Source organism: Rhinopithecus roxellana, chromosome 17 (assembly GCF_007565055.1).
Source record: "Rhinopithecus roxellana isolate Shanxi Qingling chromosome 17, ASM756505v1, whole genome shotgun sequence".
Lineage (NCBI taxonomy): Eukaryota > Metazoa > Chordata > Mammalia > Primates > Cercopithecidae > Rhinopithecus > Rhinopithecus roxellana.
Window position 1 is genome coordinate 100,361,014 of NC_044565.1, and position 144,179 is coordinate 100,505,192.

Below are 144,179 nucleotides of genomic sequence, written 5' to 3' on the forward strand. Positions count from 1 at the left end.
ATAAATATTAAGTTTCAATCATGTGAAAAAAATGGACAAAATGTATCTTGCTGGATGGACAAGGCATATTAAAACTGCAGGTCAGTGGTTGAATTTAAAACAGTTGCATTGTCTTAGATTTAATTATACTTAATATGTCATTAACCTATCTATTCATAAAATTATTATTTATAACATTTATTGGACTAATTCTGTCAACAAAGTTCCAGGAAATGAACAATTGTGATAGTGATAGGTTAATTGCTAAAGTTGTGTTTACTGGTTGATTCTGAACACAAAGGAATTCACTGCTGTTGCTTTTTTGTTAGATGTAAGAAATTGCCCACTGAGAGAACTTTTTCTTGTTTCTAAATTTAACCATTTACGTTTCAAATTTTTCTTTCCCTCTTTGAGGTGAACCCAGGGCAGCAAGCAACAGTGTGATCTTCTACTCACCAAGTCCAGAAGTAAGACCAGGGCAGTCCTGTCAAGGCTGCCCAACACCTGCCATCTCCATATGGTTCACCCCACTGCTGAATTTCCCACATGGCTGGACCAGAGACATATATGGGCACTTTGGTTTGGACAAACCACACACCAAAGCAAGTGCATACTGACATACATTGAATTCGAGCACGTTTTGAATGTTGTCTAACACCATGAAATACTGTTCTTCCAGGGAGGTCAAGGAAATGGCTGTAGCAAATGCAAGGCAAGGGCTTCTCATTGTCCTCCTTAAAACAGGAGGCGTTGATGACTCCCCAGCAACAAGACATTGTCAACAAGGGATTATTTCCTCTGTGATATCCTAGCACTGCACCATAGAGGTTAACTTCTGAAGCAGAATAAGAGGAAGTAGTAGCTTTATCAATCAAGTGGTGTGGGTGTGAAGACAGGGCAACATTGGGCAGAAAACTATTAAACTGGGCTTCCACTTCGTTTCAGTGTAAAAATACGTGTAACATTCTGGACATTTTCATCATTTTCTCTAGCCGCACCCTATCTCCTTAACCCAAATACACTGAATCCAGAAAGACAATAACAGAGATTTCCTTTGTATATGAAAATTCTCTTTACTCATTTGTTCTTCCCCATAAGCTAATTATCATTGTTTAATTTATTTCAGACCAGGGACTGGTTTTTCCTGACTATTCTGTATACCATTTTAATCAGCAGAATGTAACTAACAAGCTTAAAGAGCCACTCAATACTGAATCAGCAGCTCATACCATATGCTGTGGGTAAAAACATACTTCCCAAAAAAGCTAAATGCAGAAAGACCAAGGATAGAAGATGTATTTAATACTCAAGAAGTCTAACAGGATGTGGAATATTGAGATTTTAAGGGGGAAAAGTTATTCTTTAAATACATCTACCCTAGTCACCGGGCTAGCTTAGTCAATAGAGTATGAGACAAGACTTAAATATATCTACCCTAAAACATCTTTCTTATACCAGTTTTGCTACAACTTTTAACTCCAAAACAGTATTTTAAGGAAAAAAAAATCAAACTACAAAAACAACTTCATCTTAGCTTCTTAGTGCTAATTTTTTTAAAGATGCAAAAAATCATGTATTTTCTCAGAAACATGGTTATGTGGTCAACAGATTTCTTAACAGTAGAGTTCTAAATTTTGGGTAATATTTATATATTCAGCTTTATTCTGGTATTACCCAAATTCATGTCTGAAAGAATGTTTGGAAAGAAAAACCAAACCACATTATAAATTTAAATTTTAAGAAAAAAACCTTTGACAGGTCAGAAATTAGTTTATATTCTGCTTTACATACACCATTCTAAAAGGAAGGAAACGCTAATTGAAGGCCTGGTTTTACATTAGCATATTCATGTAATAAGCACAGATTAAGTTTTAAACTTCTTAAGCAGATCTATTATGTATTTTCTCATTTTCGAAAACATCTTAGAACACCGTCTGTTTTAGAGAAATGAAAGCAGCCTGATAGACTACATGTTTTCTTGGAATCAAGTCTCCCCCAATTTCTTGTAGCCCTAACAACTAAAACTATGAGCTGATTTCCATGTTAAACATGCTTCTGTGCGGCAATCTAAAAACATTCTTTCACAACTAACCACGGGATGAAATATTTCATTGGAATTTAAAATTTGCTTTTTGAATTTTATGAAAGCTTTTCATGTATAAGTGATTAGAACGATTTGTAAGCCAATAAATATTTCCACATTTAAAATCTTCCTCTGTAAGTTTGCCTTTTTCCTAAGCTTTTGGTAGCCAGAAAAGAAAAACTGATATAACCCACTCTAAATTAACAACAATGAGGAAAAATAACTTGGTAAACTGAGTATGTGAAAGGACTCATTGGCCATACATTTGTTCTCATACCAAATTTTAACTGAATTAAAAGAAAAAATTGCAGTTAACTATAAAGCAAGCACCTGCAAAACCACTACTCAGGTTAAACACCAGAACTGTGGCCCTCCAGAAGCCCTAAAGTGCCCCCACCCCATCAGCACCCCATTTCCCTAAAGACAATCACTCTCCTGATTGACACAATCACTTTTTCTTTATAGTTGCCATCCCAAAGACTGCATCCCTAAACAATACCACCTACTCTTAAATTTCACATGAGAAAAAACTATCATTTTTGTATCACTTCTTTTACTAAACATTTTAAGATTCAATCTATGTTATTTTGTGTAGCTGTAGTTCATTTTCACTGCTGAGTTGTTTCCATTGTAGGGGTATTAGGAACATTCCCTGTATACATCTCGCAGCACAATGGGCAAAAGCATCTCTAGAGTATGCAGCCAAGAGCAGAATTGCTGGGTCGCAAGCATCTTTTCAATTTCACCAGATAATCTGAACACCCCTAGCAGTGTTATTCCACATCCTCACCAACAGCTGGAACTGCCACACTTGAAATGCTTGTCACTATGGTGGTGGGAGGTGTGGAGGTTGGAGGTGGCCTGGCATGGTTTTCATTTTCATTTTTCTGACTGGTGATTAAAGGCCTTTTCATGTTTATGGACCACTTAGATTTCCTCCTGGGTGAAGTGTCTGAATTTTTTAAAATAGCTTTATTAAAATATAATTCCTACACAATTCATCCGTTTAATGTGTACAATTCAACGGTTTTTAGTATATTCACAGACATGTATAAACATCACCAATTTTAGAACTTCCATCTCACAAAGAAACACTGTATCCTTTAGCTTTCACCCCACCTACCCCCTATTCCCTGGCACCAACCCTGAACAACTGCTACTTTGTCTCTACTGCTGTCTCTATTCTGAACTTTCACATGAATGAAATCATATGTGTAGACTCTTGTAACCAGCTTCTTTCATTTAGCACAAGGTTTTCAAGGTTTATCTAAGCTGTACCATGTAGCAGTACTTCATTCCTTTAATGACTCGATAATATACTTCTGCATTTTGTTTATGCATTCATCTGCTGATGGACATTCGGGTTGTTTCCACCTTTTGGCTATTATGAATAATCCTGCTATAAACATTTGTGTACAAGTTTTGTGGGGACATATGTTTTGATTCCACTTGGATATACGTTGGAGTGGAATTGTCTGAGGAACTGCCAGACTGTTTTCCAAAGCAGCTGCACCATTTTACATTCCCACCAACAGTGCATGAGAGTTTCAATTTCTCCACTTCCTTGCCAGTACTTACCATCTGACTTTTTGATTTTAACTATCGTAATCAGTGTGAAGTTGTAGCTCATTGTGGTTTCGACTTGCATTTCCCTGATCTGCATCTTTTCATGTGCTTACTGTCCATTTGCATATCTTCCTTGGAAAAATATTCAGATTCTTTTTGTTAATGAGATTCTTAAGTGACCCCTTTTTTTCATGTTTTTATAGGAGTTCTTTATTCCAGGTATTAAAAAAAAAGAAGAAAAGAAATGCAGTCTTGCTATATTGCCCAGGCTGGACTTGAACTGCTAGGCTCAAGTGATCCTTCTGCCTCAGTCTCCTGGGACTACAAGCATGGGACACCATGCCAAGCTCTTTGATATTTTATATGGTACCAGTATGTTCTTCCATTATGAATCATGTCTTTTCACTTGTGGTGCCTTTTTTTTTTTTTTTTTTTTTTTTGAGACGGAGTCTCGCTCTGTCACCCAGGCTGGAGTGCAGTGGCCGGATCTCAGCTCACTGCAAGCTCCGCCTCCCGGGTTCACGCCATTCTCCTGCCTCAGCCTCCCTAGTAGCTGGGATTACAGGCGCCCGCCAGGTCGCCCAGCTAGTTTTTTGTATTTTTAGTAGAGACGGGGTTTCACCATGTTAGCCAGGATGGTCTTGATCTCCTGACCTCGTGATCCGCCCGTCTCGGCCTCCCATAGTGCTGGGATTACAGGCTTGAGCCACCGCACCCGGCCTTTTAATAGAAGTATTAGCTAAATAAGTCAAACTTTATGGATGGTGTTTTTCTGTGACTTAAATTCTTCCCAAAGTCAAGGACATAAAAATATTTTCCTATGTTATCTTCTGAAGAACTATAAAACACTAAAACCTTGATACTGTTACCTTGTACATTTGGTCTAAAAATCACTGAAGGTGATTTTTTTTGGTTTTGTTTTGTTTGAGACACAGTATCACTGTATTGCCCAGGATGGTGTGCAGTGGAATGATCACAGGTCATTGCAACCTCAACCTCTCCCAGCTCAGGTGATCCTCCCACCACAGCTTTCTGAGTGGCTGGGACTACAGGCACGCACCACTATGCCTGGCTAATTTTTGCATTTTCTTGTAGAGATGGGGTTTCATCATGTTGTCCAGGATGGTCTTGATCTCCTAAGCTCAAGTGATTGCCTGCCTTGGCCTTCCAAAGTGGAGGTGATTTTTATATATAACATGAACTATGGGTCCAATTTCATTTCTTCCTATATGGATACACCACCAGTCCACTGCATTTATTAAAAGAACTGTCCTTTTTCCCTCACATTGCGTAGGATTAGCTGCTAATTCTTAACCCCTTCATCTCTTCATTGTAAAACAGAAGAAGTAGACTAAATCAGGGTTCTCAACCTGAAAGGTTTTGTTAAAATGCAGATTTCTAAGTCTTATTATAGACCAGGGATGTGAGAATGGCAGACGGGATGGAGGCTCACCATAGGACTCTGGATGTATAAGCTCCTTAGCTAATGCATATGCAGCCAACCTGGCTCCTGCCAACAGATGGACACTCTAGGGGAGTCACTGGCAAAGATCTCCATGGAGTCCTCCAGTTTAAGATCTTTTACAAGGTCTCTGGACTATTTGTTTCTTACAACATATTTGGGAACAAATGTGTATAGAAGTCACACTGCAAAGAACTACAATGCATCTCAAATTCCACAAACTACATGATTTTATTTATAAAATTCAGCACATCACTTATTATTGCCTATGTCAATTGCAAACAGTCCTCAGTTACAGCTCTCATTTTTCAAAATAAAGATCTTTGAAAATGTCCTCAGAGCCAAATATTACTAAATATCTTATTAAGTTGATAGCCCATGGGCATTGACAGTTAACACTATGGAAAAAGAATTAATATAAAACAATATAAAAGTATTAGAGACAATTAGCTTATCAATATTACCTTCATTCCATTACTGGGATTTTTCACGTAGTAACTTTTATTCGTGAAATGATTTCATTTACAAAGCTATTATTCTTTGCTATTACTTCAGCTTTTAGCTGTTTTAACTTTATTGTGATGTTTTCTTCTGACATTTCAGTAAAGGGCATTTGTTTCACCTTGGACAGGAACTCCTGAATAATTTTTTCACCTTGCTGAAAAACATGTGAATGTCCCATTAGTAATTAAAATGTCTTTTCTAAAAGTCTTGTTAGATCGTGACAAATTGTTTCATTTCCATATAAACACATCATCCATTTTTAGAAATTTTTTTTATTTTTCGTATTTTTAGAGACAAGGGTCTCACTATGTTGCCTAGGCTGGTCTCGAACTCCTCCCACATTAGCCCACCCAATATTTGAAGAACATATTTATTATTTATGTGTGCACTGTCTAGTTCCCAAATTCCTTCACCTTTATAATTGATAAACTTTAATCCTCTGTGAAAAAAATAATTCAAGGTTTACAAAGAATACTGGAAGGCAAAAACCGTCACTGAAAAGTTAACACATACAGAAGATGTTTCTTTTTTATTTTATTGCCAAGTTATTGCTGCTTCAGAGAGCATGAATATTACTTGCTATGTGACTCTTGGGCAAATTCCTTAACATACATTCCTCATTCACAAAATGGGAATAATGTTACCAACCTCACAGGGCTCAAAATACATTATAATTAATGTTATCAAAAGTACACAACGTCTATTTTAATTGGAAACAAGGGATTACATAAGAGTCTGCCTAATCCTGGATCACTGAAAGCTATGATTTCAACACATTAAAGTGCAAATACAAAGACCACTTCATATTTGGGATGGCAGCCTGCCATACCTAAAATTATTAACAAATTATATTTCTCCTGCTTGAATAGGTACAGCAGATAAAACTACACTTTTCAGGCTCAAAAACCATACACATCATTTATTATTATTGTAGCAACTATCTATCCTTCACATAAGAACAATAAGAAATTCACAGGTAAAAGCTAAAAACATGACAAGTAAAAAGTTGTCACAATGTATACTGCAGTAAATGTTTCCAGGACCAGGCAGTGAAATAAGATTCTTTTATTTCTATAATTGAAGAGAACTAGTAATCCTCTAATTAAAAAAAAAAAAGGGGGGGCCGGGCGTGGTGGCTCACACCTGTAATCCCAGCACTTTGGGAGGCTGAGGCAGGCGGATCACGAAGTCAGGAGATCGAGACCATCCTGGCTAACACAGTGAAACCTCGTCTCTACTAAAAAACACAAAATATTAGCCGGGCGTGGTGGTGGGCACCTGTAGTCCCAGCTACTCAGGAGGCTGAGGCAGGAGAATGGCGCGAACCCGGGAGGCAGAGCTTGCAGTGAGCCAAGATCACACCACTGCACTCCAGCCTGGGCAACACAGAGAGACTCCATCACAAAGAAAATAAACTAATTAATTTAAAAATTAGGCATATGTTTGAGTCTTTCTGTGTGAACACCCAAATATGACCCATACTCAAAGAAAAGCCACCATAAAATCCATTTCTCCCATGAGAACTGAAACATCCCATCCATAATGGCTTCTTTGAATAAGTATTTGTCATATGCCACTTTATTCTCTGTGTCACATTTGTTATTCTTATCTCCCCAACTAAATTCTAAACAAATAGAGGGCAGGAATTATGAATCATGCTTTCTTATTTGTCCTTTTCTTACCTAATACATAATTTAATAACTGAACTTGATATATTCGTTCATGAACAAATATGCACCTAGCTATAGTCCATAATAACTAATTTTAGTGAAATGACTAATTTTAAACCTATTCCTTTACTATATTCCTTTACTCCTACTTCGGTACTTGAAATCGAATCTTGATTATGCAGATGTATATACTGCAGAAATCAAAATGACACAGAGATGGATTCTTTGCCATCAAACAAATTGATTAAAAATTAAGCACTAGACGGAGGCTGAGGCAGGAGAATGGCGTAAACCCAGGAGGCGGAGCTTACAGTGAGCTGAGATCCGGTCACTGCACTCCAGCCCGGGCAACAGAGCAAGACTCTGTCTCAAAAAAAAAAAAATAAAAAAATAAAAATAAGCACTAGAAACACAGAGGGGAAAAAAAACACCAAAAAACCTTCATCTTAGTGTCCTGTTTATATAATAATACAGAAGCTAAGTTAAACTATGAAAACAAACTGACAAACCTCTCTTTCCAGATAGCACTTCTTTGCTGCTGGTTCCATGATATCATATCCTTGTGCTTCTCCAATATACTGAAACTCTTCGAGTTCCAGGGCTTTCTGTTTAGCACACTCTATTACATGCTTAGGGAAATTAGCAAGCTCTGCAACATGAATCCCAAAACTTTGATCACAGACACCTATAAGAAATTTGGGGAAGCGTGAGGAGACAGCATGAGAAGAGACAGCAATTTATGTAAATGGAATTTATCCTTCTCACCTTGTCATTAGAAAACTTAATTTTGGATTACTTCAAATACATTAGCCAAATGTATCAGAGTAACAGTTAAAGGAATTTTGATTAAGTCTCAAAAGAAAAGTGATTATGACTTGGCACACAGTGCTGTATTTTATCCTTGACAAACGTAGAAAAAATAAAAATAGGAGATGAAAAAGCTCAACAGATAAACCTTAAAGGCTTAGATAAATATCTTAATCTAAAGAAAAATTAATCAAGCCAATATCTCTGAGGCTTTCTCATTTCATGGGAAGGGAAAGGAGGGGAGGAGAGGAGAGGGGGAGGGGAAAGGGAGGGAGAAGGGAAGAGGGAAGGGAAGGGGAAGTGAAGAGGAAGGGAAAGGGAAGGGGCAAGAGAAGGGAAGGGAAGGGGAAAGGAAAGGGATGGGGGAAGGGAAGGGATGGGGCAAGGGAAGCGGGGAAGGGAAGAGGGAAGAGGGAAGGGAGAAAGGGAGAAGGGAGAAAAGGGGAAAGGGGGAAAGGGGGCAAGAGAGAAGGGGAGGGAGAAAGAAAGACATGTAAAAGTGTCACTAATTTGGAGTAGCATTTAATTAAAAATATTGATTTATTATTTGCAGGAAAGTTAAAACTGAGTCAAGACTTTTTAAGCATTTAATCAAATGATGCTTGCAAAGTTACTATAGAGCTGTTTTTGCCGCAATTATTTATCAACTGTAAAGAATTTTTTGGCTTTGTCATGTATCTCATGCATTCTAGAACTGGATACTTTGCACAACTAAAGGAAGCAAACAAAAATAAAGTAGAAGCAAATGTTTGTTAAACATCCACAGTGAAGGATGAAGTTTTTCTATCTTCACACTTCATCCGGCCTTTTAAAAAATATTCTGAACACATTTCCATTGCTTACAAAACACAAGCAATGATTTAAAAGCAAATTTCATGCTGTCAGATCTACTAAAAGTTCCCGAATTCTACAGCAATAATAATAATGACGCAAATACGTTAACTCAAAAGGATTCCCAATGAAGTATAAATAACAAAGGATAAAGAACCAAGATTATCTCACTCATCTCACTCATATGTAACCAACTGATGCAGAAAAATGTGTTCATGGAAAATCAGAGTGCCATCTGAAAAAGTTATTCTGGTGACTAATGAAATCAATCCTTATAGTATGATTTTTAAAACCTTTGAAAGCCTTCTCAAGCCTGTAATCCCAGCACTTTGGGAGGCCGAGATGGGCGGATCACAAGGTCAGGAGATCAAGACCATCCTGGCTAACATGGTGAAACCCCGTCTCTACTAAAAAATACAAAAAACTAGCCGGGCAAGGTGGCGAGCGCCTGTAGTCCCAGCTACTCGGGAGGCTGAGGCAGGAGAATGGTGTAAATCCGGGAGGCGGAGCTTGCAGTGAGCTGAGATCCGGCTACTGCACTCAGCCTGGGCAACAGAGCGAGACTCCATCTCAAAAAAAAAAAAAGAAAAAGAAAGCCTTATATTATGTTAATCTCATCAATACAGGGATCTGACTAAATCCCAAGCCCATGAATAACAAACTTTCCTGAAAGGATGAAATAACAATAGATAAGTCACTCTGCATGTGAAAATGACTATTTCAAGATTTCTGGAAACCCCAGTTTTAAATGAACCTGTTTTTATAACACACTCTTGAGCATAAAATAAGCTAATTATAATGAAGATTTTGTTAAACAATAACAGCTAGAACTTTGGAACTTGAAAGCATATTGGCCGGGCGCGGTGGCTCACGCCTGTAATCCCAGCACTTTGGGAGGCCGAGGAGGGTGGATCACGAGGTCAGGAGATCAAGACTATCCTGGCCAACATGGTGAAACCCCGTCTCTACTAAAAATAAAAAATTAGCAGCTGGGCATGGTGGCAGGCGCCTGTAGTCCCAGCTACTTGGGAGGCTGAGGCAGAGAATCACTTGAAACCCGGGAGGTGGAGGTTGCAGTGAGCCGAGATCACACCACTGCACTCCAGCCTGGGTGACAGAGCAAGACTCCGTCTCAAAAAAAAAAAAAAAAAAAAAAAAAAAAAAAAAAAAAAAAAAAAAAAAAGCATATTGTTTGTTATCCTAATTCAACAAGAAAACATACTGAAATGGGAGGTAGCAGAAAATCCTTTCATGGTGATGTTCAAGAGTACAGGTAATTCTGACCAGGCGCGGTGGCTTGCGCCTGTAATCCCAGCACTTTGGGAGGCCAAGATGGGCAGATAGCCTGATGTTGGGAGTTCGAGACCAGCCTGGCCAGCATGGTGAAACCCCATCTCTACTAAAAATACAAAAATTAGCCAGGCGTGGTGGCAGGCGCCTGTAATCCCAGCTACTCGGGAAGCTGAGGCAGGAGAATCACTTGAACCCGGGAGGCAGAGGTTGCAGTGAGCAGAGAATCATACTCCAGCCTGGGCAACAGACCTAGATTCTGTCTCAAAAAAAAAAAAAAAAAAAAAAAAAAAACAAAAACAGATAATTCTTTCTGTGAATGCTTTAGAATGAGTGGTCCTACTAGGAGATACAGAAATATGTACATGTTCCTGCCCCCAGACTGTGAATTAAGAGGTAAATGGGTTCTATAAAAACATCAACAATTTATACTAACTTAGAATAAGGCAATTACTGATGATTTCAAGGGTAGTAAGTTTCCCATTACCAAGTTCTGAATTTAGAGTACTCCAATAGTACGTACCTTTCTTCACCTGATAAAGCATAGTTAAGGTCTCTTCAGTGGTGAGTGCTGTGACATGTAGATTATTAACAGTTGGTATCTGATTGGCCAAGGCAGTAAGCTCATGAAAATGGGTTGCAAACATGCAAAAAGCACCAATCTTTGTTGCAATGTATTCTGATATAGCCCATGCTAACCCAAATCCATCGTAGGTAGAAGTTCCTCTTCCCAATTCATCTATGATTATTAATGAATCTTTGGTTGCCGACCTGAAGCACATAATTACATGAAATTTCCCATCACATAAAATGTGGTAACATACACATACAAAAACAAAATTAAGACAATACATTGGGAAGGATACGCCACAAACATAATAGATTAATTATCTTAATATATAAACAAAGTCAATAAAAAGCACTAAAACTTCAACAGAAAAATGGGCATGGGCCAGGCATGGTGGCTCACGTCTATAATCCCAGCACTTTGGAAGGCCAAGGTGGGAGGATCACTTGAGCCCAGACCAGCTTGAGCAACATAGTGAGACCTTGCCTCTAAAAAAAAAAAAAAAAATTAAAAACTAGTCAGGTATGGTAGCACACACCTGTGTGTGTGTAAGAGGGAGGGTGGGAGGGAGGCGAAGGCAGGAAGGCAAGAAGGCAGGAAGGAGAAAAGGAAAAAAAGGGCATGAACATGAATAAACAATGGATGAAAGGGAAAACAGATTTTGAATAAACATTGTTTTACATTATCAAGCACACTAGTAGTAATCAAAGGAATTCCAAGTAAGGCAGCTATCATTCATTTCATGCCAATCAAATCGGCAGAGATTAAAAAAATAAAAATAAAACTGAATGAAGATAAGATCAGGGTGTGGTGACATGGATACTTGCATACACTTTTGGTGGTTACGTAAATTGTGTGCCTGCCACAGTCCTACCAATACCAGCTATTACCATTCTTCTCTCATTTTTAACCAAATATATGTAAGGGGGTGAAACTTACACATATTTGCTAATTTTTCATGTGCTCGTGTGCTCACTGGCAATTTAATTCTTTTTCTGTGAGTTGCCAGCTAACATGTTTTGTTTATTTCTTTAATCTTTTAATTCATGAATATTAACCTGTTGCTTAATTACTACACAAACATTTGTATTGCTTTTATAATTCTTCACAAACAACAGAACCTCAAAGAAGTTAAATCAACACATAATTTACTAAGCACCTACTATATTCAATGTACTTTAGAAGATACTAAGAAACAAGGAGGATCACAGTGGTTCATGCCTGTAATCCCAGCACTTCGGGAAGCCAAGGCAGGAAGATCACCTGAGCACAGGAGTTCAAGACCAGCCTGGGCAACAGAGTAAGACTCTCTCTCTCTAAAAAACTTTTAAAAAAAGAAGGAAAAAGATACCAAGAAATAGAAGGTATAGTCCCTACCTTCAAGGAAGCTCCTGAAAAGCGAAATAAAGACAAAACATTTCAGTAATGTCTAAAACAAAAATGTGGTTTAAGTTACAGGCATCTCAAAGAGGAGTTCAGAGAAAAACACCCACCTTAGGGTCGTATGATGAGAAAAATCGCTACAGAAGTAGAATTTCCATCATCAGGGACTTAAAAATTAGAAAGAAGTTGGATAAAGGGCAAGAAGGACCATTCCAGGAAGTGTGAACAGGGCAAGCGAAAACATGGTAATGGAGATTTACAAGGTGAGCTAGTACCAGTAGCTTATAAATTGTCTACTTAAAGAGACAACTTTAAAAATCAAAGTTTTCCATAGCTATCATCAATCACTCTTTTAAGATAATACAAAGTATATAAAGTCCACAGGAAAACAACTATTAAACTAAGACAAACATTCTCAGATGTTTTTACATGAGAATCTGCAAATATACTTCTCCTTCTTACAGGACAGAGACATACATTTCTGTCTTCAAGGGACTAGGAGATGCACTTACCTGAGAATAGAAGCAGTTTCCAACATTTCAGCCATGAATGTGGAGACTCCTTTCAACTGACTGTCACCAGCCCCTACCCGGGCCAAGATACAGTCCACAATGGACACTTCTGCAGACTCACATGGCACAAAACACCCAATTTGGGCCATGAGTACTATCACCCCAGTTTGTCGAATATATGTAGATTTACCTCCCATATTGGGGCCTACAAAACAAATTATATCAGAAATCAAGATTTTAAATTTCTTTCTGCTACTAATAAAGGGACTGTTAGTCCTAAGCTGTACAATGATGACTAATCATGTAGGTTTACACTGACATGACATACAAAAGCAGAACCACAGGCTGACCAAAGATGTGGACAGAGTTACTGCCCATATTACCCCCAAAAGCAATGCTATTATTTCTTCAGACAAACTGATACTGGGCCTTTCATCAAGAGAAGCCATGAAAAATATACCTGTAATTTGACTCTGGCCTAGAAAGACCATATACACATTTCCCATGGCTCACAAGGCTGCCTGTGGGATAATTTATTAACTTCCAGAAAAGTAGTGCAGGCCTAACTGATTAACTCAAAACTGTTACTCATTAGTAAATGAGGTTACTAGTGAGTGTATCAGTATGGTCAAATCTTTCAAATCACTTAAACCCCACACAAAAACCTGAAGACAGGATCCTTCTTTTGAAAAACAGGCAATTTATTTGTTGGGGTTAGATTATACGAACAACTTGAAAATCCATTTGGGGAAAGAAAATACAATCAACCGTTTCCCAAATATATTTGCCCCAAAACTCCTACTTCCTTTTTTGTTTTCTAGAATCTAGTTAAGATCTCTCAAACATCTTAGCGGAGACATGATACATGAGTCTATATGCAAGGCTAGTTTTTTTGAGTTTCACATGAATATAGCGCCATGTTTTAAAATAATTCGTACCCTAACCTGAGGTCCTCCCATAGCCAATTCGGCCTGACCTTCAAAGACCTCAGTATTGGAGGACTGGCTAAAGGTAAGCTTTGAGTGTGAAGGGATGTTTGTTTCTAAATGTTCTGAACCCGTGGAACAAGTTTCAAGGAATACATTATTCTCTCATAAGCTTTTATCTCACCTTCTAAATCTTCCCTCTAATCCAAATGTGAATAGATTACTAACTGGTAAGAATATTATGTTCTCTTTCTAACGTTAAGAACTGTGAATTTTCTCCATCAATTTTAATATATTTCTATTCCAAGATAAAAAACAAACAAACAAACAAACAAAAAACATGTTACCCCCACAAAGGCCAAAAACCAGGTTTTTTTTACCAGTAATGATGTGGAACATCTGTTTATCTTTTTCAAAGTATATATCATTAGGAATAAAAGTGATTTCATCTTGAACTTCAACACAAGCATGCCTGGATGCTTTTAATATAATTCTTCCTTGTCCTTTCTCCAAAATGGCTGGTCGTACATATGGAACAGGTGCTCCATTTGACACATGAGCAAAGCTGACAACAGCATCTAGCTGAGCTAACACATCATTGAGTGTTTGCATTGGTTCTACATAGCCTGTATAAAAATAAAAACAGAAAATGTACACAGGAATACTGAATAATAAACAGATATAAGCTGTAAGAATACATTTAATCCCCCCATTTGGGAATTCAAAACCCATTTCCTAACTTACACTTTTTTTAAAAAAATTAACAAAATTAGCCTTAACAAAATTTGAAAGGAACCCACCTAAAACTCAACATAGGGTTAAAATGTGTTGCTACATCCTTCCCCATTGTGAATAGCTATCAAAAACAAAGTACTGGCTGGGTTGAGCGGCTCACACCTATCATCCCAGCACTTTGGAGGGCCGAGGCGGGCAGATCGCATGAGACTGGGGATCACATGAGGCCAGGAATTCAAGACCAGCCTGGCTAACATGGCAAAACTCCATCTCTACCAAAAATACAAAAATTAGCCAGGTATGGTAGTGCACATCTGTAATCCCAGATACTTGGGAGGCTGAGGCACCAGAATTGCATGAACCCAGGAGGTGGAAGCTGCAGTAAGCTGAGATTGTGCCACAGCACTCCAGCCTGGGCAACTCTGTCTCAAAAACAAACAAAAACACACAAAAAACAAAAGTAGAGTACCTTCCCTTATCATTAAAATATAAAACTATACAGCTGTATATAAAGAAATGTGGGCCGGGCGCGGTGGCTGAAGCCTGTAATCCAGCACTTTGGGAGGCCGAGACGGGCGGATCACGAGGTCAGGAGATCGAGACCGTCCTGGCTAACACGGTGAAACCCCGTCTCTACTAAAAATACAAAAACTAGCCGGGCGAGGTGGCGGGCGCCTGTAGTCCCAGCTACTAGGGAGGCTGAGGCAGGAGAATGGCGTAAACCCAGGAGGCGGAGCTTGCAGTGAGCTGAGATCCGGCCACTGCACTCCAGTCCGGGCGACAGAGCCAGACTCCGCCTCAAAAAAAAAAAAAGAAATGTGGTAGAGCTTTAAAAAAGAAAACTAACAGGGAGACATTTTGATAATATATTGATTAGGTTAAGAGAAACGGTGCAGTGATATCCAAGACATTCTCTCAATTTTAAGACACACCTTTTTCTATATTTTAAGTATCTGAGAAACCAGAATGACACCTCAAAATCACCATAAGACACATGTAAGCAAAAAGGTAGCATGCTGAAATGTGACCATCAAGGCCTGGTATATTGTACAAACTGACCGTAAGACAGTTAGTTTGGCTTTCTTTTTTTTTTTTTTTTTGAGACGGAGTCTCGCTCTGCCACCCAGGCTGGAGTGCTGTGGCCGGATCTCAGCTCACTGCAAGCTCCGCCTCCCGGGTTCACACCATTCTCCTGCCTCAGCCTCCGGAGTAGCTGGGACTACAGGCGCCCGCCACCTCGCCCGGCTAATTTTTTTGTATTTTTTAGTAGAGACGGGGTTTCACCGTGTTAGCCAGGAGGGTCTCCTGACCTCGTGATCCGCCCGTCTCGGCCTCCCAAAGTGCTGGGATTACAGGCTTGAGCCACCGCGCCCGGCCAGTTTGGCTTTCTTTAGTATCACATGCAGAGAATGTCAGCATAAATTTAAATCTCTAATTGTCACTTAAAACATTTCCAAGATTCTACTGTTCCAGAGTATTAAAACTAAACGCTATTAATAGGTACATTTAAAAAATCTCTGACACATGCTAGACAAAAAACATGAAGAAAATTAACAATGCTTTAATTTTTTTGAAAAGATTCTAAATGTTAACAGGTTGGAGGGGCTGGTACATGACCCACATGTCATTCAGACTATCATACAGCTATCAATCATGTTAAAAGCTTCACAGAACATTCAAGATAAAAGCGTTTAATTCTAGGAAAACCAAAAATTATTAGTTTAATCAAGGGGCTGGAAATTTAACTCATTTTTTATTCCCTTGTTCCCCGTAACAGCGATCAAATGTTTTGAAAATAAAAATCAGCTTAACAATGGGGCCAAGCAGACATAATTATCTTCCTCTGTTTCAGTATATCTTTTTTTTTGGAGACAGACTCTTGCTCTTGCTCTTGCTCTGTCGCCCAGGCTGGAGTGCAATGGTGTGATCTAGGCTTACTGCAACCTCCGCCTCCTGGGTTCAAACGATTCTCCTGCCTCAGCCTCCCAAGTAGTTGGGATTACAGGCACCTGCCGCCACACCCAGCTAATTTTTGTACTTTTATAGAGACAGGGTTTCACTATGTTGGTTAGGCCCGTCTTGAACTCCTGACCTCAGGTGATCCACCGGCCTCAGCCTCCCAAAGTGCTGGGATTATAGGTGTGAGCCACTGCACTTGGCCTCAGTACACTTTTAAAATTTATTACTTTTACCGAATACGTTTTTCTAAAAAAAAGAAAGGAAGAATTCACACTACCCTATTATACAGCAATATAAGCCTTTAAGAATTAAACATGAGTGAAGTACTTGCTATAACTACTTTAAAACTTGTAAAATTGCTAGCATACTGACAAGAATAAGTGTATAGTAAAAAAAGAAAACTAGGCTGGGCAGGGTGGCTCACGCCTGTAATCCCAATACTTTGGGAGGCCAAGACAGGAAGATTGCTTGAGTCTGGCTTCAGCAACATAGTGAGACCTCATCTCTACAAAAGATAATTTTTCAAAAATTAACCAGGTGTGGTGGCACATGCCTGTAGTCCCAAGCTACTTGGGAGGCTGAGTGGGGAGAATTGCTTGCACCTAGGAGGTTGAAGCTGCAGTGAATCATGATCACACCACTGCACTAAAGCCTGGGCAACATGATAAGACCCCATCAAATACATACATACATACGTACATACATACATATATACCAAAAGCAAACCAAAGCATCTTAATTAAGAGTCTATACTTGGCATGTCACATAACTGGCTCTTAACCTTTTGTGACTTAATTGTATGATAGAAAATTATAAAAGTGATCCATTACACTTTTTGAGATGGAGTCTTGCTCTGTTGCCCAGGCTGGAGTGCAGTGATGTGATCTCAGCTCACTGCAAACTCTGCTCTGTTGCCCAGGCTGAAGAACAGTAGCATAATTATGGCTCACCACAGCCTCGACCTCCTGGGTTCAAGTGATTCTCCTGCCTCAGCCTCCTGAGTAGCTGGGACTACAGGCATGCACCACCACACCTGGCTAATTTTGGGTGGAATTTTTGTAGAGTCAGGGTCCCCCTATGTTGACTAGGCTGGTCTCAAACTCCTGGGCTCAAGCAGTCCTCCTAGCTCAGCCTCCCAAAGTGTTGGGATTACAGGTGTGAACCACCATGTCCAGCCTCCATTATATTTTTAAATACAAGTATTTCGTAATATGTAATATCAGACCAAGAAGTTTCATTTAAATTCAGGTTGACTTCTAATATAAAATCTTCAATTTAAATGTTAAAATCTAAAAACTTTACCCTGCTAGGTGCTTAATAAATATTATTTTTTAAGGAAGATCCATAGTTCAAATAAATGGTATTTCCAGGGTTCTTTAAAATGCAATCTAGCCTAAGAAACATAATTCAGCTAGAAGATTATTATGTCACTGCTTTCTGATACAAACAAGCAAAAATGTAATCTTTACAAATCAATTCCTTGGCCGGGCGCGGTGGCTCAAGCCTGTAATCCCAGCACTTTGGGAGGCCGAGACGGGCGGATCACGAGGTCAGGAGATCGAGACCATCCTGGCTAACACGGTGAAACCCCGTCTCTACTAAAAACTACAAAAAACTAGCCGGGCGACGTGGCGGCGCCTGTAGTCCCAGCTACCCGGGAGGCTGAGACAGGAGAATGGCGTGAACCCGGGAGGCGGAGCTTGCAGTGAGCTGAGAGCCGGCCACAGCACTCCAGCCTGGGTGACAGAGCGAGACTCCGTCTCAAAAAAAAAAAAAAAAATCTCACACCAGTTAGAATGGCAATCATTAAGAAGTCAGGAAACAACAGGTGTTGGAGAGGAGGTGGAGAAATAGGAACACTTTTACACTGTTGGTGGGATTGTAAACTAGTTCAACCATTATGGAAAACAGTATGGCAATTCCTCAAGGATCTAGAACTAGATGTACCATATGACCCAGCCATCCCACTACTGGGTATATACCCAAAGGATTATAAATTAGTCTACTACAAAGACACATGCACACGTATGTTTATTGCGGCACTATTCACAATAGCAAAGACTTGGAATCAACCCAAATGTCCATCTGTGACAGACTGGATTAAGAAAATGTGGCACATATACACCATGGAATACTATGCAGCCATAAAAAAGGATGAGTTTGCGTCCTTTGTAGGGACATGGATGCAGCTGGAAACCATCATTCTTAGCAAACTATCACAAGAAGAGAAAACCAAACACCGCATGTTCTCACTCATAGGTGGGAACTGAACAATGAGATCACTTGGACTCGGGAAGGGGAACATCACACACTGGGGTCTATCATGGGGAGGGGGGAGGAGGGAGGGATTGCATTGGGGAGTTATACATGATATAAATGATGAATTGATGGGTGCTGACGAGTTGATGGGTGCAGCACACCAACATGGCATAAGTATACATATGTAACAAACCTGCACGTTATGCACATGTACCCTAGAACTTAAAGTATAATAAAAAAAAAAAAAAAAAGAGATGAAAAAAAAAAAAAAAAAAAAAAAAAAAACAAATCAATTCCATTCATTTCAACAATACATAAAGTGTATTAAAATAAAATCTTTTGAGTTTTATGTTTTCTTTTGATTTACTATGACAATTCATAATAGCAACACAATTTACAGAATTATTCATGCACATAACCTTTTAAAAAAATATTTACCCTTAAATAATTTAGCATGCATATCCTGAGAACAAGGACATTCATAACACTACCATTTCACACAAGAAATTTGACACTAACACCATATTGTCTCATATTAAACTTTCTCAATTCCCCCCAGTAGTGTCCTCTATAGCTACTCCCCAGCTCCAACCTCTAAATTGGGGTCTAATCAACAACTGTCTACTGCGTTTGGCTGCCCTGTCTCTTTAAGACCTTTTGATTTCTTTTTTGCTGCCATGACATGGACATTTATTAAAGTTCATGCCTTGAATGCACCACAATCTAAATTTCTTTGAATTTTTACTTGTTTAAAATCAGGTTAAATATTTTGGTCAAGGATACCATATAGGTGATACTGTGTCCTTCCTTCTATATTATACCAGGAAGTACACGTCATTTGTCCCATGACTGGTAATCTTAACTTTAATTACTTGGGTAAGGTAGTTCTTGAGTGTATTTTTTAAAGGCACAATAAAGGTTACAGTCAACATACACACCATGATCGGCAAAGCCTTCCACCTTAACACATCACCACCTACCTTGTGCTAAACATATATTCATTCCATTCTAAGGGCAATAACATTGTCAGGTTGCTGCGTTTCTTTAATTACATGAAAATGATCTCAAATGGTGCCACTAGAATGAACTCAAAATCTACAAAATGACACACAGAACTCAAAAAGGCTTGCCTCGTGTGTAATTAATATTTGCTTTTCAGTGTTATTTACTTCCATAACCTAGAGCCTCATGAGCCCACAGATGACCCAAGACATTAGTATGTTGTAGGCCCTAGTGTTTCCTTTCCTTATTACAACTATAGTAAGTTTTGTGCTTTTCTGTCATTTTTTGTTTCTATGTACAAGAGTAATTTCCAGTTATGTGTCCTACCGTAACACACCATGCCTTATTTTATATAGGAAACCTAACATATTAAATAGTCAAAATGTAATGGCTTTAGAAAATAACAAAACACACTTCAAATATCATGATTTTTTTTTCTATTACCAAAAGCCAGGCGACATTCAGAACATTACTATTTCTATTAAGTTTACCTGAGGAAATATTGACAATTTCTTTAACAATGGCATCCTGGGCTTCTTCATATTCTGTTTTATTTTTGGTATACTCTTCATTTAAAGAAGTCAATTTGCTGCAAATCAAGGTAATAGTTTTATTAAAATTATTAAAATGTGTACTAGAAGCAATGTGTACTACATGAAACATATCCAAAGTATCCTATGAAACATCAAAACAATAATTAAAATGGAAATACAAGTGGAAAACGGACAACTCCTTAGGGACAAATGTGGTTAGAATTCAATTTATTAACGTTCTTTTATGCTGTTTGGAATAGCGCAATGGCACAATTCCTGCTATAACTATATTCCCCTGAGTAAAAATGTGACCTGTGCCCTTATTACAAAATATTTAAATGGAATCCTTATTTAAGATTGAAGTCGGCCAAGCGTGGTGGCTCACACCTGTAATCCCAGCACTTTGGGAGGCTGAGGCAGGTGGATCACCCGAGGTCGGGAGTTCGAAACTAGCCTGACCAACATGGAGAAACCCCGTCTCTGCTAAAAATACAAAAATTAGCCAGGCATGGTAGTGCGTGCCTGTAATCCCAGCTACTCAGGAGGCTGAGGCAGGAGAATCGCTTGAACCCAGGAGACGGAAGTTACGGTGAACCAAGAACATGCCATTGCATTCCAGCCTGGGCCACAAGAGGGAAACTCCGTCTCAGAGAAAGAAAAAAAAAATTAAAGCCATTACCCCTTTTAAAACACAAACATAGGCAGGGTACCTGTAATCCCAGCACTTTGGGAGGCCAAGGTAGGTGGATCACCTGAGGTCGGGAGTTTGAGACCAGCCTGACCAACATGGAGAAAACCCATCTCTACTAAAAATACAAAATTAGTCAGGTGTGGTGGCGCATGCCTGTAATCCCAGCTACTTGGGAGGCTAAGGCAGGAGAATCACTTGAACCCAGGAGGTTGTGGTAAGCTGAAATAGTGCCATTGCATTACAGCCTGGGCAACAGGAGCAAAACTCTGTCTCAAAAAAAAAAAAAAAAAAAAAAAAAAAAAGAAAGCAAAGAAAAAACAAAAAAACCCACAAACAAACACACAAACAGTATTTCTCATTACTGTAGCATAAATATCTTTCAATACTAAAAGTTTTCAAAATAAGAAAAATGGGTTTTGTTTTGGTTTTTTGAGACGTAGTCTGACTCTGTTGCCCAGGCTGGAGTTCAGTGGTATGATTGACTCACTGCAACCTCTGCTTCCCGGGTTCAAGCGATTCTCATGCCTCGGACTCCAAAGTAGCTAAGATTACAAGCATGTGCCACCACATCCGACTAATTTTTATATTTTTTAGTAGAGATGGCGTTTCACCATGTTAGCCAGGCTGGTCTCAAACTCTTGACCTTAAGTGATCCACCCGCCTCGGTCTCCCAAAGTGTTGGAATTATAGGCGTAAGCCACCATACACAGCCAGGAAAATGTCTTGAAACTAAATCTTGTTGAGCAATTTGAAGAGAAAATTAAAATTAGAGGTTGAGCCGGGCACAACGTCTGTAATCCTGTAATCGCAGCACTTTCGGAGGCCAAGGCAGGTGGATTGCTTGAGCCCAGGAGTTCAAGACCAGTCTGAGCAACATGGGGAAATCCTGTCTCTATTAAAAATACAAAGTAGTGGGGCACACCTGTAGTCCCAGCTATTTGGGAGGCTGAGGTGGGAGGATGGCTTGAGCCCAGGAGGTGGAGGTTGCAGTGGGCCGAAATTGTGCCACTGCACTCCAGCCTGAGCGACAAAGCCAAACCCTTCACCAAAAAAAAAAAAAAAAAAAAAAGAAAGAAAAAGAAAAAAAGAAAACAAAAAATAGAGGTTGACATAAAAAATAAGGAAGATGAGAATACGAAAAAAATATTAATTGGAATCAAGAAGGGAATGAAACTAAGAACAAAAAGAGGTGATGTAAAGGAGAAAGAAAGGAGAGAAGTAATTATCAGCAATGGGAGAAAATCAGTTCATCAAGATGATAATTGTGGCCTTGATGGAATCACTCAATGGCACAGCAGACATGTATAGCTCAAGAACAGTACAGGGGCAAGTAGCAGCACAGACTACTATGAAACAGGCAAAAAAAAAAAAAAAAAGAATTAAAGAAATGCATGAGGGAAAGACATTATAAAAGTGAGACCACTGTGTAAAGGGACAAGTTGCAAAATATAAAAGCAGAGGCAGGCAGGGACCAGATTCTACAGGTCATAACCTAGTGAGTGACTTTTTCACTTTTGGCATCATGTGGCCATTCAGTCCAATCTTTTTTCATATGTTATAACTAACCCACAAAAAACTTGAAGATGATTAGAACACCCCAAAAGTTGTATCTTATACAAGCTAAAATATATACATTTCTTGAACCAGGAGGATTCTAGTGTGCTGGAAAAACAACACACCTAGATTTGGCAACAGAAGATCTAAGTTTAGGCACCCACCAGCACTAGCCGTCTAACTGAGGAAAAGCGAAGTCTTAGCTTCTTCATCTATAAAATGAGAAATATACATATCTGCTTTATTGAGAGTTACGAGGAACAAACTAATTACTAGGGTGTCTGAACACCTAGAATGTCTGCATATAATAGACACTCAAAGTACTTGTTAAATAAACAGATGACGGGGATCATATATATATAAGCTACCTGTAAAGTTCTGGGAAAATTCAGGAGGGGAAGGAGTAGTTTCCAGAACAGTACAAAAGGAGAAGGGCTTTAGCCTCCCCCTACCATAAGTCACGGAAGATTTTAAATATAATTTAAAATTTTTTAAATTAATTTAAAATAATTTTTTTTACTTAGCAATAATTTGCTTCACGGACTTCCTGAGATTAGTCAGAAAAATGGCAGGAAAAAACTGTTAAGATTTGTTTCAACATGAAACAAGATTAAAAAAAAAAAAGCTAGAATCTAGTGAATGGCCTCATATTTCCCTAAACTAATTTAAACACCCAACTGAAATACCAGAATAATTTTTTTAACTTGATAAATGATAGCAGTTTTCTTACAAAAAATAAACATGTGGGTCAGGCACATTGGCTCACACCTGTAATCTCAGCACTTCTGGAAGCTGAGGCAGGTGGATCACTCGAGGCCAGGAGTTCGAGACCAGCCTGTCCAACATGGTGAGAACCTATCGCTACCAAAAATAAAAAAAAGGAACCAGGTGTGGTGGTGCAGGCCTATAATCCCAGCTACTCAGGAAGCTGAAGCATGAGAATCGCTTGAATCCGGGAGGTGGAGGTTGCAGTGAGTCAAGACTGCATGCCACTGCACTCCAGCCTGGGCGACACAGCAAGACTCCGTCTCAGAGGAAAAAGAAAAAAAAAAAAAGATAAAAGAAACATGAAAATAAAGCTGAGATATAAGCGGGAACTAGCTCTAATAGATATGGTAACACAGAATAAGTGATAAAATATATTTTGCATAGACAAAAGAATGATGAGACAAGGTAAAAGTAGACTCTTTAAAACAGACCCAAAGTACCACTTCAGTCAGTGGGGAACAGATGGATTATTTAACAAATAGTATTGGGACAGCTGACTGCTATTTGGAAGAAAGCTTGACTCTTACCTGATGACTACATTAGTAAAACTTCCTTCCTATCATAGAACATTCACATCATGTTAGAGCATTCAGGGAATTAATAAAGGGTTAAAAATATAATAATGACTTGCAAACCTGTTGGTAAATTTAACACCGTTCTTCTGGATATCTACAGTACTAAAGTTTTTATTGTTACGAAGGACTTTTTCTTCCTTACAGGTTACACGAAAGTAATATCCAAACTGTGCACTGGAATCCAGTTTAATCTGTTTGCCAGGGTCCAAGCCTTGATAATCAAGAAGAAAAGAAAAGAAAAAGTATTCCATAAATACCTACAGCCATTTTTCAGTGTAACTCTAAAATTATTTAAATAGTGAAAAACATATTGTTATTATATGACAACACAATTATTATCTAACCAGAAAAGATTCAAATACTACTTACTTGAAAACTACATAAATTATGGATATCTACTTATAAAATTCTCAACTCCCTTATGAATGTTAGTTTCTGACTTGAAAGCTGCTTTCTGGGTAAACCTATCCAAGGCTGCAGAACACCAGCACTGGGCAACACATTTGCCCCAGTTATGAGCACATGAAGATGGATTAAGGTATAACCCCACCCTTGTGGAGTTATGCATGAGAATTATTTTCTTAACCAAAGTTATTTCTTTGGAACTAATATAGAGTATAATTAATGTGACCAAATACAATTTCCAAACAAAAACTTGAGACTCTGACAATGAAACTCTAGGAAAACTAGTGCACATATTTTCTGTTAAGCACAGGAAACTTCACAAACCAAATGATCTGATTGATATGTGAACGGAAAATAAATCTCGGAACCCCAAAAACATTAAGCCGAGGGAAAAGTCAAGCTGGGAACTATGTCAGACAAACCTGCCTCTCATCTTATTCCTAAATAAGACAGCAACAAAGATTAAAAAGCTACATACCTCCCTCACAGTTTGCCCACAAGGAAATTCCTTGTGAGCCTCCAGATGTTCACTCTCAAACAACTCTGTCGAATTTCACCCTAGCAATGTAAACTGAGAGCTTATCTTCACAGGTGAGGGACAGAAAGTCATCCCTCTGCTCACCTGACACAAATGCATTTCTGATTGCTTCCTCTGCCCTATTGTTTATGTAAAAATGCAGATTCACTGAGCCAGACTATTCAGTGAAAGTCAATCAAGGACTCAAAATAATGCAACCTTTTGTCTCTTATCTACTTATTACCTGAAAGCCCCTTGCTTCGAGTTGTCCTGCCTTTCCGGTTAGAACCAATGTACATCTTACACATGTTGACTGATGTCTCATGTCTCCCTAAAATGTATAAAAGCAAGCTGTACCCTAACCACCTTGCACACGTTGCACACGTGTCATCAGAAACTTGTGAGACTATATCATGGATGTGTTGTTAACCTTGGCAAAATAAACTTTCTAAATTGGTTGACACCTGTCTCGGGTATTTTGGGTTCACAATCAGCTAGACTTTCTGCATCAAGAATTTCTGGGTTTTTATAAATATGTTCCCTCTTCATAATTTCATTAACCAATATGATCTCTAGACCGCAAACTAAGAGAGAGGGAGAGCGTATTTACAAATGTACTTGCTGAAGTGTGGCCATCAAATGTTAGTAGTAGCAAACAACTAAAGACAGACCTCGCTTGACCAGTGAGGAAAGGGAAAGTAGAGACCCATCCAGAAATAAAATTGGACTGATCTGAACAAAGGAACCTCTCAAAACATTCAAAGGGAAAGAGTAGTTCCACAATGAAAGACTGCAAACAATCAGTGATCAAAATTTCAAAACAAAGGACCATGTTCATGAGTATGTAATGTAGTTTGCTTATATATGCATTTCACTGCAGTGTTAACAACAGCAACATCACTAAACATGAAAGACAATGGTATTTATAGAATACTGTTTATTTAACACATGTAAACCGAGGCTGCCATGAGGATCACAACTTTATTTAAAATGAGGCCCACATCCTCAAAGTGTAATGGCATTTCTGATGACACGTAGGTCTAAGAATTAAAGCAATGAATCCAACATGTTAATGCTACAGTAGAATGTGGTGAAAACCAAAGAAATTAAATAATTTGTGAAGAGCTTCAGAAAAAGTTTCCCAGCTGAAACTAGAACTCGTGTTTCCCAACTCCCAGCCTAATGCTTCTTATACTACAGTTACAGTGTTTCTGTCTCAATTTGAGTGCTATTTATGTTGTTTTCAACATACTTTTTAATAAAACAAATTTACTTAATTTTAAATGAAATTAAACTTAATTTATACCGCAAAAAACAAGTTTTTGCCATTAATTTTCTAATTAGCACTCAATAAAATAGATCAAAAAATAGGCAATAATTTAATGTATACTATGGTGCATTCTTTTTTTTTCCTTTTTTAAAGACAAGGTGTCACTCTCACTCTGTCCCTCAGGCTGGATGGAATACAGTGGTACTATCATGGCTCACTGTAGCCTCAACCTCCCAAGCTAAAGCAATCCTCCCACCTCAGCCTCCTAAGTAGCTGGGACCACAGGTGTGCATCACCACACCCAGCAAATTTTTTTCCTCTTAATTTTTGGTAGAAATGTGGTCTATGTTGCACAGGCTAGCCTTGAACTCCTGGGCTGAAGTGATCCTCCTAAAGTATTGGGATTATAGGCATGAGCCACTTGTGCCTGGCCAATGATGCATTCTCTTTTCTTATTTTGAGACAGGATCTCACCCTGTCACCCAGGCTGAGTGCAGTAGTGCAATTATGGCTCACTGTAGCCTCGACCTTCCTGGCTCGAGTGATCCTCCCACTTCAGCCTCCTGAGTAGCTGGGACCACAGGTGCATGCCACCATGTCGGGCTAATTTTTGTATTTTTTGTAGAGTCAGGGTTTCATCATGTTGCCCAGGCTGATCTCGAACTCCTGGACTCAAGCAATCTGCTCATCTTGGTCTCTCTCAAAGTGTTAGGATTACTACAGGCGTGAGCCACCATGCCTAGTCCAATGATGCATTCTTAACAGGATTCTTCCCTCATAAAACCAATTATCAGCAGAAAAACTTCCAGCCAAACAAGTTAACATACAGTGAAACACAGAAATCTGAAGGTACTTTAACTTTCTATTAAGTCAAAAATTATTAAGGAAATACAAAATAACTTTAACTCCAGATACATAAACTCTCTGAGCCTTAATATCCTTAGCTATGAAATGAGGAAGGTGGACTTTAATGCAAAGGTTCTTAATTAGGGATCTAGTCCATGTTTGGACTCTCTACAGAAACTATTTGCAAATTTTTTACGTATGTAGGTATGGGCATCAGATTATCCGGAAATTTATTACTGCTTAAATACACTGTTTATTCTGGATTTCTAAACTTCTTTGTACTGAGCACCTTACACATGTTTGATGAAAATTCAGAGGAGAAAAAAGTGTGAACCCATAGGGAATTAATAAGCTGGTATGGAAGACAGACTTTTTCCAAAAATTGGCATTAATGAAGTGCTTGGAAACCCCAAAACCAAATCAATGCACTACTCCTAGGAGAATCGGGCTTGGTGATCCTCCTAGGAGTATCCTGTTACCAGTGGAGCTGACATTTAAAATAGGGCTTGTTTAAATTACATCACACAAGGGCCCGTTGGGTGATTCTGTTTGACAAGAATGTGGAGTCATCATCTTGGGGACAGGAAACTTATAAAATAATTCTGGCATCAATACAGACAGACACTGTATAGACAAAAGAATTATTCCAACCTCCAATGACCCATTCTTACCAAGATCTCTGGCTGCACTTATTAATGTTGACTGCATCTTCTTTTCCAAGTCATTCATTATTTCTCTTAATTCACTGAGATTAGGATCAAATGAAGGTTTTACAAGGAATTCATGGTTTTCCACCTGCAAACAGAACAAAGTGACAAAATCCTATAAATAATCGGTAAAGACAGAAATTATAAAGCAAATATTTCCTCCCACTTAAATTTTACTGTTTTCAGTTAAATAATTTGCTATCCATAAGTTATTCAGTCACAACTATTAAGGAGTTTCTATTTATTGATATGGAAAATTCTGTTCATTAGGACTTCAGAGTTCTATATGTACAAAAACAATTCATATGAAACAGATACAGTGCTGATGATGTATATGTCCCTAACAGTATTCTACATTTTATTTATATTTTTCCTAAACATTTAAAATGTTCTCCCTAAATATTACTAAGTAATGTTCAATGTGCAGAACTTGTAACAGTTGTATGTTGCCCAAACCAAGGATATACCCTAGAAATCTCAAAAAGTTCTAAGAAACGAAAGAATTTTATTTCTTAAAAGTTCATCAAAATCTCACAATTTAAAAACATACTTGTAAGTACTTTGTTTCACTAAATTCTTACCAGTAATAACAGCAAGAAACCACAACGAAAAATAGATATCATTTACAATAGCAAAATACATAAAATACTCAGAAACAAAGTCTTGATTATATAGGACCTTTATAAAGATAATTGCCTATTGGAAGATTTAAAAAGAAAAATATAAATGTTAAATTCAACTGATTAAAAAACTACAAGAATTGGACCGGCGCCACGGCTCATGCCTGTAATCCCAGCACTCTGGGAGGCCAAGGCAGGTAGATCACTTGAGGTCAGGAGTTTGAGACCAGCCTGGTCAACATGGTGAAACCCCATCTCTACTGAAAATACAAAATTAGCTGGGCATAGCAGTGTGCACCTGTAGTCCCAGCTACTCGGGAGGCTGAGACAGGAGAATCACTCAAACATAGGAGGCGTAGATTGCAGTGAGCCAAGATCGTGCCACTGCACTCCAGCCTGGGTGACACAGTGTGACTCAGTTAAAGAAAGACAGAAAGACAGACAGAAAGAAAGAGGTAAACTATGAAAAGAGAAAACTAGATCTAATATTAATAAGCTATGTATTTCCACAGATTGTCCAATAGGAATTCTTTTTTGAAACCAAACAACTAAAATTTACATGAAATTGTGAAAGAACATCTAAAAAAAGAATGAAGTGTATCCTTACTAGGCATTACAATTAAGCAGACAATTATGTATAGAAGCTTAATATAACAGAGTGAGTCCGTTCTCTTGATTTAAATTATTCAATAAATGAGGTTGAGAGAAATTGTTCCTAATTACTATCCACTTAGAGAGTACACTTTCACATACCAGAAGCAAACTATGCAAGGAATAAGGAATTAAAATCAAATTACAGAAAGCTAGCAAAAAAGAGAATATACATAAAATAACTTTCTCAATTTAAACCAACCAAAAGAAATTCAATATAATATTAAAATTTAAAATTTTGGCCAGGCTCGGTGGCTCACGCCTGTAATCCCAGCACTTTGGGAGACCAAGGCGGGCAGATCACAAGGTCAGGAGATCAACACCATCCTGGCTAACACGGTTGTCTCTACTAAAAATACAAAAACTTAGGCGTGGCGGCGGGCCTGTAATCCCAGCTACTAGGGAGACTGAGGCAGAAGACTCTCTTGAACCTGGGAAGCAGAGGCTGCAGTGAGCCAAGATCGCGCCACTGCACTCCAGCCTGGGTGACAGAGTGAGACTTCATCTCACACACACACACACACACACAAAAAAATCAAATTAAATTTAAAAGTAAATAAAATCCAGTTATAAGCTTTATTTTGCTTAAACTTATGGTTAAAAAAACCTCACAAAAAAATGAAAAAATAGATACCATATTAAAAAGTGTTTTAAAACGTACTCTGACATAGCTCTCTTACAATGAGACAAAATGTAAGGCAAAAAAGCATTATTAATTAAGGATAGAGTCCCTAAAGAATAATGAAGATTCAATTCACCACAAAAAACAACAGCTCTGTGCCTCACATATTAACCAAAAACAGAACTAGATGGAGAAACCCACATCTTTCTCAGTAACCCAGCAGATCAAAAATTAGCGAGCACATGTAGACAATGAAATGAAAAAACAATCCCAAAAGTAGAGTACACATCAAATTTTAAATACATGGGGAACTTTTATGAAACGGATACACACCAAGCCTGGACATTTAAAAATATACTTCTAAATAATTAACAAACCAAAGAACAAATGATAATTGAAATAAAATACTTGGAGTTGAGTAAGAAATTATAGCTCTCTAAACTCACACTTGTAATCCTACAACTTTGGGAAGCCAAGACAGGAGGATTGCTTGAGCCCAGGAGTTCAAGGCCAGCTGGGTCAACATAGCAAAAACCCTGTCTCTGCTAAAAAATAAAAAAAATTAGCCAGGTGTGGTGGCACACGCCTATAACCTCAGGTACTCAGGAGGCTGAGGTGGGAGGATCACTGGAGCCCAGGAATTCAAGGCCTGCAATGAGCTATGATCAAACCACTGCACTCCAGCCTCGGCAACAGAGCAGGATCCTGTTAATCAATCAATAAATTAATAATTAATGTGGTATGTCCATAAGGGAATACTATTCAGCTATAGGAGGAGATATGATCTGGGTATGTGCCCCCACCCAAATGTCACGTTGAATTGGAATTGGAATCCCCAGTGTTGGAGGTGGAGCCTGGTGAGAGGTGACTGGATCATGAGGGTGGTTTCCCCTGGGTACTCTTCTCATGATAGTGACTGACTTGTCCTGAGATCTAGTTATTTAAAAGTGTGTAGCACCTCCCCCCTCTCTCTCTTGCTCCTGCCCATCGTGTAAGACATACACTACAAAAGAACTACTCTTGATCACCATAGACTCTTAAATCACTGGAGATGGCACCTTGATTTGGGTATGCATAACAAACCTTACTAAAACAACCCTTATCTTCCATTAGTTTGCCCAATATATTAACCTTCCCACAATTTACCACCCCTCAAAGCTCAAACCTCTTTTCTTCAATCTTGTTGGCTCTCCACAATTTATTATCTGACATGGTTTGGCTGTGTCCCCACCCAAATCTCATCTTGAGTTGTAGCTCCCATAATCCCCGTGTGGCATGGGAGGGACCGGGTAGGAGGTAATCGAATCATGGCGGCAGGTTTTTTATTTTTATCATCTCTACAAATAATTTAAAAATCAAGGCCGGGTGCGGTGGCTCAAGCCTGTAATCCCAGCACTTTGGGAGGCCGAGATGGGCAGATCACAAGGTCAGGAGATCGAGACCATCCTGGCTAACACGGTGAAACCCCATCTCTACTAAAAAAATACAAAAAAAAAAATAGCCGGGCGAGGTGGCGGGCGCCTGTAGTCCCAGCTACTCGGGAGGCTGAGGCAGGAGGATGGCGTAAACCCGGGAGGCGGAGCTTGCAGTGAGCTGAGATCCAGCCACTGCACTCCAGCCTGGGTGACAGCGAGACTCCGTCTCAAAAAAATAAAAATAAATAAAAATAAATAAATAAATAAATAAAAATCAGCCAGGTGTGGTGGTGCACATCTATGGTTCCAACTACTTGGGAGGCTGAAGTGGGAGGATCACTTGAGCCCAGATTCAACGCTGCAGTGAACCATGATCTCCAGCCTGGGTGACAGAATAAAACTGTGTCTCATTTTTTTTTTTTTTTTTGAGATGGAGTCTCGCTCTATCACCCAGGCTGGAGTGCGGTGGCGCGATCTCCACTCACTGCAAGCTCCGCCTCCCAGGTTCACGCCATTCTCCTGCCTCAGCCTCCCGTGTAGCTGGGACTACAGGCACCCGCCACCACGCCCGGCTAATTTTTGTATTTTTAGTAGAGACAGGGTTTCACCGTGTTAGTCAGGATGGTCTCAATCTCCTGACCTCGTGATCCGCCCATCTCGGCCTCCCAAAGTGCTGGGATTACAGGCGTGAGCCACCGCGCCCAGCCTCATTTTTTAAAAAGGGTGTGGGGGCAGGGACACGGTGGCTTACACATGCAATCCCAGCACTTTGGGAGGCTGAGGTGGGCTGATCACCTGAGGTTGGAAGTTTGAGACCAGCCTGACCAACATGGAGAAACCCCATCTCTACTAAAAATACGAAATTAGCCGGGTGTGGTGGCACATTCCTGTAATTCCAGCTACTTGAGAGGCTGAGGCAGGAGAACTGCTTGAACCCAGGAGGAGGAGGTTGAGGTGCATTAAGATAGCGCCCTTGCACTCCAGCCTGGGCAAAAAGTGTGAAACTCCATCTCAAAAAAAAAAAAAAAAAAAAAAAGGAATGCAAAGAATCTAACCACTAGCAAACCAAACGGTTACCCTAATATGAATAATGCAAGCATATATTCCTGCATGACCATTTTAACAGGGAATTCAACTTAGAAAAATTTCAAAATACTATTTTTAAAGTCTTGCAAATTAAAAACACTATATTCAGGCCGGGCATGGTGGCTCACACCTGTAATCCCAGCACATGAGAGGCTGAGGCAGATGGATCACCTGAGGTCAGGAGATCAAGACCAGCCTGGCCAACATGGTGAAACTCTGTCTCTACTAAAAATACAAAAATTAGCTGGGTTTGGTGGCAGGCGCCTATAATCCCAGCTACTCGGGAGGCTGAGGCAGGAGAATCGCTTGAACCCAGGAGGCAGAGGTTGCAGTGAGTCAAGATCACGCCATTGCATGTCAGCCTGGGGACAAGAGTCAGACTTCATCTCAGGGGGGAAAAAAAAAACCCACTATATTCAATGGGCTCACCATAGTAAACTGGTAAACTTGTTCATATAAACAAATTTTTAACAGATTCAAAACAAAGCATTACCATGTCATAAACTGTGCTTTAAAATTCACTTTCATGTAAGGATATTTTCAACTATTTCACAAACTGTTCTCACTTTACATATAGTTATCGCTCAAAATTGTTAAAGACATGAGATATAGATCACTTAAACCCTAAATGTTCTCAATTAACAAGAAATTTTAGAAGTAAATAGTATTTAGAGTCCTTGTTAACTTTTTAGTCATATTCAACAACTATTTAGGAGATGCATACATATTCTAACCTCCTCCTGCAAGAACTCTCTACATGGAAAAGAAATAGAAGTGGCCCAGCAAGGTGGCTTATATCTGAAATCCCAGCATTTTGGGAGGCTAAGACCGAGGCAGGAGGATAGCTTGAGGCCAGAGTTCTGAGACCAGTTTGGGCAACACGGTGAGAGCTCATGTCTATAAAAAAGTTTTTTAAAAAGTAGCCAGGCGTGGTGGTACACAGCTGTATTTACAGCTACTAAGGCTAAGGCAGGAGGATTACTTGAACCCAGAAGTTTGAGGGGTTAGTGAACTATGACAGTGTCACTGCACTTAAGCCTGGGTAACACAGGGAGACCCAGTCTCAAAAGAAAAACAAGAAAACAAACAAAATGAAAGTTTTCTTGTGTGTCTTATGTTTACCTCTAACTTCTCTTTCCTTTTCCAGTGACTATAATTTTCCTTCTCTTTGAAAATAAAATGCAGTTGCATTTATGAAATTATTCATTTATGAGATTGTCTTTAACCAGGACAGTTATGTCCAATATTCATTTCCTCTGCTAATCTGTATTTCATCCACTGAAACAGTTGCTATTTTTTAAAAAAATCCTTTTCCCATCTGTCACTTCATCTTATGTCCACTGTCTACAAAGGTGCTACAATTAGATACTAAAAAGAAAAATCTACACACTTTCTTAATGTGGCCTTTGTTTTTTAAAAATATCTACTGCTTAAATTAAAAAGTATATTGCATACCTGATCCATATCTAAAGTTGTTTCTATCATTTCCTGAAACTTGGAGAAATCAGAACGAAGATCAGTAAGAGGAGTCACAAAAACTGCCAACAATAATTTCTGGTGTTTTCCTAAAAGAAAGTAGTAAAACAAACAAATAAAAAGATCTCATTTTTACAAAATACAAATCATAAAAATGTGACTGAGATAAACAAGCATCATTTGATCCAAAAGGTACAAATAGTACAGTAGGTCTCCAAAGTTACTATTTACTCAGGTGTTTTAATTCCAATTGTTCAGTACTCAAGTTATTTTATAGAAAGGGAAATGTTGTAGCACTCAAAGCTTCCCACTAATAATACATTACCTCCCTTGTCTGTAAACCCAACAAGTAATACAGATGTAGAAACATGACATTAATTATGACTAAATGAATTTCATTTCTTAAAGATTTAATAACCCTAAGTCATTAAAATAAAACCTCTAGTTTACATCAGATTCCTAATTTCCATTAATAACAGTGTTCCAATTAACAGATTAAATCAAGCCAAGTTTTTACACAATGGAACTGTACTTGATGGTATTTAAGGGTACATGATAGGGAGGCCGGGCATGGTGGCTCATGCCTATAATCCCAGCACTTTCGGAGGCTGAGGCGGGCAGATCACTTGAGCTCAGGAGTTTGAGACCAGCCTGACCAACAAGGTGAAACCTCATCTCTGCTAAAAATACAAAAATTAGCCTGGTGTGGTAACACAGGCTTACAGTCCCAGCTACTCGGGAGGTTGAAGCAGGAGAATTGTTTGAACGCAGGAGGTGGAGGCTGCAGTTAGCCCAAGATCACACTACTGCTCTCCAGCCTGGGCAACAGAACGAGATTCTATCTCAAAAAAAAAAAAGAGTACAGGCTGGGGAATCATGTATGAAGAAGTAAGTGAAGCAATGGAGTATATACTGTAAAAAAGTAGGCAGGACTAGAGATCCCAGCTCTGCTACCCATTGGCTCTCCTATCTGGAGCATGATACTTTGAACCTCATTTTCCCTTTTTGTGCAAAGGAACAATAATAGCTACCCAGAAATAATAAATGAGGTAACTATACACCATACTTATACAGTCCTTGACACTTAACAGAAGCTCAACAACAGTTACTTTGTATTACTACTGGTATAACGCAAGGATTTTTTTTTAATCGCCAATAAATTCCCTTAGAAGAGTTCTGCAAGTGATATCTAATACACTGCATTTCACTCCAAAGCAACAGTTCCCCAACTTCTCCAGAAATTTTAGCAGCTATTGAGAAACCGATGAAAAACTACTATGAAGTCGGCAAAATTGTTTTAAGAATTCATGTTTTATTATTAATCACAACAGCATCTATACATATTTAGAAAATATGTACATACGTGTGAAGCACTATTTAGACAGAATAAAAACAACACTTTGCCCACACAATGTCTGCTGTGCTACAATGCATAGTTCTTTATTCCAAATTAGCTCATGCACTATTGGTAAATAAGGGAATTGTGGCAGCAAAATTCAGAGGTGGCATTGGTTTATGAATGATTTTTTTTCCAGCCCATTAATGTTTTAAAAGGATCAAGGTTAAGCTCTCACACAATTAAGAGTAAGCCTTAGCAGTGAAGACCTCAGAGTAGTTGGCTTAACAGCCACTGTACTTTCCACTCACTATATTATGTGGGAAAGCTCAAGGGTACAAAACATTTGCCAGTGTTTTCGAAAAAGAAAAAAAAAAAAAAAAACGAATTCAATTTCATACCATGGTTCAGATTTTTAATTCTGACGAAACTAGCCTCTACTAGAAGCAAATGCCCTCAAGGACCTACATCTCAAAGGAGAAAACAACAGCCACAGATCTAAGGCTTCAAAGAGTTGGCTAATGCTGGTGCTTGGGTGCAAATGCCAGGAAGGCCACAGTTTTTATTAGTTTGTTATGCTTCTGTTAGAAGTGGTTTTTAAAAATTCATGTATTTTCAGGTCTGCTTCAACCCTGTTTTTTCTATAAGCTGTTATTTTTCTAGCACATGACTGAAGAAGGTTTTCCAAGAATCCATACTGCATAAATATCTGTATGAACTTCAGAACCTATGTCACCCTCAACATGTCCTCTGGCTCCTCAAGCACATGAGCCCACTTTGCTGCAGCCCTTCTCAGTTTATAAACTTCCTTATGAGTTCTCCTGCTCCCTTATCCTCCAAGCTTTCACTAGCACCTTAAATTCCTTCCCTTCCTTGTAACTTGTACCAAACCCCAGTTGCCAATTTCCAACTAGATTTTGTAAAGCTACGTTCTCCACCAGTCATCACAGGCTAGAAAGCCCTATACAAGCTATTCTGAGGTCTTAACCAAAGGACTCCTGGTATTCATAGCAGTACATAAACAAAGAAGAAAATTCTAGTTTTATTTCCTCTAGGCTCTAGCTGAAATTTAGCATTTGCTTTCATTATTAATGTAGGCAATAAGCCATGGCAGTATTACCAGTACCTGTTACTAATTAAATCACCAGCTATATTTTCATATCATATTAGTTTTGAGATATTTTAAAGCATCATTTAACCTCACTCTTACTTCAGAAGTAAAGCAGTAGGCTTTCTGTCAGGTATTTTTCAATGCATTAATAAAAAGGACATCCTTACATCAAGACTTTGTTTCATATTTTGATAAGTATATTTCAATACAATTGGTTTCCTTTGTAACTCTGCGTTTTATTTTATGTATTTAAAAACACTACTAATGGGCTTCATTAGTAGCCAAGGTCCACAGCACAAAAAAAAGTTAAAAATCTCAGACAGGCCTCTGGTCTCAACTCCTACCAACCTCGGTCATAATTCTCTACCTCTATGCTTGACCACTTTAGGTTTCCTTCGCTCCTGCAACAAAGTAAGACCACATCAGCCTTACGTCCTTGCACTGGCTGATCCCACTAGCCTCCCCTCCTCCCTCAATTTTTTTTTTTTTTTAAGATGAGGTCTCACTCTAGCACCCTAGATGAAGTGCAGTGGCGCAATCATGGCTCACTGCAGCCTTGACCTCTCAGGCTCAGGCAATCCTCCAAGCTCAGCCTCCTGAGTAGCTGTACTACAGGTGCATTTCACCGCGCCTGAGTAATTTTTGTATTTTTTGTACAGATGAGATTTTGCCATGTTGCCCAGGTTGGTATCAAACTCCTGGGCTCAAGTGATCTGTCCACCTCCGCCTCCAGAAGTGCTGGGATTACAGGTATGAACCACCATGCCCGGACTCCTTCCTCTCTCCCCTCCAATTCTTAACAGCTGGCTCTGTTTTATGGTTCAAGTCTAACCTTAGATAGCAATTCCTTAAAGAGGCCTTCTTTGGCCACAGGATCTGTTGTCTCCCTGGCTCCTTGCCAAGTCACTGTATCACACCAATACATTATGCTTTCTTTATTGTACTTAATGCTATTTTAAATTCTTGCCCATTTATTTCCCTATTGTCTGTCTCCCTCCACTCTTTCACTATTATGGAAACTCTACAAAACAGGGACTTCATCTATCAGAACTCCTAAAAAATGTTTGGCACAAAGTAGCCAGTTGATATTTGTTGAATGAATGACTTTATGAAGGAAGGGAACAAGAAACTGGTAAGGTAACCAATTTATTTAGTAAGAATCTCAAAGATCACACAGTGAAATGATTTGTTAGCTTCTTAAGTGTATCAAAATGTAAAATGCTCAAATAATCAAGTAATTAAATAACTTTTGTTAGGAACTCCAGATTACTTGTCAGCAAGATTCACTTAAAACTCCGTGAAGATTTCATTTTCAAGAACACAACTGTGGCCTGTAATCCCAGCACTTTGGGAGGCCGAGATGGGCGGATCATGAGGTCAGGAGATCGAGACCATCCTGGCTAACATGGTGAAACCCCGTCTCTACTAAAAAATACAAAAAACTAGCCGGGCGACGTGGCGGGCGCCTGTAGTCCCAGCTACTCGGGAAGCTGAGGCAGGAGAATGGCGTGAACCCGGGAGGCGGAGCTTGCAGTGAGCTGAGATCCGGTCACTGCACTCCAGCCCGGGCGACAGAGCGAGACTCCGTCTCAAAAAAAAAAAAAAAAAAAAAAACACACAACTGTGTACCTCATGAACTACTGCAATGCTTAGGTCAATAAGCGTAAGTATTGGGAGGCATGGTGGCTCACGCCTGTAATCCCAACACTTTGGAAGGCTGAGGCAGGTGGATTATCTGAGGTCAGGAGTTTGAGGCCAGCCTGGCCAATGGGAAACTACTCACATATCTAATAAAAACACAAAAATAAGCCAGGCATGGTGGCATGTGCCTGAAATCTCAGCTACTCGGGAGGCTGAGGCAGGAGAACTGCTTGAACTCAGGGGGTGGCGGCTGCAGTGAGCTGAGATCGTGCTACTGCACTCCAGCCTGGGCAAGAGAGTGAGACTCCATCTCAAAAAAGCATAAGTATTAACATTTCTATAACAACCCTAAACATAAGCTAATCACTATTAAATCATCACTTACTATAATAAAAAAATGTAAAAAATATCAGGATAAATTGAAAGCCCATCAAGAATAAGTGATTCAGGCTGGGCGTGGTGGCTCATGCCTGTAATCCTGGCACTTTGGGAGGCTGAGGCGGGTGGATTGCTTGAGGTGAGGAGTTTGAGACTAGGCTGACCAACATGGTGAAATCCCATCTCTACTAAAAATACAAAAATTGAGCCAGGCATGGTGGTGCATGCCTGTAATCGCAGCTACTCGGGAGGCTGAGTCAAGAGAATCACTTGAACCCAGGAGGCAGAAGTTGCAGTGAGCTGAGACCATGCCACTACACTCCACCTTGGGTGACAGAGCAAGACTCTCTGTCTCAAAAAAAAAAAAAAAAAAAGAATGAGTGGTTTAGGTCAGGGCTCACACCTGCAATCCCAACACTTTGGGAGGCAAAGGCGGGGCGAATTGCTTGAGGTCAGCAGTTCAAGACAAGCCTGGCCAACATAGTAAAACCCTGTCTCTACTAAAAATACAAAAAGTAGCCAGGCATGGTGGTGGGCACCTGTAATCCCAGCTACTCAGGAGGCTGAGGCAGGAGAAATCACTTGAACCTGGGAGGCAGAGGTTGCAGTGAGGCGAGATTGCACCATTGCACTCCAGCCTGGGCAACACAGTGAGATACTGCCTCAAAAAAATAAAGAATAAGTGGTTTAGGCCAAGCATGGTAACTCACGCCTGTAATCCTAGCACTTTGGGAAGCTGAGGCAGGAGGATCACCTGAGTCCAGGAGTTCAAGACCAGCCTGGACAACATGGCAAGACCCCCTCTCAGGGGGAAGTAAAAAAAAAAAAAAAGAGTAAGTGGGCTGGGTGCAGTGGCTTACACCTGTAATCCCAGCAGTTTGGGAGGCCGAGGCGGGCGGATCACGAGGTCAGGAGATCAAGACCATCCTGGCTAACACAGTGAAACACTGTCTCTACTAAAAATACAAAAAATTAGCCGGGCGTGCTGGCAGGCACCTGTAGTCCCAGCTACTCAGGAGGCTAAGGTAGGAGAATGGCGTGAATCCGGGAGGCAGAGCTTGCAGTGAACCAAGATTGTGCCATTGCACTCCAGCCTGGGTGACAGAGTGAGACTCCATTTCAAAAAAAAAAAAAAAAAAAAAAGAGTAAGTGGTTCACTAAGATACACTCCTGTAGAACTTACCTGTGGAGAAAAGGAAAGAGAGGGAAAGAGAGAAAAAGAGAGAGAGACAGAAAGAAAGAGACAGACAGAGACAGAAAGAGACAGAGATACACTGATACACTTCCGGCCAGACACCATGACTCATGCCTATAATCCCAGCACTTTGGGAAGCCTAGGCAGGTGGATCACTTGAGATCACGAGTTTGAGACCAGCCTGGCCAACATGGCAAAACCCTATCTCTACTAAAAATACAAAAAAAATTAGCCAAGTGTGGTGACATACACCTAAAATCCAAGAAGTCTGGGATTATGTTAAATGACCAAACCTAAGAATAACTGGCTTTCTGGAGGAAGAAGGGAAATCTAGAAGTATGGAAAACATATCTGGGGGAATAATCGAGGAAAACCTCCCAAGCCTTGCTAGAGACCTAGACATCCAAATACAAGAAGCTCAAAGAACACCTGGGAAATTCATTACAAAAAGATCATCACCTAGGTACATTGTCATCAGGTTATCCAAAGTTAAGATGAAGGAAAGAATCTTAGGAGCTGTGAGGCAAAAGCAACAGGTAACCTATAAAGAAAAACCTATCAGATCAACAGCAGATTTCTCAGCAGAAACCCTACAAACCAGAGGAATTAGGGTCCTATCTTCAGCCTCCTCAAACAAAACAATTATCAACCAAGAATTTTGTATCCAGGGAAACTAAGCTTCATAAATGAAAGAAAGGTCACACCTCAAGGAACTAGAGAAACAAGAACAAACCAAACCCAAACCCAGCCGAAGAAAGGAAATAACCAAGATCAGACCAGAACTAAATGAAACTGAAACAAACAAAAAAAATTCAAAAGATAAATGAAACAAAAAGCTGGTTATTTGAAAAGATAAATAAAAAGACCATTAGCAAGATTAACCAAGAAAATAAGAGAGAAAATCCAAATAAGCTCAAATCGGAAACAAAACAGGAGCTATTACAACTGAAACCACAGAAATACAAAAGATCATTCAAGGTTACTATGAACACCTTTACACACATAAACTAGAAAACCTAGAGGAGGTGGATAAATTCCTGGAAAGATACAACCCTCCTGGCTTTAATCAGGAAGAATTAGCCTGAGCAGAGCAACAACAAGCAGCAAGATAAAAATGGTAATTTAAAAATTACCAACAAAAAAAAGTCCAGGACCAGACAGATTCACAGCAGAATTCTACCAGACATTCAAAGAATTGGCACCAACACTATTGACACTATTCCACAAGATAGAGAAAGAGGGAACCCTCCTGAAATCATTCTATGAAGCCAGTATCACCCTAATACCAAAACCAAGAAAGGACATGATCAAAAAACTACAGACCAATATTCCTGATGAACATAGATGCCAAAATCTTTAACAAAATACTAGCTAATCGAATCCAACAACATATCAAAAAGATAATGCATCATGATCAAGTGGGTTTTATACCAGGGACATAGGAATGGTTTAACATACCCAAGTCAGTAAATGTGATACATCACATAAACAGAATTAAAAACAAAAATCACATGATCATCTCAACAGGTTCAGAAAAAGCATTGGACAAAATCCAGCATCTCTTTAGCATTAAAACTCTCAGCAAAATCAGCATACAAGGAACACACCTCAATGTAATAAAAGCCATCTTGACAAACCCACAGCCAACAATATTGAATAGGGAAAAGTTGAAAGCATTCCCTCTAAGAAGTGGAATAAGATAAGGATGCCTGCTCTCACCACTCCTCTTCAACATAGTACTGGAAGTCCTAGCCAGAGCAATCAGACAAGAAAAAGAAATAAAGGACATCCAAATCAGTAAAGAGGAAGTCAAACTGTCACTGTATGCTGGTGATATGATTGTTTACCTAGAAAACCCTAAAAACTCCTCCAGAAAGCTCCTAGAACTGATAAAAGAATTCAGCAAAGTTTCTGCATACAAAATTAATGTACACAAATCAGTAGCTCTTCTATACACCAACAGTGACCAAGCTGAGAATCAAATCAAGAACTCAACCCCTTTTACAATATTTGCAATAGTTACAATAGTTGCAAAAAAAATAAGATACTTAGGAAATACCTAACCAAGGAGTTGAAAGACCTCTACAAGGAAAACTACAAAACACTGCTGAAAGAAATTACAGATGACACAAACAAATGGAAACACATCCCATGCTCATGGATGGGTAGAATTAATACTGTGAAAATAACCACACTGCCAAAAGCAACCTACAAATTCAACACCATTCCCATTAAAATACCACCAAAGAATTAGAAAAACCAATTCTAAAACTCATACGGAACAAAAAAACAGTCCGCATACCAAAGCAAGACTAAGAAAAAAGAACAAATCTGAAGGCATCAAATTATCTGATTTCAAACTATAAGGCCGCCAAACACAGCATGGTACTGGTATAAAAATAGGCACATAGACCAGTGGAACAGAATAGACTCCAGAAATAAACCCAAATACTTACAGTCAACTGATATTTGACAAAGCAAAAACATAAAGTGAGGAAAGAACACCCTATCCAACAAATGGTGTTGGGATCATTGGCAAGCCACATGTAGGAGAAAGAAACTGGATCCTCATCTCTCACCTTATACAAAAATCAACTCAAGATGGGTCAAGTACTTAAATCTAAGAACCTGAAACTATAAAGATTCTAGAAGATAACAATTGGAAAAATCCTTCTAGACACTGCCTTAGGCAAGGACTTCATGACGAAGAACCCAAAAGCAAATGCAATAAAAACAAAAACTAGCTGGAACTTAATTAAACTAAAGAGCTTTTGCAGCTGGGCATGGTGGCTCACACCTGTAATCCCAACACTTTGGGGGGCCAAGGCGGGTGGATTACCTGAGGTCAGCAGTTCGAGACCAGCCTGGCCAACACGGTGAAAAAATACAAAAATTAGCCAGGCATGGTGGCACACACCTGTAATCCCAGCTACTTGGGAGCCTGAGGCAGGAGAACTGCTTGAGCCAAGGAGGCAGAGGTTGCAGTGAGCCAAGATCATGCCACTGCACTCCAGTCTGGCCGACAGAGCGAGACTCTGTCTCAAAGAAAAAAGGAACAGTCAGCAGAAGAAAACAGACAACCCACAGAGTGGGAGAAAATCTTCACAACCTATACATCTGACAAAGGACTAATATCCAGAATCTACAACGAGCTCAAACAAAACACCAAACAATCCCATCAAAAAGTAGGCTAAGGACATGAATAGACAATTCTCAAGAAAAGATATACAAATGGCCAACATAAAAAAATGCTCAACATCACTAACGATCAGGGAAATGCAAATCAAAACCACAATGCAATACCACCTCACTCCTGCAAGAATGGTCATAATCAAAAAATAAAAAAATAATAGATGTTGGCGTGGATGCAGTGAACAGGGAACACTTCTACACTGCTGGTGGGAATGTAAACCAGCACAACCACTAAGGAAAACAGTGTGGAGACTCCTTAAAGAACTAAAAGTAGAACTACCAGTTGATCCAGCAATCCCACTACTGGGTATCTACCCAGGGGAAAAGATACCATTATACAAAAAAAGACACTTGCACACGCATGTTTATAGCAGCAAAATTCACAATTGCAAAAACTTGGAACCAACCCAAATGCCCATGAATCAACAAGTGGATAAAGAAACTGTGATACTACTCAGCCATAAAAAGGAATGGATTGGCCAGGCTCAGTGGCTCACGCCTGTAATCCTAGCAATTTGGGAGGCCGAGGCAGGTGGATCACAAGGTCAGGAGTTCAACACCAGCCTAGCCAACATGGTAAAACCCCATCTCTACTAAAAATACAAAAATTAGCCAGGCGTGGTGGTGGGCACCTGTAATCCCAGCTACTCAGGAGGCTGAGGCAAGAGAATGGCTTGAACTCAGGAGGAGAAGGTTGCAGTGAGCCAAGATGGCATCACTGCACTCCAGCCTAGGAAACAGAGCAAGACTCCATCTCAAAAAAAAAAAATTAACACTGGTTACTCTGCTGGAGTTAAACTGGGAGTTGACTTCTTTTTACATTATTACCTTTATAATTAAAAGAAAAAACATGGGCCGGGCGCGGTGGCTCAAGCCTGTAATCCCAGCACTTTGGGAGGCCGAGACAGGCGGATCACGAGGTCAGGAGATCGAGACCATCCTGGCTAACCTGGTGAAACCCCGTCTCTACTAAAAAATACAAAAAACTAGCCAGGCGTGGTGGCGGGCGCCTGTAGTCCCAGCTACTCGGGAGGCTGAGGCAGGAGAATGGCGTAAACCCGGGAGGCGGAGCTTGCAGTGAGCTGAGATCCGGCCACTGCACTCCAGCTGGGCGACAGAGGGAGACTCTGTCTCAAAAAAAAAGAGAAAAAGAAAAAACATGGAGTCAGGAGCTGTGGCTCACACCATAATCCCAGCACTTTGGGAGGCCAAGGCAGGTGGATCCCTTCAGGCCAGGACTTTGAGACCAGCCTGGCCAACATGGTGAAACTCTGTCTGTACTGAAAATACAAAAATTAGCTGGGCATTGAGGCACGGACCTGTAATTCCAGCTATTCGGGAGGCTGAGGCACGAGAATCATCTGAACCCAGAGACCAAGGTTGTAGTGAGCCGAGACTGCACCACTGTACTTTAGCCTGGGTGACAGAGCAAAACTCTTGTCTCAAAAATAAAATAAAATAAAAAAATATAGAAGCTAAACAATGGGTACACATGGACATACAGAGAGAATTAACAGATACTGGGAACTCCCAAAGGGCAGAGGCAGAGAGAGGGATGAGAAGTGAAAAATTACCACCTACTGGGTACAATGTTCATGAGCACAATAGAAGTACAAAGCTCACCATTACACAATATATCCATGGCACAAACCTGCACATATACCCCGAATCTATAAAAATAAAATAATAAGGCCAGGAGCAGTGGCTTACACCTGTAATCCCAGCAGTGGCTTACACCATAATCCTAGCACTTCGGGAGGCCGAGGCAGGCGGACTGCCTGAGCTCAGGAGTTCGAGAACAGCCTGGGCAACACAGTGAAACTCCACCTCTACTAAAAACACAAAAAACTAGCCAGGCGTGGTGGCATGCGCCTGTAGTCCCAGCTACTCAGGATCCTGAGGCAGGATAATTGCTTGAACCCAGGAGGCGGGATAGCACCACTACACTCCAGCCTGGGCAACAGAGCGAGACTCCGTCTCCAAAAAAATAAAAAACAAAAAATAAATAGCCTGGCCTAGAAAGCAGTTTTAGAAAATTACTCACAGAAAAAGAAAAAAAAAATCAAAACACCAGAGAAGTACATACACAGACCTTTAAAGTTTCTCCATAATAGTTTCCTGAAATGTTAAAATAACAATAGATGCTAGCTAAATATCAATTATAATAGGTAACTGTTAATATTTAAATTGTCAAAAAGCTGGCCGGGCGTGGTGGCTCACGCCTGTACCCACAGCACTTTGGGAGGCCGACACGGGTGGATCACGAGGTCAGGAGTTCAAGACCAGCCTGACCAATATGGGGAAACCCCATCTCTACTAAAAATGCAAAAATTAGCCGTGGTGGCGCACGCCTGTAATCCTAGCTACTCAGGAGGCTGAAGCAGGAGAATTGCTTGAACCCGGGAGGTGGAGGTTGCAGTGAGCCAAGATCATGCCACTGCACTGCAGCCTGGGAGACAAAGCAAGAATTCGTCTCAAAAAAAAAAAAAAAAAAAAAAAAAAGTCAAAAACTGTCAAACATCCTCAGGAGGTTGAGGCAAGAAGATTGCTTGAGCCCAGGAGTTCAAGACCAGCCTGAGTAATATAGCAAGGCCTCAACTCAAAAAAAAAAAAAGTAAAAAGTCAAACAATATTAGTTAAATTATGACAAGTGACAATTAGTACTATATACATTATTACCCTATCAATATTTTCTATTAGACTTTTGCATACAGCCAGTTCTGCTATATAATGCAACGTATGTATTCCTAAAAATCAGAACACTATGCAGTAAAAACCAGAGCCAGCCGGGTGTGGTGAGGCACGTCTGTAATCCCAGCACTTTGGGAGGCGAAGGCGGGCTGATTACTTGAGCTCAGGAGTTCCAAAGCAGCCTGGCAACATGGAAAAACTGTCTCCACAAAAGTATAAAAATTAGCTGGGTAATGGCTCATGCCTGCAGTCCCAGTTACTTGGGAGGCTGAGGTGGGAGGATAGCTTAAGTTGGGAGGCCAAGGCTGCAGAGAGCCGAGACCACACCACTGCACCCCAGCCTGGGGAACAGAGTGAGGTCATTTTAAAAAAAAACAAAAAACAGCACTTATGAGAAAACTGGAGTTCAAGCCACAACTCTCAGAACCTTCATCAGTGACACGTTAAAAAATAAAGACAGGAACCTCATAAAAGTAGTAGCAGTTTTATACACGTGAAATGGTTAAGAAATACATAACTATTAAAATAAATAAGTCACCTTGCAAAAGATAAGCAGCTTGCTTATGAAGTGGCCTTTTTTTTTTTTTTTTTTAATTTTTTGAGATGGAGTCTTGCTCTGTTGCCCAGGCTGGAGTGCAGTGATGCGATCTTGGCTCACTGCAAGCTCTCCTTTCCGGGTTCACAACATTCTCCTGCCTTGGCCTCCTGAGTAGCTGGGACCACAAGTGCCCACCACCACGCCCAGCTAGTTTTTTCTAGTTTTTTAGAAGAGACGGGGTTTCAGCGTGTTAGCCAGGATGGTCTCGATCTCCTGACCTCGTGATGTACCTGCCTCGGCCTCCCAGAGGAAATGCTGGGATTACAGGCATGAGCCACAGTGGAGTGGACTTCTAAAGGGCTGCAGCTTTTGAGTTACTGCAAAATGGTCAAAGGAGTACTGTCCGAAATGGGTGGCAAAGTTGTAACACCAGATGTGAATGGGTATGGTTCATAACACATACAGGAAAATGAGGTAGATATTTCAAGAGCATCTGTATGTGTATCTTTTGTATATTTCTACACTGCTCAGTTCAGCTGGATGCATTTTTCTGCATTCACCTAGTGTTTCCTAGGGATTTGTGCATAAGCAAACTCAAAATTTACATTATGCTCAAATCGTTCCCTAATATACCACCCACACTGGAACAAATCTGTTTTCAAAACAAGTGTTACAGCGGAACTGTGTATAATTTGGTTTAAAGACTGAAACAACCTATATCAAAACAATAATGACTATATCTGGACAGCATGATAATGATCTACAAAGGACTTATATTGCTTTTATAAACTGATGAAGATAAGATTTAAAGAACATATTTCCAACATACAAAATCCAACCAAACCTTAAATAGTAGCCTCCATAGGCTAAGGGTTTTTTAAAAAGGCTAAATAAGTAACACAGATTCCTTTTATCATCTCCCTTTCCAGAAATGCCAAATAAATCACTTTTATATTCTTATTCTCCGTTTAGAAGGAAACCACACAATCAGGTAAAAAATGTGATTATTATACTAATGTACTATGTTATTTAGGGTCAAGGGCAATGGAGATAAGCACTTCTACTCTGCATGAGAAGAACAGAGAAGCTCACAGAAAAGGTGACATTTGAGTTCAATCTTGGAAAAATGAGTAGGGTTTCATCACATGGACAAGGACATTAAAGACAGGAAAACATGCATAAAAGCATAAAAAGGCATGGCATGTCTGGAGACTAGCAGCACTACACTGAGACAGAGGGTGTAGGTGAAGGAGTGTGGGGGAAGCTGAACAGGGAGAGGGAAGCGATGGCCAAGCCACGTGAAGAAATGGGGCCTTGTCCTGAAGATTATGGGAAGCAATTAATGTGTTTTAAACTGAAGAGGCAACGTATTCTGAATTGATGACATGATCAGATGAGCTAACAAAGATTACTACCAGTTTCATGAAGAAGATGCACAGACCATGCGGGGGTGGGGGAACAGCAAATGTGAGGTACTTAAGGAGTGTATTAAACAGAAACAGATGGTAACTGGGTATCAGGAAAGGGAAGGGTTATGCATCTCAGTATTGTAGCTGTTATAATAAAATTCATCAAAAAAAAAATCTGAGGATGGGAAGCAGTGGCTCACGCCTATAACCTTGCACTTTGGGAGGCCGAGGTAGGCAGATTGCTTAAGCCCAGGAGTTCAAGACCAGCCTGGCAACGTGATGAAAGCCCCATCTCTACAAAAAATTTTTAAAAATTAGTTGAGCATAATGGTGCATGCCTGTAGTCCCAGCTACTTGGGAGACTGAGGTGAGAGGATCACTTGAGCTGAGCCCAGGAGGTCAAGGCTCCAGCACTCCAGTCTGGGTGACAGAGTGAAACCCTGTCTCAAAACAAAATAGATACCTGGGTAAATTGTTTTAAGCACTATCAGAAATTTGCCCTAACAGTAGAATATTGTTATTTTAAGTTTTGTCACAGTTTTTTCAGGTTTGAGAGACATAAGGAATATGGGAGGCCAAGTATACCTTTTCGGAAATTAGCTATCTCTTAGCGGAGAAAGATTTAAAAAAGCCGAAATCACTCATTGTGAATCTACTTTCTAGATGGCTGCTGCCCTCTACAGTCTCTCTGAATTCACTTTATTTATTTATTTATCAGGAATAACATTAAGCTTAGAGTTAATCAAAAACCAAAAAAAAAAAAAAAAAAAATCACAAGATAGCAGGAGAGCATACTCAATTTCTAGCAATATATTAATATATTAAGAAAAAGAAAAACTTTTAAGCCATGATTTTGTCTTTAAACATAGTACCTTTGGTCTATTTTCTTTACAAATTAGCCTCACTTTTTACTTTCTCTTTGCAGTCAGTATGCTAAAGAGCTATACTGAGTTCTACAAAATGCCAATGTTTTTTGTTTTGTTTTGTTTTAAAAAAAAAAAACCTCACAGAGATCCTTTAGGGAGTTCCCAATGACCAGAGTACACCTAAAATTCAACAAATTTCAAACATTTTGTGTAAAAGAAAAGAACACAGCTCTGAGCACAACACATGGAAAACAGATTTTCCCCTGTAACATTTTCCAGGCTAAACCACTTCAAATACCTGAACTGGACATCAGCTGCAAGACCTATAATGTGAAGCATCTGATTTAGATGTTATGATCACTCACAGGTCTATATAACTTAAATCTAACACCAGAAGGCCGGGCGCGGTGGCTCAAGCCTGTAATCCCAGCACTTTGGGAGGCCGAGACGGGCGGATCATGAGGTCAGGAGATCGAGACCATCCTGGCTAACACGGTGAAACCCCGTCTCTACCAAAAACTACAAAAATCTAGCCGGGCGAGGTGGTGGGCGCCTGTAGTCCCAGCTACTCGGGAGGCTGAGGCAGGAGAATGGCGTGAACCCGGGAGGCGGAGCTTGCAGTGAGCTGAGATCCGGCCACTGCACTCCAGCCTGGGCGACAGAGCGAGACTCCGTCTCAAAAAAAAAAAAAAAAAAAAATCTAACACCAGAGAAGTAGGAAATTGTTGACTTGTTGCAAACTGTCACCAATATATTAGACTGTGCCTATACGGGGAGGTTAAGGAAGGAAGTTACCCTCAACCACAATTCCTAATTTCCTTAATTATCCCAGGGAGTGAGAAAGATCACCCAAGGAATGTGCAGAGCAGTACTTCTTACCTTCTAGGGGGAGAGGAGTGTATTTATATACATTTTTTGTTTCTTCCCTCTCTACCAGGAAAGACATATATCCCTTGGAATATCTGATGAAAGTTACAAATCCGGCTGGGCACGGTGGCTCAAGCCTGTAATCCCAGCACTTTGGGAGGCCGAGACAGGCTGATCACGAGGTCAGGAGATCAAAACCATCCTGGCTAACACGGTGAAACCCCGTCTCTACTAAAAAATACAAAAAACTAGCCGGGCGAGGTGGCTGGCGCCTGTAGTCCTAGCTACTCGGGAGGCTGAGGCAGGAGAATGGCGTAAACCCGGGAGGCGGAGCTTGTAGTGAGCTGAGATCCTGCCACTGCACTCCAGCCTGGGCCACAGAGCGAGACTCCATCTCAAAAAAAAAAAAAAAAAAAAAAAGAAAGTTATAAATCCCCAGCCTGGCCAACATAATGAAACCCCGTCTCTACCAAAAATACAAAAATTAGCTGGGCATGGTGGCACATGCCTATAATCCCAGGTACTTGGGAGCCTGAGGCAGGAGAATCCCTTGAACCAGGAGACAGAAGTTGCAGAGAGCCGAGATCACACCACTACACTCCACCCTGAGCCACAGAGTGAGACTCCGTCTCAAAAAATAGAAAGTTACAAATCCTTTCTCCAGAAAATATACACATACACAAAATGTTGCACAAAGTTTCAGGAAGCCTCTAAGAACTCATTCAAAGAATCCCAGTTTAGCCGGGCACAATGGCTCAAATCGGTAATCCCAGCACTTTGGGAGGCCCAGGCAGGCAGATTACTTGAAGTCAGGAGTTCAACACCAGCCTGGCCAACATAGTGAAACCCCCATCTCTACTAAAAATACAAAAATTAGCCAGGCGTGGTGGCACACGCCTGTAACCCCAGCTACACAGGAGGCTGAGGCACAAGAATCACTTGAACCCAGAAGCGACTGGAGTTGGAGTGAGCTGAGATTGTACCACTGCACTCCAGCTTGGGCAACAAAGTAAGACTCTGTCTCCACAAAAAAAAAAAAAAAAAAAAAAAAAAAAAACCAGCTTTTCCTGTTATTAAGTGAAATGAGAGCCAAAAATAGAATTTGATAGGGTAAAGGAACACTTAAGAATGCTAAAAACAAGGATAAAGAGAACCCATGGAACAAAAAGAAAATCAGGAATACAAAAAGGTTTAACATAACCTTAGAAAGGAGAGTTTCAAGGATGGGCATGGTGGCTCACGCCCGTAATCCTAGCACTTTGGGAGGTTAAGTTGGGTAGATCACGAGGTCAGGAGTTCAAGACCAGCCTGGCCAACATAGTGAAACCCCATCTCTACTAAAAAAATATAAAATATTAGCCAGGCATGGTGGTGGGCAACTGTAATCCTAGCTACTCGGGAGGCTGAGACAGGGGAATCACTTGAACCCAGGAAGCAGAGGTTGCAGTGAGCCGAGATTGTGCCACTGCACTCCAGCCTGGGTGACAGAGTAAGACTCCATCTCGAAAAAAAAAGAGAGTTTCAAGATCAAAATTGTCAAAATCAGTGAAGCTTCGTTAAAGACTATACCGATGCTGGGCACGGTGGCTCACACCTGTAATCCCAGCACTCTGGGAGGCAGAGGTAAGGCGGATCACCTCAGGTTGGGAGTTCGGGACCACCCTGACCAACGTGAAGAAAACCCATCTCTATTAAAAATACAAAATTAGCCAGGTGTGGTGGCAGGTGTCTGTAATCCAGCTACTTGGGAGGCTGAGGCAGGAGAATCGCTTGAACCCGGGAGGCACAGGTTGCGGTGAGCCGAGATTACGCCATTGCACTCCAGCCTGGGCAACAAGAGCAAAACTCCATCTTAAAAAACTAAAAAAGGAAAGAAAAAAGTGGGGGGGACTATCCCGCATTCACTGGACTTAGCAAAAAATAAAGGTCACCTAGCAAATGCCCTTTCAGTACTGTGGTCAGGACTGGAAACCAGATGAATGAAAGGAAGATGCGAAGTGCAGGCTTTCAGAAACCCAGCTGGGAATGGAAAGAGGGAGAGAGAGATATTAATAGATGGTATTGGAAGAGGACCCAGGAACAAGGGTGCTTTTTTTAAAAAATAGATGTGTGCATCTAAAAATATGCAGTGGTAAAGAGCCAGTAAAGAATAAAAGCAAGTAGAAAGTAAGGAGTAAGAAGTGCGGGTGGGATGATGGGGGAAAAAAATTAAGAGGGTTCCTAACTTAAGGCCAATACTCCCTCTTGAAAATAAAAGGATATTATTTACTATGTGATGCTAAAGATACATGAGAAAAAAAAAAAAAGATCAAACAGCTGATTTATTTATTTATTTATTTTTTTATTTTTTTTTTTGAGACGGAGTCTTGCTCTGCTGCCCAGGCTGGAGTGCAGTGGCCGGCTCTCAGCTCACTGCAAGCTCCGCCTCCCAGGTTCACGCCATTCTCCTGTCTCAGCCTCCCGAGTAGCTGGGACTACAGGCGCCCGCCTCGTCGCCCGGCTAGTTTTTTGTATTTTTTAGTAGAGACGGGGTTTCACCGTATTAGCCAGGATGGTCTCGATCTCCTGACCTCATGATCCGCCCGTCTCGGCCTCCCAAAGTGCTGGGATTACAGGCTTGAGCCACCGCGCCCGGCCCAAACAGCTGATTTAAACAGTGAGAGTGAATTGTTTAGAGAGTCTATTTCCATAATTGTACCCTGATTCCATCCCTAATACTGGTCAATCACCTTCTGTTTCTAGCTGGTCCTACTGGAATAAAACAAGAGGTATGCAATCAGAAAAGCACAGCAGTAGAAGACACACATTAACAGAATGGAGAAATAGAGGCAAAAGGGGGATACACGGCTGCCTACACCACACTAAAAGAGTATGAAAACAGCAAAGTATAAAGACTCATTTTCCTTTTCTTTTTCCTTTGTTCTTTTTTTTGAGATGGAGAGTTTCACTCTTGTTGCCCAGGCTGGAGTGCAATGGCACGATCTCTGCTCACCACAACCTCCACCTCCCGGGTTAGGGCGATTCTCCTGCCTCAGCCTCCCAAATAGCTGCGATTACAGGAATGTGCCACCACACCTGGCTAATTTTGTATTTTTAGTAGAAATGGGGTGTCTCAGCTGGGCACGGTGGCTCAAGCCTGTAATCCCAGCACTTTGGGAGGCCGAGACGGGTTGATCACGAAGTCAGGAGATCGAGACCATCCTGGCTAACAGAGTGAAACCCCGTTTCTACTGAAAAATACAAAAAACTAGCTGGGCGAGGTGGCGGGCGCCTGTAGTCCCAGCTACTCGGGAGGCTGAGGCAGGAGAACGGCGTGAACCCGGGAGGCGGAGCTTGCAGTGAGCTGAGATCCAGCCACTGCACTCCAGCCTGGGCGACAGAGTGAGACTCCATCTCAAAAATAAATACTACTACTACTAATAATAATAAAGAAATGGGGTTTCTCCATATCAGTCAGGCTGGTCTCCAATGCCCAACCTCAGGTGATCTGCCCATCTCCACCTCCCAAAGTGCTGGGATTACAGGCGTGAGCCACCGTGCCCAGCCAGTAGAGACTCATTTTCTTTTTTTCTTTTTTGTTGCCCAAGCTGGAGCGCAGTGATGTGATCTCAGCTCACTGCAACCTCCACCTCCTGGGTTCAAGCGATTCTCCTGCCTCAGCCTCCTGAGTAGGTGGGACTACAGGCACCTACCACCACATCCAGCTAATTTTTTGTAATTTCGGCTGATGTTTTTGTAACGGGATTTCACCATGTTAGCCAGGATGGTCTCAATTCCTGACCTCGTGATCCGCCCACCTCGGCCTCCCAAAGTGCTGGGATTACAGACGTGAGCCACCCCGCCTGGCCAAAGTTGTATTTCTTTAAGTCTGTCTACAAAGGAACAACAAAGCTTCCCCATAATATCAAAAGGTATGTTTTAATAGTTCTAAGCAATCATGATTAAGTAAAATTTTAAATGCTTTATGTTAAAAAAAATTGTTTTAATTACTTTGGACCCTAAATTGCTTAAAATTTTTTTTAAAAAAGTAAAAAATGCTTTACATATTAGACATAGCAAAATAATTACTAAAATTACTGGAGAAACATGGTTAAAATTTAAAACTATGCTTACTAGAGCATGGTGATTTTATCCACCAACATTGTATTAATATGTGTCTTTGCTCACTTTACTCTGGTAACTTCACTTTGAATTCAACTGTTAGAGACCACCAAGACCCTCTATCTTAACTCTCCCATAGGTGTGCTGTGTGAGTTAATTCCAACAATTCTAATATTAGCCTGTACTGTTTTGTTAAAGTTCCTGCATGGCAACGACCCCTAATCAAGGCATGAAAAATACTGATTGAATAGTGGTGTTTTGTATTTGTGGGTCAGGGGATATTCAGGTGGTTTCTTATCAGCATTTTTTTAATGTGATTGATGAGTTGTACTTGGTCTCAATGAAGCTCTTCTTCTGACCTCCACTGAAGAGGCTAGAGAACAGGAACATGTCCGCTTGACAAGAAAAATATTAAAAAGCCCAGTGAAGACTCTATTTTGGGTTCCTACGTTCCAAGGTGTCCTGTGCACACATCCTGCTCTGAGAGAGAAAATGCACCCCATCACAGACTTTACACAACAAAGGACAACTGGAACTTGCACCCGAACTCCCTGGATGACTTGCTATGACAGCCTTTGACTGTGATGCATATCCTTACTATAATCCTGCTACTGGATTGTATCCTTTTCCTGTAATAAACGGTAGATGCACAATCATTGCCATTCTAGGCCCTGTGAGTCTTCTTTGGCAGTCAAACCCTTTTTCACTGCCTCTGTCAGTGCAATAGGCCTTAACTCTAACATTCATTTCCAAAAAGCAAAAATTTTTTTTTTTTTTTTTGAGACGGAGTCTCGCTCTGTTGCCCAGGCTGGAGTGCAGTGGCCGCATCTCGGCTCACTGCAAGCTCCGCCTCCCGGGTTTACGCCATTCTCCTGCCTCAGCCTCCCGAGTAGCTGGGACTACAGGTGCCCGCCACCTCGCTTGGCTAGTTTTTTTGTATTTTTTAGTAGAGACGGGGTTTCACCGTGTTAGCCAGGATGGTCTCGATCTCCTGACCTCGTGATCCGCCCGTCTCGGCCTCCCAAAGTGCTGGGATTACAGGCTTCAGCCACCGCGCCCGGCCCAAAAAGCAAAAATTTCTAACATGTTACATGTCTCTTGGCTTCTGCCATGAAGCTTAGAGTCAATACAAACCTGTTATTAGAAATCTGGGCCAGGCGCGGTGGCTCACGCCTATAATCTCAGCACTTTGGGAGGCCAAGGCGAGTGGATCACAAGGTCAGGAGATCGAGACCATCCTGGCTAATAAGGTGAAACCCTGTCTCTACTAAAAATACAAAAATTAGCCGGGCGTGGTGGCAGGCGCCTGAAGTCCCAGCTACTCAGGAGGCTGAGGGAGGAGAATGGTGTGAACCCGGGAGGTGGAGCTTGCAGTGAGCCACGATTGCACTCCAGCCTGGGCAACAGAGCAAGACTCCGTCAAGAAACAGAGAAAGAGAGAAAGAAAGAAACAAAGAGAGAGAGAGAGAGAGAGAGAGAGAGAGAGAGAGAGAAAAGGAAAGAAAGGAAAGGAGGAGAGGAGAGGAGAGGAGGAAAAGAAAAAGAAAAGAAGGAAAGAAAGGAAAGAAAGAAGTCTGAACGTGTCCAGGTTCTGTGGCTCACGCCTGTACTCCCAGCACTTTGGAAGGCCGAGGCAGGCAGACCACCTGAGGTTGGGAGTTCAAGACCAGCCTGGCCAAAATGGTAAAACTAAAAGTACAAAAATTAGCCGGGCATGGTGGCACATGCCTATAATGCCAGCCACTCAGGAAGCTGAGGCAGGAGAATCACTTGAACCCAGGAGGCAGAGGCTACAGTGAGCCGAGACTGCACTTCTGCACTCTAGCCTTGGCAACAGAGCAAGACTCCATCTCAAAAAAAAAACAAAAACAAAAAAAAGAGAAATCTGAATGTGTCCTAAGAGTGAGTCACCACCACCAACTTCATGAGGACAGCACATTGCCAAGTATATATTGTATGAGTTGAAGGAAAACAAAAAACAAAATCATTTGTTACCTTCATGTTTTTCCAGAGCCTGTATAACATTGGGTAGTTGATTTATACCCTGATAGAGTCGGTAACAATCTTGTAAGTTTGCTGCTTGTCTTTGAAACTTCTTGGCAAGTCGGTTAAGATCTGGGAATCGACGAAGTAAATCTTCTTGTAAAGTCTGCCTCAATTCTGCATCTTCTACAAAAGCTTCCACTAAATTCAATCTGAAACAAAATAACTTGAATTAATCTAAAATATTTTAGTATAAAATTAAAATTTGTCAACTAAGCACGTAAGTCTCAACTAAGTGAGCTCAAAATTCCATTTAAGAAGCTTGAATCCACCTGGCGCGGTGGTTCACACCTGTAAGTAATCCCAGCACTTTGAGAGGCCAAGGCAGGCGGATCACCTGAGTTCGGGAGTTTGAGACTAGCCTGACCAACATGGAGAAACCCCCGTCTGTACAAAAAATACAAAATTAGCTGGGCATGGTGGCTCGTGCCTGTAATATCAGCTACTCGGGAGGCTGAGGCAGGAGAATCACTTGAACCCAGGAGGCAGAGGTTGCGGTGCACTGAGATCACGCCATTGCACTCCAGCCTGAGCAACAAGAGCAAGACTCTGTCTCAAAAAAAAAAAAAAGAAAAAAAAAGAAGCAGCTTGAATCTAGGCTGGGTGCAGTGGCTCACACCTGTAATCCCAGCACTTTGGGAGGCCGAGGTGGGCAGATCTCAAGGTCAGGAGTTTGAGACAAGCTTGGCCAGCATGGTGAAACCCCATCTCTACTAAAAATACAAAAAAATTAGCTGGGCATGGTGGCGCGTGCCTGTAATCCAGGCTACTCAGGAGGGTGAGCAGGAGAATTGCTTGAACCCAGGAGGCAGAGGTTGCAGTGAGCCGAGACAGCGCCACTGTACTCCAGCCTGGGTGACACAGCGAGACTCCACCTCAAAAAAAAAAAAAAAAAAAAAGAAAGAAAGAAGCTTGAATCTATTCTGAAACGTTAGCTTTTTTAGAAGGTGGAAAGCTCTGTAAGACTGTGAGGCAAACATTTCCTGATTAGCTAAGAGTCAAATTAATGTTTAGTTAAGCAGTATCATAAGACACTGACATATACCCAATTTTGTTTGACTTTCATCAAACAGACATGCCTTAAATAGGAGAAAGAATTTCATTACTGGGATATTGTTATGGACACACTGTTGCACATGTAAATAGTGATGTTTAATGAAACAGAATTACAGTTCAAGAATGTTGCCAAATCCAATACTTAGTGTATCTCTTACACATTTTTAGAATGCTTTCTAAAATTACCTCTTGACAGTACAAAGCCAAAAACTGTTCATTAAAAAACTAAAATAATTTTACTGCTTCCCAAAGTCAATAACATCTCAGCTTGTTTCAAGAACGATAGAATATGCAGTTCATATTACTTCTGTAAGTTATTGGAAATCAGTGACTTTTCATTTTTTTCAGTGTAACCACAGCAAGAAATATCTTTACATCACAATCTAGCACATGCATACACAGATCTATAATTAAAATAGGTCTCACAAATCAATACTTACTATTCCAATTATGTGATACACTCTGCTATTTTCTTTTTTCTTTTTTTTTTTTTTTTTTTTGGAAACAAAGAGTCTTGCTCGGTTGCCCAGGCTGGAGTGCAGTAGTGCAATCTCGGCTCACTGCAACCTCCAGTTCGCGGGTTCAAGTGATTCTCCTGCCTCAGCCTCCTAAGTAGCTGGGACTACAGGCGCATGCCACCACACCCGGCTAATTTTTTGTATTTTTAGTAGAGACGGGATTTCACCATGTTAGCCAGCATGGTCTCGACCTCCTGACCTCGTGATCCACCCGCCTCGGCCTCCCAAACTGCTGGGATTACAGGCATAAGCCCACTCTGCCATTTTCTATCGTATTTAATTCTTCAAATTGCTCTTTGTCACCTAATTTGACGACCCACTACTGGGTCATACCTTGCAGTTTGAAAAACAATGTTGGAGATGTTACTAAAGTAATAGCTGAAAGGTAAATTGCTGAAGCTGAAAGGTAAACTAACAATCGAAGGTGGGAAAATGTTCCTACATATTTTGCACATCTCCAAGTACAGTTTTAGAGAAACTTTTCTGGAGGCCATAGGTATTACAGATGACTCAAGGTTCAGAATGCTATCAGATGAGCAACGATCTTCCTTATGTTTGTAAACAATGTGACAGTAAACTAAACCTCAAATTACACAGGTATAGAAAGGAAACAAATCTGCTTTCTAAATTGAGAAGCTGGGACTACTGGTGCCCGCCACCACACCCGGCTAATTTTTTCAGATTTTTAGTAGAGACGGGGTTTCACTGTGTTAGCCAGGATGGTCTCGATCTCCTGACCTCGTGATCCTCCTGCCTCAGCCTCCCAAAGTGCTGGGATTACAGGCGTGAGCCACCGCGCCTGGCCCTAAATTTCTTAACTATTTACTGACATCACTAGCATTTACAATCCCTGTGTTACCAAAATGTTTATCAAGCATGTTATATGAGGAAAAACATGTTATCTCCAGAGTACATACAAAATGGCCACATATAAAAACACATTTAAAGCATAATTTCTCAATCTTGGCAACACTGCCATTTTAGGCTACATAAATATTTGTTGTAAGGGGCTGTTCCATGCTTGTTTAACAGAAACCCTAGATTCTACCCACTATACACTCTCTTCCTCAGCATGACAACCAAAAATGTCTCTCGACACTGCTGAATGTCCCCTGGAGGGAAAAACTGCCCCAGGTTGAGACTGCTGGTTTAAAGGAACTTGAATTAAAATATACTTTTTAAGAGAAAAGTAACCTAAACCATGTCCAGCTAATGTCTAGGCAGCTAACAACAGATACATGTTTTTTATGGAAAATGCCAAATTAGTGGGAACACAATTTGCTGCCAAGTTTACAGCCCCGTCAATGGGACTATAAACAAACATCAAGATTAATTAGGATGCCTACTGCTCCAGAAAAGATTTTTGTGGCATATACTCTACATTTGAAAAAGAAACAATGGATGTAGTCAAATTACACAATCCAATAAAGCGAACTTTGGGGGCTTTCCTAGCTAAGCATCTGGATCGAATTGGGCTTCATCAAGTCTGGTCCAAGGATCACCAGCATCAAAATCACTTGGAGGTAGATAATACCAAATCCCTGGGAGTGGGGCCCAGCTGTGAAATTAGGCACACAGCTTGATTCTTATGCACACAGAAGTCTGAATCCTAACAATCACAGAAATCCCTTAGTTATCTTAACAAAGCAGGTAGGCCAGGTGCGGTGGCTCACGCCTGTAGGCCCAGCTCTTTCAGAGGTTGAGGAGGGTGGATCACGAGGTCAAGAGATCGAGACCATCCTGGCCAACCAACATGGTGAAACTCTATCTCTACTAAAAATACAAAAATTAGCTGGATGTAGTGGCACACGCCTGTAGTCCCAACTACTGTGGAGGCTGAGGCATGAGAATCGCTTGACCTGGGAGGCACAGGTTGCAGTGAGCCGAGATCACGCCACTGCACTCCAGCCCAGGCGACAGAGCGTGATTCCATCTCAAAAAAAATAAAAACAAAGCAGGGAAGGAGGCATAAAGGGGCAAGAAAAGATTGACAAAGTCTAATGCTGGCTGACCTACACCCTCACCTTTCCTTTTCTCTTCTTTCCATAAAACTCCCATATCCTTGTGGGTGACACTGAGGTCAATGGTAAAAAAACATCACAGAGAATATATTTCTGATAAAATAATCTTATACTTCTTCTCTGTTCCCAGTATTTTATCACTTAATTTCATCACTTAATCAAACTGACCAGAAAATAAATCGCAAGTAATCAACAGAGTTGAAGAGCCCACAAGCACACATATCCTCTCCTCTCCTCAGTGGAAGAGGTGGCTGTGCATCCCTACCTGTGAACTGAAAGGAGTCTGTGCAAAGTCAGCCAATTTTGTACCTCTGAAAAACTGATTTTCTACTGAATTTTATACTATATGATGTCTCATCTATTCAAGAGAAATTATTAGAAATAAAAAATTTATAAATATATAGTGAAATGAAAAAAACTATAAATACTGTTGGGAAGGAATACAAATTATATTCATAATATGACCTCATATGGTTTTTAAGTGTTATCTATGTTTTTTAAAATGTATATATCTGTATAAATAAAGAAAAAAAAAAACCTGGAAGGGTAAGAACACAAACTAAACTGTTAACACTGATTACCACCATAGACTAGGACTGGAGGTAAAGCAGAAGTAGGGGTGTTTACCCTCTTGATTTTTTAAAAACATGACCTGACCCTGTAGTGCTTTTCAAATAAAGTTAAATTATTTTTAAAAAACACAAATTATGAGATACAGCAATGATAAAACACAAATGAGAAGCTACAAATGCACACTTTTGTTGTACTTTTACAAACTGTTTGCCAACAAATTGTAAAACAGCTTTCTCTCAAGCAGCAACAGTTACACTTCCTATTTGCTCTTCATATCCCTTTCACATCCTATAAAGGATAAACCAAGAATAAAGCAAACTTGGTAAGAGAGAACCAATGGGGTTTTGTTGTAAAGAACAAACAAGGTGGAGAGATGCACTACTAAGTGCTGTAGAGTAAGAACAGAACACTCCAGATGTAAAAAACCAAAACATCTCTTTCTGTTTTTCTTTCTCTCTTCTTTTATGAGACGAATTTGTGCTCTTGTTGCCCAGGCTAGAGTACAATGGCTCTGGTCTTGACTCCCAACCTCAGGAGATCCGCAGTCCTTAGCCTCCCAAAGTGCTGGGATTATAGGCGTGAGCCACCGCACCCGGCAAAACATCTCTTTCCCTTTTGTCTTATTTCTCCAAAGTCCATGAAGAGAGCTGATACCTCTAGTTCATCCTTACTGGTTTTAAAAGATACTCAAACAGGCCAGACACAGTGGCTTACGCCTGAAATCCCAGCACTTTAGGAGGCCAAGGCGGGCAGATCACGAGATCAGGAGTTTGAGACCAGCCTGACCAACACGGTGAAACACCATCTCTACTAAAAATACAAAACTTAAGCAGGCACAGTGGCTCACACCTGTAATCCTAGCATTTTGGGAGGCCAAGCGGGTGGATCACCTGAGGTCAGGAGTTTGAGACCAGCCTGGCCAACACAGCGAAATCCCTTCTCTACTAAAATTAGAGAAATTAGCCAGACGTGGTGGCACAGGCCTGTAATCCCAGCTACTCTGGAGGCTGAGGAAGGAGAATCGCTTAATCGCTTGAAACCGGGAGGTGGAGGTTGCAGTGAACTGAGATCGCACCAGTGCACTCCAGCCTGCACGATAGGAGCAAGATTACATCTCAAAAAAAAAAAAAAAAAAAAAAAAAAAAAAAAAATTAGCCGGGGATGATGCCCCACACCTGTAATCCCAGCTACTCGGGAAGCTGAGGAAGGAGAACTGCTTGAACCTGGGAGGTGGAGGATGCAGTTAGCTAAGATTGTGCCACTACATCCAGCCTGGATCACAGAGCAAGACTCTGTGAAAAAAAAAAAAAAAAAAAAGATACTCAAACCACTTCCAAATGGAATGCCTTATCTAGATCAAATATTTATTAATTTTTCCTTATCAATGGACATATTCTCTCGAAACTGGATTTCATATATAGTATATCAACATAATTTTCAGAAAATTCAGAAACAACCATAGGGTTTCTTTCCTTTCCTAAGCCCCCCAATTTAAACCCAAATAACAATTGCAATATTCAAAAGATTAAAATGTCAACCTTTCATTAATTTTCCAATAATTAACTTTAATAAAAATGAAATTTAAGTTATTTCACAATTTTCACCTAAAAGCAGCATTAAGGACTGGGTGCAGTGGCTCACACCTGTAATCTCAGCACTTTGGGAGGCCGAGGCAGGCGGATCACCTGAGATCAGGAGTTCAAGACCAGCCTGGCCAACATGGCAAAACCCCATCTCTACTAAAAATACAAAAATTAGCTGGGCGTGGTGGCCGATGCCTGTAATCCCAGTTACTTAGGAGGCTGAGGCTGGAGAATCATTTGAACCCGGGAGGCAGAGGTTGCAGTGAGCAGAGATTACACCACTCCACTCCAGTCTGGGGGACAGAGAAATACTCTGTCTCAAAAAAAAAGAAAGAAGTAAAATGGCAAAGAAAGGACAAGCTTCTAAAAAAACAAGGCACAAAGCAACATAAACATAGCACAGCTCCCTCAACCTTTGGTCAAGATATCATTAAAGGCCTAATAAATTGCTAGTTTCACAAGTCTATTCAACATACAACTTCAGTAATAATTACAGTTTCAGTTTATGCTTCTGGTTAAAAGAAGCTTAAAGAAAAACACAACTACTCTGCTGTTTCCGTGACAATGTCAATTTTAAATCACAATTTTAGAAGTATCACAGTTATCGTTGGCATAACATAGTATACCTATCAATCCTACTCAATAAAATGACTCAGCTGTATGCAATTCTGCCAGTCAACATGCGAATTAATATTGTATTAAATTGCATACAGCTGAGTCATTTTGGGGCTCAGTTAACCCCTAAAATTCCAACAGAATTAATCAAATTCTTGCGGCTTTTTTTTTTTTTTTTTTTTGAGACAGAGTCTCACTCTGTCGCCCAGGCTGGAGTGCAGTGGTGCAATCTCAGCTCACGGCAACCTCTGCCTCCCAGGTTCAAGCAATTCTCCTGCCTCAGCCTCCCGAGTTACTGGGACCACAGGCACACGCTACCACACCCAGCTAATTTTTTATATTTTACTAGAGACGGGGTTTCGCCGTATTGCCCAGTCTGGTCTCGAACTCCTGAGCTCACACCTGTAATCCCAGCACTTTGGGAGGCTGAGGCAGGCCAAGGCAATTCAGCCGTCTTGGCCTCCCAAAGTGCTGGGGTTACGGCCACTGCGCCCGGCCAAATTACTGGTATTTTAAAATCAACATTCTGTCCCCTCTTTAACCCTACCATTTCTAAGCTTCCATTATAAGAGCTGACTGGAATTGGTTGGGCATGGTGGCTCACACCTGTAATCCCAGCGCTTTGGGAGGCTGAGGCGGGTAGATGGCTTGAGCCTAGGAGTTCAAGAACAGCCTAGAAAACATGAAATCCTGTCTAACAAAAAAACAAAAACTAGCTAGTCTTATAACTCATTCTCTAGACAGATAGATAGGTTTTTTTTCAAAAGAGCTGACTGGAATTGCCTGACAGCTAATTTAAAAGGCTGAGAGCAAATACGGTTCCTAAAGAACTGTAATTACAAGTTTATAATTCCTTTTTTCATCTGTCCTACATATGGATTAAAGAAGTCAGAACCACCCATTTGATACATTAAATAGCAAATACTGTCCAGGCCTAAAGATTTTTAAAAAGGGTAAGTCCCAAGAGTCCTTATGTTTGTTTATACATGCACTTGGAGTGTTGTTCTTTATCCTTTTAAGCTTTTTCTTTTGTCCATTTATGGATTCATCTGAAGGCTTAGTAATTTTTCCTTTTTAATGTCAGAATTCTGTAAGGAACATTGAACATATGTTAGCATATAAAATAGTTTATTCTTGTGAAAATGCTGACAAAATAATTTGTGTATTGAATTTGGTATGTTTATTGCCTTCTAGTTTAATATTGACTATTTATATAAAATAAGATTAACATAGCAATCTTTTTTTTTTGAGACGGAGTTTTGCTCTTGTTGCCCAGGCTACAGTGCAAGGGTGCGATCTTGGCTCACCGCAACCTCCGCCTCACAGGTTCAAGCGATCTCCTGCCTCAGCCTCCTGAGTGGTTGGGATTACAGGCATATGCCACCACACCCAGCTTATTTTGTATTTTTACTAAAGACAGGGTTTCTCCATGTTGGTCAGGCTGGTCATGAACTCCCGACCTCAGGTGATCTGTCCACCCTGGCCTCCCAAAGTGCTGGGATTACAGGCGTGAGTCATTGCGCCCAGCCAGAGACATATTTCTTATTAAGATTGCTACTTTAGGGCTGGGCGCGGTGGCTCACGCCTGTAATCCCAGCACTTTGCAAGGCTGAGGCGGGCAGATCGCGAGGTCAGGAGTTAAGAGACCAGCCTGGCCAACACAATGAAACCCTATCTCTACTAAAAACCCAAAAATTGGTCAGGCATGGTGGTGCTCGCTTGTAATCCCAGGTACTCAGCAGGCTGAGGCAGGAGAATCGGTTGAACCTGGGAGGTGGAGGGTGCATTGAGTGGAGATTGCACCACTGCACTCCAGCCTGGGCGACAGAGACTCCACTCAAACAAAAAAAAAAAAGAAAGAAATATGTCTCCAAGTAAAGTATGGAAAGGTTGGCTTTGAAAAGAAATAAAAGTGTTATTTCTTCTTCTGAGAAAGAGCAAGAGAGTAAAAGAGTGAAAATACAGATAAATTTTGAGGTTTTAAGTGTTAAGGAAGAAATCATCTCCTTAGAGGTGGGAGATAGCTGAAGGCTTAAGGAAAAGTAAAAAATTGGGGGTTGGTCACTATAATGAGTCAGACAATAAAAGTAACATCCAGCTATCACTGAAAGCTAGAAAGCATGAAAGCACAATGGGACCTATCAGCATTGTGTGACCTTCTCCAGCAAATTTTTTTCTTTTTCGAAGACTGGGGATAGGGAAGGTTCTCACTATTTTCCCAGTCTAGACTTGAACCTGTGATCCTCCTGCCTCAGCTTCCCAAGTAGCTGGGACTACAGGCACAAGCCACCACGCCTTGCTTATCATAAATAATTTTGGCTGGGCATGGTGGCTCACACCTATAATTCCAGTACTTTGGGAGGCCAAGGCGAGTGGATCATCTGGGGTCAGGAGTTCAAGACCAGCCTGGCCAACATAGTGAAACCCTGTCTCTACTAAAAACACAAAAAAATTAGCTGGGTGTGGTGGCAGGCACCTGTAATCCCAACACTCTGGGAGGCCAAGACAGGTGGATCACAAGGTCAGGAGATCGAAGCCATCCTGGCTAACACAGTGAAACCCCGTCTCTACTAAAAAATACAAAAAAATTAGCCAGGCGAGGTGGTGGGCGCCTGTAGTCCCAGCTGCTCAGGAAGCTGAGCATGAGAATGGCGTGAACCTGGGAGGCGGAGCTTGCAGTGAGCCCAGATCGCGCCACTGCACTCCAGCCTGGGCGACAGACGGAGACTCCATCTCAAAAAAAAAAAAAAAAAAAGAATATAAAAAATTAGCCAGGTGTGGTGGTGCACACCTGTAGTCCCAGCTACTCGGGAGGCTGAGACAGGAAAATCGCTTGAACCCAAGAGGTGGAACTTGCAGTGAGCTGAGATCACGCCACTGCACTCCAGCCTGGGCAACAGAGCAAGACTCCATCTCAAAAAATAAATAATGGCCGGGCACGGTGGCTCACGCCTGTAATCCCAGCACTTTGGGAGGCTGAGGCAGGCGGAACACGAGGTCAGGAGATCAAGATCAATCTGGCTAACACGGTGAAACCCCATCTCTACTAAAACAAAAAAATACAAAAAACTAGCAAGGCAAGGTGGCGGGTGCCTATAGTCCCAGCTACTCGGGAGGCTGAGGCAGGAGAACGGCGTGAACCCGGCAGGCAGAGCTTGCAGTGAACCAAGATCACGCCACTGCACTCCAGCCTGGGCGACAGAGCGAGACTCCGTTTCAAAAAAAAATTTTTTTAAATAAATAAATAAATGATAATAATTTCTAATTCGATTGTTAAATAAAGTACACAAAGGAACAAATCCCTTGAAACTCATTTCTAGATGGCAATAACATATTCTCATAGTTGCAAGTAGGTTTTAGTCAATGGAAAGATGAACAGTACAGATCGGGTGCAGTGGCTCATGCCTGTAATCCTACCACTTTGGGAGGCAGAGGAAGGTGGATTACTTGAGCTTGGGAGTTTGAAACCAGTCTGAATATGGCAAAACCTCGTCTTTTTTAAAAGGAAAAAAAAAAAAAGTAACCTGGAAGGAAGATCAATCCAAAATGCTTAGTAAGGGAGATAACAGATTTCTCCTGAGAACTCCCAAGAAGGCTTAAACTAGGAAGCAGGAGGTACCACAGCAGACAGACTTGAGAAAGAGGAATAATTACAAGAAACAGGCCGGGCATGGGGGCTCACAACTGTAATCCCAGCACTTTAGGAGGCTGAGGTGGGTGGTGATTGCTTGAGACCAGCCTGGCCGGGCTCAGTGGCTCATGCCTGTAATCCCAGCACTGTGGGAGGCTGAAGCAGGCAGATCATCTGAGACTGGGAGTTCAAGAGCAGCCTGACCAACATGGAGAAACCCCGTCTCTACTAAAAATGCAAAATTAGCCAGGCATGGTGGCGCATGCCTGTAATCCCAGCTACTCAGGAAGGCTGAGGCAGGAGAATCACTTGAACCCAGGAGGCAGAGGTTGCGGTGAGCCAAAATGGCACCACTGTACTCCAGCCTGGGCGTCAAGAGCAAAAGTAGGTCTCAAAAAAAAAAAAAAAAAAAAGAGAGAGAGATAAACCAGCCTGGGCAACATAGTGAGACCTCGTCTCTACAAAATGCAGAAAAAAGAAGAAACAAACAAATCCTGCATAAGAAATGTATCTTTTTCTTTCTAGTCTGTGGTATTTCAACATTTGGCCTTGAAAGCCACAGGCCCTCCCCACTTGCTGCTAAAAATTATTGTCACCAAGAAAAAAATATTTCTTCTTACCCCACAGGTGGGGTAATAATCAGATAATATTTTGACTCATAAAGCCATTCTCACAGATGTTATTTCTAATGAACAAGTCTTGTAAAACCATTAGATTTTAGAAATTATTGCTATGTCCTGTGAAAGTAACCTTTCCTTACCCTCTTCTTCAAAAATCTACTTTGAGGCCGGGCGCGGTGGCTCAAGCCTGTAATCCCAGCACTTTGGGAGGCCGAGACGGGCGGATCACGAGGTCAGGAGATCGAGACCATCCTGGCTAACACAGTGAAACCCCGTCTCTACTAAAAAATACAAAAAAACTAGCCGGGCGAGGTGGCGGGCGCCTGTAGTCCCAGCTACTCGGGAGGCTGAGGCAGGAGAATGGCGTAAAACCCGGGAGGCGGAGCTTGCAGTGAGCCGAGATCTGGCCACTGCAACCCAGCCTGGGAGGCAGAGCGAGACTCCGCCTCAAAAAAAAAAAAAAAAAAAAAAATCTACTTTGATAGCTTGCTTTCTAAAAAGTGTTACTCTGGTAATTATATTAAGTGACATTTCAGGTTTCTAAAGGGTCTAAACACATGCATCCTGCAGTTCTTAAACCAAAAGGGGATCACTGACACTTCCTCTATTCCCGTAAAGTGGAAATTAAAAATATAACCAATGGACTATAAGCTTGAGTGTTAAATTATCAATCACTTCCTTTAAAAAAATTAAAAGACCAGCACTTTGGGAGGCCGAGACGGGCAGATCACAAGGTCAGGAGATCGAGACCATCCTGGCTAACATGGTGAAACCCCGTCTCTACTAAAAAATACAAAAAACTAGCCGGGCGAGGTGGTGGGCGCCTATAGTCCCAGCTACTTGGGAGACTGAGGCAGGAGAATGGCGTAAACCCGGGAGGCGGAGCTTGCAGTGAGCGGAGATCCAGCCACTGCACTCCAGCCTGGGTGACAGAGCAAGACTCCGTCTCAAAAAAAATAAAAAATAAAAATAAAAAAATAAAAATAAAAAATAAAAAATAAAAAAATTAAAAGAGAGAATAGACATACTTGTTTTGCTTGTGTAGGCCCAGACTCTGCTTGGAAGGATGTTCAGTAAACACACACTGTTGCTCCCAGGGCAGGTGGTGGCAAAATACAATTGGAAATGTGACCCTGGAGCCATGCAAGCCAGAGGCTCTTTATGGAGCTGACAGAGAAGGGTGGGTGACTTATCACTGTATATCCACCTGTCCTTTTTCAATTTTGACACATATAAATGTAACTACTTATTCACAAATAATAAAAATTACAAATTGTAAATTGCCTTAATTACTTGCAAATTACCCAGTCCTTCCAATCTCTTTTTTTATTGATACTTCATAATTATACACATTTGGGGGTTTGTAATATTTTAATACATACTGAAACCAGAGTAACTGAGATATCCATCACCTGAAACATTTATCTTTGTTTGGGAATCCAATCATTCCAATATCATTTTTGTTGCTGTTGATTTTAGGTGTCTTTGTTTGTTTGTTTTTGATACGCAATCTCATTTGTGGCCCAAGTTAGAGTGCAGTGCACCATCTCAGCTCACTGCAACCTTTGCCTCCCAACTCAAGCGATTCTCGTGCCTCAGCCTCCAGAGTAGCTGGGATTATAGGCACACACCACCACGCCCATCTAATTTTGTATTTTTAGTAGAGATGGAGTTTCACCATGTTGGCCAGGCTGGTCTCAAACTCTTGACCTCAAGTAATCCACCCGCTGCGGCCTCCCAAAGTGTTGGGATTACAGGGGTGAGCCACCGCATATGGCCTGTTGATTTTTGTTTGAGACAGCATCTCACTATGTCACCCAGGCTGGAGTGCTGGGACATGAATATGGCTCTTTGCAGCCTCGACCTCCTGGGCTCAAACAATCCTCCAGCCTTAGCCTCCCAGGTAGCTGGGACCACAGGCACATGCCACCATGCCCAGCTACATTTAAAAAAATTTTTTTGGTAGAAATGGGGTGTCATTTTGTTGCCTAGACTGGTCTCAAACTCCTCGGCTCAAGCAATTATTCTGCCTCAACCTCCCAAAGTGCTGGATTATATGTGTGAGCCACCGTGCCCAGCCTCAATTTCTTTTTTTTTTTTGAGACAGGGTTTCACTCTATTGCCCAGGCTGGAGTTCAGTGGCACAATCATAGCTCACTGCAGCCTCAAACTTCTGGGCCCAGGTGATATTCCCACCTCAGCCTCCCGAGTAGCTTGGGCTACAGGTACATGTCACTACACTGAGCTAATTTTTTTTTTTTCTTTTGTAGAGATGGTGTTTCACTGTGTTGCCCAGGTTGGTCTTGAACTCTGGGGCACAAACAATTCTCCCATTACGGCCTCCCAAAGTGCTGGAATTACAGGCATGAGCCATCGCACCCAGCCTCAATTTCTGGTTCTAAATCACTAAATCCCACTCCTCTTCCCCAACAAACCTGGCGTCAGAAATCACCTTAAATTCATCAAGCAGTACTTACCTATATTACATTTCACTTAAATTTTAAAACTTGTATCTAAAAGAAAAGACTGAAATAAAATATATTGAAATACTAGTAATTTTTGGATAACAGAATTATATAACCTTTTATTTCCACAATTTTAAAGATTTTCTGACATATATGTTTAGGTCACCTTAAATCTTTTCTAGAATAAAGAGTTAAGTGCTTCCTATATATCAGACCTTAAGTATTTTATGTATATTAAATCATCTCATGCTTATAATCCTATGAAGTAGCTGTTTTATTAATGTCATTTTAAAGGTGAAGAAACTATGACATAAAGGTTGAGTAATTTGCCCAAAATTACACACAATATGAACAAAGGTACATTGGCTCCCAAGCACATATTCGATACCATACCATCTCAAATAAAATAAGCTTTTTTTTATAGTGAAAAAAACTTATTTTAAAAAATATGAGTTCTTTAATCAATCTAAATCATTACTACTCTATTACTATGTAGCTCTCTGTACAGTTAAATGGTAAGATATACTTGCAAAACTGCGTATTACAATAAGTGGTAAAATCATGTGGATAACTGCAGGTTACATAAGACTAACAAAAGTATAAACTAATAACATACCTCTCCTCTATTCTGTTTTTATCCATGAGAGGCTGCTTAATCCACTGGTTAACAAGTCTTTGTCCTTGAGGGGTTTTACACTTATTCAGCAAGGCAGCCAGAGACTGAGAGCCAGTGGTATCTTCAACAGAACCCTAGTAAACAAAAAATAAAATAGAAAGAATGGCACATTCATTAGTGAAAACCTTACTATGCCATGAAAAACAGAGAAACAATAACATAATATTCTTCAAATATTAAGAAATTTCCACAAAAAGTTCCTCTTCCTAAGACCAACTTTCAACCTCTTAATCCGTATGTTCAGCTGTACATTTCTCCCCCAGCCAAAACCACTTTATAATTACTACAGTTTTATTTTTTATTTGTTGAGACAGGGTCTCACTCTATTGCCCAGCCTGGAGTGCAGTGGTGCCATCCTGGCTCACGGCAAGCCAGAACTCTTGGGCTCAAGGAATCCTCCCACTTTAGCCTTTCAAGTAGCTGAGACTACAGCCGCATGCCACTAAGCCCTGCTAATTTTTTCTCTTTTGTAGAGACAGAGTCTCATTATGTTGGCCAGGCTGGTCTCAACTCCTGGCCTCAAGTGATCCTCCCAACCTGGGCTCCCAAAGTGTTGGGATTACAGGCATGAGCCACATCACCCAGCCACTTATTGCAGTTTTAGACATAAAGCTTCTTAGAATGTCATTTTAAATTGCTAGGCCAGGCTCAGTGGCTTACGCCTACAATCCCATCACTTTGGGAGGCTGAGGCAGGCAGATCACCTGAGGTCAGGAGTTAGAGACCAGCCTAGCCAACAAGGTGAAACCCCATCTCTACTAAAAATACAAAAATCAGCTGGGCATGGTGGCAGGCACCTCTAATCCCAGCTAATTGCCCAAACCCGAGAGGCAGAGGTTGCAGTGAGCTGAGATCACACCACTGCACTCCAGCCTGGGCAACGAGAGACTCCATCTCAAAAAAAAAAAAAAAAAGAATTGCTATTAGTAGTAGTACACAAAATTATTCATAAAGTAAGGACTAATACTACATAGATAGCTTGAAACTAGAGGAAAAAAAAAAGCAATTCGAGAGCAAGGCACAGAGGTGCACCTGTAGTCCCAGCTACTTTGGAGACTATGATACAATTGCTTGAGCCCAGGAGTTCGAAGCTGTAGTACACTCTAATGGCACTTCCTGTGAATAGCCACTGCATTCCAGCCTAGGGAGCATATACAGTGACACCAGTCTCTTTAAAAACAAAAAACAAAAAAAAGCCTTGAAAAAAAAATAGCAGAGCATGGTGGTTCATACCTGTAATCCAAGCTACTACTCCAGAGGCTAAGGCAGAAGAATCACTTGAAGCCAGGAGTGAGTGAACATCCTGGGCAACACTGTGAAACTCCAACTCTGAAAAAATGTTAAAATTAAGCAAGCATGGTGGCTTGTGCCTCTAGACCCAGCTACTCATAAAGTTGAAGCAGGAGGATCACTTGAGCCCAGGAGTTCAATACTGCAGTGAGCTATGATCTTGCCACTTCACTCTACCCTGGGTGACAGAATAAAGCCCAGTCTCTAAAAAAGTAAAAAGTAGGCCAGGCGCGATGGCTCAAGCCTGTAATCCTAGCACTTTGGGAAGCCGAGGTGGGAGGATCACCTGAGATCAGAAATTTGAGACCAGCGTGGCCAACATGGTGAAACCCTGTCCCCCTGTCCCTACTAAAAATATAAAAATTAAGCAGGCACGGTGGCAGGCAACTGTAATCCCAGCTACTTGGGAGGTGGAGGTTGCAGTGGGCCGAGATTGTGCCACTGCACTCTAGCCTAGGGGACAAGTGAGACTGTCTTTAAAAAAAAAAAAAGTTAAAAAGTGGAGTGGGGGAGGGGAGAGAAGCGAAAAAATAGCCATTTGAAGCTACTTATCTAATCCAATTATAATAATATTTCAAAATATTTTAGCTCCTTAATAAAATTCTTCAGTATATGTCAATGAAAACATTTTTAAACCATTCAACATTTTTAACCTTTTTTTTTTTTTTTTTTTTTTTTTTACCTGAAAAAGGTTAAGGGCTCTGACTGCTGCAATATCCAATTTCATGTACTGGCTGAAGTCAAAAGTAGTCAGTTCAAACTGTCCAAAATTGGAATCATCTGATAAGAGTTCTAAAAACTTGATTACCGCAGACAATGATGAAACTGCAACCTAAAATTAAGAATTTAAAATCAAAGATTTCTATACCACTGGATCCAGTTCTAAAGATTTTCAAAAACAAATGCAAAATGAAATAAATTCTGAACCCCATCATCTTCCTTGGTGCTCCTTCCCAGTCCAAACCAAGAAAACCAAAGGTTAAGCTCTTGAGATTTGAAAATGGTTTTTACAAGGTGAAAATTAATGGTGATCGCAGCATTATTTATAATAGCCAAAAAAGAAAATTACCCAAATGTCCATCAAAACTAAAATGGGGACCGGGCGTGGTGGCACATGCTGTAATCCAAGCACTTTGGGAGGATGAGGCGGGCAGATGACTCGAGGCTAGGAGTGTGAGACCAGCTTAGCCAACATAGTGAAACCCCGTCTCTATTAAAAATCAAAAATTAGGCCCTTTCAACCTTGTGAGGTTAGAGTGAGAAAATGGTTATCTATGAGAAAGTAGGCCCTCACTGGACAACAGATCAGCCAGTGCCTTAATTTTGAACTTCCCAGTCTCCAGAACTGTGAAATAAAAATACAAAAATTAGCTGGGCATGGTGGCACATGCCTGTAAACCCCAGATACTCAGGAGATGAGAAAGGAGAATTGTTTGAACCCAGAAGATGAAGGTTGCAGTGGGCTGAGATCACACTATTGCACTCCAGCCTGAGCAACAAGAGCGAAACTCTGTCTCAAAAACAAAAAAGAACTGTGAAAATTAACTGTAATCGCAGGAGTATTTGTAACAGCCAAAAATGAAAATTACCCACATGTCCATCAAAATTAAAATAGGGGTTGGGCAGTGGCTCACGCCTGTAATCACAGCACTCTGGGAGGCCGAGGCAGTGGATCACCTGAGGTCAGGAGTTCGAGACCAGCCTGGCCAAAATAGCAAAACTCCCTCTCTACTGAAAACACAAAAATTAGCCAGGCACGGTGGCATGCAGCTGAACCCAGAGGCAGAGGTTGCAGTGAGCTGAGACTGCGCCACAGCACTCCAGCCTGGACGATAGAGCAAGATTCTGAGACTCCATCTCAAAAAAACAAAAAAAAAAGGTTAAAATGGGGAGAGTAGCAGCGGCAGGGGGAAGGGAAGTAAAATGGATAAACTCTGACATGTTTGTGCTATGAAATATGAACGCAAAAATCCATAACTACACTCAATGATATGGATAAGTCTTACAAATATTGAATGAAAGAAGCTAGGGAGAATATATGATATAATTCCATGTATATAAACTATAAAAACAGGCCGGAGGCGGTGGCTCATGCCTGTAATCTCAGCACTTTGGAAGGCCAAGGTGGGCGGATCACCTGAGGTTCAGGAGTTTGAGACCAGCCTGACCAACATAGAGAAACCCCATCTCTACTAAGAATACAAAAAAGATTAGCCAGGCGTGGTGGCACTTGCCTGTAATCCCAGCTACTTGGGAGGCTAAGGCAGGAGGATCACTTGAACCCGGGAGGCAGAGGTTGTGGTGAGCCAAGATTACACCATTGTACTCCAGCCTGGGCAACAAGAGCGAAGCTCTGTCTCAAAAAAAAAAAAGCTTACTATCATTGATACACAGCTTAGGTTTTGAGACAAATATGACAAATATCCTTCTAAAAAGTCACTATAATTTACATATTATTTATATTATATATTTACATTATATATATTGTAATTCACATTTATAATCCATATACCTGATTCTCCATTTCTGGCAATACAGCACTATTCATCTGTTCTCCCTTTTTGCCTTTCAACAACCGGTTGAGGTCCTGATAAATGTCTTTTGTGGAAAAGTCAGCTTTTTTTCTTTCTGTGATCAGAATCCCTCCTCTTTGAATAATCTATTTTGAAATAAATAGTTTAAACTACTATGAAAAAAGGAATAAGAAAAGCAATAATGAAAATTATAACAGATAAGTATAGTGATAACAGATTAACCTACATTAAATGTTTACACAATGTGCAAGACATTGATAATATGATGTACTGACACACTTTTATATCAATAAACTAAATTTTCATCAAAATATAAAATTACATTAACATAAAGCTTTCAAAAAATAGTCCCAACTGTAACAACTCTTTTTTTGTTTTGAGACAGTCTCACTGCTGCCCAGGATGGAATGCAGTGACACAATCTTGGCTCACTGCTACCTCTGCCTCTCAGGTTCAAGCAATTCTCCTGCCTCGGCCTCCCAAGTAGCTGGGATTACAGGAGCAAGCCACCATGCTTGGCTAGTTTATTTTTCTTCTTTGCATTTTTAGTAGAGACAGGTTTTCACTACATTGGACAGGCTGGTCTCGAATCCCTGACCTCAGGTGATCTGCCCGCCTCAGCTTCCCAAAGTGCCAGGATTACAGGTGTGAGCCACCGCCCCTGGCCACAAATAACAACCCTTAACAGAACTATTACTTGTGGAAAGTTGCTTAGATACAATCTATGCTAAAAATGTCCATCACATGTGTTATCTCCAGCGGTGCTTATGGTACTTGAAGACCACAAAAAGTAAAGAATCCTTGGGAGATACATACCTTAAGAAATATCTAGGCCAGGTGCTGTGGCTCACGCCTGTAATTCCAGCACTTTGGGAGGCTGAGGTGGTGGTGGTGGGAGGGGATCACCTGAGGCCAGGAGTTCAAGACCAGCCTGACCAACATGGTAGAACAGTCTCTACTAAAAATACAAAATTGGCCAGGTGTGGTGGGGCATGCCTGTAATCCCAGCTACTCGGGATGCTGAGGCAAGAGAATCTCTTGAACCCAGGATGTGGAGGTTGCAGTAAGCTGAGATCAAGTCATTATACTCCAGCCTGGGCACCAAGAGTGAAACTCCACCTCAAAGAAAAAAAAAAAGTATCTAGATAATAAACTACATGCCTATAACAAATGACACAATCAAAGCTGAGCATGGTGGCTCATGCCTGTAATCCCAGCACTTTGGGAGGCCGAGGCAGGTGGATCACAAGGTAAGGAGTTAAAGACCAGCCTGGCCAAGATGGTGGAACCTCACCTCTACTAAAAATACAAAAATTAGCTGCATGTGGTGGTGCACACCTGTGGTGGTGCACACCTGTAATCCCAGCTACTCAGGAGGCTGAGGCAGAAGAATTGCTTGAACCTGGGAGGCGGATGTTGCAGTGAGCCGAGATCGCACCACTGCACTCCAGCCTGGGCGACAGAGAGAGACTTTGTCTCAAAAAAAAAAAAAACAAAAAACAAAAATTAAATCACACAATCAGAATTTAGTTAAAATAAATAGCAAAATAACAGGCTAAAGTTCCACTCGAACTATCAAAACATGCTAAAGAACTGCATCTTATTTGATAAAACCATAATTATAATTACAGTGATATTTACTGTAATAATTACTCTTTTGGAACACAAGACAGAAAGGAAAGGGAGGAGAAAAGATCTGAGGTAAAATAAATCTTACACAAGAAACAGCTTGTTTTAATGTCCAATTAAATATACAGTTTCTGTCAACGTAAACATCAAAACATTATTTTAATTAGATACAAAAAATCGTTTTTTATTATTTTTCCTTAAATAAAACAGTATTATGTCAATTAAAGAGCCTTTCCTAGGCCTGGAATCTCCTCTATCACTAGACTCAATCTGCTTACCTGTCTCAGTTTCCCCACGTCTCCAGCAGTCTCTCCTCCAGGTAAAACACATTCCTTTGGTCCAATCTGGATGAGGAGAGCCTCAAGATTGGAGAACTGATCATTATCAGGGAATTCACACAGTCCTAGCTTCCTCTGTATGGAATCCACATACCCAACTCCAACCTGTCTCTGGCCATCAACTGTGGACATTTTAACACCCACAACACCAATGGAAGCTGACATATCATTGTTACCAAAGAGAATGTCTTCAAACTGAGATAGATTGCCAGGAGAAGCCTAAGTAAAAATAAAATTTCAAAAATTTAACAAACTCTTCGATGTACTTTAAAATTTTACTAGCAAAAAGGAAAAATCCAAACTCAATGAACCTTATTAATAAAATGCTTTCTTTTTTATTTTGAGATGAAGTCTTGCTCTGTCACCCAGGCTGGAGTGCAATGGTGCAATCTCGACTCACTGCAACCTCTGCCTCAAGGTTTCAAGCAATTCTCCTGCCTCAGCCTCCCGAGTAGCTGGGAATACAGGCGCACACCACCACGCCCAGCTAATTTTTGTACTTTTAGTAGAGATGGGGGTTTCACCATGTTGGCCAGGCTGGTCTCAAACTCCTGACCTCGTGATCTTCCTGCCTTGGCCTCCCAAAGTGCTGGGATTACAGGTGTGAGCCACCGCACCTGGCCAATAAGTTGTTTTCTTATAAAAAATAACTGGCCGAGTGCGGTGGCTCACGCCTGTAATCCCAGCACTTTGGGAGGCCAAGGCAGGCAAATCATGAGGTCAGGAGATCAAGACGATCCTGGCCAACATGGTGAAACCCTGTCTCTACTAAAAATACAAAAATTAGCCAGGTGTGGTGGCACGCATCTGTAATCCCAGCTACTTGGGAGGCTGAGGCAGGAGAATCACTTGAATCAGTGAGTCAGAGGTTGCAGTGAGCCAAGATGGTGCCACTGTACTCCAGCCTGGCAACAGAGCAAGACTCTGTTTCAAAATAAATAAACAAATAACTGCTTGTGGTTGGCACAGTGGCTCACACCTGTAATCTCAGCACTTTGGGAGGCCAAGGCAGGCAGATCACTTGAGGTCAGAAGTTCAAGATCAGCCTGGCCAACATGGTGAAACCCCATCTCTACTAAAAATACAAATCTGTGGCACTCATTTGTGGCCAGCCTTACCTATTATAAGGATCTTACAAACACTTGTCTCTATTATGACCTTAGTACTGGCCCTGCCCTCCCCTTCCCTGGCCCTCCCCCCTCCTTTTCCCATTCCCTCCCCTTCCCTCAGAAATTATCTATCTAATCTATCCCTCTATAGAGATGGGATCTTCCTACATTGCCCAGGGTGGTCTCAAACTCCTGGACTCAAGCAATCCTCCTGCCTTGGCCTCTGAAAGTTAAACTGTGACCTCAATCTCCTGGGCTCAAGTGATCCTCTCACCTCAGCCTCTTGATTAGCTGGAACTACAGGTGTGTGCCAACAGCCTCAGCTAATTTTTTAAAATTTTTTTATCTTCAATAGAGATGAGGTTTTACTATGTTGGGCAGGCTGGTCTTGAACTCCTGGGCTCAGGCAATCTGCCTGCCTCAGCCTCCCAAAATACTGGGATTACAAGCAAGAGCCACTGTGCCCAGCCAAACTGCAACTTTTTAAAAACCACATGCTAATTGCTACTAAAGTATCTCAAAGCATTCTATTATCACAATTTACTTAAAATACTAAAACACAATTAAATTATTCACATTTTTATTTTTCTACTCTTAAAAAAATAGGTAAATTAAAAAGGAAGATAATTACCTTATATGCCAAATACCAATCATTCTCCTTGGATGCCTTATTTCCAGCTCTGTTCTTATAAACTTCAACTCTATACTGGCGAACCAGAAGAAGATCTTTTACAAAAGATTCAAAATTCATTTTACTAAGCACAACACTCTGCAGATTCTTTGCTCCTTAAAAAAAAAAAAAAAGTACATTACAGATTTGAGATATTACATGTTCAAGCACTGTATTAGTCGGACTTCACACTGCTGATAAAGACATACCAGAGTCTGGGAAGAAAAAGAGGTTTACTGGACTTACAGTTTCATGTAACTGGGGAGGTCTCACAATCATGGCAGAAAGCAAGGAGGATCAAGTCATGTCTTACATGGATTGCAGCAGGCAAAGAAAGAGCTTGTGCAGGTAGACTTCCATTTTTAAAACCATCAGATCTCATGAAACTTATCCACTATCACAACAGCATGGGAAAGATCCATCCCCATGATTCAATTATCTCCCACCAGGTCCCTCCCACAACACATGGGAATTCGAGATGGGATTTGGGTGGGACACAGCCAAACCATATCATTCTGCCCCAACCCCTCCCAAATCTCATGTCTTCACATTTCAAAACCAATCATGTCTTCCCAACAGTCCCCCAAAGTCTTAACTCATTTCAGCATTAACTCAAAATACCACAGTCTAAAGTCTCATCCAAGACAAGGTAAGTCCTTTCCACCTATGAGCCTGTCAAATCAAAAGCAAGTTAGTTACTTCCCAGATACAATAGGGTACAGGCATTGGGTAAATACAGCCATTCCAAATGGGAGAAATTGGCCGAAAAAAAGGGGCTACAAGCCCCAAGCAAGTCCAAAACCCAGCATGGCAGTCAAATCTTAAAGCTCCAAAATGATCTCCTTTGACTCTATGTCTCACGTCCAGGTCACGTGGATGCAAGAGGTGGGCAACCGCAGCCTTGGACAGCACTGCCCCTGCGGCTTTGCAGGGTACAGCACCCCTCCTGGTTGCTTTCATGGGTTGGCGTTAAGTGTCTACAGCTTTTCCAGGCACATAGTGAAAGCTGTCTGTGGATCTACCATTCTGGGGTCTGGAGAATAGTAGCCCTCTTTTCACAGCTCCACTAGGTGGTGCCCCAGTAGGGACTCTGTGTGGGGGCTCTGACCCCCCATTTCCCATCTGCATTGCCCTAGCAGAGGAACTCATGAGCGCCCCACCCCTGCAGCAAACTTCTGCCTGGACATGCAGGCGTTTCCATACATCCTTGAAACATAGGCAGAGGTTCCCAAACCTCAATTATTGATTTCTGTGCACCTGCAGGCTCAACGCCACCCGGAAGCTGTCAAGGCTTCAGGCTTGCACCCTCTGAAGCCATGGCCTGAGCTCTACCTTGGCCCCTTTCAGCCATGGCTGGAGCAGCAGGCCACCAAGCTGCTAGGCTGCACAGCATGGGAACCCTGGGCTGGCCCATGAAACCACTTTTTTCTTCTAGGCCTCTAGGCTTGTGATGAGAGGGGCTGCCATGAAAACCTCTGATATGCCCTGGAGACATTTTTCCCATTGTCTTGGGGATTAACATTGGGATCCTCATTACTTATGCAAATTTCTGCAGCTAGCTTGAATTTCTCCTCAGAAAATGGGATTTTCTTTTCTATCACATTGTCAGGCTGCAAATTTTCCAGACTTTCATGCTGTTTCCCTTTTAAAACTGAATGCCTTTAACAGCACCCAAGTCACCTCTTGAAAGCTTTGCTGCTTAGAAATTTCTCTGGCCAGATACCCAAAAGAATTTCTCTCAAGTTCAAAGTTCCACAAATCTCTAGGGTGGGGCAAAATGCCACCAGTCTTTTTACTAAAACATAACAAGTGTCACCTTTGCTCCAGTTCCCAACAAGTTCCTCATCTCCATCTGAGACCACCTTAGCCTGGATTTCATTGTCCGTATCATTATCAGGATTTTGGTCAAAGGCATTCAACAAGTCTCCAGGAAGTTCCAAACTCTCCCACATTTTCTGGTCTTCTTCTGAGCCCTCTAAACTGTTCCGACCTCTGCCTGTTACCCAGCTCCAAAGTCACTTCCATATTTTCCGGTATCTTTTCAGCTGCGCCCCACTCTACTGGTACCAGTTTACTGTTTTAGTCCATTTTCAAACTGCTAATAAAGACATACCCAGCTGGGCGCGGTGGCTCATGCCTGTAATCCCAGCACTTTGGAAGGCCGAGGCAGGCAGATCACGAGGTCAAGAGATCAAGACTATCCTGGCCAACATGGTGAAACCCCGTCTCTATTAAAAATACAAAAATTAGCTGGGCGTGGTGGCATGCACCTATAGTCCCAGCTACTTGGGAGGCTGAGGCACGAGAATCGCTTGAACCCGGGAGGCAGAGGTTGCAGTGAGTCGAGATTGCGCCACTGCAGTCCAGCCTAGCAACAGAGCAAGACTCTGTCTCAAAAAAAAAAAAAAAGACAGCTGAGACTGGGCAATTTACAAAAGAACAAGGTTTAATGGACTTATGGTTCCACATGGCTGAGGAGGCCTCACAATCAATGAGAAAGGCAAAGACGAATAAGTTACATCTTACATGGATGGCAGCAGGCAAAGAGAGAGGGCTTGTGCAGGGAAATTCCCGTTTTTAAAACCATCAGATCTTGTGAGGCTTATTCACTATCAGGAGAACAGCACAGGAAAGAGCCACCCACATGATTCAATTATGTCCCACCAGGTACCTCCCACAACACGTGGGAATTCAAGATGAGATAAGGGTGGGAACACAGCCAAACCATATCAAGCACCTAACACAATGCTAACCCAAAAACTTCCAGTGTTTTCTCAGTAATTTATTCATTTAATAAATTGTTTACGAAGCACTATTATATGTGCAAGGACTATGGAAGGTAATAGATATAAAATAGTGAATAAGCATAGACCCTCTGCTTATATGGAGTCTACACATAAAAATCAAAAGTCCTAAAGATGATAACTTTTTAATTTTTTTGTAGAGATGGGTCTCGCTGTGTTACACAGGCTGGTCTTCAACTCCTAGCATCAAGTTATCCTCCCACCTCGGCATCCCTAAGTGCTGAGATTACAGGCACGAACCACTGCACTTGGCCTGTCCTTTCTTATAATTTGTTTTAAAGTCTTTTTTTTTTTTTTTTGAGATGGAGTCTCACTCTGTCGCCCAGGCTGGAGTGCAGTGGCAGTATCTCCGGCTCACTGCAAGCTCCGCCTCCCGGGTTCACGCAATTCTCCTGCCTCAGCCTCCCAAGTAGCTAGGGCTATAGGCACCTGCCACCACGCCCGGCTAATTTTTTGTATTTTTAGTAGAGATGAGGTTTCACCGTGCTAGCCAGGATGGTCTCGATCTCCTGACCTCGTGATCTGTCCACCTCAGCCTTCCAAAGTGCTGTGATATTTTTAGTACAGGCAGGGTTTCACCGTGTTAGCCAGGATGGTCTTGATCTCCTGACCTCGTGATCCACCCACCTCGGCCTCCCAAAGTGCTGGGATTACAGGCAAGTGCCACTGCACCTGACCTGTTTTAAAGTCTTATGTAAAATCTATGTAGGTCAGGTGCACATTGGGAGGCCAAGGTGGGAGGATCACTTGAGGTCAGGAGTTTGAGACCAGCCTGGCCAACATGGTGAAACCCCATCTCTACTAAAAATACAAAAAATTAGCTAGGTGTGGTGGCACATGCCCTTAATCCCAGCTACTTGGGTGGCTAAGGCAGGAGAATCGCCTGAACCCAGGAGGTGGAAGTTGCAGTGAGCCAAGATTATGCCACTGAACTCCAGCCTGGGCGACAGAGTAAGACTCGGGCTAAAAAAAAAAAAAAAACTTCAGACTTTTAATTGCCCACAGCATAAAATTCCAACAGCTCAACACAACATGAAAAACCTTTTGTCATCTAACCCCACCCACCTGGGCCAGTTTCCACACCTTCCTTTTCTACACCACCAACGCCAATCACCTCTTTCCAAGCCCTCTCCCTAGCAAACCTATAGTCCGCCAAGACTCAGCGTGGACTTTGGCGTCTCATACAACGCCTCTTCCGACGTCTCCAGTTTTTGGCGATCTTGCCTCGGCGTCTCTTGCAACCTCACACCCATAACCCCCCAACTTGAATTGTAATATTTTCTGCCTTGCTCTCCAATAGTGATCTCTATGACAGTAGAGGTATTTCTTTTCCATCTAGTGTCCATAACCCTGCCTAACACATTTCTGTCTAACGAATGAAACCTTTTGCATCAGGAGCATTGCATTTGCACCAGTCCTCTAGTCAGGACTAGAACCCACAACTCTACTCCCCCTAGGATGCTCTTTTCATTAGCATAACTACATAGCTGCAAAAAAGCGCAAAGAAAACAGGGAGAAAAGAGGTCAACTAGGCCTATCCAGAACATTTGGCCCACATAGGGTGAGACGTTTGTAGCTTTCCAGGGAGAGAGAATGCTGGATAGATGGGGTCGGGTGACGGAGAGCACTGAATGCTGAGCTAAAGCAGATAGCGTCCATGACTAGCCCAAGGTCACACGTTAATAAGCAGAGGGGCAGCGACTTAATCCCAAGCAGCCCAGCTCCAGAGTCCGTTGGTCCTGACCACTTCATCATACTGCCCCTCAAGGGCGCTCCATTACCAGCCCCTTAGCTGGACCGGCGGTATAAATGGGAGCGTCGTGGGAGCAGAATTACGTGGATGGCATGAAAGGGTCTCCTAAACCCCCTCTATTTTAAATCTCACTCGTGGCTGCTGTTTGTAATAAGAGATTCTGGCCGTGTTTCTAATGAGCGCTACATGTAGGGCCACGGCGAGGAATGCAACTGCTGGAAAATGAACTAGAACAATGCATTAAAACGCCTGGCACGACGTAAACACTCCGTGATCACAAGTTCAGATCCGGGACGGCTGGAGAGGCACGGGTTTCAGGGCTGAGGGGGGCGTCCCTCCGGAGCCAAGCAGAACCTGGGGACGGCGGAATTCCCACCAGCACAACGTTCCGCTCCCGTGCCTCCGCGCTGGAGAGGCTGCTCACCACCCACTTTCTGAGGCGAGAATGGAGTCGCGCCACAGGGCCCCGGGTCCCCCTACAGCACGCGCCGTCCTCGCCCTCACCTGCCGGCCCCATATACTTGATCACCCCCTGGGTCTTGAACACCTCCCGGGCGGCCAGCAGCGCGTCCTCGCCGTGAGCCGTATAGAAGTCGCCCCGGTCGAAAAGGCGCACCGTGGTGGTCGGTTTCTCCGGCATGCTCTGAAAGAAACGCACGAAGCCGACCTCGGCCGCGCTCTCCAGCTGCAGCGTCTCCTTAGGTTGCACCGCCATGTCGGAACCTCCTAACCTCCTGGCAGAAGGAACTGCGCGACCCCACACCCACTATGCTGTTTCCCGCCTCCCCTCCCACGTCCCCCGAGCGGCGTCCGGCCACGGCGGCCACATCCAATCAGCTTCCAGGGCTGCGTTTCGGTGGGTAGGAGTCTGCCGCGGCAACCAATCATAAGCAGACGCTGCCCAGCTTCCCGCGCACACTGGGGACTTTAGCTACTGCGCATGCCTGCGCCTAGGTCGCGCGCAGACCCGCAGACCTGCATCCTTGATAGAAAGCAGTTCTCAGTGTTTTCTCAGGCCCAAGGCTTGGAGCCCCTGGGTGGGTGGATGCAAGGGTAGGCAGCCACTAGGTGGAAGATTTCCGGCAAGTACTGAGCTCGTAATGTGCCCGGAAGCATGGGAGTAACATCAGAAGGAAACTTGAAAACAAAACAAAACAAAAAAAAACTAGCCTTCCTCCTCCTCCCAGTATTTTGTTGAAACGTATGCCCCTCTCCAACTGCCCCTCCTTTTTTCTTTTTAAGCAAACTGCCAACATCGGGATTACGGGTTTATTCTACACAGCCTCCTTAACTGCTGCCTATTAGCCACATTATCGTTTCGTCCACTCGTTGATGATTCACTCATTCAAAAACATTTATATGGCCTGCTACGTCCCAGACTGCTCTTGGCTCTGAGGATCACCAGTAAAAAGAAAAATTACTGCCTTTATTCTGCTTACATTCTAATATGAGAAGATTCAGATAATGAATATAGCAAGTAAATGAAATGGTACGTTAGAAGATAAGCGTTTGTGGCCCGTCGCGGTAGCTCACGCCTGTAATCCCAGCACTTTGGGAGGCCGAGGTGGGCGGATCACTTGAGCCCAGGAGATTGACACCACCCTGGGCAACATGGTAAAACCCATGTCTGTGATCCCAGGTATTAGCGGGGCTCAGGCGAGAGGATCATCTGAGCCCGGGAGGTCGAGGCTGCGGTGAGCCGTAAATTGTGCCACTGCACTCCAGCCTGGGCGACAGAGTGAAGACCCTGTCTCAAAAAATACAAAATAAATAAAAAGACAAACGTTTGACGCCAGGCGTGGTGTCACACGCCATAATCCCAGTACTTTGGAAGTCCAAGTTAGGAGGATCGTTTGAGCCCGGGAGGTCGTCTGCCCTCAACTATGTTCACGCCACTGCTCTGCAGCTGTGGCGACAGAGCGAGAGAACCTGTCTTGTGTGGGGGAGGGGAAGACCAGTTAAGGAAGAGGAAGGTTGAAATTTTAAAATGTTAGCAAACAGCGAGGCGCAGTGGCTCACGCCTGTAATCCCAGCATATTGGGAGGACGAGGCGGGTGGATCACCTAACGTCAGGAGTTTGAGACCAGCCTGGCCAACATGGCGAAACTCCCTCTCTACTAAAAATACAAAAATTACCGGGCATAGTGGTGGGCGCCTGTAATGACAGCTACTGGAGAGGCTGAGGCAGGAGAATCACTTAAATTTGGGAGGTGGAGGTGGCAGTGAGCCAAGATCACTCCACTACACGCCAGCCTCGGTGACAGAGCCAGACTGTGTCTCAAAAAATAAAATGTTAGCAAACACCTGAAGGAGATCAGGATCCATCCTGCAAAATTAACTCTTAGAAAAGTTTTTGCTGACCGGTCGCCGTGGCTCACGCCTGTAATCCCAGCACTTTGGGAGGCCGAGGTGGGCAGATCACCGGAGGTCAGGAGTTCGAGACCAGCCTGAATAACATGGTGAAACTCCATCTCTACTAAAAATACAAAAAAAAAAATAGCCGGGTGTAGTGGTGGGCGCCTGTAATCCCAGCTACTCGGAAGGCTGAGGCAGGAGAATCCCTTGAACCCGGGAGGCGGATGTTGCAGTGAGCCGAGATCACGCCATTGCACTCCAGCGTGGGCAACAGGGCAAGAGTCTGTCTCAACAAAAAAAAAAAAAAAAAAAAAAGATTTTTGCATTCTCCGGTTTAGTTTACCCTTCCCCCATGGAAGTGGTTCCAAAACCTAATTCAGCAGCAGAATCACCCTGGGGGGATTTAAACATATTCCTGTGCCCGACCCACACATAATGGGTCTTAATTTCTGGAGTGGGGCCTTGGAATCTTTTTCCGTTTTTTTCTTTTCTTTTTTTTTTTTTTTGAGACGGAGTCTCGCTCTGTCACCCAGGCTGGCGTGCAGTGGCCGGATCTCGGCTCACTGCAACCTCCGCCTCCCGGGTTCACGCCATTCTCCTGCCTCAACCACCCGAGTAGCTGGGACTACAGGCGCCTGCCACCACGCCCAGCTAATTTTTTGTATTTTTAGTAGAGACAAAAAATTACATTACACTCCAGGCTGCAGTGTAATGGTGTGGTCTGGGCTCACTGCAACCTCTGCCTCCTGGGTTCAAGCGATTCTCCTGCCTCAGTCTCCTGAGTAGCTGGGATTACTGGCGCCCGCCACAATGCCTGGCTGATTTTTGTATTTTTACAAAATACAAAACAACACGGTTTCACCGTGTTAGCCAGGATGGTCTCGATCTCCTGACCTCGTGATCCACCCGCCTCGGCCTCCCAAAGTGCTGGGATCACAGACGTGAGCCACCACACCTGCCCTTTTTTTTTTTGAGACGAAGTCTGGCTCTGTCGCCACACTGGAGTGCAGTGGCGCAATCTCGGCTCACTGCCTCCTGGGTTCAGGCGATCCTCCTGCCTCAGCTTCCCAAGTAGCTATGACTACAGACACACATCACCACTCCCACCTAATTTCTGTATTTTTAGTAGAGACGGGGTTTCACCGTGTTGGCCAGGATGGTCTCATTTCGATCTCTTTACTGTTCTGCCCGCCTCGGCCTCCCAAAGTGCTGGGATTACAGGCGTGAGCCACCGCGTCCAGCCTGTAATCTTTTTTATTATTATTATTATTTTTTTTTTTTTTTTTTTTGAGACGGAGTTTCGCTCTTGTTGCCCAGGGTGGAGTGTAATGGTGCGATCTTGGCTTACTGCAACCTCCGCCTCCTGGGTCCAACCAATTCTCCTGCCTCAGCCTCCCGAGTAGCTGGGATTACAGGCATGCGCCACCACGCCGGCTACTTTTTGTATTTTTAGTAGAGATGGGGTTTCTCCAAGTTGGTCAGGCTTGTCTCAAACTCCCAACCTCCTGTGATCCACCCACCTCGGCCTCCCCAAGTGTTGTGATTACAGGCATGAGCCACCGCGCCCAGCCTCAGCCTGGAATCATTTTTGAAAGCTCCCTGGATGTTCCTGACAATCAGCTCGATTTAGAAATCTGACGGGCGCAGTGGCTCACGCCTGTAATCCCAGCACTTTGGGAGGCCGAGGCAGGCAGATCACCAGATCAGCAGGTCAAGATCAGCCTGACCAACATGGTGAAACACTGTCTCTACTAAAAATACAAAAATCAGCCAGGCATTGTGGCGGGCGCCAGTAATCCCAGCTACTCAGGAGACTGAGGCAGGAGAATCGCTTGAACCCAGGAGGCAGAGGTTGCAGTGAGCCCAGACCACACCATTACACTCCAGCCTGGGCAACAGAGCAAGACTCCCTCTCGAAAGAAAAATAAAGAAAAGAAAGAAAGAAAAGAAAAAGAAAGGGGAAGGGAAGGGAAGGGAAGAGAAGGGAAGGAGGGAAGGGAGGGAGGGAAGGGAAGGGAAGGGAGGGGAGGGAGGGGAGGGGAGGGGAGGGGGGAGGGAAGGGACGAGGGAAGAAGGGAAGGAAGGAAGGAAGGGAGGGGAGGGAGGGAAGGGGAGGGGAGTGGAGGGAAGGGGGGGAGGGGGGATGGGAGGGAGGTGAGGGGGATTGCGAGAGAGAGAGGGACAGGAGGGGAAGGAGGGAAGAAGGGAAGGGAAGGGAGGGGAGGGGAGGGGAGGGGAGGGAGGGGAGGAAGGGAAGGGAAGGAGAAAGGCCGGGCGCAGTGAGGCCGAGACGGGCGGATCACGAGGTCAGCAGATCGAGTCCATCCTGTCTAACACGGTGAAACCCCGTCTCTACTAAAGAATACAAAAAACTAGCCAGGCGAGGTGGCGGGCGCCTGTAGTCCCAGCTACTCGGAGGCTGAGGCAGGAGAATGGCGTAAACCCGGGAGGCGGAGCTTGCAGTGAGCTGAGAACCAGCCACTGCACTCCAGCCCGGGCGACAGAGCGAGACTCCGTCTCAAAAAAAAAAAAAAAAAAGAAGAAGTTTGTCGTTCCAGAAAGAAACCTCATACTCATTAGCAGTCACTCTTCATGTCCTCCTCCCCAGCCCCTGACAACCACTAATCTACTTTCTGTCTCTATAGATTTGCATCTTTTGGACATTTCATATAAATGGAATCATACAATACAGGGTCTTTAGTGACTGACTTTTTTGATTTAGCATATTTTTAACGTTCATCCGTGTTGTAGCATGTATCAGTACTTCACATCTTTTTATTACTAAATATTTCACTGTATGGCTATATTACATTCTATTAATCTCTTCTTCAGTTGGTAGGCATTTGGGTTATTTCCACTCTTCAGCCATTATGAATAATGTTGCTGTGAACATTTGTGTACAAGTTTGTATGTGGACATGCTTTTATTGCCCTTAGATGTATACCTTGAAGTGGAATTGCTGGCTCATAGTTTTAACTTTTTTTTTTTTTTTTTTGAGACAGAGTTTCACTTTTGTTGCCCAGGCTGGAGTGCAATGGCAAGATCTCAGCTCACCACAACTTCCACCTCCCGGGTTCAAGTGATTCTCCTGCCTCAGCCTTCCGAGTAGCTGGGATTACAGGCATGTGCTACCAGGTCCAGCTAATTTTGTATTTTTAGTAGAATGGGGTTTCTCCATGTTGGTCAGGCTGGTCTCGAACTTCCCTACCTCAGGTGATCTGCCCACCTCGGCCTCCCAAAGTGCTGGGATTACAGGCATGAGCCACCGTGCCCAGCCTTTTAACATATGTTTAACTGTAATACTTATGTTAAACTACAACCCATATGATTATGTTTAACATTTTGAATAACTGCCAAAATATTTTCCAAAATAACTGCAACATTTTACTTTCTCATCAGCAATGTATGAGGGTTCCAACTTCTCCAAAGTCTCACCAATGCTTGTTATTATATTGTGTTCTTGATTATTGCTATCCTAGTGTGTGGAAAATGGTATCTTACTGTGTTTTGATTTGCATTTCCCTAATGACTAATAATGTTGAGTATCTTTTCATGTTCTCTGTATTTTCTTGGAGAAATTATTTCCATTTATTCCTGCCCTCCCCCTGCACCAGCTGGTGTTGAAACTGATTTATTTACTTATTTATTTATCTGAGAAATTCTGTTTTGTTTTGTTTTGTTTTTGAGACTGAGTCTTGCTCTGTCACGTAGGCTGGAGTGCAATGGCACAATCTTGGCTCACTGCAACCTCTGCCTCCTGGGTTCAAGCGATTCTCCTACCTCAGTCTCCTGAGTAGTTAAGATTACAGGCGTGTACCACCACGCTCAGCTAATTTTTGTATTTTAGTAGAGAAGGGGTTTTACCACGTTGGCCAGGCTGATCTCAAACTCCTGACCTCAAGCAATCTGCCTACCTTGGCCTCCCAAAGTGTTGGGATTATAGGCGTGAGCCACTGCACCCAGCCAAGAAATTATTTTCAAAACTTATACTTGATAATAGACTTGTAGGCCGGGCGTGGTGGCTCACACCTGTAGTCCCAGCACTTTGGGAGGCCGAGGCAGGTGGATCATGAGGTCAGGAGATTGAGACCATCCTGGCTAACATGGTGAAACCCCGTCTCTACTAAAAAACACAAAAAAATTAGCCAGGCATGGTGGCGGACACCTGTAGTCCCAGCTACTTAGGAGGCTGAGGCAGGAGAACGGCGTGAACCCGGGAGGCGGAGCTTGCAGTGAGCCGAGATCGCGCCACTGCACTCCAGCCTGGGCGACAGAGCGAGACTTCTTCTCAAAAAAAAAAAAAAAAATAGACTTGTGTATCCAGAACATATACATCTTACATCTTAATAATAGAAAAAGAACTCAATTTCAAAATGGACAAAGCAGCTGGGCACAGTGGCTCAACCCTGTAATCCCAGCACTTTGGGAGTCCAAGGCGGCGGATCACCGGAAATCAGGTGTTCAAGACCAGCCTGACCAACACGGTAAAACACCATCTCTACTAAAAAATAAAAATACAAAAAATTAGCCAGCTATGATGGGCAGGTGCCTGTAATCCCAGCTACTTGGGAGACTGAGGCAGGAGAATGGCTTGAACCCAGGAGGCGGAGAATGCAATGAGCCAAGATCGCGCCACTGCACTCCAGCCTGGACAGTGCGAGACCCTGTCTCTAAATAAATAAAATAAAATAAAAAGTAAAAATGGACAAAGGATCTGAATTTTTTTTTTTTTTTTTTTTTTTTTTTTTTTGAGATGGAGTTTTGCTCTTATTGCCCCAGCTGGAGTGCAATGGGCAATCTCAGCTCATCACAACCTCTGCTTTCTGGGTTCAAGCAATTCTTCTGCCTCAGCCTCCTGAGTAGCTGAGTTTACAGGCATGTGCCACCACGTCCAGCTAATTTTGTATTTTTAGTAGAGCCGGGGTTTCTCCATGTTGGTCAGGCTAGTTTCGAACTCCCAATCTCAGGTGATCCTCCCACCTCGGCCTCCCAAAGTGCTGGGATTACAGGTGTAAGCCACTGTGCCCGGCCATTAAGTCATTTTTTGAGAAAGCGCTTTGGTTGGTTGACATGGGGAATGGAAACTCTACAGGTTGAACAGTTCATTCTGAAAGCAGAATGGGCTAGTTCCCTTTTAAAGTTGATAAGAAAGGGTCCGGGCATAGTGGCTCATGCCTGTAATCCCAGCTCTTTGGGGGGCCGAGGTGGGTGGATCACCTGAGGTCAGAAGTTCAAGACCAGCCTGGCCAACATGGTGAAACTCTGTCTCTACTAAAATACAAAAAAAAAAAAAACCGGCCAGACGTGGTAGTGGGTTCCTGTAGTCTCCCAATTACTTGAGAGGCTGAGGTAGTAGGGTGGCTTAAGCTTGGGAGGCAGAGTGAGACAGAATGGCTGGGCTACTGGCCAAACCCCACCCCTAAGCCTGCAACCATGGCCCTAAGTGAAAACAGCTGACCCCATTTTTCTGCCCAAATGTTACCTTTTTGGCCTGCCATGCCCCTATCCTGTGCCCATAATGACGTCAGCTGGCAGAGCAACATAAGCAGCTGAGCAGCAGAGAAGCTACTGAGTGTCAGAGACTGCAGACAGACGCAGCTAACTTCAGAGGGTACGGCTTAGGGAAAGACCTTCTTCCTGTACCACCCCCATTCCAGCTGCCATCCCACTGAGGGCCATTTCCATCACCCAGTAAAATCCTCCGCATACACTACCCCTTCAATCCATTCATTTGTCCTGATTCTTTCCAGATGACAGACAAGAACCTGGGCGCCAAGAGGGCAGGGGCTTGGACGCTGCTGCCAGGGGCGTACAGAGCCTGCTCCCACCAGAGAGGATCGACCAACTGGTTCCAGCATTCATTCACTCTGGTTCCCACACTGCTTGTTCACACATTCCCTCTTCCAAAAAGTGGCCAGCAGTGGGCTGAAAGGAGCCACTCCAGTTCCTGCCCACGAAGGGGGTCAAGGTCAAGGGAATTATCCCATCTCAGGAGGTTGCCATGAGCCAAGATTGCGCCACTGCACTCCAGCCTGGGTAACAGGCTGAGACCCCATTTCAAAAATAAATAAAAAATAAAGTTTGATAAGAAGGAAAAAAGACAGATGGGAATGGTAGATTGTTAGAAGGCTAAGATCAGTGGGAATTTTTATTTATTTATTTATTTTTTTAGAGATGGGGCGTCTTGTCATGTTGCTCAGGTGGTCTTGAACTCCTGGCCTCAAGCAATCCTCCCGACTCAGCCTCCCAAATTACTAGGATTACAGACTTGAGCTGCCACACCCCACCTACAGCAGGAATTTTTTTTTTTTTTTGAGATAGGAGTCTTGCTCTGTCACCCAGGCTGGAGTGCGATGGCGTGATCTCTGCTCATCACAACCTCCACCTCCCAGGTTCAAGCAATTCTCCTGCCTCTGCCTCCTGAGCAGCTGGGATTACAGGCATGCACCACCACGCCCAGCTAATTTTTTGTATTTTTAGTAGAGACGGGGTTTCTCCATGTTGGTCAGGATGGTCTCGAACTCCCGACCTCAGGTGATCCGCTCACCTCGGCCTCCCAAAGTGTTGAGATTACAGGTGTGAACCACAGTGCCCAGCCTTCAGTGGTAATTTTTTTTTTTTTTTTTTTTTTTTTTTTTTTGAGACGGAGTCTCGCTCTGTCGCCCAGGCTGGAGTGCAGTGGCCGGATCTCAGCTCACTGCAAGCTCCGCCTCCCGGGTTTACGCCATTCTCCTGCCTCAGCCTCCCGAGTAGCTGGGACTACAGGCGCCCACCACCTCACCCGGCTAGTTTTTTTTGTGTTTTTTAGTAGAGACGGGGTTTCACCGTGTTAGCCAGGATGGTCTCGATCTCCTGACCTCGTGATCCGCCCGTCTCGGCCTCCCAAAGTGCTGGGATTACAGGCTTGAGCCACTGCGCCCGGCCCGGAATTTTTAATGAGGGAGGGTGAACATGTCTTAGGATGATAGGAAAAAATTGGGAAAGTATATCTACCAAAAGTGCTGTGAGTGTTGACAGTAGAAAAAGATGAGGTTAAAGTGGTTGCAAGGATTTGTAAAAGAAGATCTTCTGCTAGGCCTTAACTAAGCAGAGGGTTTCCCAAGCCTAAGAAAGAACATAAGCAAAGGAAGGATAGAACCTAAGTCAAGGTATAAAAGGACAGAGGGGCCAGGCAGAGTGGCTTATGCCTGTAATCCCAGCACTTTGGTATTGCATCCTCCAAGGTAGGAGGAAGGTTTGCATCCAGGAGTTCGAGACTGGCCTGGGCAACACAGCAAGACACTGTCTCTACAAAAAAATTATAAACGTATTTCAGCCTGCCCAACATGGTGAAACCCTATCTCTACTAAAAATACAACAAATTAGCTGGATGTGGTGGCGGGCACTTGTAATCCCAGCTACTCAGGAGGCTGAGGCTCAAGAATCGCTTGAACCCAGAAGGTGGAGGTTGCAGTGAGCCAAGATTGCACCACTGCACTCCAGCCTGGGATACAGAGCAAGGCTCTGACTCATAAAAATTAATTTAAGGGGCCGGGTTGCGGTGGCTCAAGCCTGTAATCCCAGCACTTTGGGAGGCCGAGACGGGCGGATCACGAGGTCAGGAGATCGAGACCATCCTGGCTAATACGGTGAAACCCTGTCTCTACTTAAAAATACAAAAAACTAGCCGGGCGACGAGGCAGGCGCCTGTAGTCCCAGCTACTCGGGAGGCTGAGGCAGGAGAATGGCGTAAACCCGGGAGGCAGAGCTTGCAGTGAGCTGAGATCCGGCCACTGCACTCCAGCCTGGGTGGCAGAGCAAGACTCCGTCTCAAAAAAAAAAAAAAAAAAAAAAATTAATTTAAAAAATTAGCCAGGCGTGGTGGTGCACACCTATGGTCCTATATACTCAGAAGGCTGAGGCGGGAGGATCATTTCAGCCCTGGAGGTAGAGGTTGCAGTGAGCTGTGTTTGTGCCACTGCATTCCAGACTGGGCAAGACAGCAAGACCCTGTGCAGGGAAAAAAAGAAAAAAAAAAAGAAAGGCAGGGAGGGAGGGAGGGAGGGAGGGAGGGACGGACGCATGGACAAAGGAACAGGAACATTTGAGGAATGGGAAGGGGAATCTTAAATGCAGGAAAATTTGATGTATTGGAGGTACAGTGAGAAATAAGGTAGATTGGCCGGGTGCGGTGGCTCAAGCCTGTAATCCTAGCACTTTGGGAGGCTGAGACGGGTGGATCACGAGGTCAGGAGATCGAGACCATCCTGGCTAACATGGTGAACCCCCGTCTCTACTAAAAAATACAAAAAAAAAACTAGCCGGGCGAGGTGGCGGGCGCCTGTAGTCCCAGCCACTCGGGAGGCTGAGGCAGGAGAATGGCATGAACCTGGGAGGCAGAGCTTGCAGTGAGCTGAGATCTGGCCACTGCACTCCAGCCTGGGCAACAGAGCGAGACTCCGTCTCAAAAAAAAAAAAAAAAAAAAGAAAAGAAATAAGGTAGATTATGACTAGATTTTAGTTATTCTGGCAACGACATTGGGAAAGAATTGAGAGTGGGGAGAATTTGGTATTGGGAAGGTCAGAAATTAAATTAATCCAGGCATGTGATAAAGCTCTGGAGCAAGGTATTGGCAATGGGAGGGGAGAGGAAGGAGCAGCCAAGGGAGGCCAAGCAGAGCAACAACAGCTGGATGGCCACAGGGTCATGTAGAGCAGAGATGACCAAGGGCTGGGATGCCACCACTGCAACATGCCTCTAACTGCCATTGGTCACATGCCACCACTGCCCATGAGTGTTTTCTCAACTGCTCTTACTTTTTTTCCATCACAAGATTCCAAGTCCTATGTGGGGGTGCCTGTGCTCTGGATGCTGAGAGCCATGAGAGGATCTCTGCTCTTAAACTTCTAAAGAGGGAGGTAGAGACCTGGCTCTCACATACCACATACAGATAATTCTTCCCCAATTGCAGAGGAGATGGGATGCCAGACAGTCAAAAGGAGAAAAAAGTGCTCACTACAGGGCCAGACTGAAAGGCCTTATATATGCCCCTCTGGCAGGGGAAAGGGGGTACATCTTATGTCATAAAAAAGTGCTGTGATCAACTTTAGGCAAATAATCCTGGGAGCAATATGAGGTTTGGGCTGGAGAGGGAATAGACTGTTGACAAAAAGACCAGGGAAAGTGTGTAAGAGAAGGCAGATTAGAGGAGCATTTATTTCTCGGGGAGAATCACAGGGTCTGGTGACTATAACAATGGAGGAAGTAAAAGAGAAGGAATTTAGGACTCGGTTCATGGCAATGCCATCAATTGATTCTGAAAATATAAGCTATAAAATAGGTTTGTGGATGAAGATGATTAAATCATTAAAACTAGTTATGTGAAATATACATACTTTACTATAGATCTCAGGAAAAAGAACAGAAATGGAGACGGTGCTTCTGTTCTCACTGAGCCTCACAGAAGGTAACAAAGGTAAGAGAACGGATGAAATCCTCCAGGAAGAAAAAGGGAGGAAAAATAGAACTAAGGACAAATCCTGGGAACATCAGTATTACAGAATCAGTAGAAGATGAAAAAAGTCAGGAGAGATTCATACCAATGAAGCCAAAGGAAATAAAAGGACAACACACTGGGGTAGAGAATGGGGAAGTCATCATGGTGACAGGCTGCAGAGAAAGCAAATGATTCAACACCGGGGGAAGAGGATCACTAGCAATTAGCAGGTCAGTGTTGACCTTAGCGAAAGTAGCTTCAGAAGAGACAGGACAGAGTCTAGAAGACAATGGGTTTGAAGGGTGTGCCAGTTATTAACTTATTGCCTCTTAGTTTCAAATTCAGGCCAGGCGAATCACCTGAGGTCAGGAGTTCAAGACCAGCTTGGGCCAACAAGGTGAAACCCCATCTCTACTACAAATACAAAAAAAAAAAAATTAGCCAAGTGTAGTGGTGGGTGCCTATAATCTCAGCTACTTGGGAGGCTGAGGCAGGAGAATTACTTGAACCTGGGAGGTGGAGGTTGCAGTGAGCTGAGATCGCACCATTGCACTCCAGCCTGGGTGACAAGACTCTGTGGGCCATTGGGTCTGTCACAACTACGATTGACCATGAACATGGGTTTGAATTGTGCGGGTACATTTATTTTTTATTTTATTACTTTTTTTTTTTGAGACGGAGTCTCGCTCTGTCGCCCAGGCTGGAGTGCAGTGGCCGGATCTCAACTCACTGCAAGCTCTGCCTCCTGGGTTTATGCCATTCTCCTGCCTCAGCCTCCCGAGTAGCTGGGACTACAGGTGCCCACCACCTCGCCCGGCTAGTTTTTTGTATTTTTTAGTAGAGACGGGGTTTCACCATGTTAGCCAGGATGGTCTCGATCTCCTGACCTCATGATCTGCCCGTCTTGGCCTCCCAAAGTGCTGGGATTACAGGCTTGAGCCACCGCACCCGGCCGCGGGTACATTTAAACACATATTTTTCAATAAAACTCCGTCTCAAAAAAAAAAAAAAAAAAACCCAAAAAACAAATTCACACTTTGCACTTCTCTGTGAAAATGGATCTGAAGCTCTGTCAGCAGAGGGTGCTGGAGAGGCACTGAAAAGGAAAGTTTTGTTTCCTAGCTCTGGTGTCCTGGCTTGACAGGCTCCTGCAGCATCCAGGGCTGCTCCATCATCCGGCTCTTGCAGCATGGGGTGGCTTCTCCAGGATGCTTCTGGGCCTGCAATGGATGGCAGCCAGCAGCCTCCCTGAGCATCTGTCCCATACCCCACCTGCTGGGGCAATATTATAGGCTGCTTTTGGTGTCTGCTGAGACACCTACCTATGAATAGCTTTCCCCCAGCATCCTAGAGCAGGGGTCAGCAAACATTTCCAATAAGCGTTTTAGACTCTGTGGGCCATTGGGTCTCTCACAACTACAATTGACCCTGAACACCAGTTTGAATTGTGCGGATACATTTAAACACATTTTTTTCAATAAAAGTTACACGCAGTGTGCACCTGCCTCCCTTCTACCTCCTCTACCTCTTCTGCCTCTGCCACCCGGAGACAGCAAGACCAACCCTTCCTCTTCCTCCTCCTCAGCCTACTCAAAGTGAAAACTATGAGGATCAAGACCTTTATGATGATCCACTTCCACTTAATAAAGAGTAAATAGGGCCAGGCACGGTGGCACATGCATGTAGTCCCAGCACTTTGGGAGACCAAGGCGGGTGGATTACTTGAGGTCAGGAGTTCAAGATCAGCCTGGCCAACATGGCAAAACTCTGTCTCTACTACAAATACAAAAATAAGCCAGGCATAGTGGTGCACATCTGTAGTCCCAGCTACTAAGGAAGCTGAGGCAGGAGAATTGCTTGAACCCGGGAGGCAGAAATTGCAGTGAGCCGAAATCATGCCACTGTACTCCAGCCTGGGCAATGGAATGAGGCTCTGTCTCACCAAAAAAAAAAAGAAAAAAAAAAAAAGAAAAAGAAAAAAAAGAAAAAGAAATCTTGTCTCTACTAAAAATACAAAAATTAGCCAGGCATGGTGGTGGGCGCCTGTAATCCTAGCTACTTGGTAGGCTGAGGCAGGAGAATCGCTTGAACCCTGCAGTGAGCCGAGATTGTGCCACTGCACTCCAGACTAGGCTACAGAGGGACACCCTGTCTCCAAAAAAAAAAAGAAAAAACAAAAACAAAAAAACAAAGAGGCTGGGCACGGTGGCTCATGCCTATAATCCCAGCACTTGGGGAGGTAGAGGTGGGCAGATCATGAGGTCAGGAGTTTGAGACCAGCGTGGTCAATATGGTGAACTTCGTCTCTACTAAAAATACAAAAATTAGTCGGGCATGGTGGTGGACGCCTGTAGTCCCAGCTACTCGGGAGGCTGAGGCAGAAGAATCGCTTGTACCTAGGAGGTGGAGGTTGCAGTGAGCAGACATTGTGCCACTGCCCTCCAGCCTGGGAGACAGAGTAGGACTCCATCTCAAAAAAAAAATAAATAAATAAAAGAACAAGAACAAGAAGAAATTTGAAATGTCCAAGTTAAGAAATTCAGTTTAAACTGTTTTATTTCATAGCTCATAAAAAAGTATGTATGTACAAGACTCAAGTAAATAGAAAGACAGCTTTCAATCACAAATCAGATAGTTTTTCAAACTCTACTGTGGAAGCATATTTAATGCACACATTTGAACGTTACACATAAAAAATTTTAACTATGCAGTCCAAGTTCTGGATTTTATATTAGATCTGCATATATAAGACACTTGTGGTCAAATTTCAAGATTGGTAAAGCCAATTTCAAGCTGCTTATATTTTGAGTACAGGTTTCACTATTACAAATATATCATGTTAAACTAACAAACTCATGACCTTCAAATATGTCTTCGTCCCATGCGCATACATTTGTAATTTGCGTCCATTTGCTATTTCCCTTCTTTCATAATCTTCAAATTATAGTAGTTATGCATTGAGTTCCCTATGCATCTCACCCATCTCCTTTATCTGAAACAGGAAAAAGTACAGAAAAAAATTCTAAATAATTTTTCAATCTTTTGTTCACTCTTAAAATAGTATTAAATAAAAATAAAGTTAAAGGAACACAAGATGATTTTTTTCCACATTTATAAGACTGATTTAAATTAAAAAAAGAAAAAGTTATATTGCAAGGAAACACACATTTAAGTGTTTTCAAGCTTCTATTTAGAGATAAGATCGCCAAAGTGACTAGGGCAAGTTGGAGGTAAGCTAGATCTTTAAGAATAAGATTTTTATTAAGTGCATACTATTTTTAAGGCTAAGAAAACATTGATTTACTTTCTATTATCAATCTTTCATTTTATATGGGGGGAAACTCAAGTTCAAAATTAGTGTTTGTCTCAGATCACACAACTAGTTACAGGCAAACTGAGACGATGACAGTGACTACTACTACTCTGTTGACAAATATTTTCTTATGTGGCAAGCATGGGACCAACACTTTACACCGATTATCTTTAATCCTTGCAACAGGTCCATACTATCTATTATCCTCATTTTACAGATGAGGAAACATGGAGGCTTAAAGAAGTTATACAACTTTGCCCAGCCAAACCCAGGTCTGTACTGCTCTGCACTACAACACTACTTTGTCTTTCTGCCTGTCTGTTACAGTTCAATTCAGGTTAGTCTTCTAGACTTCTGGTCACCAAACCAAACAAGCCAGATGACCTACTACGGAATGGGAAAAAATGCTAGAACTTTCTGGTTCTATTAGATTTTTTCCAATATTCCTTTACATTTCTATTTTTATTACTTGCTAAAATATTAGTAAGTGGCCCATATACAAAGATACACAAAAATTGATAGATATATGAAAAATGTTAATGATAGGGTTCAAGGACAAGTGTTCATATTCAATTCCAAGGGACTGAAACACAACAACAATCTGCCACTTTGATCTCATACTAGTATAGATGACTAGTTAGTACACAATAGATTTATTATGACAAATTAAATTCGTATTAAATGATTATTTCACTGGCATAAAGATAACAGATCACCAGTCACAATGAGTTTCTCCAAGGTGAATCCACTGGAGTATGCCTTTAGAAGATTCTGTTAGATGTTGACACTTTGTAAAATAAAAACCATAGACTTCCCATTCCACTCTTCTATGAGGCAAAAATCAGTAGATGGTGATCTGCCATGGAACTCATATAAGAAGATTTAGGTAAGAGCACATTCTAAGACTGTCCCTGAGACCCTAAAGGCAACAGTATAAAGGGACTCCAGTATAACTGAAATGCATCAGTGTGTAGGAAGCTAGAGTGACTAGGAGTAATAGATTCAACAGGGCCTTTCTATTTAGGTAAGTAATCCATTTACCTCAGCCTTCTCATACTTTGCCATTCTTTTCTTTCTGGAAATAACCTGAGTGGAAGAAAGACAATTACTGTTTTAGGACTGCTACTCAAAAAAAGGTTATCTAAATTGACATATATGCTTTTTTTTTTTTTTTTTTTTTGAGACGGAGTCTTGCTCTGCCACCCAGGCTGGAGTGCCGTGGCCGGATCTCAGCTCACTGCAAGCTCCGCCTCCCGGGTTTACGCCATTCTCCTGCCTCAGCCTCCCGAGTAGCTGGGACTACAGGCGCCCGCCTTGTTGCCCGGCTAGTTTTTTGTATTTTTAAGTAGAGACAGGGTTTCACCGTATTAGCCAGGATGGTCTCGATCTCCTGACCTCGTGATCCACCCGTCTCGGCCTCCCAAAGTGCTGGGATTACAGGCTTGAGCCACCGCGCCCGGCCAATTGACATATATGCTTTTAATGGACATAATTTTGATCTGAAAAAAATTAATTTTAACATCTATCCATAAACATTTATTGTTTCTTAAATTAAAAATTTCATGCCAGTGCAGGGGCTCATGCCTGTAAGCCCAGTACTTTGGGAGGCCGAAGTGGGAGGATCATCTGAGGTCAGGAGTTTCAGACCAGCCTAGCCAACACGGTGAAACCCCATCACCACTAAAAATACAAAAATTAGCCAGGTGTCATGGCACGCGCCTGTAATCTCAGTTACTCAGGAAGCTGAGGCACCATAATTGCTTGAACCCGGGAGGCAGAGGTTGCAGTGAGTGGAGATTGCACTGCTGTACTCCAGCCTGGGTGACAGAGCAAGACTCCATCTCTAAAAATACATACATACATACATACATACATACATACATACATATATAAAATAAAATAGGCCAGGCACGGTGGCTCACGCCTGTAATCCTACCACTTTCAGAGGTCGAGGTGGGTGGATCACATGTACATACATACATACATATATAAAATAAAATAGGCCAGGCACGGTGGCTCACGCCTGTAATCCTACCACTTTCAGAGGTCGAGGTGGGTGGATCATTTTAGGTCAGGAGTTTAAGACCACCGTGGCAAATATGGTGAAACCTTATTATTTCACCATATTATTTGAAATTAGCCAGGCGTGGTGGCATGTGCCTGTAATCCCAGTTACTCGGGAGGCTGAGGCAGGAGAATAGCTTGAACCCAGGAAGCAGAGGTTGCAGTGAGCCAAGCTCGTGCACCATTGCACTCCAGCCTGGGCAACAGAAGGAGACGCTGTCTCAAAATAATAAAATAGGCGGGGCACAGTAGCTCCAGCCTGTAATCCCAGCACTTTGGGAGGCCGAGACGGGCGGATCACGAGGTCAGGAGATCAAGACCATCCTGGCTAACACGGTGAAACCCCGTCTCTACTAAAAAATACAAAAAACTAGCTGGGCGAGGTGGTGGGCGCCTGTAGTTCCAGCTACTCGGGAGGCTGAGGCAGGAGAATGGCGTGAACCCGGGAGGCGGAGCTTGCAGTGAGCTGAGATCCGGCCACTGCACTCCAGCCTGGACAACAGAGCAAGACTCTGACTCAAAAAAATTAAAAAAATAAAAAAATAATAAAAAAATAGCGGCCGGGCATGGTGGCTCACGCCTGTAATCCCAGCACTTTGGGAGGCCAAGGTGGGCGAATCACAAGGTCAGGAGATCGAGACCATCCTGGCCAACACGGTGAAACCCTGTCCTCTACTAAAAATACAAACAATTAGCCGGGCATGTGGCGAGCGCCTGTAGTCCCAGCTACTCGGAAGTCTGAGGCAGGAGAATGGTGTGAACCCAGGAGGCAGAGCTTGCAGTGAGCCAAGATTGCACCACTGCACTCCAGCCTGAGCAACAGAGTAAGACTCTGTCTCAAAAAAAATAATAATAAAATAAAATTTTCACTACTAAACAAAAACAAAGTCTACCATGACAAGTGAAACAAACCTAAATAAATAAATAAAAAACGAACCGGGCCGGGCGCGGTGGCTCAAGTCTGTAATCCCAGCACTTTGGGAGGCCGAGACGGGCGGATCACGAGGTCAGGAGATCGAGACCATCCTGGCTAACACGGTGAAACCCCGTCTCTACTAAAATACAAAAAACTAGCTGGGCGAGGTGGCAGACGCCTGCAGTCCCAGCTACTCAGGAGGCTGAGGCAGGAGAATGGCGTGAAACTGGGAGGTGGAGCTTGCAGTGAGCTGAGATCTGACCACTGCACTCCAGCCAGGGCAACAGAGCGAGACTCCGTCTCAAAAAAATAAATAAATAAAATAAATAAATAAATAAATAAATAAAAAACGATGCTGTATCCAATGGGAGAACAAGGAAGGAAGGGGAGGGGCGGAGGGGGGAGGGGGCTGGAGTGCAGTGGCGCGATCTTGGCTCACTTCAAACTCCACCTCCCAGGTTCACACCATTCTCCTGACTCAGCCTCCTGAGTAGCTGAGACTACAGGTGCCCGCCACCACACCCGGCTAATTTTTCGTATTTTTAGTAGTGACGGGGTTTCACCGTGTTAGCCAGGATGGTCTCAATCTCCTGACCTCGTGATCCACCCGCCTCGGCCTCCCAAAGTGCTGGGATTACAGACCTGAGCCACCACGCCCGGCCAGCGAGACTCCATTTCAAAAAAAAAAGAAAGAAATTTAACAGTTTGGTGTGCATTCTTCCACATCCTCCTTTTCCACACCAATACAAATATCATATATATATACATGCATCTAAGTTTTGGGGTCTAAAAATGGGATCATGCAGTATCATCACCACCTGTGCACAGCCCATATCAACATCACAGCAACCATTCCAGATCCAAAGATAAAGATCGAACTCACTCATTCACATTATTCCCTATCGTAGATACAATAAATACAATTTACTCTCTTACTGATACACACTCAGGGTATTTTCCAGATTCACTTTTTTGTTGTTTGTTTGTTTTTATTCTTTTTTTGAGACGGAGTTTCGCTCTTGTTGCCCAGGCTGGAGTGCAATGACGTGATCTCGGCTCACTACAACCTCTGCCTCCTGGGTTCAAGCGACTCTCCTGCCTCAGCCTCCTGAGTAGCTGGGACTACAGGCATGCACCACCATGCTGGCTAATTTTGTATTTTTAGTAGAGATGGGGTTTCTCCATGTTGGTCAGGCTGGTCTTGGACTCCTGACCTCAGGTGATCCGCCCACCTCGGCCTCCCAAAGTGCTGGGATTATAGGTGTGAGCCACCACGCCTGGCCAGATTCACCCTTACAAGCAATGCTATGATACAATAACTGAATGTGCTTCCTTATTGCACTTGTGTTTTCATTTATTTCTACAGGATTAGACTTCCAGCATTAACCACTCGTGTTCATTTGCCATCTGAAATTTCTGTTAACTGTCTATCCCTACCTGTTGTAATTCTTTCTTTAGGTTTCCTCATCAATTTTTAAGAACTCTTTGTGTATTATGTATAACATCCTTTCTTGCTTTATGCACCATAGTTTTGTAATGCCCATCATTGATATTTTTTACTTCACAGTCTCTTTGCCATATAAAATGTTTAGTTTTAATGAAGCCAAAATATATATATAGGACTAGGTGCAATGGCTCATGCCTGTAATCCCAGCAGTTTGGGAAGCTAAGCCAGAAGAATTGCTTGAGCCCAGGAGTTTAAGACCAGCCTCGGCAGCCATAGCAAGACCTGGTCTCTACTAAAAATTAAAAAATTAGCCAGGTATGGTGGCACGTACCTGTAGTCCTTGCTACTTGGGAGGCTGGGTCAGGAGGGTTACTTAAGTCCAGGAATTGGAGGTTGCAGTAAGCTATAATCATGCCACTGCACTCCAGCCTGGGTGACACAGCAAGACCCTCTCTCAGAATACACATACACATATGTATCTTTTCTTTCATGGATTCCAGATTTCTTGCCTTACATGGTTGCCCCTACCACAAGGTTGTACAAACATTCCATCAATTAATTTTCTTGGGAATTGTTTTACTTTTTTATATTTTTAAAAATGTAAATGTCTTTGAACACAGATACACTGCCCAACTCCTTTCCTACTGCTGTGCTCTGGACATACCACCCTTACACAGCTAGGCAATATGGCCAGCCTAGTGGAGTGAAATAGGAATTCAACTTTTGTTTTGTTCCAGATGGATAGCCAAACATGGTTGATTGAACTGGAAATCTCAGTTTCCAAATACCCTCAAACCTGTTTCTGAATTCTGTTATGTTAGTAAGATTTCTTTCTTTCTTTCTTTCTTTTATGAGACGGAGTTTCGCTCTTGTTGCCCAGGCTGGAGAACAATGGCGTGATCTCAGCCGCAAACTCTGCCTCCTGGGTTCAAACAATTCTCCTGCCTCAGCCTCCTGAGTAGCTGGGATTACAGGCATGCGCCACCACGCCCGGCTAATTTTGTATTTTTAGTAGAGACCGGGTTTCTCCATGCTGGTCAGGCTGGTCTCAAACTCCCGACCTCAGGTGATCCACCCACCTCAGCCTCCCAAAGGGCTGGGATTACAGGCATAAGCCACGGTGCCTGGCCCCCCCTTTTTTTTTTTTTTTTTTGAGACAGGGTCCTGCTCTGTTGCCCAGGCTGGAGTGCAGTGGTGTGATCATGGCTCACTGCAGCTTTGATCTCCTGGGCTCAACTGACCACTCCCACATCAGCCTCCTAAGTAGATGGAACCACAGGTGCAAGCCATCACGTCTGGCTGTTTTGTATTTTTGGTACAGATAAGGTTTTGCCATGTTGTCCAGCCTGGCCTCAAACTCCTGGGCTCAAGTGATCCACCTGTCTCAGCCTCCCAAAGTGTAGAGATTATAAGTGTGAGCCACCGCCCCCAGCCATTATTACTTTTTCTTGAAAAAATATACCCTTAAATGAAATTTTACTTGTTCTGTACTCACCAGCACAACAATTCCAGCAACAATTGCTATCACCACAACCACAATAACAGCAATAACACCAGCTTTTAGACCCTGCATTGAGAATTCAGGTGCTTTTTCATCGACATAATAAATTAAAGTTTGACCAGGATCCAGATCCAGTTGTTCTCCATTTACTCTCAGGTCCATTTTCTTAGAATGAAACAAGGATTCACCTTTAACCTGTATTGAAAAGGAGAAAAGGAATTAAAAATATTTAAGAAAACAAACCATGGTCACATGTAATTACATACAAATTGTATGCCAAAAGAACTGCTGCCAAGAATCTTTATGGTTTTAGTGATAACAATCTATTCTATTGGAACTTTAAAATTTTAAACTGTTTGTTACAGGAACTTTTCAACATACACGAAAGTAGAAAGAGTAGTGCAATGACATCCATGTACCTATCACCCAGATGCAAGGACATCAACACACAGCCTCTCTTACTTCATCTTTTCTTCCTTTTCTCCCTTCACCCCCGCCCAGATTATTTTGAAGCAAACCTCATATTTCAGCAGAAAATACTTCACTATAATAGATTAAAGTTTAAACAAAATATTTTAATCATTACCAGTTAACAGTCTTTTTAAACAGACTCTTATTTGTGTAAATTACAAATATCATAGGGGAGCATATATGCACAAACTAAGTAACTACCAAGTAGATAATAAATAAGAATTATAAGAAACAGAGGGCCGGGCGCGGTGGCTCAAGCCTGTAATCCCAGCACTTTGGGAGGCCGAGACGGGCAGATCACAAGGTCAGGAGATCGAGACCATCCTGGCTAACCCGGTGAAACCCCGTCTCTACTAAAAAATATAAAAAACTAGCCAGGCGAGGTGGCGGGCACTTGTAGTCCCAGCTACTCGGGAGGCTGAGGCAGGAGAATGGCGTAAAACCCGGGAGGCGGAGCTTGCAGTGAGCTGAGATCCGGCCACTGCACTCCAGCCTGGGCGACAGAGTGAGACTCCGTCTCAAAAAAAAAAAAAAAAAAAAAAAAGAAACAGAGGAGATATTTTAGGCAGAACAATTTGATAAGAGACATAAATACACAAACAAGTAAGATGCATGTGAGTGACAGGGAGGACAAAATTAATGGCAGCAGCAGTACCATTTGGTTGATCTGTAAGTGGAGAAAAAGGTGATGAAATATATTTAATTCATTGAGACATGATAGACTACATTCCTGAACACAAGAATAGAATAAAGAAGATTATACTCACATCTTTTTCAAAATAATAAGCCACATCAGCTATGTCCACATCATTCTGAGTTTTTTGAGAAGAATTTTGAACCAGATCAATAGTGATAACATTATCCTCATACTGGGGGAAAAAAATTGAATAATACAAATTAATACTAATATAGTCAAAATCATTTGAAAATAACATTATTTGAGAATCAGAATAGTCAGTGTTTGATTTTCTATAATCTACATGCATCGCTGTTCCTTTCCATTAGTGGATAATTAAGTTGATCATTAATCGAGAAATCTTTGGGAGGTCTCTAAATCTATCAAAGGGAAATAAGACAGCCATGCAACCAATCATAATTACAACGCACAATTTTTCCTAAGAGAATTTTCTTATATTGAAAAGGTTTTTAAATAAGATATGAAAGTATTTTATTTGAATTAGAACTACTTTAAAACTAAAATACTAAAGAAATGCAAGGTAAGGCCAGGCGCGGTGGCTCATGCCTGTAATCCCAGCACTTTGGGAGGCTGAGGCAGGCGGATCACCTGAGGTCGGGAGTTCAAGACCAGCCTGACCAACATGGAGAAACCCCATCTCTACCAAAAAGACAAAATTAGCCAGGCATGGTGGCACATGCCTGTAATCCCAGCTACTAGGGAAGCTGAGGCTGGAGAATCACTTGAACCTGGGAAGTGGAGGTTGTGGTGAGCCGAGACCACGCCATTGCACTCCAGCTGGGGCAACAAGAGCAAAACTCCGTCTCAAAAAAAAAAAAAAAAAAAGAAATGCAAAGTAAAATGCAGCATGCATTTACCATGTTGTTTTTAAAGAGTAAAAAAAGTATATTCTTTCTAAAGAGTCTTGAATAAATTCATACTGCCTTTTAAAGTTCCATCACACTTTTTAAGTTTCTTTTTTTTTTAAACCAGAGTTTAAAGAGTTAAATAAGGGCTAACTGGTTAAGGACCAGTTCCTGAAAGCAGAGAAGATGGGAGCTCCAGTAACATCCTAAAGTAAATATGCACCAAAACCATATTTACTGAAAGTTATTTTGGTGCATATTTACTTTAAGATGTTACTGGAGCTCATCCACTGGGACAGGTTCTCCAAGAAAAGAAAACTCAAATGTTTTAGGGATACTAAGAGATACTACATTTTCTTTAGGAGTAAAACTAGGCTTTTCAAAGGCTATGGAAGGGAAACAACGATAACCGAAAACAACGGGCTGGGCGTTGTAGCTCACACCGGTAATCCCAACACTTTGAGAGGCTGAGGTAGGCAGATCACTTGAGGCCAGGAGTTCGAGACCAGCCTGGCCAACATAGCAAAATCCCATTGACACTAAAAATACAAAAATTAGCTGGGCATGGTGGCGCATGCCTGCAGTCCCAGTTCCTCAGGAGGCTGAGGCACGAGAATTGCTTGAACCTTGGAGGCAGAGGTTACAGTGAGCAGAGATCTTGCCACCACACTCCAGCCTGGGGAACAGAGCGATAGTCTATCTTAAAGAAACAAACAAACAAAAAACAGTAACAGGAAATTCACATTAAGTACCCAAGATCTGAAACTGTTGCTCTAGTAAGTGTATTTAACCACCACTTAAATCACTGGCTGTCCTTATACTCAAAACATACTGTCTCACCAACTACCTGCTAAAGCTCACTTATTAAAAAATCATACCAGAATATTTGTGATAAATTTTGGATCCAGTTGATAACGCGTTTTGATCGCCTCCTCAAGTGCACTGTAAAGAATTTAAAATCTGTATTTAAAAAAAAATGTTTGTACCACACAACAGTAAGAAGCACTACTCTTTAAGCAGATAGCTCATGGTGTAGAATTGCTATTAAAGTTAAAATTTTTCTGCCATTTTGCAACTATCATAATAATAATTGATTCAGGCTAGAATCATCCATTGATATTCAAACTGCTGGGTGCCAGTTTAATTAGAAAAAGAACATTTACTTAATATCCAAGTATCTGCCCATAGATTACTTATGGATTACAAAGGGAGAATGGTAACTTTACAGTGGAAAAACCTGGCAGATACCAGTTTAACCAAAGTTTACATAACTAGTAAGGGACAAGCTGACATCATGCAACTCCTAATCTGAAGTACTACACGGCCGGGCGCGGTGGCTCAAGCCTGTAATCCCAGCACTTTGGGAGGCCGAGACGGGCGGATCACGAGGTCAGGAGATCGAGACCATCCTGGCTAACATGGTGAAACCCCGTCTCTACTAAAAATACAAAAAACTAGCCGGGCGAGGTGGCGGGCGCCTGTAGTCCCAGCTACTTGGGAGGCTGAGGCAGGAGAATGGCGTAAACCCAGGAGGCGGAGCTTGCAGTGAGCTGAGATCCGGCCACTGCACTCCAGCCTGGGCGACAGAGCGAGACTCCGTCTCCAAAAAAAAAAAAAAAAAAAAAGTACTACAAAGGACACAAGATAGCGTAAGTAGCTTTCCTGTCAAAAATGCATAATCTGTTTTTAGTTAAGAGAAAACATCAAGGCCCGGGTGAGGTGGCTCATGCCTGTAATCCCAGCACTTTGAGAGGCTGAGGTGGGCGGATCACCTGAGGTCGGGAGTTCGAGACCAGCCTGACCAACATGGAGAAACCCCGTCTCTACTAAAAATACAAAAAAAATTAGCCAGGCATGGTGGTGCACGCCTGCAATCCCAGCTACTCGGGAGGCTGAGGCAGGAGAATCCCTTGAATCTGGGAGGCAGAGGTTGCGGTGAGCCATGATTGCGCCATTGCACTCCAGCCTGGGCAACTTTATTGGGAAGCTCCAACTCAAAAAAAAAAAAGAGGAAACATCAGACAAATCACAATTTAAGGGACATTATATATAACGACCTGCCCATGCTCTTCAAAAATAGCAAGTTCATGGAAGACAAAGAAAGGCCAAGAAACTGTTCGATATTAAAAGAGACTAAAGAGTCATGACAACTAAATGTGATACCTGATCTTGGACTGGGTTCTGAATCAGAGGGGAAAAATTACCACAAAGGACAATATTGGGAAAATGGGTACAACGTGATACGATGTTAAATTTCCTGGCCGGGTGCGGTGGCTCACACCTGTAATCCCAGCACTTTAGGAGGCGGAGGTGGGAGGATCACAAGTTCGGGAGTTCGAGACCAGCCTGGCCAATATGGTAAAACCCCATTTCTACTAAAAATACAAAAATTAGCTGGGCGTGGTGGCAGGCGCCTGTAGTCTCAGCTACTTGGGAGGCTGAGGCAGGAGAATCGCTTGAACCCAGGAGGCAAAGGTTGCAGTAAGCTGAGATCACGCCACTGCACGCCAGCCTGGGTGACAGAGCAAGACTCCGTCTAAAAAAAAAAAAAAAAAATTCCAGCCGGGCGCGGTGGCTCAAGCCTGTAATCCCAGCACTTTGGGAGGCCGAGGTGGGTGGATCACAAGGTCAGGAGATCGAGACCATCCTGGCTAACACGGTGAAACCCCGTCTCTACTAAAAATATAAAAAAAAATTAGCCGGGCGTGGTGGCAGGCGCTTGTAGTCTCAGCTACTCGGGAGGCTGAGGCAGGAGAATGGCGTGAACCCGGGAGGTGGAGTTTGCAGTGAGCCGAGATCGCGCCACTGCACTCCAGCCTGGGCGACAGAGCGAGACTCTGCCTCAAAAAAAAAAAAAAAAAAAATTCCTAAATTTGATCGTTGTATAGTGGTTTATGTAAGAAAATGCCTTTTGTTCTTAGGAAAAGATACACTAAAGTACTTAGGGATAACGGGGCCTGATATCTACAACTTGCTTTCATGTGCTTCTGGGAAAAATATTTATACATGCATAGATACACTGATATAAAGCACACACACATATTCATCCATACATACATATATAAAAAGTAAATATGCCAAAATGTTAATTGGTGAATCTGAGTGAAGTGTATTCCTGGAATCTCTGTGCTATTCTTGTAACTCTATTTCAAGTAACTTTGTTTTTCAGATATATGAAAAAGCATTTAGACTTGTGCTTTTCAAATGGTGTAGGATGGAAGATTTGAGCCACCAATTGTGCAAGAATAATATGATGCATTTCATCGCACTTACGTCCGCAAACTTTGAACATCATAAGGTTTTTCTCTTGCTTTGTGTTTTAATTCAATGATGATCCAGCTATAAAGTAAAAAGACAATGTCAGTTGACTATAACTCAGTCTTTTATACTATTTTCCTAATAAGCTAACACTAAAATTCTTGAATTATAAGGACAAAGAGAAAAAAAATTATGTAGTAGCTATTCCCATAATTTATTCCCTTACACATCCTTCATAAAGGACACATCCAGGAGGGAACACCCTTTCTAATACTGCCCTCTGTTCTCTGGACACAACACAGAAGGTTACATGAAGTCAAGGTTAAGCTGGCAGTGTTGTGCCCTGTTCAACTGAAACGATGAAAAGGCATGAAAGGGCCAGGTGCAGTGGCTCACACCTGTAATCCAGCACTTTGGGAGGTGCAGGTGGGTGGATTGCCTGAGGTCAGGAGTTGGAGACCAGCCTGGCCAACACGGTGAAACCTTGTCTCTACTAAAATACAAAAATTAGTCAGGTGTGGTACAGCTGTAGTCCCAGCTACTCAGGAGGCTAAGGCAGGAGAGTTGCTTTAACCCAGGAGGCTGAGGCTGCAGTGAGCTGAGATTGTGCTGCTGCACTTCAACCTGGGCAACAAGAGTGAAACTCTGTCTCAAAAAAAAAGAAAAGAAAAAAAAAAGAAAGGGCACAAAGAGAAAATTGACAATGAGGCTCCAGAAGACCAAAATAGAAAAACAGAAAGTGCCCACTTTGGTCCTGACATCCTTTCCAGTTTCTAGTGCCTTCCAATGAAGTCTTTTTTTGCTTAAGCTAGCGTGAGTAGGTTTCTGTTCCTTTTCATTAAACAATCCCTAAAGCATATCTCACTTCTAAAGCACTATAAATGAGCAAATACATAGGTTAAATTACATACATTTAATACTAATGCAACTATGAAATACTGAATAATGTTAAGATATAAAAGAAAAATTATACCTAGTATGCTACCATTTATGTAAAAATAATAAAACAGATACATAACACATTCATCAACTATCTCTGGAAGGTTATAGAATAATCAATAACATCAATTCTATGGAAGTCCACTGGGTAGCAGTGGGGACTGGAATAAGAAGGAAGCTTTTCACCGGACACTCATATCTTCTGAATTCTAAACCATGAAATCGTATTACATAATCAAAAATAAATTTAATTAAATGAATCTGAACAGCATGAAAACAAGTAGTATAGGCAGCCCCACTCACTAGGTTCTCACTCGCTCAGAGCAGGTTATTTCAGTGTCCTTGTCAGTTCTTCTGACCCCAGCAGTGTTCACACACCAGCACGTGGAGGTGCCGTTGCACTGCTTGGCCTTAAAGAGCCCGCTCTCATCGCAGTCAGGATCGTAAAGGCCATCATTGTTCTGGAGAGCCCCTTCAGGTTTCGCTCTTCTCCCAAGTTTTGAGCCATTCATTTCTGCCTTCATCACCAAACATTTGGCAGCCACTGAAAAAGAAACCTTAATGCCAAACTGAAAAATAACCGATTTCATGATTACAGGAAAAAAAATTAAAGTTCCAGGGTCAAAGATTATTTGAAACTTATGTGTTCCCACACTTACTTTATAACATGATTCAGATTTAAGCCAATAAAACTCTTTCCAACTCAAGGCACATCAATTAAAGAAGTATTAAGTCAAAATAAAGCTTACAGGTAATAAGGATATTTTACTCACGCTTTGAGCAAAGGACAGTATTTTGTGCACCAATTGAAGTACACTGGCATTGACCATTGTCATTCAAAAAGCAATTTACGGCCAGCTTGTAGTTTTCACAGACACATTCTAGAAAATTTAAAAAAAACAAAAAAAACTACTTTAAAATATGGATCTATTAACTCTCATGTCCCAGCTAAGTTATATTGCAATAATAATGCCTTAAAGTTACAAGGACACAAAACCTTAAAAAGTGGTCCTGAATGTTTTATTTTTCAGCTATAGACTACTTCCTAAGTGCCCGGCACTTGTGAACGTTTGCATACTGTATACAGACACATAGTTTAATCTACATGCATTCCTGTTTTGATTTTTTTTTTTTTTCTTTTTGAGATAGGGTCTCACTCTGTTGCCCAGGCTGGAATGCGGTGGCACAATCTTGGCTTACTGCAGCCTGGACCTACTGGGCTCAACTGATCCTCCCCCATCTTAGCCTCCTAAGTAGCTGGGACTACAGGCATGCACCACCATGCCTGGCTAATTTTTTACTTCTTGTAGAGTTGGGGTTTTGCCATATTGCCCAGGCTGGTTTTGAACTCCTGGCCTCAAGCAATCCTCCCACCTCAGCCTCCCAAAATGCTGGGATTATAGGCATGAGCCACTGTGCCTGGCCTCCTGTTACAATTTTTTAAAACAAGAACACAGCTCTCTAAACATCATTTATAGCTTTGCCTTTGTGAAACTCTCAGTCTTAGCTCTTTCCTCACTCCTGTCCTGCTAAATAACATCCCTGTTAGTCACTGCCTTTTTTTGTTTTTCTTCTTCAGAAAGATTCTCACTCTGTCGCCCAGACTGGAGTGCAGTGGTATGATCTCAGCTCACTGCAACTTCCATCTTCCAGGATCAAGCGATTCTCCTGCCTTAGCCTCCTGAGTAGCTGGGAATACAGGGGTCTGCAACCACGCCTGCCTAATTTCTGTATTTTTAGTAGAGATGGGGTTTCAGCATAATGGCCAGGCTGATCTCAAACTCCTGACCTCATGATCCGCCTGCCTCGGCCTCCCAAAGTGCTGGGGTTATAGGTGTGAGCCACCGCGCCTGGCCTTTTTTTGTATTTTTAGTAGAGATGAGGTTTCACCATGTTGGTCAGGCTGGTCTAGCATTCCTGACCTCAGGTAATCCACCCACCTCAGCCTCCCAAAGTGCTGGGGTTACAGGCGTGAGCCACCACAGCCAGCTGTTACTGACTCTTTTACAAAAAAATCAACAATTCAATTCTAGGATCTGCAAATCCTCACCTTCTCTCGCTCTCCCACCCCATTTTCTTAAATGAGGGATGTTTCCTTTGGGGCTTAACAGAAATATATTCAATCTTTAAACCATTTTATATCTTAGAAAAATTACACTTTCAACTGCAGTTATAGTCATCCCTGTGAGTTTCCTAACTAAATTAAATCCTAGTACCTGATTTGGAGAGTGATACTAAGCAGCCTATTCTGGGTTATTGATGTCAGTTTAATAGTTTTGTCCTTAACTACCTCAAAAGTTCATTTAACTGCGAATTGGTAAGACTCTAATTCCTTTTGTCTAGTTAAAAGAGCACAATCATTAAAAACAAAAACTATCTCCTCAGTTCAACTGAAGAGGGAAAAAAAAAGAGCTAGCACGACAAACCAGAGTTTTTATATTGAACCTTCGTATCCCAAGTACCCTAAGTTGACTCCAATGTTTCCCTGTTCAAGTTATAATTGATATGAACCACCTTTAATCTGCCCAACACTAAACTCAATACTGGGGTCACAAAAGGGGAAAATACAGCACTTGTTCTGAAGCGTTTAAATCTTCTGCAGCCCCATCCTGTACTTGCTTAAAACACATTGTTTATTCCTAAGGGGCGTGAAATTTAAATCAGACCAGTCAGGTGCAGACTTTGAGAACAAACCTGTAGTAGCTATGACCACTTTAAAGCAATTTAACATTAAGTATGTAGTCCCAGATTGAAGCTAGAAAAACATGAGTTGACTAAACTGCATTACTTTGAGAGTGTAATTACTGAATTTAGGCCACTCCATTAGTGAAAGTATAAAAGTCCTTCCAGAGAGCTTTGGCAAACGCCACTCCACTTCTAGGCACCAGCTTACAAATAAATCAGGAGATGCCAGACCTGTGGCTCATGCCTGTAATCCCAGCACTTTGGGAGGTCCAAGTCAGAGCATCACTTGAGACCGGGAGATGGAGGCTGCAGTGAGCTGTAAATGTGCCACTGCACTCCAGGCTGAACCACAGGCGGAGACACTGTTTCCAAGAGAGACAGAGAGAGAGAGAGAGAGAGAGAGAGAGAAACCCGGCCGACTCATGCCTGTAATTCCAGCACTCTGGGAGGCCCAAACCGAGTGATCACTTCAGCCCAGGAGTTCGAGACCAGCCTGGACGTCTCTACAAATACAAATATTCGGCGGGCACAGTGGCTCACATCTGTAATCCCAGCACTTAGAGAGGGTGGGTGGATCAGCTGAGTTCAGGAGTTCGAGACCAGCCTGGTCAACATGGCGAAACCAGTCTCTACTAAAAATACAAATTAGCCGACCGTTGTGGTGCATGCCTGTAGTCCCAGCTACTTGGGGGACTGAGGCAGGAGAATCGTCTGAACCCAGGAGGCAGAGGTTGCAGTGAGACAAGATCGCGCCGTTGCACTCCAGCCTGGGCAAAGAGCGAAACTCTGTCTCAATAATAATAATACGTAATAATAAATAAACACAAAAATTAGCCAGGCATAAAGGCTGAGGCAGACTGATGGTCTGAGGTCGGGAGGCGGAGTCTACAATGAGTCAAGATCGTGCCCTTGCACTCCAGCCTGGGCGACAGAACAAGGCTGTTTCAAATAAAAAAAGTAAAATAGGCCAGGCGCGGTGGCTCAGGCCTGTAATCCCAGCACTTTGGGAGGCCGAGGCGGGCGGATCACGAGCTCAGGAGTTCGAGACTAGCCTGACCAACATGGAGAAATCCCGTTTCTACTAAAACTACAAAAATTAGCAGGGGGTGGTGGCGCGCGCCTATAATCCCAGCTACTCTACTCAGGAGGCTGAGGCAGGAGAATCGCTTGAACCCGGGAGGCGGAGGTTGCAGTGAGCTGAGATCATCAAGCCTAGGTGACAGACCGAGACTCAGTCTCAAAAAATAAAATAAAATAAACAAATAAATAAAAAGAAAGATATACCTAATTATTAATTATGGGATTCTCAAAATTCTGCGATTATAGGTTTTTACTCTTTACGGTTATTGTTATTTCTGCGTTCCCTACAATAAGCTTGGCATTACTCATATGATCCTTAGAAAAGGGAAAACACCCACACGCCCTGTGTAGTCCAGGCCGCCTGCCGCGCGCAGGTGCATAGCGGCCCTGGAGGCCTCCCTGCGGGCACCTGTCCTCGCCTGAGGCCCACATCCGGGGCCCGCTGTCGGTGACAAGGACAAGGGCGGGCCAGCTGGTCCCTGTCGCAGAGACTCCGGCTGGGGCTGTTTTGGAACCCCAAGTCCGTCCCGAAAGGAGGAGGTGGGTGAGCCAGGGCGCGAGGCACCGGTTCGGTGGCCGCAGGAAACCCGGACGTGGGCACTCCGTTCGCCACCTGTCCCCCGCCTCCGCCCGGGTCCATTTCCCAATCGAGGCGAGCAAACCTGCAAAGTGAGGCTGCTCCCCCGAACGGCGCGAGTGAGCGCCCCCTCGCCATTTCTACCGCGCGGAGGGCCTGGGCCGGGGCACAGCCGCGCCGTCCGGTCTCCAGGCTGGAAAGCGAGGCCTCTTGATCCCGATTATTCCCGTTTCGGGGGCCGCGCACCGCTGCCCCCCAGCCCAGCCCAACTCCACAACTCTGCTCCAAGTCCGCGCCTCACCTTTCTGAGCTGCGGCAAAACTCGCCGTCGCCGCCGCAAGCAGAAGCCCGAACGCGAGGACCTGCGGGGGCGCCATGCTGCGCGCGCGCCGAGAAGAGGGGCGCAAGAGGGGCCGGGGACTCGCGGGAGGGCGTGCGCCGGGAGTGGGGCGCCAGGAGCCGGCCGGGCAGCGCGAGGCCTGGGGCGCGCAGGTCCGCGTCGGGAGGACAGCGACTAGGAGGTCCCTGGACAGCGTCAACGGTGCTCACTCGCCGAAGGTCTAGCGCTCTGTGCGCGCGGCGGGGCGGAGCGCAGACCTGCCCGACCTGGCGGCCCCGCCTCTCGCCCCCTTCCCAGGACTGCTCATCTCTGGCCGCCCGTGGTTGGCGATGAGTCACCGCCCCTGAGCGGGGAGTGAGTAGCTCCCCTCCCCCAGCCCCGGCGCGGCCGTTGGGGCGCCGCCCCCTCCACAGGTGTAGGCCAGCGCGCCCCGCCCCGCCCCAGGTGCTTCAGCTCCTTAGCGGCGTTAGGGACCGTTGGTGGCCTCGGAGGAGGTTTGAAGATTCTGTGCTGAGACTTCCTTTTAACCGGAGGAGAGCTACTCTGAAGCCTTGAAGAACGGGGCCTGGGGGAAAGGGTGCGGGGACTGGATAGAGGAAGGTGGAGGCTAAAGGGAATACAAACACAAGCAGAGAACCTTCCAAAACACTGTGAAAAAGACCTTTGAGTTTTTACCTGGCAATTTAATTATACTCCTTTGAAATTAGAAAAAAAAAAAAAAAGAAAGAAAAGAAAGAAAGAAGAGGAAAGAAGAAATCTCCCTGGCGCTCTTGGGAAGAAAATGAGTGTTTCTTTATAATTACTCTTAATACTTCTTTTCTCGTTTTCATAAGCATTTCTGGCACTTGAAGATGTAAGAAAAGGTGTTCCCAGGCCAGGCGCGGTGGCTCACGCCTGTAATCCCAGCACTTTGGGAGACCGAGGCGGGCGGATCACCTGAGGTTGGAAGTTCGAGACCAGCCTGACCAACATGGAGAACCCCTGTCTCTACTGAAAATACAAAATTAGCCGGACGTGGTGGCACATGTCTGTAATCCCAGCTACTCGGGAGGTTGAGGCATGAGAATAGCTTGAACCTGAGAGGCGGAGGTTGCAGTGAGCAGAGATCATGCCATTACACTTCAGCCTGGGCGACAAGAGCAAGACTCCATCTCAAAAATAAAAATAAAGAGAGAGGGCCGGGCGCGGTGGCTCAAGCCTGTAATCCCAGCACTTTCGGAGGCCGAGACGGGCGGATCACGAGGTCAGGAGATCGAGACCATACTGGCTAACATGGTGAAACCCCGTCTCTACTAAAAAATACAAAAAGAAAACTAGCCGGGTGAGGTGGCGGGCACCTGTAGTCCCAGCTACTCGGGAGGCTGAGGCAGGAGAATGGCGTAAACCCGGGAGGCGGAGCTTGCAGTGAGCTGAGATCCGGCCACTGCACTCCAGCCTTCCAGCCTGGGCGACAGAGCGAGACTCCGTCTCAAAAAATAAATAAATAAATAAATAAATAAATAAATAAATAAATAAATAAATAAATAAATAAGAGAGAAAAACGGTGTTCCTATAGAGTCAAATACTGAGAACCGAGATTGTTTTGGGTTTTGGATACTATTAAAGGACAATGTTGGCCGGGCACGGTGGCTCAAGCCTGTAATCCCAGCTTTTTGGGAGGCCGAGACGGGCGGATCACGAGGTCAGGAGATCGAGACCATCCTGGCTAACACGGTGAAACCCCGTCTCTACTAAAAAAAACAAAAAACAAAAAACTAGCCTGGCGAGGTGGCGGGCGCCTGTAATCTCAGCTACTCGGGAGGCTGAGGCAGGAGAATGGCGTAAACCCGGGAGGCGGAGCTTGCAGTGAGCTGAGATCCCGCCACTGCACTCCAGCCTGGGCGACAGAGTGAGACTCCCTCTCAAAAAAAAAAAGAAAGGACAATGTTGATGAGGCCTTTGGAAAGAAAATATAGGGAAATAGAAACAAAGGACAGTAATCGATTTCCGTGCAAATGAATTCAAATCACAACACACTATATTATTACAATATTAAAATAATTATAAAGACTTCATATATATACTATTTAGAGTTTTTAATGTTATTTTTTGCTAGGTGTAATATCACTGTAACCTATTTTTTAAAAGCTTTTTTATCTGCTAAAGAAATCATAAAAGTAAGAGTTAAAAAGAGGATGGCCGGGCGCGGTGGCTCAAGCCTGTAATCCCAGCACTTTGGGAGGCCGAGACGGGCGGATCATGAGGTCAGGAGATCGAGACCATCCTGGCTAATACGGTGAAACCCCGTCTCTACTAAAAAATACAAAAAAAAACTAGCCGGGCGACGAGGCGGGCGCCTGTAGTCCCAGCTACTCCGGAGGCTGAGACAGGAGAATGGCGTCAACCCGGGAGGCGGAGCTTGCAGTGAGCTGAGAGCCGGCCACTGCACTCCAGCCTGGGCGGCAGAGCAAGACCCCGTCTCAAAAAAAAAAAAAAAAAAGAGGAAAGGAGGCCGGGCACGGTGGCTCATGCTTGTAATCCCAGCACCTTGGGGGGAGGGGGTGAGGTGGGCAGATCACGAGGTCAGGAGTTCGAGACCAGCCTGGCCAACATGGCGAAACTCCGTCTCTACTAAAAATACAAAAAAATAATTTAAGCAGGCGTGGTGGCACATGCCTGTAATCCCAGCTACTCAGGAGAATCACTGGAACCCGAGAGGCAGAGGCTGCAGTGAGCCGAGGTCGTGCCATTGCACTGCAGCCTGGGTGACAGAGCAAGACTCCATCTCAAAAAAAAAAGCCTGGCACGGTGGCTCATGCCTGTAATTCCAGCACTTTGGGAGACCGAGACTAGCAGATCACGAGGTCAGGAGATCGAGATCATCCTGGCCAATATGGTGAAACCCGTCTCAACTAAAAATACAAAAAGTAGCCAGGTGTGGTGGCAGGCGCCTGTAATCCCAGCTACTCAGGAGGCTGAGGCAGGAGAATTGTTTGAACCAGAGAGTCGGAGGTTGCAGTGAGCTGAGATCCAAACACTGCACTCCAGCCTGGCAACAGAGCGACGCTCCATCTCAAAAAAAAAAAAAAAGGAAAGGTAAAAAAGCAATTTTAAGATTTAGCTAGGTTTGATTAATTTCTACAAGTATATGTCAAATCAAAGCTTATTTTATATTAAACAATCATTTATATGTTGTATTCTGTTGAAGTGTAGGCGAGTTGATTAATGTAAATAGTCATGCTGTTATAAGTACCTCTACAATTTGTTTTGTATAATTTACTTTTTTTTTTTTTTTTGAGACAGAGTCTCGCTCGTCGCCCAGGCTGGAGTGCAGTGGTGCAATCTCGGCTCACTGCAAGCTCCACCTCCTGGGTTCATACCATTCTCCTGCCTCAGCCTCCCAAGTAGCTGGGACTACAGGCGCATGCCACCATGCCCAGCTAATTTTTTGTATTTTTAGTAGAGATGGGGTTTCACTGTGTTAGCCAGGATGGTCTCGATCTCCTGACCTCGTGATCCGCCCGCCTCGGCCTCCCAAAGTGCTGGGATTACAGGCTTGAGCCACCACGCCTGGCCTTTGTATAATTTAAATTTCACTTGGTATATGAAATAAGCTATTTAGGCCAGGTACAGTGGCTCACACCTGTAATCCCAGCACTTTGGGAGGCCGAGGCGGGCAGATCACCTAAGGTCAGGAATTTGAGACCAGCCTGGCCAACATGGTGAAACCCCATCTCTACTAAAAATACAAAAAGCCAGGCGTGGTGGTGGGCGCCTGTAATCCCAGCTACACAGGAGACTGAGGCAGGAGAATCCCTTGAACCTGGGAGGCAGAGGTTGCAGTGAACCAAGATTGTGCCATTGCACTCCAGCCTGGGCAACAAGAGCGAAACGCCATCTCAAAAAAAATAAATAAATAGTCCTAACAAATCAGGGACAAGTTAACCAGATTTTTGTTGTCTGCTGAATTTTGGATGTTTTCAGGAAGTTTTCCTTTCTCCAAATTACACATACTTTTCCCAAGAATAATCTAACTAGTTATTGTGGCTTTACTGGCAAAATGTTCCATTTTGAGATCTAAATCTGTTCACCTAATCCGGAGAATTTCATCGTCTTATAACTGGACAGCTATTTATTGTTAATTGCAATAAAGTGAGTTGAGTAAGCATAATTATTAAATAAATGACAAAATACCAGACTAATCTCTGACTCATTGTATCTGAGTATACATCCAGGCTATTTTTTCTTTTTCTTTTTCTTTTTCTTTTTTCTTTCTTTTTTTTTTTTTTTTGAGATGGGGTCTTGCTCTGTCACCCAAGCTGGAGTGCAGTGGCATGATCTCGGCTCACTGCAACCTCTGCCTCCTGGGTTCAAGCAATTCTCCTGCCTCAGCCTCCTGAGTAGCTGGGATTGCAGGTGCCCATCACCACACCCAGCTCCTTTTTGTATTTTTAGTTGAGACAGGGTTTCACCATGTTAGCCAGGATGGTCTCGATCTCCTAACTTTGTGATCCTCCCGCCTTGGCCTCCCAAAGTTCTGGGATGACAGGCGTGAGCCACCGAGTCTGCCTTTTTTTTTTTTTTAAATGGAGTTTCAATCTTGTCACCCAGGCTGGAGTGTAATGGCGTGTTCTCAGCTCACTGCAAACTCCACTTCCTGGGTTCAAGCAATTCTCCTGTCTCAGCCTCCCGAGTAGCTGTGATTACAGGCGCCCGCCACTTCGCCCAGCTAATTTTTGTATTTTTAGTGGAGACGGGGTTTCACCACGTTGGCCAGGCTGGTCTCAAACTCCTGACCTCAGGTGATCCACCCGCCTCAGCTTCCCAAAGTGCTGGGATTATACGCATGAGCCACTGCGCTGGCCGGCATTGTTTATTTTAATACCTCTTTAACACCTTCTGAATTTTTCATTCACTGCTCGAAATTACTCATTTTATGTTTTAATTGCGAATCTTTTGTAGTTCTAGTGCCATATTTAAGCACATTTATTAATATATTCAGGCTGGGTGCAGTGGTTCATGCCTGTTATCCCAGCACTTTGGGAGGCCAAGGTGGGTGGATCACTTAAGGTCAGGAGTTTGAGACCAGCCTGGGCAACGTGGTGAAAACCTATCTCTACTAAAAATACAAAAATTAGCTGGACATGGTGGCATGCACCTGTAATTCCAGCTACTTGGGAGACTGAGGCAGGAGAATCACTTGAATCTGGGAGGCGGAGGTTGTGGTGAGCCGAGATCACACCATTGCACTCCAGCCTGGGCAACAAAAGCAAAACTCTGTCTAAAAATATATATATATATATATATATATAAAATACACTACTAAAAATTTTTGTCATCCCATGAGTAATAGATGAGTAGAAAACAAAAGTCCTTTATATAGAATGAAGAGTAAAAGTCCTTAACCACTACGTAGCAAATCTTTCTCTATTCTAGATCTTCTTTGTTAATAGTTTTATATTTATGCTACTTGTTCATTAATTTTTCTCACATATCCCAAAGAACCTGGGTTCATAGGATATACTTCACAGAGTGGGAGATAATATTTAGTTGGTTTAAGTTTATAACAATAGTTTGCATTTGTACATTCAAAGTTCACCTTAATATATATGTAAATGTATATGCATAATTTCTACCATGTCATTATATCTGTCATTAAAAATTAACTTTTTTAGACGGAGCCTCACTCTGTTGCCCAGGCTGGAGTGCTATGGCGTGATCTTGGCTCACTGCAACCTCTGCCTCCTGGGTTCAAGCGATTCTCCTGCCTCAGCCTCCCAAGTAGCTGGGATTACAGGCGCATGCCACCAGGCCCAGCTAATTTTTGAATTTTTAGTAGAGACGGGGGTTTCCCCAGGTTGGCCAGGCTGGTCTGGAACCCCTGACCTCAAGTGATCTGCCACCTCCGTCTCCCAAAGTGCTAGGATTACAGGTGTGAGCCACCACGCCCAGCCAACTTTTTTTTTTCTTTTGACATTGAGTCTCCCTCTGTCACCCAAGATGGAGTGCAGTGTCAGGATCTTGGCTCACTGCAACCTCCTCCTCCCAGGTTCAGGCAATTCTCATGTCTCAGCCTCCTGAGTAGCTGGGATTACAGGCATACACCACTACGCCCAGCTAATTTTTGTATTTTTAGTAGACATGGGTTTTTGCCATGTTGACCAGCCTGGTCTCAAACTCCTGACTTTAAGTGATCTGCCGGCCTCAGCCTCCCAAAGTGCTGGGATTAGAGGCGTGAGCCACCACGCCCAGCCTAAAAATTAGCTTTGTCTACAAAAGCAAAACTTCTAACCCTTTACCATGAAAAAAAAACCCTTTTTCATATATTTTCCACTTTAAATTCTTTTGTAAAATATAAAGCACTGTATAATAAGCACTTAAACATAATGTTTAGTTAATTCATATGTAGATGCTTATTAAGTGATATCTATTACAATTAAACGCAAGGCTGGGTGCGGTGGCTCACACTTGTAATCCCAGCACTTTGGGAGGCCGAGGCAGGTGACTAACTAACACCTGAAGTTAGGTGTTCGAGACCAACATGGTGAAACCTCGTCTCTACTAAAAATACAAAATTAGCTGGATGTGGTGGCACATGCCTGTAATCCCAGTTACTCAGGAGGCTGGGGCAGGAGAATCATTTGAACCCGGGAGGTGGAGGTTGCAGTGAGCTGAGATCTTGCCATTGCACTCCAGCCTGGGGAACAAGAGCAAAATTCCGTCTCAACAACAACAACAACAACATAATGCAGCAAATTAGCCAAATGTAGAATGTTTCCTATTTGGCGCTATTATGAATAAAGTTGTTATGAACATTCTTACACAAGTCTTTTTTGTGGACATAAGAATGTTTTGCACTAAATGTCTCTACATGGAGCACTATTGGAATTTTAGATAGGATATTCTTCATAACGTTTCATGGAGATTAATCTCTAACCATTCAATCCCCTTTGTCATTTTGACAATCCTCAAAAAAGCCTCCACACATTTCCCAGCCCCCTGAGAATGTCAATATCACTTTGGACTGAGAGCTACTGCTTTAAATAATAGCCTACCTTGATTTCAGGAACACATTTGACCTAATGTCTCATATTGCTATGGATAAGATGGACAGGGTATGCTGGAAGAACAGAAAGGAGGTCAATGGGGCTGGAGTTTGGTGATTGAGAGAAGACAGGTGTGAGCTTATACAATACCTTAAGGAATGGTTAGGAGTTTGAGTGTTATTTATTTATTTGTTTTTTAAATGTAGTTGGAGGTCTTCCCATCTTGCTCTGGTTGGTCTTGAACTTCCGGAATCAAGTAATCCTCCCACCTCTGCCTCCCAAAGTGCAGGCTTACAGGTGTGAGCCACTGCACCTGGCCAACTCAGCATATTTGTAAGATTTATGTCAATTAGTGTGGAACACTGATAGAATATAGCAATAATTATAACTGCCAGTCATGGAGCATATATTAAGTGGCAGGCATTGGGCACCAAGCATTGTTGACAGGTGCTTTATTTTCACCAGGTTTTTCTTGTTTTGTTTTGTTTTGTTTTTGAGACAGAGTCTCACTCTGTCACCCAGGCTGGAGTGCAGTGGTGTGATCTCGGCTCGCTGCAACCTCCGCCTCTCAGGTTAAGCAATTCTCCTGCTTCAGCCTCCCGAGTAGCTGGGACTACAGGCACATGCCACCCCACCTGGCTAATTTTTTTATTTTTAGGAGAGATGGGTTTCACCATGTTGGCCAAGCTGGTCTCAAACTCCTGACCTCAGGTGATCCGCCTGCCTTGGCCTCCCAAAGTGCTGGGATTACAGATGTGAGCCACCGCACCCGGCCTTTCACCAGGTTTTGAGTGCTTACTAGGTACTCAACTTTTCAGTAAATATTAAGCACCTACTATGTGCTTCTACCAAGTGCTTATGAACAAGTGTGCAGCGCCTATTTCTGTGGCAGCCTTTTGCCTGCATCTTATTTAAATGTGAAAGCAAGGGGGTGAATCTCCAAGCTCTGACCTGGGTGGAGGCACGGGCCCTAGCAAAGGGTGCACACCCGAGTAAGGATGGGACAGGGAAGGTGGCGTCCTCTTCTCTTGGTGCGCTGTGACCCCAAATGGCCAGAGGGAGAATGAGCAGGGTGGAGGGGGGCTCAGGCTAAGGGCAAGATGGAGCGAAGGGCAAGATGGAGGACCAGGCCACCTGGGCGCGGGAGGTCGCTGAATGGTCTGAATGTTAATTTTTTTTTGAGACAAGAGTCTTGCTCTGTTGCACAGGCTGGAGTGCAGTGGCGTGATCTCAGCTCACTGCAACGACCACCTTCCAGGTTCAAACAGTTCTCCTGCCTCAGCCTCCAGAGTAGCTGGGATTATAGGCACATGCCACCACACCTGGCTACTTTTTGTATTTTTAGTAAAGATGGGGTTTCGCAATGTTGGCCAGGCTGGTCTCAAACTCCTGACCTCAGGTGATCTGCCTGCTTTGGCCTCCCAAAATGCTGAGATTACAGGCGTGAGCCACCTCACCCGGCTAATAAATAATTTTAAAAGTGACTATTGTAGAGCAAGACTCTGTCTAGAAAAAAAGTAAAATATGATAGAAGACAGAAGGATAAGATTGTTGTGGACAGTATTTGCATCAGAGAGGCTTCAAAGGAGCTGGGTGTCTGAGGAGGAGAGGTAAGGAACAGTTTGGAAATGGCAAGTAGAAAACCTACTACACCCCCTGGCCCTTAGGAGCCTGAAATGTCAGGGGAAAAGTGAAGCAGCTTCTCCCTCAGAGGGCTGCTCAGGAGATGGGGTGCTCAGGGACAGCCAGGTTCATTTATTGCCAAGTGGTGAAGGGAACATTCAAAGAAGAGGATGAGGCTACAAAGACGTTTGATGGTGACAGATCTGGAGTTGCAAAGGCACAGCAGAAGAATTTGGGAAGGGGAGGGAGAGGGGCTTGATCAGATTAGCAGTGGACTGGGAGTACTGGGATCATATCCAGTATTGATGATCTATCCATGTTGGATGATCTAGAAGGCTTGTTCTTCTAGTGACTGAGGCACACATAAGCCACACATATAAGGCACGATGAGAAATCAGCCTAAACTGAACTGTGAATAGTTAGTCCAAAGGTTAGGGATGACTAACCGTCAGGATGACTGTTCTTCCCCACAAAGTAGTGGTGGTGGCAGCCATCACAGGGAGGGCCAGAAGTGCTCTCTCTGGGAGCATATGGTACGGCAGGGACTATGGGGTGACTGGTCTTAGCTTCATAACAACCTGAATGGTTGAGTCATGACCACTAATAAGTATTTACTGGGCATTTACTTTGCGTAAGACTTAACCACCCAACACTATAAAAAGCATACAGCCTGTAACCCCAGTCCTTTGGGAGGCCAAGTTGGGCAGATCACCTGAAGTCAGGAGTTCAAAGCCAGCCTGGCCAACATGGTGAAACCCTGTCTCTACTAAAAATATAAAAATTAGCCTGGCATGGTGGTGCGTGCCTGTAACCCCAGCTACTCGGGAGGCTGAGGCAGGAGAATCGTTTGAACCCAGGAGGCAGAGACTGCAGTGAGCCGAGATCATACCACTGCACCCCAGCCTGGGCGACAGAGCAAGACCCTGTCTCAAAAAAAAAAAAAAAAAAAAAAAAAAAAAACATACGGCATTCTTACAGCCAGCTGAGAGAGGGAACAATTGGTTCCAGATACTATGTTCTGGCCTAGCTAGAAGGAAATAGAGTGTGGCTAACAGGATGGACCTTAACCTTTGCCTTATCCTATCAGAGAGGGGTGAGGTCTTTATGATGGGTCATTCAGAGGGTGTGCAACAGTCCCGGTGAAACTTGAGAGTTTTTTTCAGACATGCTGGTTCTCATGTTTAAGGATACCTGTGAACCAACCAGGTATATATATACAATTATAAGGAACTTCCCTCTTCTGATAACCAGACTGAGTCAAACGAGGCTGTCTCTGTGGGTTCTCATGGAGCTGGTTAAGAACTCATGCATTGGCTTCTCACAAGGCATAATAAGGAAACAAAAAAGGAAAAATACACAGATTCCTCTCCTTTCTGGAATTATCTGTATGTTCTGACTCCTGAGATGTTCATGGAAAAATCAAAGTGTGTAGTAAGAATGAACTAAACAGGCCTGGCACGGTGGCTCATGCTTGTAATTCCAGCACTTTGGGAGGCTGAGACGGGTGTATCACTTGAGGTCAGGAGTTCAAGACCAGCCTGGCCAACATGGCGAAACCCCATCTCTACTAAAAATACAAAAAAAAAAAATTAGCTGGGCTTAGCAGTGCGTGCCTGTAATCCCAGGTACTTGGGAGGCTAGGCAGGAGAATCGTTTGAACCCAGTAGGCAGAGGTTGCAGTGAGCTGAGATTGCACCACTGTACTACAGCCTGGGTGACGGAGCCAGACTCCACCTCAAAAAAAAAAAAAAAAAAAAAATGAACTAAATGTCACAAACTTAATTTTATTTGTACTACTCAGGATAAGCGAGTTGTTAAGTGTCATAGTCTGGCTGAGCCATACATAACACATCACTGTATACAAAACTGACTCAGAATACCCAGCTTGATAAGGCTCCTACGACATCTGTCACCCCATTGATCTCCAGGGTTGATTCAGCTGATCTGGCTGGATAGGCAGGTGTCCCCTTCCTCTCTCATCGCTCCATGTGTGTCCCTCCTAAAGCTGCATGCTAGGTCAAAGCTGCATGCTAGGTCAAAGAGGACGACCAGCCCCGATAGAGGAGGACTGGTCTTCAGTCAAGGGTATACAAGTAGCTGTGCTCCCCAGCTAGAACCTCCAAACAAGCTCTCAAGTTCCAGAAGGAAGTGAAAGAAAAAGGAAACCAAGAATGTGGATAGAGTAGTGGGGGAGGGAGGATATGTTGTGTCTGTTGGTTGGTTCCCTGTTTATAGAAAGAAGGTGAACTCCAGGAGTCTGTAGGGAAGCGTTGTGAACAGATAAAGCCAAACTATGCCTGTGTCCTTATCTATAGCTGCATAATCCCATTGGTGAGTGATCTCCATTCCATGGACTCTCTGCTGTCTCATACAAAGCATTTTGACTTAAGGATAGAAGCAAAGTGCCATGTCCTCTATGCCACGATGCTTCCTAATTCTTCACCACTCTGAGATTTTCTTGGAGCTATTTATAGCTAATTTTCCTGGGGTGACTTTTTGACCAAAGAGGAGATGGAAACTTGGTTCTTAACAGTGCTCCAACTGTGAGATTCAACTTGGCTATATTCCAGCAAGTTCTGCGAGTTGTTAATGGAGGTAAGTGGGATGGGGAGTCAAAGGGATGCTAACTGTAGATTTGCTTTTTCTCTTTTTTTTTAATTTGTTTGCTTTTAGAGACAGAGTCTTGCTCTGTTGCTGAGCCTAGAGTGTAGTGGCATAATCATGGTTCGTTGAAGCCTCAAACGATCCTCCCACCTCAGCCTCTCAAGTAGCTGGAACTACAGGTATGCACCAGGCCTGGCTACTTAAAAAAATTTTTTTATAGAGACAGGGGTCTTGCTATGTTCCTCAGGCTGGTCTCAACTCCTGTCCTCAAGCAATCCTCTGACCTCACCCTCCCAAAGTGCTGGGATTTCTGTTGTAAGCCAGCATGCCCAGCCCAGAAGATTTTCTTTCTTTCTTTCTTTTTTTTTTGAGATGGAGTTTTGCTCTTGTTGTGTAGGCTGGAATGCAATGGTGAGATCTCTACTCACTGCAACTTCCGCCTCCAGGGTTCAAGCGATTCTCCTGCCTCAGCCTCCCCAGTAGCTGGGATTACAGGTGTGCACCACCACGCCCGGCTAATTTTGTATTTTTAGCAGAGACGGGGTTTCTCCATGTTGGTCAGGCTGGTCTTGAACTCCCGAGCTCAGGTGATCTGCCCACCTAAGCCTCCCGAAGTGCTGGGATTACAGGCGTGAGTCACAGTGCCCAGCCTAGATTTGCTTTCTATAGGACTTTATACTGTCATCCTTACCACCACTATTTTAACAAGCTGCTAGTTTACCTAATAAATCCTGCATGAAATAGAAATGTAGTCATTATTGGCCAGGTGCAGTGGCTCACAACTGTAATCCCAGCACTTTGGGAGGCGAGGTGGGTGGATCACAAGGTCAGGAGTTCGAGACCAGCCTGGCCAACATGGTGAAGCCTCACCTCTACCAAAAATACAAAAAATAGCCAGGTGTGGTGGTGTGCACCTGTAATCCCAGCTACTGGGGAGGCTGAGGCAGGAGAATTGCTTGAACCCAGGAGGCAGAGGTTGCAGTGAGCTGAGATCACGCCACGGCACTCCAACCTGGGCGACAGAGCAAGACTCTGCCTTGGGGGCGGGGGAAAAGAAGAAGTTGGAGACCAGCCTGGCCAACATGGTAAAACACTGTCCCTACTAAAAGTACAAAAATTAACCAGGCGTCGGGGCAGGCAGCTGCAATCCCAGCTACTTGGGAGGTTGAGGCAGGAAAATCGCTTGAACCCGGAAGGCAGAGGCTGCAGTGAGCCAAGATCACACCACTGCGCTCCAGATCCTATTGTTTGTTTTGGTGAATGGTGGCCATAAAGTTGATCCTAGGTCTGTGGGACTCTAAAACCTACACCCTTTTAGTACACCACATAGCCTTGGTGCTGTCAACCTTGAAGTTTACCTCTCAGGAGTCAAAACTTAGAGAAATATTTATTTGAGTATCAGATAAGCCTTGGTACTTAATAACTTCTAGTCGATTCCAAAAGGAGCTTGTAGTTGGCTGCTCATCCTTACAGAGGGCATTCATTCTTTGAAATGTGTGGCAGACTTCCTCTCTGAATGGCTATAAAATATTTTGTACTTTGCTTATGTCTTGTAAAAACGCCCATTAGAATGAAAGTAATAAACCAGCCAAGCCCTGGTAACTATAGGAACCTTCCCTGTCTGCTTCCTGTTGGAGGCTGCCGAAGGACAGAGGCCTCTGACTCATGGCTGTGACCTCTCCACTCACTTTGGGTTCCTGCTGACTTCTGAATCCCACCCATCACACTACCAAGCAATTTCTAGGACAGCATACTGGGATTATGTACATGCGGCCCTTATCGTGTAACCCAGGCAGAGGTGTGTTTGTGTACAGATCACTCAGAATTCAGAGCTCTGTCGGTTGTGAATCCAGGGCCACACCACTGCAACCCATTCCCACAGAATTCTTGAGGGTAATTCTAGGTGAGAACTGGAGTTAATAAAGCTATCTGGTCACCCCAGAAATTGTTTCTCTCTGCTCCCCTGCTGTGGTTCTCATTGCAATTGCAATTAGATAATTGAGATCTGCAAGTATTTCTGAAAGTAGAGCAGTCAGCAGAGCGCACTGGCTCCCAGTCGCCACTCAGCGCTGCGAGTGTAGCCTTGGATGAGCCATTTGTCCCCCAAAGCCAGATGGGAATTCACTCTCATGCGGTTCTGGCTTGGTTTGTGAAGACTACGCTACAGATAAACTCTGGTTGTGTCGAGACGCCCTTTAACCTATCTAGGTGTTCCTCTGCCCCATCTCACAGGTGCCCAGCCCAGTGGATTCATCTGTTCACTGGCCTCACTGAGGAGTCTGCCTCATCAGCATCCCCACAGTGGGGCCCCAGTTTCTCTAGCTCTGTCCCTGGATACAATCCCAGACCTGAACTGTCTGCTAGGAAACTGTTAGAGAGACAACGTGCTAGTGAGTTACACCTCGAAGGTTAGGTATTTAGATTCTAATAAAGGCCTTCTGGAGACAAAGTTTGTGTTTCTTTCGTTTTGTTTTGTTTTGTTCTTTGTGTGTTTTTTGCTGTTGTTGTTGTTGTTGCTGTTGTTTTTTGTTTTGAGACAAGGTCTTGCTTCATCACCCAGGCTGGAATACATTGGTACGATCTTGGCTCACTGCAACCTCCACCTATTGGGTTCAAGTGATTTGCGTGCCTCAGCCTCCCGACTAGCTGGGACTACAGGCATGCACCACCACATCTGGCTGATTTTTGTATTTTTAGTAGAGACGGAGTTTTGCCATGTTGGCCAGGCTGGTCTTGAATTCTTGGCCCCAAGTGATCCGCCCGCCTCAGCATCCCAAAGTATTGGGATTACAGGCGTGAGCCACTGCACCTGGCCACGTTTGTTTTTGAGACAAAGTCTCACTCTCTTGCCCAGGCTGGAGTCTGGTGGTACACTTACAGCTCACTACAGCTTCAGCCTCTTGGGCTCAAGCAATCCTCCCACCTCAGCCTCCCAAGTAACTGGTGTGAAACACCATGCCTGGCTGATTTTTTATTTTTTGTAGAAACAGGGGTCTCACTATGCTGCCCAGGCTGGTCTCAAATTCCTAGGCTCAAGTGATCCTCCCCCCTTGACCTCTCGAAATGCTGGGATTACAAGTGTGAGCCACCACATCTGGCCTAGAGACAACATTTTATCTAAAAAAAGCAAGTGAAGCCTGGGCAACATGGTGGAACCCCATCTCTACAAAAAAATACAAAAATCAGCCAAGAGCAGTGGCTCACGCCTGTAATTCCAGCATTTTGGGAGGCTAAGGTGGGCAAATCACCTGAGGTCGAGAATTTAAGACCAGCCTGACCAACACTGAGAAACCCCATCTCTACTAAAAATACAAAATTAGCTGGGCATGGTGGCACATGCCTGTAATTCCAGCTGCTAGGGTGGCTGAGGCAGGAGAATCGCTTGAAATCAGGAGTTGGAGGTTGCAGTGAGCCAAGATCATGCCATTGCACTCCAGCCTGGGCGATAAGAGCAAAACTCTATCTCAAAAAAAAAAAAAAAAAAAAAAAAAAAAAAAAATCATCCAGGCGTGGTGGCTAATGTGGTGGTGCCTATGGTCCCAGCTACTCATGAGGCTGAAGTAGAAGGATCTCTTGAGCCTAGGAGGTGGAGGCCACCATGAACCGTAATCACACCACTGCACTCCAGCCTGGTCAAGAGAGCGAGACCCTGTCTCAAAAAAATAAATACATGGCCGGGCGTGGTGGCTCACACCTGTAATCCCAGCACTTTGGGAGGCTGAGGTGGGCAATCACCTGAGATCAGGAGTTCAAGACCAGCCTGGCCAACATGGTGAAACCCCATCTCTACTAAAAATACAAAAAAATTAGCCAGGCATGGTGGCGGAAGCCTGTAATCCCAGCTACTCGGGAGGCTGAAGCAGGAGAATTGCTTGAACCCGAGAGGCAGAGGTTGCAGTGAGCTGAGATCATGCCACTGCACTCCAGCCTGGGCAACAAGAGTGAGATTCTGTCTCAAAAAAAGAATAAATAAATAACAAATAAATAAATACATAAGTAAATAAAAATAAAAGAAGTAAGCAATAGTGAGGAATCTAAGGCACAGAAGCATGTCTTCGAGAGACATATTTCAAGTATCAGGGCCTTCTAGGACCTTTCTAATCACTGTACTGAAGCACAGGCTGGTATGGTATTAATTTGTAACTTATTTACTTTTTTTTTTTTTAGTCAGAGTCATGACCAGGCTGGAAGCGCAATGGCACAATCAAGGCTCACTGCCACCTCAACCTCGCAGGCTTAACCAATCCTCCCACCTCAGCCTCCTGAGTAGCTGGGACTACAGGCAAGCGCTACCACACCGAGCTAATTTTTGTATTTTTTTGTGGAGATGTGGTTCTGTCATGTTGTCCAGGCTGATCTCAAACTTCTGATCACAAGTGATCCTCCTGCCTCAGCCTCCCAAAGTGCTGGGATGACAGGCATGAACCACTGTGCCAAGCCAGATCCTGTTCTTGAGGAGCTTCCATTCCAGTTGAGAGGGATCAGACATACACATAAAGTTAAAAAATAAATAACTACACATTAATATCAGGCAATAGTACCAGAGTGCAGCACTGAGCTTTTCAGAAGTAAGAGACATCATGGTTCCCAAAAGTATCATGAAGGTACCGTGGGAGCCCATGGGGTTGAGAGAGTCCATAAAAACATCCAAAAGTGTTGGAGGGAAAGTTCATTGCTTTCCTTTCAGAGCTCCCAAATTCAAGTCTGGATACTGATCTTTTCCTGAACACCAAAGAGAATGATTATTATTTGAAAGCATTCATGGCAGACCAATGAGTAAACATTTCAGCTGAGAGAGAACTTTGGCTAATAATTAAGCATTATTTTTACTGTACTTTAGATTCCCATGCAAGTCTATTTTTAGCAACTTGTAATAATTTGACATTAAACTACAACATTTCGGTAATTTGTGCTGTAATAGCTAACATGTATGCATTAACTCACTTAATGCTCTTGCCAATTCTAAAGTTTATGTCAAAACTTTAAATGTTTATTTCTGCATTAAACTATAGCACTTAATAACTTCTGACTGATTCTAAAAGAAGTTTGTAATTGAGGGCTCGTCTTTTTTGTTTTGTTTTGTTTTGTTTTGTTTTGAGACAGAGTCTGGCTCTGTCACCCAGGCTGGAGTGCTGTGGCCGGATCTCAGCTCACTGCAAACTCTGCCTCCCAGGTTCACGCCATTCTCCTGCCTCAGCCTCCCGAGTAGCTGGGACTATAGGTGCCCGCCACCTCGCCCGGCTAGTTTTTTGTATTTTTTAGTAGAGACGGGGTTTCACCATGTTAGCCAGGATGGTCTCGATCTCCTGACCTCGTGATCCACCCGTCTTGGCCTCCCAAAGTGCTGGGATTACAGGCTTGAGCCATCGCGCCTGGCCGTCTTTTTTGTTTTTGTGTTTTTTTTTTAATGAGACAGGGTGTCTCTCTGCACCTAGGTTGGAGTGCAGTAGCGTTATCTTGGCTCACTGCAACCTCTGCCTCCCAGGTTCAAGTGATTCTAGTGCCTCAGCCTCCTGAGTAGCTGGGACTACAGGTGCATGCCACTATGCCTGACTGCTTTTTGCATTTTTAGTAGAGACAGGTTTCTACCATGTTGGCCAGGCTGGTCTGGAACTCCTGGCCTCAAGTGATCCTTCTGCCTTAGCCTCCCAAAGTGCTGGGATTAGAGGTGTGAGTCAAGGGCTCATCTTTATAATTCATTCAATGGTTTGGGGGAAAAATGGTTTTTTAAAAAAATGTATTGCCAGTCAGCACTGTGGCTCACACCTGTAATCCCAGGATCACGAGGTCAGGAGATCGAGACCATCCTGGCTAACATGGTGAAATGCTGTCTCTACTAAAAATAAAAAAATTAAAAAAAAATTAGCCGGGCGTGGTGGCGGATGCCTGTAGTCCCAGTTACTCGGGAGGCTGAGGCAGGAGAATGGTGTGAACCCAGGAGGCGGAGCTTGCAGTGAGCTGAGATCACACCATTGTACTCCAGCCTGGGCGACAAAACAAGACTCTGTCTCAAAAAAAAAAATGCATTAAAGTTCTGATCTCATGCTGTGCCCTGAGATTAAGTTCCTATGAATTGAAGAATTACTGCAAATAATAACATCATTTAAAAATCTAGAGGGGCCACAGCGGCTCATACCTATAATCCTAGAACTTTGGGAGGCTGAGATGGGAGGTCTTGGAGGATCACTTGAGCCCAGGAGTTCAAGACCAACCTGGGCAACATAGTGAGACGCTGTCTCTACAAAAGAAAAATACATTTACAAAAACTAAATGGGTATGGCGGCACATACCTGTAGCCTCAGCTACTTGGGAAGCTGAGGTGGGAGGATCGCCTTAGCTTGGGAGAACGAGGCTGCAATGAGCCATGATTGTGCCATTGTACTTCAGCTTGGGTGATAGAGTGAGACCCTGTCTCAAAAAAAAAAAGTTGATTAAAAAAAAATCACTAAGATGACCGGGCTCAGTGACTCATGGCTGTAATCCCAGCACTTTGGGAGGCTGAGGCCGGTGCATCATTTGAAGTCAAGAGTTTAAGACCAGCCTGGGCAACATGGTGAAACCCCATCTCTATTAAAAATACAAAAATTAGCCGGATGTAGTGATGGGTGCCCAGCTACTCAGGAGTCTGAGGCAGGAATATTGCTTAAGCCCGGGAGGTGGAAGTTGCAGTGAGCAGAGATCAAGCCATAACACTCCAGACTGGGCAAGGGAGAGGGACTCCATCTAAACACACACACACACACACACACATACACACACACACTAAGATTTCAATGGAAATCTTGTCAGTAAGTTCTGGTCTTACTCTAATGACATTTTATTAATTTGCATTCATTCCTACATAACTCTAACATTGCCTTTTCATTTTTATGTCTAGATTCATCTTATGTATCCAATAGTAAATTTCTTGACTAAACAGGCTTTTCTTGTGCTTAATCATCTGCCTTTCCAGTCAACGTTTATTAGATTAGGCACTGGACATATTTTTATTTTTATTTGTTTATTTATTTTGAGACAGGGTCTCACTCTGTTGCCCAGCCTGGGGTGCAATGGTGCTATCTCTGCTCACTGCAACCTCTACCTCCTGGGTTCAAGCGATTCTCCTCTTAGCCTCCCGAGTAGCTGGGACTACAACGCGCACCATCGCATGTGGCTGATTTTTGTATTTTTTGGTAGAGACAGGGTTTCACCATGTTGGCAAGGCTGGTCTTGAATTGCTGACCTGAAGTGACCCTCCCACCTCAGCCTCCCAAAGTGCTGGGATTACAGGCATGAGCCACCGTGCCCAGCCAAGAAAAATACATTTTTAAAATTTCATGTAGCCTAAGTGTACAGGATTTATAAAGTCTATAGTAGTATACGATCATATCCTAGGACTTCACATTCACTCACCACTCACTCACTTCCAGTCCTGCAAGTTCCATTCAAGGTAACTTCCCTATATAGATGTACCATTTTTAATCTGTTATACCATATTTTTACCGTACCTTTTCTGTTGAAGTATGTTTAGATACACAAATACTTACCATTGTGCTACAACTGTCTACAGTACTTAGTACAGTAACATGTTATGCAGGTTATAGCCTAGGAACAATAAGCTACACCATATAGCCTAGTTGTGTAGCAGGCTACACCGTCCAAGTTTGGGTAAGCACACTCTATGATGTTTGCACAACCACCAAATCACCTAACAACACATTTCTCAGAAACTATCCCCATTGTGAAGTGATCTATGACTGTACATTTAAGGGAATACAATGAAATAAGTGAGGTTGGCCAGGCACAGTGGCTCATGCCTGTAATCCCAGCACTTTGGGAGGCTGAGGCAGTTGGATCATGAGGTCAAGAGATTGAGACCATCCTGGCCAACATGGTGAAACCCTGTCTCTACTAAAAATACAAACATTAGCCAAGCATGATGGCATGTGCCTGTAGTCCCAGCTACTCCGGAGGCTGAGGCAGGAGAATTGCTTGAACCTGGGAGGCAGAGGTTGCAGTGAGCTGAGATTGTGCCACTGCACTCCAGCCTGGGCAACACAGCGAGACTCCACCTCAAAAAAAAAAAAAAGAAGGCCGGGCGCTGTGGCTCAAGCCTGTAATCCCAGCACTTTGGGAGGCCGAGACGGGCGGATCATGAGGTCAGGAGATCGAGACCATCCTGGCTAACACGGTGAAACCCCGTCTCTACTAAAAAATACAAAAAACTAGCCGGGCAAGGTGGCGGGCGCCTGTAGTCCAAGCTACTCGGGAGGCTGAGGCAGGAGAATGGCATAAACCCGGGAGGCAGAGCTTGCAGTGAGCTGAGATCCCGCCACTGCACTCCAGCCTGGGTGACAGAGCGAGACTCCGTCTCAAAAAAAAAAAAAAAAAAAAAAGAAATAGGCGAGGCTTTGGCCTAAAAACCCAGGGTTCTAGGAGGATTTATTCTTCTAAATAATTAAATAATCCTTGAGTGAGCCTGTAAACCACGTTAAACAACTTTGAAAGGACATGCAGTCATCCTCTTGTCTTGTTCCCAAGTTTTGGATAATTTTTGTTTTTGAGACAGAGTTTCACTCTTGTTGCCCAACCTGGAGTACAATAGCGCAATCTCGGCTCACCACAACCTCCACCTCCCAGGTTCAAGCAATTCTCCGGCCTCAGCCTCCTGAGTATCTGGGACTACAGGTGCCCACCAGCACACCCAGCTAATTGTGTATTTTTTTAGTAGAGACGGGGTTTCTCCATGTTGGTCAAGCTGGTCTCGAACGCGGACATCAGGTGATCCACCCACCTCAGCCTCCCAAAGTGCTGGGATTACAGGCATGAGCAACTGCATTTGGCCTCTTTTTTTTTTTTTTTTTTTTTTTTTTTGAAACAGAGTTTTTCTCTTGTCTCTCAGGCTGGAGTGCAGTGGCATGATCTTGGCTCACTGCAACCTCGGCCTCCTGGGCTCAAGGGATTCTCCTGACTCAGCCTCTCAAGTAGCTGGGATTACAGGCATCTGCCACCATGCCTGACTAAGTTTTTGTACTTTAGGTAGAGACAGGGTTTCATCATGTTGGCCAGGCTGGTCTCAAACGCTGACTTCAGGTGATCCGCCTGCCTCAGCCTCCCAAAGTGTTGGGATTACAGGCATGAGCCGCTGTGCCTAGCCAATAATTTTTCTTAACAGCACCGAAGCTCCTGGCAGGCAAGTGGGGAAGGTGATATTCAGTGAGGTATAGATTGGAGAGGAGGTAAGGAGGAAGCCAGAGGAGGCTGATGGACTGAGACAAAAAGGAGAAGCCAAGGGCAGGAATTCTAGATGAGGTCCCAGGGCAGGTAAGTGAGAGAAAGGGAGTAAGAAAATGGGAAGAGGGCCGGGCGCCGTGGCTCAAGCCTGTAATCCCAGCACTTTGGGAGGCCGAGGCGGGCGGATCACGAGGTCAGGAGATCGAGACCATCCTGGCTAACACGGTGAAACCCCATCTCTACTAAAAAATACAAAAAACTAGCCGGGCGAGGTGGCGGGCGCCTGTAGTCCCAGCTACTCGGGAGGCTGAGGCAGGAGAATGGCGTGAATCCGGGAGGCGGAGCTTGCAGTGAGCCGAGATGCGGCCACTGCACTCCAGCCTGGGTGGCAGAGCCAGACTCCGTCTCAAAAAAAAAAAAAAGAAAGAAAGAAATGAAAATGGGAGGAACCCGAAATTTGTGCAGGGAGATGGAGACGTGGAGCAGTTCCAAGGGTTCTTAGCGTCCAGCGTGTGGCTGCAGCAGAGGACTGCGAAAGTGGACAGCAGGTAACCGCGAATGGGTTCCAAATCTAAGCAGCCAGGAGGCCAGGTTGGTTTGGCTGGATGTGTTGTCCACATGGATGTTGATGTCTTGTCTCTCCTGAATCAGTCAGGATTTGATCAGAGAAGCAGAGCCATTAGGAAGGATAGGGGATAAAGGACTTATAGAGGGATGATATAGAATCACTCAACTGTGGGAACTGGTGGAGAACAACAAGACTGCTGCCTCTGTATCTAGTGTGTAGCCTAAAGTCTCTGTGGCCTCACTGGCATTGGAAAAGAAAGCTGGACTTGAATAAGAGTGAGGACACATGGAAACTCACGAGGACAACTGGAACCCAGGTCTGCTTCTCCCCACATTGAACCTACATGTTAGGAGTGCTGACGAAGTTCTGACGGGGCTAGAGGAGCCGTGGTCCAGATATAGCCTCATGCCAGTGAACTAAGAATCACTGGAACAAGGCATGGGAGCTGCCTCAGTGCCTGCTGCCTGCACTTTACCTTCAGAGCAGTAAAAAAGAAAAAAGCCTGCTGTTTCCTACACCTTCCAAACACTGAAAATTTCTCTTGTAGCCAACAGTAACCCAGAATATACAGGGACAGGAATTCTGGGAAATGTTCCAGCTCAGCTAAGTTGACACAGAAGAAAGCCACCTCACTTCTTCAACACCAAGCACAGTGCCTATGAACAGACCCTATACATAGGGCAGTTAATAAATTGTGGGGGTTTTCCATCAAAGGTACCTTTGTCTTGAAGGTCAAAACAAACTACGAATATCTGCAACAACACGGAAGAACCTCAGAGCATTATGCTAAGTAATAAAAGCCATATACAAAAGAGTACATACTGTATTAGTCCATTGATACAGAATTCTAAAACAAGCAAAGCTAATCTGTGGTGACAGAAATCAGAACAATGTTGCCTGGGACAGGGACGGAGTTGGAAGTCCCCTCCCTTGGGAAAAGGCATGAGGAAATCTTTAGGAGGTGATAGAAATGTTCTAGATTTTGATAGAGGTGTGGGCTACACACGTGTATGCCTTTGTCAACACTCTCTGTACCTCTAAGAGCTGTGCATTTTATTGCATGTAAATTACTATTATTTTTATTTTTATTTGAGACTTGGGTTTCACTATGTTTCCCAGCCTGGACCCAAATTCCTGGCTTCAAACTATTCTCCAGCCTTGCCTCCCAAAGTGATAGGATTACAGGTGTGAGCCACTGTGTTCAGCCTATTGTAGTTAAATATCTCCATTACAAAAACAAACAAACAAACAAAAACAAAATTAAAGAAAAGTGGTGCCCTCAGAGCTAATTACAGATTAAACAACCAAGAAAAACCTTATATCTGCCTAGCTGGCCATTTTTAAAACTGGCCTCATAATGAGTATTTTCGCTCTATAATTGGGAAAGCATCGCCAGGAGTCTCAGAAGAACCGGCAATACCAAGATTCCTTTCCATCAACCACAAGAGAAATCGGAGAGAAACAGAAGCAGTTAGGAGACAAAGGCAAAACTCCTAATAAAAAGACAAGGCAAATAAACTCAACACTGAACTATAGAACTAGAATTGTTATTCCTTTTTTTTCCCCAAAAATTTAAATTAACAGTCTGTTCAACAGAGATTTGGTTTCTAAACTGCATCTAGCTCTCACTGTACCCACGTGTGTGACAGAAAGAGAAAGAGTCACAAACATTCCAAACATTGGAAATCATCATAAATGGGAAGCTAGGGGAAGTAGTTTCACTGTACCCAGAAGAAATGGATTCCACAGCCATGCAGGGACCTGAATCTCTGTCCAGCTTTCACTTGTCTTCTAGACTGGCCTCATTATCATGACATTTGCATTTTTTTTTTTAAGAACATCAAAGAACAAAAGCTATCTCTCTTCTCACCACTGGCCGTTAGGTGATACCCATTTATCAGGGAGCATACTTTTCTATAATGAATTTATTTCAGCATAGGGACAGCAACTTAAGTAAGACATAAATGCTAAGATGGAGGCAGAAAGGAAAGAGGTTCACCCGGAGATCCAAAGGAGAAGTGGGAGGGGACACTCTGAAAGGCAGGGAAGAACCCTGAAAGGAGGGGCTGGGGGCTCAAGCTGGTTGTGAAAGCCTTTCCCCTTTACACTTTGCTCTCAGTGTGGCGGGCAGATTGGACGAGCAGGCGCCCTTAGAGGTCCTCACAGGCACCTTTGCTTACTTAGTCCTTTTACAACTTGGATTAATGTTTAACTTCCTTTGGGGAAAGATTAAAAAACAAAGGCAGAAACTCAGACCTCGGTAGCAGTGGCATCCTCACCCCAGGGCTAGACTCTACAGCTCCTGCTCTTTGTCCCCAAGTCTCCTCCCCTCTCCTTTGTCTCCAGGCCCCAGGGGAAGGCTAGAGAATGATCACGTGACCGGGATGGGGCTATGTTCCTGGCAGTCCCCTGGGCTTCCTGCAGGGACCTGGATTTCTAGTATTTCAGGCTGCTGTCCCGTTTTTTTTTTCATTTCCTTTTTGTTTTGTTGTTGATGGGACTGCATGTCCACAACACTGGGATTCCCTCACCCTCAGATTCTAGAATCCAATTTCTTGGATTTCAGTGTCTTTAAGGTCAGTGGAAACTTTTTTAAAAAGCAACATTAAGCTAATATATTCTTACTGCAGAAAAGGAGCTTTGTTCTATTTATCTCTAAAACTGATGCTCAGTAGTAGTTCTCAGATGTGGAAAGATATTTGTACTATTTATTTATAGGAAATGCTGGCTGGGCATGGTTGCTCACACCTGTAATCTCAGCACTTTGGGAGTCCGATGTGGGTGGATCAGTTTGAGACCAGCCTGACCAACATGGCAAAACCCCATCTCTAATAAAAATACAAAAATTAGCTAGGCGTGGTGGTGAGCACCTGTAATCCCAGCTACTCTGGAGGCTGAGGCTGGAGAATCACTTGAACCCTGGAGGCGGAGGCTGCAGTGGGCCAAGATTGTGCCATTGCACTCCAGCCTGGGTGATGAGAGCGAAACTCTGTCTCAAAAAAAAAAAAAAAAAAAGGAAATCCACTAGATTGAGGTGCTTGGAAAAACAATCTATCACTAAGGATCCTTCCCTTCCTTTTCTCCATTAATACCACCTTTGTAAAGATTCCCTCCGGTACCACTCCAAATAACTGAAGTGCAGATAGTTATTTCCCAGAAAGTTGTTTTTATGCTGGTGAAATTCCATGGCAAACATTTTATTAACACTCTCCTCCCTTTCCTACCTGAGGTACTAAAACTTGGAGTCAGCCTGGGTAATATTTTACAGGAAAATGCTCTTCATCATTATACACCTGTGCTTACCATGGTACCTGGGGTATCTAGTAGGTGCCAGATAAATATATATGTACATATATATATATCTATATCTGGATATATATATATGTACATATATATATCTATATCTGGATATATATATATGTACATATATATATCTATATCTGGATATATATGTACATATATATCTATATCTGGATATATATGTACATATATATCTATATCTGGATATATATGTACATATATATATATCTATATCTGGATATATATATATGTTCATATATATATATAGTTTAAAAATTTTTTTTTTTTATTTTTTATTTCCGAGACAGAGTCTTGATTTGTCACCCAGGCTGGCATGCAGTGGTGTGATCTTGGCTCACTGCAACCTCCGCCTCCTGGTTCAAGCAATTCTCCCTCAGCCTCCCAAATAGCTGGGATTACAGGCACGCACCACCATGCCTAGCTAAGTTTTGTGTTGTTAGTAGAGTCAGGGCTTCACCACGATGGCCAGGCTGGTCTCAAACTCCCGACCTCAGGTGATTCATCCACCTCAGCCTCCAAAAGTGCTGGGATTACAGGCATGAGCACTGCACCCGGCCACAGACAAATATTTACTGAAGGAATTAATGAAGAAGGGTCTGGGAGAAAAGAAGAAAGCGGAGATTTCTGAAATGGAAGAATTTCCCCTAGAATTATCCAGTACTGACTGTGTAATAAAAGCACACCTTTTCCTTCTTTGCTTAGCTAAGTATTGGGGAAACATTTAAAATTATTAAAAATAGAGGGAGTTTCGGGAGCCTGAAAATTCTTTAGACCCCAAAACTGCTGGGATCCTAGACCTTAAGATTCCAAAGAAGAGATGCTCTTAGACTTGATCCTGCCTACTCACAGGCTCAGAGTGGACCTGGCTACTGGCTTATCTTATGTCTAAAAGAGTTAAGTGATTGCAGTATGCTCAGCTTAAAAAGTTGTCACGAACCTGGGGATGGAGTAGAGGGGGTTGGTGTTTAGAATATCCTAACCACCCCTTCCTGCTCTGGTCTAGAAGGAGGCCAGAAACATTTCATAAAATGTTGTACAAAGTATCCCTCCCAGAATCCTGGCTTTTCCAGGGAGGCAGTGCCGGCTGCTCAGTTGAGCATGGCCCTTTGGGTTCACATGGACCTAAGTCCAAATTCTATCTGTGTCCTGAGTTGTTCAGCCTGACAAAGAAAAGTAGACACTGGGCCAGGTGCAGTGGCTCATGCCTGTAATCCCAGTTCTGTGGGAGGCCGAGGCAGGCTGATCACCTGAGGTTGGGAGTTTTAGACCAGCCTGACCAACAAGAAAGAAACCCCTTCTCTACTAAAAATAGTAGTGGTGGCGCATGTTTAGAATATGGACTTAGGTCCATGTGAACCCAAAGGGCCATGCTCAACTGAGCAGCCGGCACTGCCTCCCTGGAAAAGCCAGGATTCTGGGAGGGATACTTTGTACAACATTTTATGAAATGTTTCTGGCCTCCTTCTAGACCAGAGCAGGAAGGGGTGGTTAGGATATTCTAAACACCAACCCCCTCTACTCCATCCCCAGGTTCGTGACAACTTTTTAAGCTGAGCATACTGCAATCACTTCTTAACTCTTTTAGACATAAGATAAGCCAGTAGCCAGGTCCACTCTGAGCCTGTGAGTAGGCAGGATCAAGTCTAAGAGCATCTCTTCTTTGGAATCTTAAGGTCTAGGATCCCAGCAGTTTTGGGGTCTAAAGAATTTTCAGGCTCCCGAAACTCCCTCTATTTTTAATAATTTTAAATGTTTCCCCAATACTTAGCTAAGCAAAGAAGGAAAAGGTGTGCTTTTATTACACAGTCAGTACTGGATAATTCTAGGGGAAATTCTTCCATTTCAGAAATCTCCGCTTTCTTCTTTTCTCCCAGACCCTTCTTCATTAATTCCTTCAGTAAATATTTGTCTGTGGCCGGGTGCAGTGCTCATGCCTGTAATCCCAGCACTTTTGGAGGCTGAGGTGGATGAATCACCTGAGGTCGGGAGTTTGAGACCAGCCTGGCCATCGTGGTGAAGCCCTGTCTCTACTAACAACACAAAACTTAGCTAGGCATGGTAGTGCGTGCCTGTAATCCCAGCTATTTGGGAGGCTGAGGGAGAATTGCTTGAACCAGGAGGCGGAGGTTGCAGTGAGCCAAGATCACGCCACTGCATGCCAGCCTGGGTGACAAATCAAGACTCTGTCTCGGAAATAAAAAATAAAAAAAAAATTTTAAACTATATATATATATGAACATATATATATATCCAGATATAGATATATATATATGTACATATATATTTATCTGGCACCTACTAGATACCCCAGGTACCATGGTAAGCACAGGTGTATAATGATGAAGAGCATTTTCCTGTAAAATATTACCCAGGCTGACTCCAAGTTTTAGTACCTCAGGTAGGAAAGGGAAGAGAGTGTTAATAAAATGTTTGCCATGGAATTTCACCAGCATAAAAACAACTTTCTGGGAAATAACTATCTGCACTTCAGTTATTTGGAGTGGTACCGGAGGGAATCTTTACAAAGGTGGTATTAATGGAGAAAAGGAAGGGAAGGATCCTTAGTGATAGATTGTTTTTCCAAGCACCTCAATCTAGTGGATTTCCTTTTTTTTTTTTTTTTTTTTGAGACAGAGTTTCGCTCTCATCACCCAGGCTGGAGTGCAATGGCACAATCTTGGCCCACTGCAGCCTCCGCCTCCCGGGTTCAAGTGATTCTCCAGCCTCAGCCTCCAGAGTAGCTGGGAAACCCCATCTCTACTAAAAATACAAATAAACTAGCCGGGTGTGGTGGCAGGCACCTGTAATCCCAGCTACTCTGGAGGCTGTGGCAGGAGAATTGCTTGAACGGGAGGTGGAGATTGCAGTGAGCCGAGATTGTGCCACTGTACTCTAGCCTGGGCAACAGAGCAAGACTCTGTCTCAAAATAAATAAATAAATAGATATAAGCAGCAATGATTTGGACCCAAATATCAACAGTGCTGAGGTTTGAGAAATGAATTTTCAGTAGCCTTAGCACATGGTTTGGACTTGCTTGCTGCAGGATGCTGGGCCTGGAAGATATAAGACTTCAAGCAGCCAGGGCTCCTAAAGAATGACTGAGTGACTGCTTTAGTTATTTGAAAGGACTTAAGATCATAAAATGGGCCGGGCGCGGTGGCTCAAGCCTGTAATCCCAGCACTTTGGGAGGCCGAGACGGGCGGGTCACGAGGTCAGGACATGGAGACCACCTTGGCTAACACGGTGAAACCCCGTCTCTACTAATAATACAAAACAAATTAGCCAGGTGAGGTGGCGGGCGCCTGTAGTCCCAGCTACTGGGGAGGCTGAGGCAGGAGAATGACGTGAACCCGGGAGGCGGAGCCTGCAGTGAGCCGAGATTGCGCCACTGCACTCCAGCTTGGGCGACAGAGCGAGACTACCTCTTAAAAAAAAAAAAAAAAGAAACTCAGTATCACTTTATGTTGAGTTTATAACAGTGCTTCTTCCCAATTCTACCTTCGACATAGGTAAGTAGATTCCTCCTCAGGGCCCCAGACCTTACAGAGTCCTGCTCTAGACTTGTTTCAGCCAAGTCCCTTCCCATGGAGGAGGAAGTCAACAGGGACAAGATAATATGTCCACTGGAGCCTGTTCCCTCTCTCCTAGACAATTCTGGATGCTGGCAGGACATCAAAATTTCTTGCTTAGAAGGGTGAAGTCTACCTTCAGGGCATACACAACTTTTTCACAGGGTTACTTCTCCAGACTGGGCCATGACACTGGGGTGGCTCACGTGGGGTCATGGAGTGTCAACGTAGATGGAGCTTAGATGTGTGGCCTATGCTATTTTTGGCAACGTAAATGGAACTTAGATATGTGGCCTGTACTTTTGCCCCAGATCCTGCAAATGCAACACCAGGGCCTGCTCTCTCCTTCTTGAGCCACCAGCTCTCTTAAAAGATGTCATTGAGATTGCTAGCAACTCCAAAGCCTCTATGTACCTTCTCCACTTTCCTCAATCTCTGCAGAAAGTGGTGGTAAGCACTCACCCCAAGTGGAGAACCAGAAGGGAAAAGAAGAGGTTCCGAGAACCCAGAGAATTCCTCCTCAGAGCAACCAGGGACTAGACAGCTTTGCACCTCTCCACTGAGCAAAGAGCACCACCTCATGAGCAGTGAAACACTCTCCGGAAAAACACCAGCATTCCTGGTAGATTTCTTTTCCTTTGCTTGTCTCTAATCAACACACAACACCTTCTCTGGGCTGTGGACTCCACAGTCAGATATGTAGTGAGATGTGGCCACTGCCTCCTCCTCAGTGAAGCGGTCTGGCTAATGCTCCCCCAGGGGAAATGAATCACTCTCTTGATTTTGAACTTGCACAGCCTGTTACTCACACCTTGGCTAGTGACTGACCTGTTCCATCACATTTTGAGGAGAGGTGAATCCTATGAGCTCCCCCAAGGCAGTGGCACCTGACTCACCTGGCTTCCCCTGCGGGCCTTGCACAGGGCTCACACACGGTGCAGCTGCTCAGGTGTTCTTCCCTGAATCAATTAACTTTAAAATTCCACCTGGTTGGGATCAAAGTCATTGAGATTTATGAGAAAAACCAGTCCAACCAGTCCCCACTTCATGCTTTTCCCCTGTGGCTCTTAGATCCTGAAGCTGGTTTATTTTGTCAACTTAATGTCCTGCTATCAACACTCACTTTATGCTTGGTCCAAGCATGAGTAGAGGCAGAGCTTCTTTACGTTGTAAAGACTGGGAGCATCAAAAAGAGGAAGTTTTAGAGATTGTATTAGTTCCCTAGGGCTGCTGTAACAAAATGCCACAGACAAGATGGCTTAAAACAGCAGAAATATGGCTGGGCACGGTGGCTCACGCCTGTAATCCCAGCACTTTGGGAGGCTGAGGCGGGCGGATCACCTGAGATCAGGAGTTGGAGATCAGCCTGACCAACATGGAGAAACCCCATCTCTACTAAAAATACAAAAACATTAGCTGGACATGGTGGCAGGTGCCTGTAATCCCAGCTACTTGGGAGGCTGAGGCAGGAGAATTGCTTGAACCTGGGAGATGGAGGTTGCGGTGAGCTGAGATCACACCACTGCTCTCCAGCCTGGGCAACAAGAGCAAAACTCCATCTCAAACAAACAAACAAACAAAACCCAGAAATATATTCTCTCTGGTTCTGAAGATCAGAAGTCCAAAATCTAGGTGTTGGCAGGGCCTCACACTATCTGAAGGCTCTCAGAGGGCCTTCCTTGCCTCTTTCTAACTTCTAGGCATGTTCCTCAGCTTATAGATATCCATCATTGCATGGCATTTTCCCTGTATGTCTTCTCTCTCTGTGTTCAAATGTCCTTTTTTTTTTTTTTTTCTTTTTTTGAGATGGAATCTCGTTCTGTCACCCAGGCTGGAGTGCAATGGCGTGATCTCGGCTCACTGCAACCTCTGTCTCCCGGGTTCCAGTGATTCTCCTGCCTCAGCCTCCCGAGCAGCTGGGACCACAGGTGCCTGCCACCATGCCCAGCTAATTTTTGTATTTTTAGTAGAGACAGGGTTTCACTATGTTGGCCAGGCTGGTCTTGAACTCCTGACCTCAGGTGCTCCACTGGCCTTGGCCTCCCTAAGTGTTGGGATTACAGGTGTGAGCCACCGCACCTGGCGCCCGCTCCCCACCTTTTAAAATAAGGACACCGGGCCGGGCGCGGTGGCTCAAGCCTGTAATCCCAGCACTTTGGGAGGCCGAGACGGGCGGATCACGAGGTCAGGAGATCAAGACCATCCTGGCTAACACAATGAAACCCCGTCTCTACTAAAAAATATAAAAAACTAGCCGGGCAAGGTGGCGGGCGCCTGTAGTCCCAGCTACTCCGGAGGCTGAGGCAGGAGAATGGTGTAAACCCGGGAGGCAGAGCTTGCAGTGAGCCGAGATCCGGCCACTGCACTCCAGCCTGGGAGACAGAGCGAGACTCCGTCTCAAAAAAAATAAATAAATAAAATAAAATAAAATAAAATAAAATAAGGACACCAGTCATTGGGTTAGATTTCACCCTAACTCAGTATGACTTGATTATGTCTGCAAAGAGTCTGTTTCCAAGGAAGCTGACTCTCATGGGTATAGAGGTTAGGACTTGAATATATCTTTTGAGGGGATACCCACTACAGAGATGAAAGCACTTCATTCGCACAGCCTTTGGGGAAACTGGCTTGTGGCATGTGTGAGCCGAACCTCACATCTCATCTCCACACAAGAAGCTTTGAATCTGGAAAGCTTAATTTGGATCCTAGCTCCATCATATGTGCCACCTCGGATAAACTGCTTTAAACCAGAATACCTTCAAATGTTATCATACTCCTCCACACAAAATCAAAGAGCTTTGTAACAGTTTATTTTCACTTCTTCTCTTCTATCCTTTGAGCTATTGTTTTCTTTCTTTTTCTTTTTCCTCCCTTTTTTCTTTGGAGACAGAGTCTCACTAGGTTGTCCAGGCTGGAGTGCAGTGGCCATTCACCGGCATGGTCATACTGCATCACAACCTGGAGTTCCTGGGCTCAGGCAATCCTCCCACCTCAGCCTCCTGATGGGCTATTATGATTATTCATTTTACTTCTACATATGTTATAAATCTCATAAGACATTGTTATTATTTTTTGCTTTAAACAGTTTCTTTTTTCTTTTTTCTTTTTTTTTTTTGAGACGGAGTCTCGCTCTGTCGCCCGGGCTGGAGTGCAGTGGCCGGATCTCAGCTCACTGCAAGCTCCGCCTCCCAGGTTTACACCATTCTCCTGCCTCAGCCTCCCCAGTAGCTGGGACTACAGGCCCCCGCCACCTCGCCCGGCTAGCTTTTTGTATTTTTTAGTAGAGGCGGGGTTTCACCGGGTTAGCCAGGATGGTCTCGATCTCCTGACCTCGTGATCCGCCCGTCTCGGCCTCCCAAAGTGCTGAGATTACAGGCTTGAGCCACCGCGCCCGGCCGTTAAACAGTTTCAAGTTTAGAAAAACTTTGGCTATTTGTTTTTTAGCCTTCCCTCATTTTGGGGGGGCTCCAATTATGTTAGACCACTTGATACTATCCCAGAGATCACTGAGGTGGTGTTCATCTTATTATTTTATTTTTATATTCATTTTTAAAATCTATTTTTATTTTGACTGGGCGCAGTGGCTCACACCTGTAATCCTAGCACTTTGGGAGGCTGAGACAGGTGGATCACCTGAGGTCAGGAGTTCGAGACCAGCCTAGTCAGCATGGCGAAACCCCATCTCTGCTAAAAATACAAAAATTAGCCAAGGGTGGTGGCGCGCACCTGTGACCCCAGCTACTCAGGAGACTGAGGTGGGAGAAT

At 43.3% G+C, this 144,179-nt stretch overlaps 2 protein-coding genes across 2 annotated transcripts; both read right to left on the minus strand.

The window, feature by feature from the left end:
* Positions 1 to 5,297: 5,297 nt before the first annotated feature.
* MSH2 (mutS homolog 2) lies at positions 5,298 to 81,365 on the minus strand. The gene is made up of 16 exons (XM_010364293.2): positions 81,030 to 81,365; positions 75,930 to 76,084; positions 74,130 to 74,408; positions 72,201 to 72,347; positions 70,371 to 70,520; positions 68,339 to 68,472; positions 54,593 to 54,792; positions 33,252 to 33,361; positions 27,367 to 27,490; positions 23,718 to 23,868; positions 20,028 to 20,125; positions 13,962 to 14,207; positions 12,656 to 12,860; positions 10,716 to 10,963; positions 7,774 to 7,949; positions 5,298 to 5,748 (listed from the first exon to the last, which is right to left on the minus strand). The coding sequence occupies exons 1-16, from the start codon at positions 81,238 to 81,240 to the stop codon at positions 5,578 to 5,580; spliced, it is 2,805 nt and encodes a 934-aa protein (XP_010362595.1). The 5' UTR covers positions 81,241 to 81,365; the 3' UTR covers positions 5,298 to 5,577.
* A 13,529-nt stretch (positions 81,366 to 94,894) lies between these two features.
* Positions 94,895 to 112,881, minus strand: EPCAM (epithelial cell adhesion molecule). Its single transcript, XM_010364294.2, has 9 exons — positions 112,451 to 112,881; positions 108,581 to 108,688; positions 108,111 to 108,351; positions 106,884 to 106,949; positions 104,489 to 104,552; positions 102,836 to 102,937; positions 101,592 to 101,792; positions 96,711 to 96,755; positions 94,895 to 95,348 (listed from the first exon to the last, which is right to left on the minus strand). The coding sequence occupies exons 1-9, from the start codon at positions 112,524 to 112,526 to the stop codon at positions 95,307 to 95,309; spliced, it is 945 nt and encodes a 314-aa protein (XP_010362596.1). The 5' UTR covers positions 112,527 to 112,881; the 3' UTR covers positions 94,895 to 95,306.
* Positions 112,882 to 144,179: the final 31,298 nt, after the last annotated feature.

What these genes read in the sequence shown, in the direction of transcription:
- MSH2 (XM_010364293.2), bottom strand. Translation starts at nt 81,240, where the DNA reads ATGGCGGTGCAACCTAAGGAGACGCTGCAGCTGGAGAGCGCGGCCGAG. An exon ending in GATGTTCCACATCATTACTG is followed by an intron (nt 12,861 to 13,961) that starts GTAAAAAAAACC and finishes TTTGTTTTGTAG; the next exon opens with GCCCCAATATGGGAGGTAAA. An exon ending in GAAACTGCTTCTATTCTCAG is followed by an intron (nt 10,964 to 12,655) that starts GTAAGTGCATCT and finishes TATGTGCTTCAG; the next exon opens with GTCGGCAACCAAAGATTCAT.
- EPCAM (XM_010364294.2), bottom strand. Translation starts at nt 112,526, where the DNA reads ATGGCGCCCCCGCAGGTCCTCGCGTTCGGGCTTCTGCTTGCGGCGGCG. An exon ending in TCTGAGCGAGTGAGAACCTA is followed by an intron (nt 106,950 to 108,110) that starts GTGAGTGGGGCT and finishes TTTACTTTATAG; the next exon opens with CTGGATCATCATTGAATTAA. An exon ending in CTTATTATTTTGAAAAAGAT is followed by an intron (nt 101,793 to 102,835) that starts GTGAGTATAATC and finishes TTTTCAATACAG; the next exon opens with GTTAAAGGTGAATCCTTGTT.